The 144,179-nt window shown below is 41.9% G+C and overlaps 1 long non-coding RNA gene across 1 annotated transcript; it reads left to right on the top strand.

Annotated features, from left to right (window-relative positions):
- The first annotated feature begins 69,105 nt into the window (after positions 1-69,105).
- LOC121848116 lies at positions 69,106-137,300 on the top strand. The gene is made up of 3 exons (XR_006084847.1): positions 69,106-69,151; positions 82,252-82,318; positions 137,126-137,300. It is a non-coding gene; the product is annotated as an uncharacterized LOC121848116 (long non-coding RNA).
- Positions 137,301-144,179: the final 6,879 nt, after the last annotated feature.

Below are 144,179 nucleotides of genomic sequence, written 5' to 3'. Positions count from 1 at the left end.
GTGTATTGACTGTATATTTTGTGGGAGAAACACGGTAACCAGTTGTGTAGAGCAGTGTCCCACAAAAGTCATGGATTGAGTGAACAGACATTTTTTTTTAAGGAATTCTTATGTCCGGAAACGTGAATTGCAAATCGCCTAACAACTGGATTCCTACTTACTGCTAGGTAAACAGAGGCATGTAGAGTAAGAAAACTTGCCCAATGTTTCGCCCTGCCAGGAATCAAACCCAGGTCCTCTTGCTTGCAAGGCAAGTACTCTAACCACTAAGCTACAGGACTCAATAAATATTTCTTACTTATTGAAGAATTTGAGCCCAAAGGCTAGTTGCCACAACGGGAAGTGATTCCTGCTTACCCATGGGAACTCATTCCCCTCAAATCCATTTTTGAAGTGGGGATTGACAGGCTATTGGGAATTCCCGTGAAACAATTGAGCATTTATTGAGCAAATCACACTTTGGATTGTAAAATCTTTCAAGCTTCATGTGTATTCTGCATGCTTTCATCAGGTGGACGTTAAAAGATTCTATGCCATTTACGTCCATGCCAACAATCCTTCCAATTACCCTCATGGCTCTTTGTGGGACTTTGCTTAACTTACAAACAAAAAGTCACTCCACTTAATAGAAATTGCTTGTGAAGAAATTACTTTCAGACACTTTGACGTTGTAGACAATAGAAAAAATGCTATTCTTTTTAGTTCTTGTATAACTTGTGTACTGTAATATTTTTGTTTCCAACTGGGTGACAAAAGTTAGCATTTTAAATAATTTTCTGTATGAGGAAATTCTGATCTGACAATTACTCTAAACTCTGCATAAACAAGATTGTCCACTATTCACTGGAATCTTTCCGAGATCACAATAAAGATGTTGATTTATCCTATTGCAAGTAATTGCAAAGAGTTGAGCCAAAGCATGTCCAGGAAATGTTGGTTCAGCATCTTGTTGCCAAATTCTAGTTTTCATTCCTTCCAAACAACATCTGATTTTACCAATGTAATTCCAGACCTGATAAAAACAAGGCTTATAAATCCTAATTGGTGTTTTTTTTAAAGCTTTTTGAAAATGTTGTCCTTACTTTCCTCCCCTCTCCTGAAGGACAAAACGCTGGGCAAGTTTCCTTACTCCATCCGCCTCTGTTCACCTAGCAGTAAGTAGGAACCCATTGTTAGTCGATTGACGGATCGCTTTTTCGGGGGTAATATCCCTTCCAAAAAATAAAAATAAATAAAAATAATAATAATAAAAATAATAATTTGGTCACTTGATCCACGACTGTTTATGGAACTCTCATCTCTGAATCAGAAGTTTGTGGGTTCAAGCCCCACTTCGGGACTTGGAATCACAACGTCTAAAATGACCCTCTAATACAGTGCTGGAGGGGTGGTTGCATTGATGGAGGTGCTGTACTTCGGATGAGATATTAAAAAGTTGAGGTCACATCTTTCTGTTCAGGTGGATGTTAAAGATCACATGGTGCTATTCAAAAAGAGCAAGGAGTTGCTCCCGGTGTCCTGGCCAACAAATAAAATTGCTCACTTACTCCATGTCTGTTTGTGGGACATTGCTCTGTGCAACTGGCTGCCGTGTTTTGTCCACAAAATTCACAGTCATTCCACTTTACAGTGTATCTTGTGAAGTGCTTTGATGTGATAAGGCACTATGTCAAATGTAAGATTATTATAAAGCTTCATTCCACAACTGGGAAATGCCTTTAGCAAATTGAACATATGTGAATCTGTCTTCAGCTGTTCCAGTGATTAAAATGTAACACATTTGCTAATTATAATTATAAACTATGAATAATAGCTCTATCTTTCCTTTCTGTAGTTGCATTGAAGTGTTACCAGTGAACGTTGTTTCTAGATAGTTTTTACAATCTGTTTTCCATTGGCCCTGTTTTTTTTTCCTTTGATGAAATCTTGATTTGAATGCCAAGTGTTTGCATTTACTCTTACTCTTTTGTGCTATGCATCATGTTTCTGCTCTTGTCCATACACCAAATTTCACAGTTCTGTGTTCATCTGCCACCGTGAACTATTTTAATGACGTCGCATTTGATGTAGCTTTTACAATGTGAATGTCTCAAAGTGTTTCACAGGTTAAAAATAATAACCTTAATTTAACATAGTACCTTTCATGTAGGGGCATTTCTCAAAACGCTTCAAATTGAATACATTTTGTAGGCGAACACGGCAGCCAATTTGTGCAGAGCAATGTCCCACAAAGTACTAGGAAAGGAATGAACAATTACACTATAATCTGGTCGGATTCTTGGCCAGGACAATGAGTGAAATTCCTGTCACTTTTTAAATAGTATCATGGGATCTTTAATATCCACCTGAAAGACAATCTCTGTGTCAATGAGGTAACTGCCTTGAGAGAACTGACCATTGGATCCAAAGTTGTCTCCCTTCCTGATTCTGCTGTATCAGCGTCTGAGGCAATAAACTGAATGGAACATTTTCTGCCTGTGCTGGAGCCAGGAGCTGTTTGGTACTGGCTGAGACTTGGTCTGAGCTCTCAGGCCAATGATGCAGACTAGCGATGCCTTTTCCCCTTCACCAGTTTGGAAGCTACAGTACCTGGGTGAGCTTGCTGTCCGTGCTGAGCTCCTACACCTCAGCCTGTTTTAAAGAGGCAATGCTCGTGCTTGCAACTCAAAAGTGACTCACTTTACTGGGAGAATGCTATGCAGTCATGTGGATTCCTTCCATAAATCTATATCACTAAATGTGGCTGACAACTGTTGGGCAATTTGTTTTCTCTCAAGACAAGCTGCTGCTAACTTTAACTGCAGAATGAGAGGAAAAACTAATACTCTAGACGAGATCAACAACAACAATTTACACTTATATAGCTCCCTCCACGCAGGGTAGCGTCTCAGAGCGCCTAACTCAATAGATGGGTTTGGATGAAGTAGTCCCACTTGATCTCGGCCTTCTGGAAGACCCATCCTACTGTCCATCCACTCCTTGATTGAATCCAGTCTCTTGGCCTCAGCTACCTTTGCTGGTAACCTGTTCTCCTCGTGAATGCTCTCTGTGTAAAGAAATACTTTCTGGTGAATGGTGCTGAAATAGTCCTTAACACACAATACCATCATTTCCAGTTGAAAGTACTTATTGTGGAAGTGAACAATGACACGAACAGAACGCTCCTGCTCTGTCCTGCAATATCAGTAACCTCAAGATCGTCAGCACGGCTGTCCTCTACACAGTATTATTGCAGGAGGAGGAGCCTCTCCTTCCACGAGTGGCTTGCACTGCTCTTGCTCATGGCAGCTGGCAGAAGCCATGGACGGAAACTCGGTTGTACATTACCACGCAGGTCAACACCACTCTCTCTGTCTACTTCTTCTTGTTACAGCTCACAACAAACTTTCTCGTGGCCGTGCTACTGGTCTCTCTGGCCGTTCAGCTGTAGTAACATAGTGAGGACGATGTGGCCATGGGGAAGGTCAAGATTCACTCAAACAGAGACTGATACCTGTCTCATTGTAGATATGAAAACAATGTGGATATCAGGTCTCGAGTGCTGTGTCTCTCGTTCTCTCGTGGCTTGAGGAAAATCACTGTCCTGGTTACAATGGACAGCGGCCTGGCGCGGTGGTAGTGCTCTCACCTCTAAATCAGAAAGTTGTGGTTGAAGCTGCATGTCGGAATTTGGAATTAATTAGTCTAATGCAGTGCTGGGGGTATGTTGCACTGTCGGAGGTGCCGTCCTTTGGATGAGACATTAAACTGATGTCTCGTCTGCCTCAGGTGGACGTGAAAGATCCTGCGGTACTATTCGAAAAGAGAAGGGAGTTTCTCTCTCCCGATGTCCTGGCCAACAATGCCCCCAAATAAAAAACAATTTGGTCAATCCACGACTGTTTGTAGGACACTGCTGTGCGCAATTGGCTGCTGCGTTTCGCCCACAAAATATACAGGCAATTCACTTTATAGTATATTCTGTGAAGCCTTTTGAGACGTCTCGAAGATGTGATATGGCGCTATATCAAATGCAAGTATTATTATAGTGGGGGGATACTGATCTTTTTCTTCTGTTTCTCCTGGGCTTGTTTTTCCCGAACGTGTTTTTTTGTAACAAGCAACTCATTTGAGTCAGTTTATTTTTAAAATAATACAGTTCTAAATGCAAGTGATTTTTAAAGAAACAAAGCTTTTGAATCTCATTGTTTGACTTTAACGTCAAAAGAAAACTGAATGGTTTAATAGTAGTTCAAACATGATGCTCAATTCCACCAGAATCTAATACCTTTGGCAATTTATTGTTTTTGTAAAGTGAGATGTTTCTCAACGTGCATGTCTATGTCTAGAAGACGTGAAAAGCGCTACATCAAATTCAAGGATTATCATTATTATTATGTTTATTCTCAGCTTGCATGAGTCTTATCTCCTTAAGGGTTAACAAAAGTCAATGGCAAACTTATTACGGTGCTGAAGAATGTTGGCAGATGATTTGCGGAATCTATTGGTGGCCTGTGGAAACCAGCCTCCAAACCTAGTACCTCATGGGTGGTCAAAGATAAGACTTATTTCCAATTGGGGACAGAAAATAAGGGTTGGTTTGTTTGTACTGGATAGAGGTGTGGCATTGTACTTCACCCACACATGCAGACTTTACCACATGACAGACGTGGTAATGAGGCAAAACAGAGGCTTGGGGAAATGATCACTTAAGGTAATGTTTATGTAAAATCACTGCTTTTAGCAGTCAAAGCAATGCATTAAAAGCCTTGTGTAATCAGCAAGTTTTTGAAAACCACAAATTCTTCATAAAAATTCCATACAGCGTTGATATTTACTGCTGACAGATTGCCTGTGTTTAATGCCAAAGGTAGTTGTGGATTTTGAGCCCTGGTCTCCCAAACATGCGGGGTAGAGGAAGTGGCTGATGTGTGATCTTGTTGAGAGAGTGGATAGCATGGAACGATCTTGCTGATAGAGGGTTGGTGGCATGGAGGGATCTTGCTGAGGCAGCGGGTGGCATTGAGTGACTCTGCCAGTGGGGAAGAGGGGAGGGGGAGGTTGGCATCAGATATAAAAGGAGACCGATCTGCTTCTCAGGATCAGGCAGTGTCTTTTTTTTAGAGCCAGTTCGGCGCCTCTCAATTACCAGATGCTTACCAGTTCATTAAAGTGCTCTGTCGATAATGTCGTCACGTGTTGAGCTGAGCTTCACATCTAACCATCTGAAAGACAGGATGTCAGACATCAAGTCCTGGATGAGAGCTAATTTTCTCAATTGAAAGTCAACAAGACTGAGGCCCTCCTGATTGGCTCCCATCAGCGCCTCCTCACCTCAGGCGCTTACAGCATCACCGTGGTTGCACACTCCACCTTGCTAAGCCAGTCCGGAACATTGCCATCTTGTTTGACCCTCAACTATCCCTTCTACCCCACATCTGTGCTATGATCCGTTCTGCCTTCCCCCACCTCCGCAACATCGCCCGGCTTCTGCCACTGTCTCACACCGCAGGCCCTGAAACCCTCATACACGCTTTCATTACATCAAGGCTTGACTATGCAAACTCCTTGCTTGTCATCCTCCCCAACTCCTCCCTCCACAGGCTGTAGATCATCCAGAACTCTGCAGCCCATGTCCTCTCCTGCACCAGGCTCCATGGTCCTATCACCCCCATCCTCGCCCGACTCCATTGGCTTCCCATCACACAGAGGATACAGTTCAAAATCCTGGTCCTCACCTTCAAAGCCCTCCATGATTTTGCTCCCCCCTACCTCTGAATCCTCCTAACCCCCTACTATCCGGCCCACTTCCTCCGCTCAGCGGGCTCCAGCCTGCTTCATGACCCCCGTCTCGCTCGCCCCACCATTGGCGGGCGGGCCTTCTGCCACTCTGTCCCCACCCTTTGGAACTCCATCCCACAGTCCCTCCGCCTCGCCCCCTCCCTTGCCTCCTTCAAGACCCATCTCAAGATCCTCCTCTTCGACTGTGCTTTCGATCACCCTGATTCCCCCCGCCCTTCACCCTCCCCAATTGAACCGCCAGCTTGGGTCCGAAACTCTGACTGCCCAGCGCTTTGGGACATCCTCCCGACGTGAAAGGCGCTATATACAAATGTAATTTTGTTGTTGATGCACAAGACATGGTATGTTCATCATCAGAGGAGAGGAATCTTCATGAAGCCATTGCCACCACCCCCCCATCCCAGGTGTACAATCACTAATTGGTATTTGTGTGAGAAGTGGCCATTGACTATGTGCATCAACATATATTGGGCTGAAAATGCTGGAGGAAAAATCTAGCATTCATTAACTATCATTTAACCTTAACAAGATCAAGTTTAAAATGATGGTTTAGATTAATATTTCATTTCTCTTGGCCCAGTGTGTTGGTGTTGCATTAGGCAGAATGATACAAATGCGGATTTCAACTGGCGCAGATTCATACTAATTCGATTAAATAATTGTTTTGCATTGGCACTTGGTACTTTACACAGAATTTGTCGTCCAGAATAACACGTTATACATGTTCCTTATTTCACATAAGTGAAATGCAGTCGGAACCCTAATTTTAGAAGAGCATCCCTCACTGCACTCACCGTGAATTTTTGCCTTCTTACATCATCTGTCCTTAAAGCCATAGGAAGATTTAATGCCAATTTAATGTCCATTACTTTTCGTGAATGATGAGCGGTTTTATGCAATGGGCCTGGATTCAAACTTGCCAAATCGATTTCAGATGGAACACTAACTACCAAAGAAGATGGTTTATCTTGTCATTCTGGACTCAAATTCAACTTGGGTCCCAGAGGTGAAAGAATATACTTTTTATTTTAAAAAAAACACCCTATTCTAACTATACAAGTGGAGGCTGCATAACGGAACACTTAACTTTCCATTGAGTCATAGGACCTAGGATAATCTGTTTCCCTTTGTCATTTACTCCACTTGTTCCCAACTTCTTGTGCGGATTTAACTTCCATAATGGGGATCTAATTTATGGGAGCTGCAAAAGGACTTGTAAACTGTGAATCTTGCAGCAACCCGAATGATTTGACCCTCTAGAATTCTGTTTCCAACTGCCGCAAAACTGGAATGTGGCCAAACGAGGCTACTTTTGCTGGGCAGGAAATCTCAGTTAATTGGCATTAGAGGGAAATTCCAGAGGGATGCATGTCTCCAAATACCTGCAGGATTTGGGACTTGCAAATCCTTTTATGACTCCTGCAAATTCAACTTCAGTGTCACTCCATAATCTTTGGACCATTTCCCAAGTGAGTAAATTTAAATTTCTATATTTTATCCAATCTTTACTGATAACTGAAGGGAAAAGAAGAAAAGTCCTAAAGAGTTGCTTTCTATTCAGACAGTTACTCCAACGGTTGAGTATACTTCAATAAGTGCTGACTGATAAATCCTGAATATTTTTCTATTCTATTTATTTGTAAGGTTATATTGTCTAAGTAGGCATCAGCCTGTCTCAGTCAACAGCTCTCTCACCTCTTGGTCAGAAGCCTGTGGGTTCAAGCCCCGTGTTGTGCATTTTTTCATCCTGTGTCATCTATTCTTATAGCCTTAGTAACATTGCCAGTTTAGTGTTCGTTGCTTTGGCCAATGATGGGCTGTTTGGGCAATGGGCCAAATCTATTAGTAAATTTATTAAAAAATAAATTTATTAATTTATTAATAAATAAATAAATAAATTTACTAATAAATTATTTTATAATTTATTACTAATAAATTAGTAAATTTATTAGTAACCAGATTCAAATCTGGTGTATTTTAAATGCAACACTCACCTGTTTAAGCTGACACTCTAGCCCAATTCTGTACGAGTGCTGCATTTTAGGCAGTGCCATCCTTCGGATGAGAATTAAACTGAGATCCCGTTTGCCTGTTTAGGTGGACACAAAAGTTCCCAAGCCAGTATTTGAAAAGACAAGGGAGTTTCGCCTGCTGTCCCAGCCAACAATCCTCCAATTAAATTGATGGTTTATCTCATGGATATTTACGGGACCTGGCAGCTGCGGATTCCCACAAATACAGTCACTACAAGTTACAATAAATTCTGTGAAGCACTTTAAGATGCTTCAACATTATGCATACCATATTTTATTGTTGAAATCAATATTAAAGAAGTAATATGCTTTGTTATCTATCTTTCATTTCTCTTGAGGGATATTGAGTTACTTATAAGTAGTGCTTACTTGATTGCATCCTCAATCCTGCCTGTCCCACATCACTCTGCAGTATTTCTGGACCAGGTATTAATGGACCATATCCTGTCACTCTACAGTAAGGTGTGGAGGAAATAGGCTTAGACGGCAGCTTGCAGCAAGATGCAATTTACTCAGTATGGTCGCTTGAAAATGGGAAATCCTAGAAAATCAAAAATAGTACTGTAACTCATAGGCCATGGAAACGAGTAGAGGAGTAGATTTGCATTAATTGGGTTTAGTAGGTTTTTGAAAAACTGATTTGGGTAATCAGTGGTAGACTCATGATGGTAATGTTAACAAACTTTGCCTAAGGCAAACTACTCTAAGTGGATGACTTAAAATGCTATGTTTGAAAGTACGGTATCACTCTGTTAATGCTTCTGATTCAGTTCAAACACATCAACCTTTATTCAAACCTGGATTCAAATAGGTTTTAAAGAGTTTTTCACCAAAATGAATCATCTGAAAATCTCACATGTTCAGAAATCTTGTAAGCCCAACAAAACGAATAGATTTCTCCTGACAAAAAGCTATCCTGAAGCATTGGTAGTTTAATTTATTCCATAAGTGGGGCATGCTCTTACAGTGACTATTACTGAGCCCAGGAAGAGAGGAGAATTGACTTGTTATATCCTGTTTGCATTGATTATTCAATGAGGGTCAGATAAAACCCAGAACTGACATCTGATGATTCATTTAAACACAGTGAACTCTGCTTTGTCACTGTTTAAAATGAACCTAGTCTCAAGTTGATTTGATGCTAGAATGAATTTGAACACAACACAGTACAAACAGTGACCAGATTAAGAGTCATACCTGTAATAATCCTGATAAAACTTAGATTTATGCAGCACCTTTCACATTAAAAAAAACACATCAGAAAGCTCTGTATCAATTATAATTGATTAGAAGTCAAGTAAATGTTTCACAGCTAATCTGTGCCAGTAATGTCCGCAAATTAAATTTTGAGAAATGGACAAAAAAAAGAGGTAAAATGTGATAAAGTAAAAAGGAATAAGAATCTTCTTTGCATCTTCTGTACCGAACCATTGAATTCAGCCAGCACTGTCCATTCTAGTCACCCTGATTTGTGCTAGTACACAAATTTGACATGTGCTTATGCTTCATGGATTGGTATTGGTAACAAGTTGTTAGAAGTTGGATGCAGAGTGGCCTGGTTAGGAACCAGCAGCATAAAAGAGGCAGCATGCTCAATTCCTCAGGGTGTATTTGTGGAACAATCCCTGGATTGAGTGTAGAAGATCCCTGTTTGTGTCCTGTATTGGAATTAGTGGGCCCTGGTCTGTGTCCTGGATTGGAGACAGCTGGCCCTGACTGAAGGGAGCAGTGAAGATTCAGCAGCAGCCATGTTCTGGTGCAACAACAACAAATTGCATTTATACAGCGCCTTTCACATTGGGAGGACGTCCCAAGACACTGGTACAATTTACTTGTTAAGAATAAAAAATGAATCGATCAGTCCCAAGCAAAAATGCAGGACTCTCCAGGATATGTCGATATTGTCCAAGTGCAAGGCACAGTGCTACAAGATTATATCACGTGCTATGACCTGAACTGTGCCCTGTAAATGATTTAAATCGATTTGATTGGCCCATCACATTCTGCCTCCTCATTGCTGTGTACTACAGCAGGGGAGCCCTTGTCTGAATTGTATTTTAGTTATGCTGAAGTATTATCTGGAATAGAATTTTGATTGATTTATACATGGTAAACCCTGGCTCTCAGTATTCTGTCCACTACGCAACGTTGCTTTTGCTTAATGCTTTCATACGAGTCTCAATGTTATGATGACCCATTTGCTTCCAGCCTGACAGTATTTGTGTAAATACGTATGGCAGAAATTAAGTGAATCATGGCAGAACGTTCTCATTGAAAAAGGAATGCCTTTCGATTTAATTAAAATATGTTTTTTTTTGAAAGGCCATCATTGTTATCCATTAAAGGGATTGACCTAATTGCTTCTCTTTTTTAAAAAAAAACATTCTGGGCTGCGGATCAACAGAAAGTTGAGTCCTTCATACTGATGTTAGAGGGGACTTTAATTACATAGATGACACTGTTTTAATGAATTTAACCTTTGGTTAGAGATGGAAGAGCAGCGCAGAGGCTGATTGTAGGAGATGTCTGTGTGTTACAGAGCCCTACTCTTTCCTCCCCGCCTCCACACCCCCAGAAGAATTCTTCCAATTCATTGACTAATCCATACAGTTACTCAGTCTGGATCATTGAGTGCAGCAGGGGGTTGAATTATGCTCCGTGTGGAGGGAGAAGTGAAATTGCGATGCAATGAAGGTCTGCCTGACAAATTTGTGCTTAAAGCATTTCAACTTTTTCCATCAGTGCACTAACCCGAGGCTATATCACAGCAGGGGGTCAGTTATGTATATTTTTCAAAGGGAGGAGATGGAGATGGAGAAATTGTAAAAGTGGAAGTTTTTGTAGCAAATAGAAAGGAAAAAAGCGATTCAATTGGGAGAACACAGATGGAAAATGTAATGAGACAGCATGACCTAGTTTGATAAATTGTAAGGGTAATGACATGATGGGTCATAGGCCCACTCTTGATTGGACCCTGAGCTCTATTTACATAATGAAAGTGACACTGTTTGTGTGGTGACAGTTTGAATTAGCTTCAGATCCTCATTTCCTCCCACTGTTGGATAGTATGATTTGATCCATTTTGTCCGTGACCCTTTACAATGAAAGTGGACATGTTGAAAGCAGACTACGGATAATACATAAGTGCTCTCCAACAGAACATTGTCACTTTTCAGTTCCTCCAGAGCAAAGTCCACTTAGCTAATGTTCAGAGAGCACAATTTGCTTGGTCTCTTCAAAGTTGAGGGAAATCTACCTTGGGGATGGTTGGAAGTACCAATAAAGGTTTTGCAGTAACCAATGGAAGCTTGAGATACAATAACAAATTACACTTGTATGGTACCTTTTATGTAGGAGAATGTTTTAAAGTGCTTTAAAGAGACTAAGTGGGAGTTCAAGCTTGTAGGAAAATTAAGGGCTATGTGGTAAAACCCCTGACCAAAGAGTTTTTTAGATGGGTTTTGAAAGTGAAGGAGGGAGCAAGGTGGATGGAGTTCCAGAGGATGGGGGCAAAGGGGCTGAAAACTTGCTCCACTTGTGGATGGAACAGTTGGGGGAGTGTTGGTAGTGGTCAGTTCGAATGGACCACAGGAAACTGCAGAGGTCAGGTCGAGCAAGGCCATAGGGTTGTTTGAAGATAAAGTTGAGGATTTTAAGCTTGATCCAGTGGAGAGAGGCAACCAGTGGAGCCTGGCAAGAATGGGAGTCATTGGCTGGAGGAGCTTTATGTGGGAGTGAATGCTGTCTGCTGAGATCTGGATGATCTGGAGCTTATGGAAAGTAGAACAGTGGAGGCTGATGAGCAGGGCATTGGAGAAGTCAAGCCTGGAGGAATGTAAGGCATGAATGAAGTCTGCATTGGGGTGACTGAGGCAGGTGGGAATACGGAGATAGAAGAAAGCAGACTTGGTTGGGACCCTCATGAAAGCTTTGAAGGAAAGTTGAAACTTAAACAAACCACCGAGGTACCTCACAGGCCTCTTTACTTGGAGTGATCAATAGGACAGTGTTAGAGGTAGGAGGTGGATGCCCTGTATTGTCGACATTAAGTTGGAAAAAGTTGAATCTCATCCAGGAATTGATATTTGTCAATATCATCAGAACAGCAGGCTCCAGCCTGCTCCATATCCCCCACACAGCCCACCTCACCATTGGTGGTCGGGCCTTCAACCTCTCTGCACCCACTCTTTGGAACTCCATCCCTTTGGCTTGCTCCCTCCCTTGCCTCCTTCAAGGCACATGTCAAGGCCCTCTTCTTTGATTCCACCTTTGGTCACTCTCCTACCCCTACCCTCCCTGCTCTTCACCCCTCCTGATCCCATCCCCAGCTCAGGTCCAAATCCCTGATTGTCCAGTACTTTGGGACCTCCTCCCGATGTGAAAGAATTTGTACAAATGTAATTAGTTGTCCTTGTTGTCTTGGAATCAATGGTGGAGATGTAATAGAGTTGGGCGTCAGCTGCATACATATGGAAGTGGACTTCCATGCCTGTGGATAATGTCACCATGGGGAGTACATAGATCAGGAAAAGGAGCAAAGTGAGGAGAGAAAACAGAAATGCTGCAAATGTTGGGAGGAGAAGGCATCAGATGGGGAAGATGCTGGGAAACGTAGGAGTGGAACCAGGAATGTGCAGAATCACAGAGATGAACTTGGAAGAAGTGAAGAAGGATGTAGAGATTAATGGTGTTAAAGGCGACATGAAGGTCTAAGAGGTTAAGGGGGCACAGGGAGTCATGTGAAAGAAGTCATGCGGCAGTGTAAGCTTGCAAAAGTTTCTTCGACACACTTCAGAGGTCTTTCCTGCTCAGCAGAATTCTCTTACCCCTGTGGAAGATCTGTGCAAAACCATCTTGCAAACTTAAGACTAGATCTAATGATTTCCCAATATACAGGATGATTTTGAAAGGTTAAGGCTATGGTTTTAAATCTTAGGAACATGAGAATTTTCGAGCAACACCTGCTTTTAGAAATCTGACCCAACGGCAAGCCTGGCAGTTCACTCAGCCTCTCAATCCAAGCACAACAAACTTAGTATATGTTTGGTATATGACTCCATACATAGCTGTTTGCACATGCAGGAGAATTTACTGTTCAGATGTCCTGCCAGCTCAGCAGCTGCCTTAGCCATAGTAACTCAGTGACAGGAATGGCCCATTCAGCCCATTCCGTCTGTTATGCCATCCATTAGACTGTGCCAGTTGTACCAGCTCAGGCAGCAGGTGACTTGAGCCTCGCCATGATTTTGCCAGGTAGTGGGGCAAAGTACAAGATCAAGAGTGGTCACTGGCATCTTCACCCGCAGTGGAAACGATCCAACATTTTCTACGAAATGGATCATGGTCCCCAGTTCAGGTCCAAAACACTGATTGTCCAGCGCCTTGGGATGTCCTCCCGATGTGCACATTTGTACATAATACAAATTTAACTTTGTTGTTCTCGTCATTGTAAAGGAAGACTACAACAGTGTTGTATCTTTTTGATACTGAAGAGTGAGACCGCTAACCTCAGTTGAAGGGAATTCCCTACAAACAGTCACTGCATTTGACATCAATGACCTGTGAAGTGCTTTAAGACGTTTCAGCATTAATAAGCAGACTATCAGATGCAAGAACTATTCTTCTGTTATCAACTATTATTTGCTTGATCTCTCCCTGAATTCCAGTGTCCCAAGACTATGAAATATGATCTCCAATGACCGACCACGGTCAGTCACTACTACTGCTACTAATAATAATCATTGCATTTGAGCCATCTCGAAGCGCTTCACAGAATATATTGTAAAGTGGATTGACTGTGTATTCTGTGGGAAAAACATGGAAGTCAATTGCCACACAGCAGTGTCCCACAAACAGTCATGGTTTGAGTGACCAAATTGTTTTTTGGTTGGGGGATTAATATTCTGATTATTATAATACACACTCATACAGCTTCTTTCACATTGTGAAATGTCTCAAAGAGCGTTACAGAGATGGAATGGGAATCGGTGGGGTGGGGGGAAGGGAGTTTGGGGGGAGGGGGTAGGCAACTCAAAAGTTAAAAAGATCTCAATGTGTTCTGAAGAACGATTGCTGGATTAAAGGTTCAGTAGTTCTGGCTCTTCCCATTTGAAGTAGACTCGGAACTTTGGAAATTTTTAAAAGTCTAAAACTTGACGTTACAAACCCGGATATGGATATACCAATAGAGGCTGTATGAATCAGTTTTGATCCATATACATAAATGGGTTAGCTATAAACTGATGATCTACAGTGACTGAAAGCTTCTTGCGTTTCCATTGTATCAAACTTAAAAGAGAATAATTGTTATACTAAAATGCTGTTTAGACCTATTTACATACACAAATTAGGTTAATAAGGAAAATGTCTTGAATCAAAAAGTGGGAGGTGTAATTAGTTATGCCGTATGAATGAATTGTGCTAATGATAATTTACATATGCAAATGAGGTTAATTAGAAAACTTTTTGTGAAACAGTGATTCCAATAAAGCTGACGGTATAATTATACTTTTACATATTAATATATTAGGCTAATTTGATCTCATTTGCATATGTAGGTTAAGTTGATTTCAAAATAGCATTTTCCCTGTCATTTAAAAAGCACAATCATGTCTGTCAGACTGGCACAGTGCCATGGTATTTTTGTGTGTTAAGCACCGTCTTTGACAACCATCAAGATGCCCTCAATAGATCTGGGGTCTTTACAGGTTAAAACCTGTAAAACAGCAGAATCGGCCTGTATACTACTCTGGCAAAGTCTTTTAAGTCTGCCTCAGGAAGCATCTTTCTGGTGATTTTTACTCTGAAGCCATTGAAACGACGACGCAAGCTCTATATTTATTTCCAGGCACAGGATGCTTACACAGATTTAATAACTTATGCTTATAACCCAGATGTGATTGGGCAAAGTGCCATCATGAGATCTGCTGTAAGCTTGTTTTTCAAGGTGCAGCTGCAGTTCCGCTGTTTCCTGCTCTTGCAACAGCCCAGAACATAAATGTTATAAATTAATGATAGCAACATCTTGCCACCTAATAGGATTCAGAGCGAGAGAGCACACACTGAAGCTCATCTTCCTCCAGGACACCACACACTGAGACGCTGTGGAATGCTCAGTGGGAAAAGGAACCTGATGTGTTGTGGTTAGCTTGGAAAAAATCACCCAGTTTCTATTCACTCCTTCCAAACAGTCAGAGACTCAGAGGAGGGGCACGTTTGAGTGCAGCTTCCAGGTTTCTTTCCATGCTATATTTCACATGGTTTCCCGATCAGAAACCCTGTGAAGTCCCTGCTGCTCACTCAATAAATGTGTTGGCCACTGTTGGTCTTGAGCCATACAGCCCACAAAGGTCACAAGTTAGACCTCACTGAACGGTGAGTTAGCTGATCTTGGCTGGTACAGCAATTGGTGTGCTCTGATTGTTTGATGTACCTCTGACGAAGGAACTTAAAAATCAGACTGGGTTCTTGATCTCTATATAGTGCCTCCTGCTGGAAAGCACACATGTTTGGACCTCAAGTAATACCCGGGTCAGACTTGATTGCGATGCTCTCTGCAGTTAAGAGCTTGACTGTACTCTTCTATCCCACACATGAAGACTTGAAGAGCGCAGTGTGGATGAAACCTGCGTTACTATACTCCAGCACAAGTTTGCACCTGTGGAGAAGAGAAATAAGAATTACAGGAGGGCAGAGAGAAAGAGAAGACATGTGTGTCTATTTCTTGAGCAATCTGAAGCACAAAGCAAATACATAGCTGAAGGTTAATGATGGGGGAGGAGTGCTGGTTAAACATGTCTAAACTGAGGAGGATGTGATGGTGAAGCCATCATGTCTTTTCAACCAGGTGTGTTTATATCTGTTCACTTTTAAACAAACTGTTAACAATTTAACCAGCTCATGGTTAAAGACTTCTCAATGCTGCAGACTTGAACGATGCTTCTCCAAATGATGGCAGATTTGTAGCTTCTTAAGCGGCAATGGGAAATCACATCAAACTAATCTTTCCTTTGAATGCAATACAATGGGGATATGGGTGGTGGGATGCTCGTTATTGAGAGATTTCTGAATAAAAAGCAGTCGCAAGGTATATTTTTTCACTGAAACCACCAAGAACTTGCTTCCCAACATTTCATCGCCAGATGATGGTCAGAGTGCCAGCTACTGTTAGGAAATTAATTGGATATGGTAACATTGGAGTTTTTTTTATATGTTTGGTCTTTTTATGAGAAGTTTTCTTTGTTGTGTTTGTGTGTGTCTATGTGGTTACGATTAAATAGAGGAAGGGTTCTGTGCGTTGGTGGCCACCCTGCTAAGAGGATATAAAGTGTCCACAGACCTCCTGGTTTCCCATGTGTTCCAGCAAAGTAAACTCTTAGTTTGGCATCACATTATGGTCCCACTTTTCATAGTGACTAGTTTTACTGAGATACAGTATAAAACACCTGGTTGGAACATAATACAGGTATAGGCCATTTTATTAGACTCTGACGGGTATTTTTAAGGCTTTTTCTCTATATACCTTGGTAACAATTACTTGCAATTATATAGTGCCCAGCATGTAGAATAGTATCCCAGAGTGCACGACAGTGGCAGAGCACGATACTGAGCCATGGGAAGGGGGAGGTGACCATGGACACGGTTCAAGAGGAAGGTCTTCAGGCGCGTCCTTAAGATGGGAAAGGATGGGGCAAGACAGAGGGATAGAGGAAGAGTGTTCCAGAGTTTTGGGGTGTACTGGCCACCGTTGGTGGAACAGAGTTGGGGAGTAAGCAGGTCGGACTGGTGAGGAGATGCCAGAGCATGAAGGGATTTGAAAATGAGCATGAGGATCTTGAAATCAATCCATTCGGCAATAGAGAGCCTGTGGAGCTAGAACTACAGTGATGAGGGGATGGAGTTTAGTACTGGTGAGTATGCGGTCAGTGGAGTTTTGGTGCAGCTGGATTTTGTGGACGGTGGAGCTGGCGAGACCGGCAAAGTTGGGCATTTGAATTTCAGGCGCTGACAGCATCAGCATCCAAAGCTGCACTCTCCACCTCTCAAAGCCGGTCAGGAACCTCGGGGTTCTGTTCGACCCTGAGCTGTCCTTTCTCCCCCATATCCGCGCCACAACTGGCACCGCCTTCCATCACCTCCGGAATGTCGCCAGACTACGGCACTACCTCACCCCTCACACTGCTGAAACCCTGGTCCACGCCTTTATCACCTCAAGGCTGGACTATGAGAACTCTCTCCTCGCCGGCCTTCCCGCCACCTCCCTCCACAAGCTGCAGATCATTCAGAACTCTGCAGCTCGTGTACTGTCCCGCACCAGGCTTCGCGACCACATCACTCCCACCCTCGCTCGCCTCCACTGGCTCCCCATCCCCAGAGGATCAAATTCAAGATCCTCACCCTCACCTACAAGGCCATTCACGGCCTTGCTCCCTCCTACCTCTCCGACCTACTATCCCCCTACCTACCCGTCTGTACCCTCCGTTCCTCTGGCTCCGGTCTGCTCCACATCCCCCGCCCCAACCGCCCTACTATCGGTGGCCGGGCCTTTAGCCTCTCAGCCCCTAGGCTCTGGAACTCTATCCCCCAGTGCCTTCGCCGCCTCCTCCCTTTCCTCCTTCAAGGCCGGTCTCAAGAACTTTCTCTTTGACCGTGCCTTCAGCTCCCCTCTCGACTCTCTACCCCCTCCTCGCTCCCTCCATTCCCTCCCCTCACCCTTACCATTTCCCCCCAATGCTCGGGTCCTGACCCAACTGTACAGCACCTTGGGACGTCCTCCCGACGTGAAAGGCGCTCAATAAATGGAATCTTGTTGTTGTTGTTGTTGTTGTTGTTGTAGTAACCTTATTTGCCAAGTATCTATTGATCTTTCTTCTAAATGTCCCAATTGATTCTGCATCTACAACTTCAAGGACAGTACATTCCATGTTCGCCAAACTTTTTGTGGGGTCAAATGTTTTCGGATATCTTTTCTAACCAGCGTAACTGTAATTTAACTAAAATATCTTTGTTTTAGATCCCCCTACAAGCGGGAAGAGATGTTCCCCATCCAACTTGTCTATTTCCTTCATGGGGTAAACATGCGAGTTTTTTCAAAAAAGACTTCATTAACTACTGAATATATTATTTAATTTGTTACCAAGTGTCACATTTTTCAAATAAACTTCTGAAGATAGGTTTTGAGTGCAAATACTCCCTGCCCATGAGTTCTGTGCAATTGTTGGGTCCAAAACCATTTTCTGGTGGTTGAGTGTCACTTCATGTGATACCTATTGAGTTAAACCGGAATCATGTAAAGTTAGACTGGAACCATGTGATCGAAAACAACAATGTAGAAGTATAAAAACCTCCTGGCTCAACCATTACTGTGGGGCATGGGCAAGGGTCATAGGCAAGGGCTCAGGGGCATGGGCAAGGGCTCATGCTCATCGTCAGTCTTCAAAAATATTTAGAAAATGAAGTATTTCATGACAGATTCAGTAATAATAATCCTTGCTTTTGATGTAGCGCCTATCTTGTCAGGATGAATGCTTACTGATCTTGTGATCTTAAGCTTTATGAGGACTGTCCAGGCTCACACATGAAGAATGGTCACTTGGTTGAGTTACTGGAGATTGTCTGGTGGTTGTGGAACCATAACCCCAGCATCGAGTCTGACACCTTCAAGCGAGCAGGAAATTGTTTTTGAAAAAAAAATGAAAATAAATTGTTGGTCGGGAATATGGTGTGTAGTCACTAGAGCTCAAATAGTACTATTGCCTCTTTGACCTTCGTACCTTCTCCTACCCTACTCCTACCCGTACTCTCCCCGCCCTCCACCCTTCCTGATGCTAACCACCAGCTCATGTGCAGATCCCTGACTGTCCAAGGTCTTGGGACGTCCTCCTGATCTGAAATGCGCTATACAAATGTAATTTTCTCTTGTTGTTGCTGCTAGCTTTTAGATATCTTGTGTAACCTAAGCTTGGTGCCTACTGTATCTGGGCCTGACCCTGATACAGTGCAGACCAGCATTGAAAGTTTCTTATGTGGTAATTATTTCCACAGTCAACGATGACTAATCAGACCCTCCCAACTTTCTGTGTGTTCCTGACTGGATTCCTTTGCCTGGTCCACGGTGCTGCTGAACTTGGATTCATTCTGTTTGGTTTGGAAGACGTTGTGATAGACATTTACTGACTGTTAATGCCTTTCACGTATCAGGCACTTATTATTCGTACCACAAATCCAGTCTTCAGTTGCTTGCTCATTATACAATACACATGAGAAACTTATAATGCAATTCATAACATATCACTTGTGTGGTCCGGAGACTGTGGGAATAAAATTAACTTTCCAGCAGTAATATCTCTGCACTTTTCAGTTCCATTTCTCACCATTAAAGGGGCAGTCTCATTAAGACTGTACATTCTTGTAAACAGAGGAGATGGGATGGTGCAGCTGGTGCTGCAGTTCACTCCTGGTACAAGAGCACCAACCATTGTTTGATACATGTTCTGCCTTTTAATTGCCTCAAAGTATTTGTTTTGCTCATCAAGATGAGGGGCATAGGACAGTAGATTTTTAAAAATCTTTCAAACATCCAGTGACTGCTTCTAATACTCCCAAGACGGGCACAGCACAAGGCAGATATTGAGCATTGTGCTTTTTGCGCGAATAGTCCACCTGATCCTCAGACAAACATTCTCTCATGCTCCACTTTCCCACATTAGCTATTTTCTAATCTGTTAATCTGGTCTACAAATTAGACTTCAATGTAGCCAAGTGTGAAGTAGTGAGTTTTGAACGTAGGAGCGATGCACAGAATGAGGTCTAAATGGAGACCATATAACATTTGATATGTTGTCTTTCATGTCAGGAGGACATCTCAAAGCACTTTACAGATTTACTGTAAAATGTAGTGACTGAGTACTTTGTAGGCAAATGTATCAGCTGTTTGGTAACACCAATTTCCACAAACAATCATGAAGTGAATGACCAATTTTATTGGTCAGGACTGAATTGTTGACCAGGAAACCGGGAGAAACTCCCTTCTCTTTTGAAATGATGGTATGGGAACTTTAACATCCTCCTTGGTTAATGTCTCAACTGAAGATTGGTACCTCTCCCCAGCAATGTACTGGAGTATTAGTCTTGACCACGTGAGTTCAAAGTCCTGATTTGGGGCTTCAACTCGCAATCCTCAACTGACTAAGAGTTGAGGATGCTACCAACTGAGCCAGGATGGCACCCATTTAGCATTACATGTGCATAAAAGTTGGTGTGCACAAAGTAATCAAAAATGTAAACTGGATTCTGGAGTTTATTATGGAAGGTTTGCAATATGAAAGCAAAGGAGTGGAATTGCAGTTATACAAAGCGCTGGACCTCATCTGGAATATTGTGTTTATTCTTGGGATGCCCACTGTAGGAACAATACACTGACCTTTGTGGATAACAAGTCCCAATGATGAATCATCAGTATGATAGATGTGAGATGAAAGCATCGAGCTATGCTGAAAGACTGGATATACTAAGCTGAAGAAGTTGAGGGATGGTCTTGATTGAAATCTTTAAGATAATAAAAGCAAGAGGACAGTGTGTTTTATGCACTTTTTGTGTCTGTTCAGTACAACAAAGTATCCGTACAGGCCTCTTCCAAAAACGATCCACTCAAGTATTTGGGGATAATTTCTAGATAGCCCAAGGTTTGCATTGGAATGTCTTAAAAGGAATTTTCAGTCACCATGACCAATGCTGACAATCACCACACCCTCAATTATCAATGAAAGAACATAACTTCTATGTTAGTTACTTTTTATTTTAAAAAATCCCCTTGGTAGCTCAGTGGATACACGTTTTTAAAATTATGAATAGTTTTAACTGTAGGGAGTTGAAATCTCTTGAGCTGCCGACTGTGCTGCTGAGAGCATTTGTTATTTAATCACTCATCTCCCAGCCAAGCAATCTGCCTTTACACAGCACTCTGGTGATCAGAGCACACTGAACAATAATTATGTGTAATGCTGATTTGTAACCTGATTGAACACTGTGGATTTGACCTTTCCATCTGTAGATATGAACTCCATGGACTGTATACACCTGAGTTACAGTAAGGATGGAATTGATCTAATTGTGCATTGTTCTTGTGTAAGGTGAGTGTTACCCGGCATTTTGACCTGGGACAAGGACCCGATTCTCTCTCCCGACATCCAAACGTGCACTTCCACCAGGGTTTCTGGGTTGCACCTCAGGAGGTAGAACCCAGGCCTCTCCTTAACCCAGTGGCATTCAGAGAATCACAGTACCGCAGTTGCTGGCTGAGACCAGTACAGGTTTAGACTCCAGTCTGTGAACTTTTAGTGATATTCTACCATTTCTGGCTTGCAGCGCAAATATATTCAGATAAGCACAATCTGGAATTTCTGGCATCGAGTTTGGAGAGCAGGATTTGTCAGGAAGCACTCCACAACCAGAGTGCCCTCTTCTACTGTGGTGTGCCCTTGGCACCAGCATTCCACAACCAGTGTTTGGGTACGTCCCAAGACCTGCGAATGGTTGCACAAGCTGCCAAGGCATTCCTGCTTATCTGATTCTATTGATGTTGAAAGAGATTAGCTTTAGATAAGGAGAACCCCTGGAAAACACGCAATGCATAAAAGAGGCAGGGAGTAAAATTTAGAACTGGGACATTTATAATTTTGGCATCGGTGCATGGAGTTTCTATTGTTAAATTGTGATTGAAAGGCTGTTTTGGGGACTGTCTAGTTGTACTCACTGATGAGTGTCAGGGGCAGTTCCTGTAATAGGGCCAACAGTGAGTCAGTAACTGTGGCGTGGGATAGGATGTGAAATTCAGTCTGGATAACCAGACCACCCTCAGGCAGGGGGTGGTCACAGTGAGCCAATCCACGTTGGTGGGCACATTGAATCTGTGATCAGTAGTCCAGTCTTTTTGTACACTTAAGATTTGCCTGAGATTAGTCTTGATTTCAAGGTGTCTGTTTCACAGGCTCTCCCACAAATTTCCATCAGCAGGGGATTTGTGTTTCTTAAGACTAAGGGGCCCCCCAGACCTGCCAATGCATAAACACTCCGATGAGAGTCCTTTGAGAAACCATTTTAACATTTATGGAAAGTAAGAGATATACAAACAAAGGCGTCTCAAAATATCTTGAATTAACTTTATCCACAGCATGTCAAATGGCTTCCTCTCCACACCCACCCCACACCCCCTCCTCCAGTCCCAGATGAATTTACCCATTTAAAGTTCCCCAGCTTGTAGTCAATAGTCCTATTGAGATTTCAAAATTCACAATTAAACTCAATCATTTACTAAACAACTTGGTTGTGATTTTATTCAATTAAAATGATGCTTTCCATGTTTTCCTTGCATGTGAAATGTGCCACAGGCTATTGTGAAGTATGGGTACTGTGTAATATTGAGATGCAAGCTTTTGTTGTGAGCGCTATTTATTGTAGAACGTCCAGACACTTTGCGAGAGAAACAATTTTAAACACTGCGCATTCAATTTATACAGTCCTGGCATGAAAACTCTGGACGAAACAGCCTCAGCCACTGACCGTGACTTATACCGGGGCAGTGGGTGTGGAAATGGAAATCCCTAAGCTTCAGGCTCTCAGCTTCTAATTATGGCTCTGCCTGTGATGGGAAAGTCCTTCTTTCGTTTAACCAAAGGTGGTTTTAATATTATTTTAAACCCCTCCCCTCAATTTTAAACCCATTTGCTCTGTGTTCTGGGCCTTTCATGTCTGGCATTGTTTCCTGGGTCAGAAAGTGAGACGGAGGAAGTTCCCAGGGCTTTTTGACTTCAACAGGTCACTAGGAAGAGATGTGTGCTACTGATTTCCTGCTACTGGGAAGGTAATTGTGACACTGGTTCTGTGCTGGGAGGACTTTTTTCCGATGGTGATTCTCTGCTGGGAGGAGGATTGTGGCAGTGATTTCTCTGCTTGGTGTTTCCTGGCTGCTTCAAATGCTTCTATGACTGCAAGTCCACAAATTGTGAAAGTAACTAACCAGAGATGATTTTATTTAAAATCGTGAATTATACAGATATCAAATGATATTCAGTCGGAGCTCCATAAATGTGTAATTACGCAGCCTGGTTGACCCCTGCAATGGTTAGTTCAATTCCCAATTTGTGAAATTCACATGGTGGAAACTAAATGGTGTAGGAGAGGTAAGGAATGTAAAAATACACAGACTTATTAAGATAGAGTGAACAGACTTATTAAGATAGAGTGCAGAAAATCGTGTGACAGTAATTATTGTCAAGAGTAACGAATGTTTGTGTAGGTAAGTGTGACAGCGAATTTGTACTCAGCATGGACCCATGAACAGGAATAAACTAAACAACCAACTTATCTGGAGCTTCGTTGGCTAGGACACTGGGAGAAGCTCCCTTCTCTTTTCAATGTAGTGTGAAGAGAATCAACAGACTTGAGCAGACTTGCAGTGACAAAACGTGAATAAAATAACTTAAATAAAGCAGTTGGGAAATTGATGGAATCACCAAAGCTGCAGAATAAATTAGAGGCAGATTGTGGGTTCGAAGAGCTGCAGTACTTAACAACAGTTGTTGTTCTCTCATTCCCCGAAGACGATGTTGTTTGCAAAAAGAGAATGGACTAAAATCATTCAGTCCAAAAAGCTATTTCCCAGACTTTTGTTCTTCTCTTGCTTTGTGTAGTGCTTTCAGCCATTATGCCTTGAAACTCTGGAACAGGGTTCAGAGTTTCTGGCTTGTCCCCTCCTTCCCTATTTTCAGGTTGTGATAGCCAAATGTTAGCTGTGTGACTATGGATATTGACTAAATAATCAGCACTGTGACAGGTTTTCAAATAGTCAGTCCTACCTTAAGCTGCTGGGTGTTAAAAGCAAATGGAGCTGTATTATTTGGCCAAACCTTTGTGCCAAGGGCGGTCAGATCAGAATAAGTTCTTAATCTAGGTTGGACACACAGTGGGACACAGTCGGCAGAAACGAGGGAGGTCTCCACAGGAACAGAACAGCCAGAGTCACCCCAGAGAAGAGCACTTTGGTCTTCAATGACTCCTTTTTACAAGAAATGACAGCCCTGGTACCTGGGTCTCTCCTCCCTGGCCTGCACTGTCCTGTCCACTAGCTCCCTATTGCTGAATGGATCGATTTCAAGATCCTCACACGCGGTTTCAAATCCGTTCATGCCCTCGCACCTCCCTACCTCTCTGACCTGCTTACCCCCAACTCACTACTTGTTGCCTCCGCTCGACTGGCTCTGGAGCTTGTCCCTTGTGCCATCCTTTGCCGTCATCAGTGGCAGCACTTTTAGCCACTGTGTCCCAAAACTCTGGAACACTCTTCCTCTATCCCTCCGCCTTGCTCCCTCCTTCCCCATCATCAGGTTGCACCTGAAGACCTTCCTCTTCGATTGTGCCTACAGTCACCTCCCCTCCCCCTGGCTCGGCATCGTGCTCCTCCACTGTCAGGTGCTCTTGAGACGCTACCCTCCGTGAGAAGCGCTGTAAAAATGCAAGTTGTTGTTTATCAAGGAATGGTATTTTAACTTAGGAGGATCGTGAAAAAAAAATGTAAGAACATTGTCGTCATTAATCTTTCAAGGTGAGCATGTGTTTCAGTGGAAATACTTTGGGGGCTTTTTAAACCATGAAAAGAATCTACGATATGGTGGAGAGCCCAGCTCACCTTGAGAATAGTTTGATGGAAGCTGTTACCATTGGGAGCTTACTGCTGCTGGGTGGTGCAAATGCTTGTGTGGTCCCAGAACTGCTGCAACTGATATTTCAACATTTGTGAAGTAGTGACAGCTCAGCAAGTGCTCCCTCCTTGCCCTGCTTAGTAACATTCAATTTCTTTGTCTGAGTATTTAATGAAAGCCATAACACTAGTGACATTTCCAGAATGCTTCCTTGAATCTGTGTGATATAATTATTTCCATTCACGAGGCTGGCGACATTGGAAGCAAACCTCTTTTCACACAGACCTCCATGAAGTAATCTTGATTTATTGAAATGTTGTTCTGTAACTAGCAAAGGCAATCTCTTCTCCAATTAGCGTTTATATAGAATTACATAGAACGTTACAGCACGAAAACCATTGGGCTATTCAGCCCAACTAGTCTAAACCGGTGTTTATGTTCCACACATGCCTTCACCACTCCTATCTCCTTTTCTGTACACCTCTATTTGTTTCTACCTCATGTTTGCATCAAGTTCCTCTTAAATGCATTGATGTTGCTTCAATTCACTTTTGCCTTACCCACTGAATGATGCCCAATTGTAAATGACACTTGAATAATGGCAACAAATGTGCTTGGGTGGTGCACTGCCCTCCAAAGTAATGGGATGCATGTCTATGCACTTGATTGTTCAAGTGTGCAGTTTGTGGTGCCAGTCATGGCAGTGGAGGGAGACTGAGTAGAGAAGGTCCCTTGTGCATTTCTTCTATAACTCTTGGTGGATTGATCCAATGCAGCAGTGACTGAGGTCTTGTTGCTCATTTGAATTTTCCTCTCTTGTGGCTTCCAAGCTCTAAACACACAATATGGCCTGTTCTTCTAGGGGAGAGTTACACCTGGGTTATATTTAACTCGATTCATGTAGCATTTCAGAGCATCCAGAATTTGGTAAATTCTTAAATACAGAGTTAATTTTGAAGATGGTTTTCTGTAAATTTTTTTAACAATTGCAAAATAAAAAGCATCAAAGTTGAAACTGGATTCAACTATTTGCCAAATTTTGAATGCTATAAATTACTAAATAAACAGTCGGTCTTGACTTAGATGGAAGCTCTATAATAATAATAATAATAATCCTTGCGTTTGTAAAATACTTTGTATTGTGTAATGTGAAGTATGGACCAGGTATGACAAAATACAGTCAATCAACCTCACAGTACATCCTGCGAAGTGCTTTGAGACTCTTGTCAACCTGAAAAGTGTCATGTTAAATGCAAGGATTATTAATATTATTATGATGGAAGGTGAGATTCAAACAAAGAATGGGAGAGGTAGGAGGATAAACCATTTGTTGCACATCGTATTTAACACAGACTTATCTCTGAGGGTAAACACTGCGACTGTTAAGTACATATTCCTGGATGAATCCCATGTCGCTTTCTGGCCAGCTCAAACTCTGCTGAAGGTTTCCCAAAAAATAACAGAAATGTTGGCAGAGATTGAGTGAATGGCTCACGTTGGATCTGAGAAAATGCCAAATGCAGGCACGAATTGTAGACCGTGGATACAGTCCAAGGGGTATCCCCTTGGCTGCTATCCACTCCACTTTTTGTTTTTGAACAACAGGGCTCCATGGAGGAACCGTTATAATTCACTCCTAATAACAAGAGTCCTTCTGTTCGATGTAGTGTTGAAACAGTTATTTGAAAAGTTTGACAATCTCGAACTTTACAAGTAATTGCTACCAAGTGTAGTAACTGCAATTGGAGGCAACGTTTTTGTTTACACTAGTTATTTGTGGCGGGTGGGGGTTGAATGCAGCGATAGACTTCACATTCATTGGACATACCTTCTTCTTTGAACCATTGTTCTCTGCGGACAACAGTAATTAATTTTCCTGACCCAGATTAAAATCCAGGAAAAGGGAGAATTCAGCCATGTTGAATGCAACTAAAGTTAGAGACAAAAGTGCTGATGACTTGGTTATTGTTGGTGCAGTAGTCAGATTGGCTCAGAAGCTAGTTGTAGCAAGAGACACTGAAATTTTGTTTGCTGAACTAGACCCGTTTTAAGGAATAATTTTGTGACATCAATACACCAATTAGAGCATGTATAAATTCATATTGTGCTCCTATTGTGCCATTCAGCGAATCTATTTAAACCATTGAGCCTAATGTGAATCAAGTAACGCCATTAAAACAGGCTACTTTCATCCCAATTCCCTGTTCTTTCCCACATCCCGCAGCCTTTGCATTCTTTCTCTTCAATTGTTTACCCAACACTAATTTGGCCTGATCAATCTCCTGCATAAATTCATACTGTGCACCGCATCTCCTGTCTTCTGCCGACTGTATATTGTATTCTTGCTTTGAGTTGCACTTTTCTGTTATCAGTGTTGACACACACTGTGTATGCATATGGACAACCACACAAATTCAGTGGGGTGCTGCACTCCAGGAAGCATTCAGTGTAACTAGGGCAAGCTGCACTGTACCTTTCACATTTCCTCATTCTGATCCCTGCATTACTGATGCTTTTTTATTTGAAAGAGAGTTATGGAGCAGGTCAGAAGCAAACTCTTTTGAAACATATAAAACAGCAAATCTGTTTCTGTGCACACACGATGCAGAGTAAGTACTTTGTTAAACTCGGTCAACTTATTTGTTGTATGCATTGGCTCTGGCATTAATAATAATAATAAACATAATCGTTACATTTGGTATAGTACCTTTCACATTGGAAGAGCATCTCAAAGCGCTTCACAGGATATACTATAAAGTGCAGTGACTATGGGTCAACATGCCAGCAATATCCCACAAACAGCCATGAAGTGAATGGCTTCCTTTTTATTTGGGGGATTTGTTGGCCAGGATAATTGAGCTGACATTTTACGAGCTTCTTATTGATCTGGTCATTCAAAGGTAGTGATGAATATTCTGATTTTATTTGTGTGGAGGGAAGTGATATATGAGGTGATTTTGGATTGGGCTTCATGATCATAGCATGTTGTGGTTGACATTCCAATACAGTGCTTAAGGTGCACTGCATCGTCACAGATGTTCCCTTTTGTATGTGATGTTAAACAGAGGTCTTATCTGCCTGCCAAAGGGGATGTTAAATATACCATCAGGGAATTTCAGTATATCTATTGTCTGCATATGGGTGGGAGGGTGGAGATTCAGAGCCACAAGCGAGTCAATCCACTGACCATGTTGGCCATGTTTTCAACTATGTGCTAACACATCACAGGCCATGTTTATGCATGATGTGACAGACCCACAAGATGTCATATTGGGAGGCTCCAGTCAGCATTTCAGTACAGCCAGGATGTTGTTTCAAAACTTGTTAAGCGTGCTCCAAATCGTTATCTCAGTGCTCTGAGGCATTATGCTGCGTGAAGGGTGCTATATGAATGGAAGTTCATCTCGTTCTTGTTCAGGTGAAATTTAAAGATTCAAAAAGAAAAGGGGAATTCCTCTCCATGGGTCTCTAAATTCCACCTGAACGGCCAGAGGTCCTGGCCAACAATCCTTCAAATAAAATGAGGTACATTGCTGTGCACAAACTGGCTATTGTGTTTCACTCACAAAATACACAGTCAAACTACAGTATTATAGTATATTCTGTGAAGCGCTTTCAAGTATCTCGACAAAGTGATAAGGCGCCATAGCAAATGTAAAGATTATTATTATTTATTGTTATTATTATGGTTTATATTATTTATATTATTATTTGTTATTATTATTATTATAGCAACAATAGTGGCTACCTGGGAATGATTAGAAATCAGAAATCCTATTGTATAGTTCAGATGGTTATATGTATTAATTAATAGATACCTGGGACTCGAATGCAAACAAAGCAGTAAATTAAGTGATGGAATGAGATTGAGTATACAGAGTGTGGTAAGAAGGAATTACACTGTAATGATATGACCCAACCGTTTAGAAAATGTCATAGAAAATAATAATAATAGTAATCCTTGCATTTGATATAGCTCCTTATCACATTTTCAAGAAGAGCTTCACAGAATATACTGTAAAATGAATTGACAATATTTTGTGGGCATAACGCAGCGAAAAGAGGAAATCTTGAATTTCTCCTTTATCATCAACTGAACCCTGATGACATTACTCCCTGGCTCTAGGATATCAGCTATTCAAATGTTAAAAGCCTGTGCCAAGACATACGTATTTCCCCTTCCCATCCTCCTCAGCCCCAACTTCTAGCCAGCGGGGTGAAGTGCTTTGTGATGTCCTTCCAAAAATGCATTTGGTAAGTAAATGTTAGAGTCCATATCCCAGTTGCATGATAAAGCAAGCTTGTGTTAACATAAAATGTACAATCGAAAATTACAAAAAGAGACATGGATTTTTTTTTGCTGAAGTTGTTTGGCAACAAAATGTGAGACTAGACTTTGCAGCTGCAGAACATGTATGTGGGTTAAATGTTGGTCTGAAAACAGATGTGCTTGTGCTGAGCACTTTTTACGATTAACCGTTTTACCCAACCACCGTATCATTTGCCTTTGCAATCTGTACCCCCTCCCCAATCCATTTGTTTCTGAGCAGGATCATGTTTTAGCCATGGTTGAGTGAATTAGCTTGCGAATTGCTATTTATGATGCTTCAGGAATCTATTAGTGAACGACTTGGGATGTCCTCTCGACGTGAAATACAAATTCTGTTGTTGAGAGTGTGTGGATTTGCACATACATGGGGGCAGAAATTCATCTGGGTCTGGATTTATTCTTTTTTTTAGAATTTTGCATTGTGCAGAATTTGGCAAATTGTTGAATTCAGTCTTTTAACTTTGAAACCCTTTTCCAGTATTCTTAAAATTAACTTACAGAAACTGGCTTCCAAATTAAGACGAATAATTTGCCAAATTCTGGGTGTTCTAAAATCTTGGACCCAGGTAGAATAATAATTCTAGCATTTGATGTCATGCCTTATCAAGTTGTTGAATTGTGCTTCATAGGATTTTATGTAAAACTGTGTGTACTTTTGTGGGCAAATGTGGCAACCAATTTGCACCCAGCAATGTCCCACAAACAGCTACGGAGTGAATGACCAATCTTATTTGGGGGGTTGTTGACACAAAGGTCACTGAAGCTTCAAAGGCTGTACAGTGTGTCCATAGCTCTGCCAGGGAGAATCTGTGTGATCCTTTATAAAGCAATGTTGAGCAAGCCCCCCCACCCCCAACTCGTATAAAGTGATGTTTCACCTGTCTGATGTAAAGCATGTTTTAGGCTTGTGTTCGTAAACATTTCATTTCAAATATGCCTATACAGTGACTCCCTACACCCACACCCCAGCTTATTGGACACGGTGTATTGTGCCGTTCGTCAGTTTCAAAGTGCTTAACAGAATTTTCTATAAATTGTAGTGTCTGTGTATTTGGAGGAAAATGTGGCCAGTTTTCTCGCAGCAATGTCCCCTAAAACAACCTTGAAGTGATCTTTTTTTTTACCTCTATCGGATTTTTGGTTAGGACATTGCCAGAAACTCCTCTCTTTTCAAATAGTGCCATGGACTAGGTAGCATTCACATAAACAGACGGATAAGCTCTTCATTTAGCATCTCATCCGAAGGACATATTCGACCCAATACGTGCCAGGTGTCGCTGAATTCAAGACTTGCCAATTTCATATACAGCCTCAAAGCACTGGGCTTTCCAGGTAATGAATATCTGCGCATATGCCAATACCATTCTGTGATCAGCTAGTTGGATGTTAATTGCTTACCATTATTATTTCTCTTCCCATCCTGCAAATGCTCCTTCCCACCATATGCTTCATTTGGTAGCCAGTCTGAAAGCTGCCCCTGATCACCCATTGAGAGAGATGATATCTAATCACAACAGCCCTGCTCTGACCTTCTGGTTGAGATTCATACACTTAATCATTTAACTATTTGCCTGCAAGACTAAATCCCCTTAGTTCGTGCTTACAAACTGATACTGTCATCTAATAGGAAACCTGGTTAAATAGATAATTCCTTTCCAATGAATGATAAAAGGCTTTCCTGGCACAATTTAATTCTCAAAATACAACTGAGGGATGAGGTCCTCGCATCGGATTGGGTGCAATAAGGAAGTTGTCTATTATAAAATCAACGTCAAATTGCTTCATCCACACTAAAGAATGGTACAGAAGCAAATTGATATTTGACAGCAATTCACTTTTATCGGTGAATTGCTTACGGCTTCAATGGTGCACTCAGCTGTATTGTGAAACTTAAAGCACTGTTGCAATTCACTTACCATGTCAGAATGGGCGATTTTTAAAAGATACTGTAAAACTACTCTCATGTACAGAAATTAGTTCTGTAATGTTTCAGCATTGAGGCAGTTAAGGACACTGAAATGTACATCAGCGTTCAATGGAGACCAGTCCTCCTGTTACAAGACGTTTAATCTCTGCCTTTGCACTGACTGAACTTCTTATAATTAAACTTTATGTAACATTTCAGTTCAGATGAAGGAAGCAGTTCCTCTTGAGAATTGTAATCCTTTTAACAAAGTGTGCCTCCACTTTCAGATTAGATTCATAACTGAAGCAGCAGGTAATTTAGCGCCTCCTTTAGATCAGATAGTCTTTGAATCCGTTTTTGGGTTGTTGTCAAGAAACCCAATTTCAAGTGAAATTGACTGTTTATTGTAAGCAAACTTGAGGACATTGCTTCCTCATACTTTCTGTTATCAATGCTCCATTGGCCAGCTCCTAATGCAGTGAAACCCTTGAGATTTTATTGTGACCAACTATGGTTTGTTGTGATGATTTCCACTCTTTTAGGATTGCATGTAAAGCAAATCTGGCTTAAGGCTTTTCTCAATAGGAGTCTGACAAATCCAGTAGCTGNTTTTTTTCTCTACAAAAGACTAAAATGGCATTCAGTTAGTCTGTTGGAGTTTGTTTTTTTAAAGCCAAAGATGGCTTAGCACTGAGGACAATTTTCACTATTAGACAAAGGAACAGGAGTAAGCCATTCAACCCCTTGAGCCTGTTCTGCTATTCTGTTAGGTAGCTGATCTGTACCTCAGCTCCAATTACCCGACTTTGCCCTATATCCCTCGATACCCTTACCTAACAAAAATCTTTCCACCTCGTCTTGAAAATTTGAATGGATCCAGCATTCAAAGCTTTTGTCGGAGAGAGTTCCAGATTTCTGTTACCCTGATTATTATTAATAATAGTTAACACTTGTATTTGATATAATGCATTAATTAAGTAATTGAGGAGCTCAAAAGCGCTTCACAGGACTTACCTAAAAGTGTTGTTACTGTGTATTGTGTAGGTGAATGCAGCAGCCAATGTGGCACAGCGATATCTCACAAACAGCCGTAACTGATCATTATGGGTGTCAAGATCTTGTTAAAGGCTATGAATTTTAAGAATTACAGCACATTTGACCTAACCACCTTATCCTGGTTTTGGCTGAAGCAATACAATGTACTCTGATACCAATTCCCTGCTCTTTTGCTGAACTCATTTGTATGGGGGTTTAAATGCAGTGTTTTCAAACTGCCTTTGTTGCATTAGTTTTAATTTTGACTTATGGTTTGTGAATATAGGATTGTAGCTGTACACTTAGGTAAAAACCCAATGAACTTTGCCTGCAGATAAGATACTTCTAGCTCATATTGTACTGAAATTTAGGCTGAATGAGATTAAAGCCCTGGTCACAAGTATTTTTATGTCTCTATACAGGATATGCTGTCACGTATTTACATTTGCATTTCTGTTGATTGCATTTCCTTTAAGTAAAATCTGTGGTTTAATTTGCAACTTCCTGTTTATGTCTGTCTTCTGTTATGCTTGTTTTTCTAAACGTGAAACATAGATTCTAGCTGTTTAAATTGTAGTTCGGAGCTACAGAAGGAAACCAAGTTTCAATCTGCTGCCTAATTGTCATGACATGGATTTGGTAACAAACTCTTGACACCTCCTTGGGGAAGGAGCATGCCTGCATGAAGTGAAGTCTAGCTAATCTGATACTTTGATTTATTTCTGCATTCAATGGTTTATCACTTCAGTGTGTCGGGAATTGCATTATTTGAATATTTGAGTTGGAACTTCTAAGAGTCAAGAGTTTGAAATCGGAATGCTGAAGCCAGTGCACAAATGTGGGGTTTAGCCTCCTTTTAACATTAAGAAATTATGATACATTCACCTCTCTCACCATCTGGAGAATCCAGTGTAAAGTGTCATTGGAACCACAGAGTTACAGATCTTCCTATTTGATCAAGAAGAAACCTGACCTTTCCTCTAGAATTATTATAGGAAACTGTACATATCCCCTTCCAACTGGCATTACAGTGTAGGGAATTTATACACATCCTTATCCCATCAGGAAACGCTGACAAATGTTAACAATAAGAACCTTGGGGTTTTCAGATAGAACTCCCTTTTACAAGACTGGCTGTAATCTAGAGGATTTGTTTTGTTGCTGGCATTGTCATTACACAATAAAAACGACTTGCATTTATATAGTGCACTTCACGCAGGTAATGTCACAGAGTGCTTTACAGCACAGCAGCTTTGTGCTGAGCCAGAAAATAAACATTACCTTGGGAGTTTTGCGGACCTGCCTGGCTAAGGAACCAGACTATTGAGACCACCACAGAGGATGGTACCATCAGGCACCTCACCTTGGTGCCAGCTCAGCCCCACAGAGACCCTAATTAAAGTTGGATTCTAGAAGAATTGATTCAAGAATTTTCCAAAATTCTGCATGTTTTACATTTTTAGGCAATTGTCTTAAGGTGAAAGCAGTGAAAGCTTTGGGGCCTCTGATTCTTTTTTTGAAAAACAAGAATTTACTGAAGCAATTTGGACTACTTTGCATTCTCTCTGCCACGTTTCAGCCACAAAATATAGTCAATTCACTTTACAGTGTGTTCTGTGAAGCGCTTTGAGACGTCTCAAAGACGTGATTCGGCACTATATCAAATGCAAGAATTATTATTATTGTTAATGTCCTCTGATGTGTGCAGCCTCTTATCGGTCTAGTCCAGTCCAATCCAATCCATCTTTAATGCTACAGACATCACATGCTTATGTAACTTGGGATTTAAAGCAGCTTTGCTTTACAATCCAATTGTGTTAGGTTGCTTACTGCAAAATCGTATTTCAAATGATGAAAACATTTTTAAAATAATCTTTTTAGTAATTTTTGAGGCTGCAATTTATAAGTATTGCCACCTCCCCTAACTTTCCATGATAGTTGCCCCTTCAGTGGAGGGATAATTTGAGTGACTGAGTGGTCTATGATCAGCTGAAAAAACATGCACTTTATATTGCTGCTGCTTGATATAAAAGGACATTTCATAACTTGTTTCTTGTGATAATTTTCGCAAAGGAACCTGTTATGAAACATTGACAATTTCACCTCACAGCTTTTAAAAACTGTTTGATAAATAAATAATCTTTGCAATTGATATAGTGCCTTATCACACAGTTGAGAGGTCTCAAAGGACTTGAAGTGTATTTGTAGGCAAATGCAGCAGCCAATTCATGCACAGCAATTTCCAACAACAACTTGCATTTCTATAGCATCCTTCATACATGATAGTACCTTGGAACACTGTACAGTACAGGACAAACAGTCATGAAGTGAACGACCAATTTTACCTGGAGAATTCTTGGCCAATTTTTCCCAAAATCAGACCACGTTGCTCCCAGACCATGGCTTATGAGTTTTTCTGTTATAAGGTCTGAGAGCAGCAATAAGTGATTTGACTGTGAGCAAAAATGAGCTTGATCCTGTCTTCAGCTGATGCCCAACCCAGGGAAATGCATATGAAAAAGAGGGGCTTGAAGGCATATGAGGATGAAGCAGGGTGGTTGGACTGAAATGATCGTGCTCTGTGAGTCGGTGCAGATTTGATTGGCTGAATGGCCTCCTGCGCTCTAGATTTCTATGATTCCAGAGATCACTGGACACTAGGAAGCACAGGAGTGGTGGTGGGGATCTGGTCTGGCGTTTCCAACCATAACCTTGCCCGAATTAGGATCAGCTAACTCAGCACTCACTCGGGATCCAAACTCAACTTCCTCGTCTGTATGGCCAGTGCTGCATCCATCAGGTGCTGCCTTTTACACACTCTGCTCTTTAAAGTCGTTTTCTCATTATGCAAGAATGGACCAACAAGATTGTCCTGACCTGGAAATAAAGGAACTAATCCAGTTACATATTGAATTCTTGAAATGTAACACTTGGACATATGCCCAAAGAGTCTTTAATAAGGCTGGCCGGCTATGAAGAGCAGCAAAGGTGGTGACCAGAACATGTAGCAATGGCAAGGTGACAGACTGGCTCACTCTTGCCACTGGATCAGAATATTGTGGGTTCAAGCCCCACATTGGGACTTGAGCTCAGAGTCTGGGCAGACACTTGAGTGCAATAGTGATCTGCTGCATTGTCAAGATTGCTGTCTTTTTGGTATTTAATTCGAAAAGAGAAGGGAGTTTCTGTATAATGCCATCATTGCAATTGGCCAGTGGTATGTTGGCTTTTGTGTTCTGTTGTTAAATTTCTCTATCAAATGAGAGCAAGCAACATGGACACCTGATATTGCATTCAGTCTTCAACCTTATTTGAAAGTGTGCAGTGCCTTGGGACATCCTCCCGAAATGAAAGATGCAATACAAATGTAATTTTGTGGTTAAGAAACTGCGCAACAAAGTGTGAAACATTTTACTTAGAATATGTTAAGTGAGAATGTGATAAGCAAATTTTTGACCTACTTTGAAGCATCACTTGTCCCACATCCTGAAGTTAATTTCAGGTGAGGTACTCATTAGGACCATTACAATTGGCCTCAGTGTGGGGAGGTGGAACAAAGACATCTTATGCTCCTGCTTACTATCCAGTGCGCCTAGCTGGAAACCAATTGTGTGCCAACAAGATCTGCCTGGGCACATGGTGTCCATGGACAAAAAGTCCACCAGCACTGATTGTGAGAAGTGGCCACCTCGAGGGGAGAGGGGGGGTCCTTCACAGAACTATAAACATGCATGAATCACCAATTCAGGAAAAGAGGAGAAATCTAGTGTATGTGTTGGGGTGAGGGAGAGGAGAAGAACATAAGAAATGCTAAGCGAAAAAAAAGTTATTCTAGTTCGCCTTCCACCTTCCTGGCGGTCGCATGCACATATGTCCCGAACTATCTATGCACTATATCCCATAATGAGAATAGAAGAGCAATTTGGCAATCACATTCGGCAAAAACACACTTTACAAATGAACCCATTGCGAAGCCAGCATATTGAGGGTGGCGCCACTATAACCACTCACTTCAGTTTATTCCGCCCGTATTTCTGCACAGCACAGGCTCAATGAAAACATCCTTTCTTAAGTGCTGTCTGTCGAGTGAAATATAAGTGCAGAGACCTGCCAGTGCAGTTTTAAAGAACGGTGCACCAGGTATTTTTCATTTAAGAGCCAGTGCAATTCATCTGTCACCTGGAGTTAAATTGCTGTAACACTCCAGCCTGGTTTGACACTGATTAAGTCTCTCACAGAATGATTGAACAGTGGAGCACAAACATAATGACCAAATGGCTGTCCGGGCCTCTTATAATTTACTGTTCCCGATTGCACTTTTAAATCTGCTGGAATAATGAGACCTCAGAAATAACTGGATAAGCTATGTCAGGAACTCAAAGGTATTCTGTCATTTGTTCTTTTCCCCCTCCCAAACTTTCAAAATGGGATTTTTTTAAAAAAAAGACACTTTTCTTTTTAATGGCATATGCTGGCAATGTATCAAGGGTATTAAACTAAAATCAACATCACAAACCCTGTAACTTCAAATGACCTCCAGAGAAAGGTTGAAGCCCATTCACTTCAGGGTAATGAAATAAAGTGAACAAAATGTTATTTATGGGCCTTTAACGCTGTGTTATAACGCTTGAACCATGGTGTTTATGAGAAAAAAACACAGTGGTAAATTGGGGGCATTTGTCCATTAGATGGGTGTATGCAGAAGACTCTTTTTAAAAATATTTTAAAATCTAAAAGGCAGACACTTTGTAGATTTTAACATGTCTCAATTCTCAATACTGTTTCAACGGCACAAGAAGTGTTACTGAAATAAAGTGGCTTTGAGATTATAACTTTTTAAAATTTAAAAGCAAACTTTGCGGGGGAAATCGTCTTCAGAATTTAAACAGGCTGTGGAATTATCTCAAGTCAGTCAGTGCCTCCAGAGCCTGAAATAATAAATTCCACTCAAGCATTGGCAATAACACCATTAACCTTAACATTTAAGATGGTGTAGAATTGTGGAAAATGTTTAAATTGTCATATTCTGAATGCCAGTTATTTTTAATAACTAGAAAGGGCGGGCGCCTTCTAAATTAAGAGTGAATTTGAGAATCTTCCATGATCATTATGATAAATATGTGTCAGCCTGGTTCAGTTGGCAGAACTCTTGCCTTTGAGTCAAAAGCTTGTGGGTTCAAGTGCCATGTTGGGACTTAAAACAGCAGCAACGACAAAATTACATTGTAAACACCTTTCATGTTGGGAGGACGTACCAAGGCACTGAACAGTCAGGGATCAGGATCCGAGCGTGGGGGGGAGCAGGGTTGCGATAAGGGAGGGTAGAGGGGGTAGGAGGGCGGCTGAAGGCACGGTCAAAAAGGAGGTTCTTAAGTCGTGCCTTGAAGGAGGCAAGAGAGGGAGCAAAACTCATTTTGTCTAACCTGACACTCCATAGCAATGTTAAACACGCCAAGTCACTATCTGAATGAAGGTGCTATATAAAAATAAATTGATGTTATTGGGATATGATACATTGTAGGAGGTTAAAACCAATGCGCTGTTCAGTACAGATTGTTTATTGAGGTATGGTGGACAGCGTCATGCTGAAAGTTAATATTCCTTCAAGAAGTATTAACAAACTCCTCCAATTGCCAATGGGTACTGACATTGAGGTTATATAGACCAGAAACTCCACAACAACAACTTGCATTTATAATAATAATAATCCTTGCATTTGATATAGTGCTTTTCACGTCTTCTAGACATTTCAAAGCACTTCACAGAATAGACTGTAAAGTGAATTGACTGTATATTTGTGGGCGAAATGCGGCAGCCAATTGCGCACAGCAGTGTCACACAAACAGTCATGGATTGAAATGACCGATTTATTATTGTTTTTTTCTTGAGGGATTATTATCAGGCGTGTGGAGTAAAGAAACTTGCCAAGGTTTCACCCTGCCAGGAATCGAACCCAGGTCTCTCGCTTGCAAAGTGAATGCTCTAACCGCTGAGCTACAGGACTCAATTTATATAGCACCCCTCACGCAGGTTAGCATCCCAGAGTGCTTGACAGTGGAGAGCACGACTCCGAGCTGGGGGATAGGGAAAGGTGATTATAGGCACGGTCGAATAGGAAGGTCTTCAGGCGAGACCTGAAAATGGGGAAGGAAGGGACAAGGCGGAGTGATAGAGTAAGAATGTTCCAGAGTTTCGGGGCGTAGTGGTTGAAAGCGCAGCCACCAATAGTGGAACGGATGGCACGGGGGACATGCAGAATGCCAGAGCCAATCAAGCGGCGGCAGCGGGTTGGGGGGAATAAGCAGGTCGGATGGAGGTGCCCGGGCATGAAGAGATTTGAAAACATGTGTGAGGATCTTGAAATCGACCCGTTCGGTGACGGGGAGCCAGCAGAGCTTGGCTAGACTGGTGTGAGTACGGGTGAGTATGCAGGTGGGGGATCAGTTGGATCCTGTGCATGGTGGAGCTGTGGAGACCGGCAAAGAATGAACTTGAGAAGTCCAGTCCGGAGGTGATGAATCCATGGATGAGTGTTTTGGCTACATTTGGGATAAGGTATGGTTGACGCAGGCAATGTGGCAGAGGTGGGCGAAGGCAGTCCTGGTCAGGGACCAGACGTGGGGAAGGAAGGACGGTTGTGGGTCAAACCTGAAGCCTATGTTGCACACTGGTTCAGTGAGTCTGGGGGAATAGGCCGGGGAGATTAAGGAGGTCAGAGTGGCAGGATAGAAGATGTTGACGGGAGCTAATGAGTATGAGTACCACCAGAAAGTTGCTCTTAAAATGTTATTTTGAATTAACGTTGGGCCAGCAATAAAGGCACTACAAACAGCCTTAGCATCCCTGCTTACTGAGAGGAAATTCAGCCAGACCCCCTATTCCTGAATATTATTCCTGATATAGACATGATTGGGCTGTGGTGTGATGTTCCCTGCAGCTGAATAGCTTACCAACACTTGCTTTCACAACTCACACATGAATAATGGCTATTTGATGAGATACAAGAGAGAAACCAGTCCTTGTGAAACCAGTGGAAGGAAAACTCCTTCAGGAAAAGAGGAAGAATGAAACTGGTGGGGGGAAAAAGCCTCTTAATAAAGGTACTTTTTTCTCCTCTGAACTTGCCTTCATTATTAGCCCTCGGAGCTGACCATCTTCAGGAAAATAACATGAACTATTGATATTGCAGCTGAGAATGGGACTTCTGGAGCTTGGGGTAAGGGAGCGATATTCTTTTGAGTGTTCCTTTGATCTAGTGCAGGGTATTGCGGTATAATATTGACAAAATGCAGTAATGAGATGGAAAGCATTGTGTGCTGTTACTTCACTCATTTTAGTTTTGCGAATGTTGTGTTTTGGTAAGTACTGTAACTAACTTCTATTCTCTGGATTCCTGTTTTGCAGAGAATACTGTCTGCTCTTTAAACCTGCCTATTAAAAGTTTAATCTGGTTGCAGGCACACTCTTCAGGGGAGACAGGAGGCATACGTGTGGAGTTCTGTAGCTCAGCGGTTAGAGCACTTGCTTTGCAAGTGAGAGACCTGAGTTCAGTTCCAGGCAGGGCGAAACCTTGGGCAAGTTTCCTTACTCCACACGCCTAATAATAATCCCTCCAAAAACCCAAAATAATAATAAAATTGGTCATTTTCAATCTACGACTGTTTGTGGTACACTGCTGTGTGCAATTGGCTGCCGCGTTCGCCCACAAATATACAGTCAATTAACTTTACAGTGTGTTCTGTGAAGAGCTTTGGGACGTCCTCCCGACGTGAAAAGCGCTATATCAAATGCAAGGATTATTATTATTATACTGTCGTTTTGGTTCATTTTGTTGGAGGAATGTACCATAAAGTGATGCGACAAGGTTCTATGTTAAAAAAATTGGTTTGTTACCCAAATTCTCCCTTTGTAGAGATAGTCCAAACATTAAAAAAAAGTCTATTGAAAACTAAACAAACCTACAAAAGACTTCTCCACTCTATCATCATGGTTCATCAGCCTCTCAGCCCCGAGGCTCTGGAACTCTATCCCCCAGTGCCTTCGCCGCCTCCTCCCTTTCCTCCTTCAAGGCCGGTCTCAAGACCTTTCTCTTTGACCATGCCTTCAGCTCCCTCTCGACTCTCTATCCGCTCCTCGTTCCCTCCCTTCCCTCCCCTCGCCCTGACTATTTCCCCCTTGCTCAGGTCCTGACCCAACTGTACAGCGCCTTGGGACGTCCTCCCGACGTGAAAGGCGCTCTATAAATGGAATCATGTTGTTGTTGTTATGCTTTCAGCCACTATGCCCTGAAACTCTGTAACTCCCTTTGACTTGCCCCCATTCCCCGCCTTTCAACACATCTGAGGACCTTTCCCCATGACAATGCCTATGGTCACTTCCTCCTCTCCCCTCCTTGATGTCCGGCTCTACCACTGTTGAATGCTCCTGTGTAAAGAGAGCTATATAAATGCAAGTTCAAACGATATTGTTGGAGGGGTATCTACAGTGGTGGTTTGATAACTGCAAATGGACATTAATTTACAGAGAACGAGTAGCTTTCCACAATATCCACTGACAGCAAAGCCTGCTTCGCTTCTGAGAATGGGGACAGCAGGAGCACTTCAGACACTCTGTCTTCCAGCAGCAGCAGCCAAAAAAGCATGGTGATGCCTCCCCAAGGTCAAACAGCCTGCCAACCCTTATTGTACAGGCCTACGTATGAATAATGGCCGCTTGGCTGAGGTGCTGGTGGCCACTGCCTGTGAAACCAGTAGAAAGAGAAATGAATCAAATTCCATCAGGGAGAGACAAATGGGAAGAGAGCTGTTGGAGATTTTTCTTTTTCTTTCCCGTGTTATAGGGAAACTGAATTTAACATGAGTACAGTTTAAGATTATTCAACTCTTGATTAGCAATTTGTGTCAGTTAAGATAATCAGAATAATCCTTGCGTTTGATATAGCGTCTTTCACGTCATCGAGAAGTCTCAAAGTGCTTCACTGCATAAACTGTACAGTGGAATGAATGGTTATTTTGTGAGTAAAACACTTTGGGTAACTCCTCCCAGACTGCATGCCCATTTAATATTTAAACTAAAATATTCAGAAAAACAGCAAAGATAAACTGATTTGCAATTTAAAACTTCAAATGTTTTCTTTGTAAACATTTGCTTTGCCTAAAGATTGTCAATGGAAATCTCTTTTTCACAATTTCATTAGTTTGCAAATCAGCAGAGCTTTAATAGTGAAATTCATTGCATAGTGAAGTGAGCTGTTTGTAATCTTTCACGTGCAAATGAATGGAATACGACATTGCTTACATGCTCAACAAATAGAGATGAAAATTCTGCTTGTAAATTCCCAACTGCTTTGCCTGTGGTCAAAGTCGCTCTCTTCCATGTGTACGATGGGTTTGCCAAAGGAGAAAAGAATAATATTTCAGTCCACCCAACTGATGTGGAGTAAATGCTAACATTCTGTACGTGCATTACTTATAAGTCTTGTTACATTGATAGATTTTCCTTCTAATTTTCTTTCCTGAAGGCACAAATTGGTGCTGAGGTATACTTCTGTGAGTGTGGCTAGCCTCCTCCATTCTTTTCTGCGTGCCTGAGGCCAGACTGCATGTTGCCATTCAGCCTGATTTGGGTTTGTGATAGTGAGGCTTCAGGTGATGTGTACATATATATTTTTTATATATATATGCACACACCCACACACTTTCTCATGGGAAGCTTGTTTCTCCTGGGGAATATAATACAATGCTTTTGCATCTCTGTAGATGTTTATTCTGGTGAAATCCACCAGCGAACATAATGGTATGATTTGTTCAATTAATCAAATTAATTGAAATCTAAATGTGCAAATTGCATTACTTCTTATCCAATTAAACTTAGTTTCCCAAATTATTCAGCATACTTGCATGTATATTTTTCCCAGCTCCCTTTTGCCTTATGCATCACTTCATTCCACTTCTGAGAAATAGTTATTGAGGCTCGTCTTTTAATGTGCTCTTTCACCTCTACTTTCCTCCCGCACCCCCCCCCCACCACACCCCCACAGTCAACAGCAACAACAACAAAATTGCATAGCACCCTTTACATAGGAAAGACTTCTCAGGGCGTTGGACAGTCAGGGGTATTTGGACCCGAGCTGGGAGTTGGAATCAGGAAGGGTGGAGGGTGGTGGGGGGTGGTGGTGTCTTGCGCTTGTGAGTTTAGCGTGATCAGGATGGTGGGTTCCAGAGAAGAGGTTGCCGATTGATCTGCCTTGATCTCCGTGATAATGCCCACACATGCATATTTTCCAATCGAGGTCTATTGATAGCACATATTACAGGCTGATTTTACTTCCCTGCTCTCCCTGTCTGGGAGCATTGAGGTTAATTGTAGTGCTATAATGTTACCCGAACAGGGATAGCTAAGTCAGCACAGATCAATGATTGAATCTGAGACTTTCTGGGTTTCTATGGTTGTGTTTCATACTGACTAATAGCTTTAGGAACCCTTGACTATGCACACTCATCACACACAGGAATTAATGTAAGTGAGAATCTGGAAGTCAGCCAATTTTAGCACGGCAAGTCAGCGCAGGAAACCAGGTGTAGAACGCTTGTGGTAAACTGGGGGCCACATACTTTGTTCTCAACTGGGATACATTCTAGGAGGGCTGCCTTGTAATGTAGCGAGTTTCCAGCTTCAGTTGGTAGCGCACTCGCCTCCGAGTCTGAAGGTTGTGGGTCTAAGCCTCATGTCGGGACTTTGAACTTGTATAAGTTAGGCTGACACTCCAATGTAGTGCTGGGGGGTGGGGTTCGTCGAAAGAGGTTGTATTGATAGATGTGCCATGCTTCAGATGAGAGGTGAAACCGAAGTCCTGCCTGACTGATCATGTGGACATAAAAGATACCATGGCACGACTAGGAAAGAGAAGACAAACTTCCTCAGTACCCTGGGAAAAATCCTCCAAAATAGAATTGATCATTCACTTCATGGCTGTTTGTTGGACATTGCTCTGCACAAATTGGTTGTTGTGTTTGCCTATAAAATACAGTCACTAAATACTATCCTTCTTGGGGAGGGGTAGGTAAGTGGGATCTCCTTGGAACTGAATTGGCTCCAAGGTGACATGTTTGGCAACAGAATGTCAGAATCGAGCCCTCTATTGCGGTCTCGGTATTCTAGTTCCTGACCCAGGTGGGTCCACAGTATTCCAGGGCACTGTTGATGATAGCACAGCCAGCCTGGCTCATTGGCAAGACTTCCTGTCAATCTGGTCACTGGGGTAGGAACACTTCCCACTTAGCTCCCGTTAATCCTGCAAGCCAAAACCTAGTGGGTAGGGTGGTCCTAGCTAGACAAGTAGCAGGAAAGCTTGCCAGACAGTGATATCAATGGTAAGCTATGCGGTTTAGCTGATTAGACTCCAACAGGAACCCAAAGCACACTCTTGGATCCCCAAGCCTTGGCTCTTGCCAACCTGCGCCTAATACTTTCCGGTAATAGGTAAGCAGGATGCATTCCATTCCAACAATCTGTCTCTGGAATTTCCATGTGTAGGTGGGATGCATGAATTCTCAGTTTGGCTTGGATACTCTTAAGCAAAGTGCTGGATTTCTGCATGTGTCAGACACCTGGCTGACCAAAACCGCCCACAGTAAAATCCATGAAGTGCTTTCAGACATCTCAACAACATAAGGCATGATATCAGAGTAATAATTTATTATTCTAATAATGTTTAATCAGAAAGTGAAATCTAGGATTGTTAGAATTCCTAGGTGCGTTCAGCAGCTAGTAATCTTTGTTCTAAATGGTCAAGAATGGATTAAGAGTACTTTACTTCTCCAGCTTTGTTCAGAAACAAATCTAGGAATTGTTTGTGCAGAAGGGTGCCACCTGGCCCATCGTGTCTGGGGCTGCCTAATTTTTTGAATTGCCCATTTGTTTATTAATCCCATTCTCTAGCTTTTTCCCCTTATTCTCCATAGGACTGACTGAACTGTTCCTCAAGAGGTACAATCTTTTTGATCATTTCCTTTGCTGAGTGTGTAGATTTATACTGAAGACAACAGGCTTTACACCAGCAGATCTGTGCATCTTCAAAGACCAAATCATTAAGTGTTTTTTAAGCACAGTTTAGATTTTCATTATGTCAAATAAAACTTTTTTAAATGAATGGAACATGGAAGATGAACGTAATCTTGAAACGGTTTCTATTTCAGCATATCCAGCTCCTGAGACTTGTTCTCATTAATTTGAGGGCAATGCTTGACCTTGAGACTCTTTGTATAAGCTAATGAAAGAACACTTGGCTTTGTCTTTGTATCCTGAGACTGACTGATGGTATTTCTGGTTTGATCTTAAGCTCTCCAAGTGAAAGCAAGAAAGCAGGCGTAGCGAGTTGTTGGCCCAGACGGTTTCAAAATAGCAACCCAGGGAGCCGCTGTCTGTTTTATTAAGTAAACCTTGACCTTTACTTCTGCCCTCTGGTCCTGAAGCACGTTCATGTTTGTTTTTGCATTGCATTAGGACTGTGAAGATATGTTTGAAACAGAATCTTGTCTCGGATGTTTGCAGGAAGCAGCACTTTTCATTAATTTCTATCTATTTGCCCTTGGTTCTCTTATCATTTTGGTAATTGTACAGTAATAGGGTGGAAGGGAAAGGACTTAGGTTCACCATTACAAGCCATGTTGTAAGACGACCAAAATCACAGTAAAAGAGGTACATCTTGAGAAGGGCCTTGAAATTAAGAAAAGCAAAACTATGGCTTGTGGAAAAACCTTGGGAATATCATAACGTGATAATTTTGAAAGCTGTACATTTCTAAATGGATGTTTTTAACAGATGACTGTTAGTTTCCTGTGTTTAGCATATGATATTTGCAAATCATACGTCTGTATTATAAATCTGAATAATCAGATTGAGAGATTTGCAGTGAGATTCTGAAATGGTCAAAGGTGAATCCTGAGCTGGGAAAGTCCAAAATTAAGGTCTGCAAGGTCTTAAATAGAACAATATTCTACATTGCTGTAATGAGCAACATTTATATGCTAACTAAATTGTAAGGTTTTGCCTGCTAAATCCAATTGTCCATTGCTGATGTAGTTCTGGGTAACATAACGTGCTGTGACAGTTCTTACTCATTGTACTGAGTCACAGAAACGGACCATTACGTCCATCAAGTTCTGCTTGTGTATCTTTACTTGAGCTATCTATCCCAACTTCATTATCTGGCTCGCTCACCGACTGTTTGAATATACTGTACTGTGTTATTACTGCTAAATATACTTTTAAGTGATTCAGTTTCTTTTACTTCTACTGCAATGTGAATCTGTTTCAATTATGGAATTGCGGTTTACAAATTGGGCTCTTTGAATGCATATTACAACTAATTGGATCAGTGCATATACTTCAGTGGAGATATATCCCTGATTGCTCTGCTGAATAAAATAAATAAAATATTTATTGTTTGTTCATCCACCACTTACTATGCTTCTTCTGGAATCCTAAGTTTGTATTATAATATATATTATCTCCCTGTCTTTCTATATATATAATAATAAAACGACAATGTCTGTCTGTGCTGCAAGAAGGATCTCAATAACCGATTGATGTAGAGACATCATTTATACCTCACTGGAAAGGTCTTGCAACTAGGAGCGACATGGTCACATTTGTTTTCAGATATCTCTTTTTGTTCATGAGTTATTTTCAGTTTTGCGTTTTTCAGTTACACATGTTTTGCCAAGTCAGAGTGGTGCTGTGGCATCCTATGTCACAGAGAACACATGTAGCCAAGCGGCGGGAACAAAGTAAAGAACTCAGATGAAACTAAGCCGTGGCAACAACAAAATTATATTCTTAAAGCGCCGAGTCCTACCACTGAGTCCTCCCTAAAGGAGTCCTCCCACAGGAATTCTCCCAAATGAGTATAGATAAAGATGAAATGTCTGTGTGTCTGTCTTGTGTGTCAATCTACATTCTATATTGGATCCTTTGGTTGCAATCGTAGCTGCAATGTGTGTGTGTGTATATATATATATATCTATATTTTATACATATATAATGTGTGTCAGCATGGCTCAGTTGGTTGGAGTCAGATGGTTGTGGGTTCAAATCCTACATTGGGCCTTCAATCCCATATTGTCAGTTCTTAAGCATCTGTGGAAAATTGACTCCCAAATTAAGCCCGAATATAAGAATTTTCCAAAATTCTACAGCATCTCAAATTTTAAGACAACAACCTTAAGGTTGAAACCACAAACAATTTCATTCTATGCTACATTATCTGATCTTAGCTGGGATCATTTCACTTCTGCCTTCCAGAAGTGACATCTTGGCTGGAATGTAATGTGAGTAATGTCAGCAGTACACTGGCTTGATGGCATCCTGGGAGCTGCTGTCCTGAAAATGATGATGATCGCTGTTGCGTTTTATAATTTCTGTTGCAACTCTTTACAAGCGTACCAGTAGTTGACATAGTTGGAGTGTCACTGCTGAACATTTACCATAATGACATTTCTCTCATTCCCAAGGAAGAGCTCATTGGTAAAGAAGTATTCCTTTGATTATGTTAACTTGACAAGTAGAATTGGACAAAGGGAACCATATCTTCCATGGGGTGACTGCATTAAATAAATTACTTCTGTACTGTTATCAGTGTTGACTCCTTCTGGTACCTAAACTGTGTAAATGTGATGGTTTTTCAGCCCGCTTGCTGAAACATTACTCTCCAATTGTACTGAGTTGGATTGGCCTTGTGTGATACCTGTGAGCTGAATTAGTTTATCAATGTTTTCTTTTGCTACTATACATTGATCATCATCAATATCTATCACATGGCAATATCAGATTTAAGAATGTTTGGTTGTCTTACATTAGCTGACATCATTATAGTTCAACATTACATTAGCGTGTCAAACTATTGGGTAGCTTGGTTGGTTTAGTGTTGAACTTGGGACCAGAAGATCTTTGGTTTTTTGTATTGTTGGGTTCACACGGGTCTCCATTTTTTTTTAAGCCCATCTAAACATCTCCTAAAAACTGTCGATGGAAACTGTGTTGAACTCTTTCAGTTTGGCAAAAGACAGGCTGGATTGCAGTAGTCCAAGACACAACCCCACTATATGGCTCAATTATTGGTCATTGATGAGTAAATATGTCTTCAATGCTGTAACCCAAACAACATAATGGGTATGGTGGTCTTAGTTGAACAAGTGTAGATACTGCACAGTGAATTTCCTAATGCGATTACTTAATAAGGAATCCATATCACGCAAATAGAGACTCGTAACAGTAATTGCATGTATGTCGTGTTGGCAGGAATTGCTCTCCAGTTTAAACCTTTCAGAGCAGAGTTCCTGTGTTTTGACTGAAATTCTATAATGGGGAAAAATCTGGTTGTGTAATACCACAAATTAGATTGCATAATTGAATAGTTAGTGTGAAAACCACAATTTGCCGTGGAGAGGAAACCGGAGGCACGGTTGGAGAGGAAGATTGTCAGGTACGACCTGAAGATGGGGAAGGATGGTGTAAGTCAGAGGCATACTGGCTGAAAGCATGACCACCAATGGTGGAACGGAGGGCACAAGGGACAAACAGGAGACCGGAGCCAGTCGGACGGAGGCCATTGGTATTGGGTTGAGGAGTAAACAGGTCAGAGAGTTAGATAAGTGCCAGGGCATGAAGGGATTTGAAGACAAGTGTGATATTGAAAATGATCCATTTAGTAATAGGGAGTCAGTGGAGCTTGGCTAGAACTGATGTAATGGGGCACAGAGTTTAGTGCAAGTGAGTATGCGGGCGACAGAGTTTGGGATCAATTGGATTTTGTGGATAATGGAGCTGTGAAGATCATCGAGGAGGGCATTTGAGAAGTGAAAGATATGCACCATCTTTTACCAATTTAGTCGTAATATGCATGTAAAAATATAATCTGGCATACAAGTGCAAATATCCCTAAAGACAAAACTACAGGGCAATCCCATTATTGCATGCTTGTCTGGGTCCAGTAATCTGCTTTAAAAAAAAGTCTGACTTCCTGGGCGTGCAATTTCTGCAGATTTTGCTGCCACTTTCCTGACATTTCCTTCATAACGTTAGCGATACTTTCTGGGCATAGTGCACAGCACATAGGAAGTGACATTGGTTGGCAACCTGTGACCAGGATGTCAGTTACTTTTTAGTAGGGGCTGCTCCGCACTGAAAATACAGGGCAATACCTGAAGTGATCACTTAAGTATATTGACCTGTATTTTCTTTTAGCAATTGTTGTCTGTTATGTCTTCAAGGTGCTATTTAAGAAAAACTATTAGACAGCTGGTAAGGCATCCCTCCAATCAGATTGCTGAACTTTGAACTATCATGACAGCTCGTGGCTTGAATGCTTCCAAAATTATTTTGCTGTACGCTTTCTCTCTCTGCTTTTAAACCTGTTCAGCTACATTCCCAGCAGCTTTCAAATGCTTTGTATCCATTGTTTAGCATGAAGTGTGGTCATTGGTTTTGTAAATGACCATTTGTGCTGTGCGGCAAATGACAGTGAGCTGACTAGTTAATCTGAAGATTGTTGCTTGGACCCCAGGAGAAAATCCCTTCTCTGTTCCAATACTTTGCATGGAATCTTTCAGGTCTACTTGACCAGGTAGACGAGACCTTGGTTTACTATCTCATCTGAAAGAGAATACCTCTGACAATATAGCGCTCCCCCATTACTGCACTGGAGTGTCAACCTGAACCAAGAGCTGAAGTCTAAAGTGCGGCTTCCAGATAAGGCACTCAACCAAGGTTGGTTCTGCTTCTCTTCAGGTAGATATTAAAGATCCTGTAATATTATTTGTAACGAGAAGGCGGTTTCCCCTGGTGAGCTTCCCAACCATCCTTCAGAATAATTGACCAATCACATTCTGGCAGTTTGTGGTACTTTGCTGGCATAATTGGCTGACGCATTCACCTACAATAACAGTCACTACATTTTGATAGTAATTACCTGTGAGGCATTTTGGGGGTGTTTGAAAATGATAAAAGCCCTATAAAAATGCAAGTTCATTCTGTTTTCCTGACAGAGGTCCTTCTAACGATTTACGATTATATTGTGCCTTTCACATTGAGAGATGTGTTCACATAGCTATTCACTACCTATGAACTGTGCACTCATCATAAATCGTTACCTTCAGGGTAAGTGGAAAATTGGAGGAGAAAAATAATTTTTTTTAAAAAACATTGTTTACAGCAAATGCCATGAATAGAAGAGACAACTTGTTACATAATTATTATTAATGAATCCTGAAGCCTAGCTGTGTTTTAATGTATTCAACTCATTTTATTTAAGCTAAGAAAAGGGACACTGTCTCTTGCCAAGAGCGCTGATCATATCTCCTGGTATCTTATCTAGACACAATCGTTGACTAATGGTATGGTAATCCTATCATCTTAATGTGTGACACTACAGTTATGGTAACATTTAAGAAATTTCATTAAAAGCAAAGTACAACGGAAATGCCACACTTGATGAATTTGTTCAGGCTTCTAGTTCCGTGGCTGTTTGCACAGTGAGTGAAACTTCCAAGTAATAAGAGTTCCGATCTCTCTGTGCTAATTAGACATTCAGATTAATTTGCTCCTTCGCAGCACTTTCAACCTCCTTTTCATTGTCTGTTGAAAAACTCTTCTTGTTCGTTCTCTGTGTCTTCAGAATCCGTTAAGTTGAGAACTCAGCATGAAAAGAGATGTGATCTGTCATCTAAACATCCAAGCAGGATATACGTGTTAGATGACTGGCCGATTCAGGCCATGCCAAATATTCATCATGGAGGGCAGGTGATCCACTTGCTATAACACTAGAGTAATTAGACTCTCAACTGGGAGACCTAAAGTTCAATCCTAGACCAGCTTTGGTCTTCTAGAATGAGTGTTTGGCAGTCTCAGGCAGGACATCGGGGAAAAAGAAAACTGACTGAGGAACCCTTTTCATGTCACTCAAGCATTATGTAGGTCAAATAACAATAGCGGTGATGGTATCTATGGAGATATTGGGCAGAGCAGGCCCACCTTTCTCACTGAGGCTGTGGGCACGATGGCACAACACTTAATGATAACCAGTTTGCTGACTATGTATGTATGGAAGTTGATATGTATTTTGGAAATTGAATATGTCATTTGGGAAAGTGAGTATTGAAAAGTACAATAATTATTGTGTGATATCTTTCAATATGTCTATAATGAACACTCCAGCATATTTTATACTGGAATATGGACAGATTGAGAGCTGAGTGCAGCCTTGTACTTTTATCAGCTCTCTGTTTTCTATCCTGATGTTAAGTTTGCCAGACTGTTCATTATAGACATTAGTAAATGGGACCCTTTTTAAATTGGTTCTGCGAACATGGTGTATGTGAGCTCATTAAGAACTCACACGTGATGTTACTTTTGATACTTTTTCTGCCCTTTTAGGGAATGCAAGCTTTTCTGTGGATCAATGACTACTCTCGGGCAATCAAGCAATTTGCTTCCATTAATCCATACTAATACCCGATATCACTGATGCTGGCCAGACACCAGATGCAGGGGAGGCTTAATGATTGCATATCGGATCAAAGCAAACTGCAACAATGCACTCCACTCTTCCAATTTACCAACAATATATAGAATTCTTGATAGAAGCATAATGTTTATTGGCAAATTGATTATGCACTATAAGGATTACTTGGTATCAGATAATGGTCCATCTTTAATTATATGCAGCTAAAGTCCCAGATCTAAATGAAAATGAGGAGGTCAGAGTAACAATGAGGCTGGTAGTTTTGATCTATCCATCCTCACTGGCTGAATGTTTTTGGCGCATCTCACTGTCTGGCTTGGAAGGGCAACAAAAGGTCAATGTAAAGGCCTAAGTCTATTCTTTCAATTAAATGAATCATTGCATTTGATGAAGTTTCTTTCACATCAGGAGGACGTTTCAAAGCAATTCACAGAACCTACTGCAAAGTGTGGTTACTGTGTATTTGTACGCAAATGCAGCAGGCAGTTTGCACACAGGAATGCTCCATAACCAGCCAAGACGTGAATGACCCAATTTTATCTGTGAGCTTGTTGGCTAGGACAATGGGAGAAATTCCCTTCACTTTTCCAATCTTTAATGTCCACCTGAACAAGCAGGCGGGACCTCATTTTTATGTCTCATCTGAAGGACGCACCTTCAACAATATAGCACATTCCCAAGGCTGTATAGTGTTGGAGTGTCAAGCTAGCCTGTGAGTTCAAAGTCCGGATGCAGCGCTGTGAGCCCAATGTTTTGACTTGAGAATGCTCCTGACTGACTGAGCCATAGGTGTGCCTATGTAAAATTAGTCATTAGTCAGGAAGGTGAGAATATTAGTTGGAAAACACCTCCCATGGTTACCTGCAGTCAGAGGCATTTTTGGTCTGTGTAGTTGACTTGTCTGACTGAGCCACTACAGGCACATTCCAGTTTAAATTGCAGCCTCAGAAACCTACCCATTTTGAGAAATCCTGTTACTTACTGAACATATGGCTGCCTTTAGCTGCTCCTACAACTTCGACCTACAAAAGGTGAAGTGACTTTTGTGTTGCATTCTGCCAGTTACCAGTGAGTCAGTATATTACCTTGCCTCCTCCCTTTCCTCCTTCAAGGCCGGTCTCAAGACCTTTCTCTTCAACCGTGTCTTCAACTCCCCTCTCGACTCTCTACCCCCTCCTCGCTCCCTCCCTTCCCTCCCCTCCTCGCTCCCTCCCTTCCCTCGCCTCACCCTGACCATTTCCCCCCTGCTCGGGTCCCGACCCAACTGTCCAGCGCCTTGGGACGTCCTCCCGACGTGAAAGGCGCTCTATAAATGCAATCTTGTTGTGCTGTTGTATATTACGACCCAACACTGAAAACTTTCTGTAATCAAATTTGTCTATTTATTAGTGACTTTAGCACAAATGTATCGGTCTCACCAACTCCTCCCTCCATAGGCTGCAGATCATCCAGAACTCCTGCAGCCCGTACCTCCTCTCAACCCTATCACCCCCATCCTTGCCTGACTCCACTGGCTTCCCATCACACGGAAGATACAGTTCAAGATCTTGGTCCTCACCTTCAAAGCCCTCCATGGCCTCGCTACCCTTACACTGCGACCTCCTACCTCCCTACCAACCTACCCACTCCCTCCACTCAGCAGGCTCCACCCTGCTTCACATACCTCACCTCGCCCGCCATCATTGTTGGACAGGCCTTCAGCCATTCTGCCTCTACCCACTGGAACTTCATCCCAAAGTTCCTCCACCTTGCCCCCTCCCTTGCCTCCTTCCTGCTCAAGACCCTTCTCTTCGACCGTTCCTTTGGTCAACTTCCTTCCACCCCTGCCCTCCAACCTTCCCGATCCCGACCCTCAGCTCAGGTCTGAAACACTGATTATCCAGCGCCTTGGGACGTCCTCCTGATGTGAAAGGCGCTGTACAAATGTAAATTTGGTTTGTTTGTTTGGTACATCTGTCCTGGCACATAATTCATTTCTTATGATTGATGAACCACTCTGACTTAACCTTAAAGGTGGGAACAAACCCGAGTTCTCAAGAAAATAAAATGAAGCAGGGAACAGCATTAACTGAACTGTTATTTCCCTCAGAAGTCTTGGAAAGTGGATCTCAGCTCAGCGTTGCTTTCCAGACTTGATCCCCCACTGTTCTTCATTCATAAATAATGCATTGTGCTCTTGAACAGATGTAAAAAACGTATATATTTTCCAGAGACCTGTTAAATGGTCAGTGACTACATTTTTTTGTATATTTCTCTTGATTTTTTTCTCCCCACTGTCTCCGGATCCAATCGATGGTCAGGCCTGGGGTTCTGTCTAAGCTCATGCTGAGTGTCTTACAGCAAAACCCAGTGCGTTGATGTAAGAAATGTTGTGCGCTATTGGAATCTCATCAATTGCAACAACGGGCAAAGTAAAGGGTGGTCTAACGAGATGGTCTGAAATGAATGGTCATAAGTTCTGCGAATGAACCTCAAGAGTCTATATGTACCCAGAGTGCAGGTTTGCACTTTTAAGTTGAACAACATGGAGAAGATGTATATAAAAGGTACAGCAATTAAATTCCAAGATTGATATCTTGATCAAACATTCAGATACAATTGTCTGATTTTCCTCAGATTGAACTTGGAACAAAATGCAGCCACTGGGCCAGCAACAGACATAGTGAGTTCTATATTGTCCTGATGTTGTTAAGATTGGCACATGGAACAATATCAAATGATATTTTTGAAACTTGATTTATGTCCTTACTGGGAAGAACAGGGAAAGGACACCTAATAAGAAAAAATGCATAAATCCACCAGGCTGGGATCATTTCTATCACCAAGCTGGTGATCACACCATGTAATTAGTATTAAAGGGGCAGGCTTAAGAGAAGCCTCAAATCCAGGAACAACCTGTCCTGAACTACTTACTTGAAATGTCACCATGATAGTCACTATTCATCCTGCACAACATATGCTGTCTCTGAACATGAGAGAGTATTTGTTCACTTTTTAAACCTAAAACAAAAATAACTGAAGTGGCAAAGTGTTGTGCAAGATACCGCACACCTCTTTAATTGCCGATTTACGTTTCGTTTCATTGCATCTCACATATCGGATTCCCCATCGTTACTCATAAATGTGGCAATGTGGTCTTAAACACATGTAAAACATATCACTATCTAAAGTCCTATTAAGTAGTCAGTGACTATTGTTTTAATTTATTAAAGTGAGCTGCTCTGGATTCAGCTGCTGAGACCACTTGTTGAATTGATTTGCAGCTAATGTGAATTTCTGGTCCCTTTCAAAGTTCTAAACGTAAAACAAATTAAATTGTAATGTTGAGAAGCCAATTGCATGACCAGCTTTTTAATAATAATAATAATCCTTGGATTTGATATAATGCCTTATCACATCTTCAAGATGTCTCAGCACTTCACAGAATATACTGTAAAATGAATCGACTGTATATTTTGTGGGTGAAACGCGGCAGCCAATTGTGCACAGCCGTGTCCTACAAACAGTCGAGGATTGAGTGACCTACTTGTTTTTGTTTTGAAGTAATTATTACCTCCGGAAAAGCGATCTGCCAATCGACTAACAACCGGGTTCCTACTTACTGCGAGGTAAACAGATGTGTGTGGAGTAAGGAAACTAGCCCAACGTTTCGCCCTGCTGGGAATCAAATCTAGGTATCTTGCTTGCAATGCTTTAACCACTGAGCTACAGTCTCCCATAAACTTTGACAAAGGAGCACCAGTTAGCTGAGAGTTGTCCATGCACTGGATGCTCCTCAACCTCAGCCAATATCAATTGGAGCTGTAAGTATAAACCGGGCACCTTGCTCTCAATCACTTTCTGGCTGGAAATGATCATTTGTTTCCAGTGGTATAAACTAGGCAAAAATATCGGTTTTGATCCACTGTTGGCTTTGTTTATATACCAGCATGGCACGTAAATGTGATATTACGCATATTAAGACATGGAGAGGAATCGGGCTTTTAGTGTAAGAAAGAACTTTGTAGCCCCTTCTCATGTCAAAACAGCTCAAAGAGCGTCCCAGTTAATTACTCTGCAATAACTTGTTTTACTTAGGCAAGTGTAGCAGCAATGCCACACACACACACACAAATGAGGTGAATGACCAATTAATCTGGGGGATTGTTGGCCAAGACACTGGGAGAACAATCCCAGTGTCCTGGCCAACAATTTTCAAACAGAAGCAATCTTGTGTGGGAGCCAAGGTCTCGTGAGTTGGCGTAATATATGTGGGTTTCCCTGCTGGAGGCACAGTTTACGTCATGAGGCACTCTTCCCAGTGGCGAAGTGCCAGTATCGCTTCCACTTTCCTGAAGGATGCATTTCAAACCTAGTTTACTGTAGCACTAAATTATAATTTCTCATTAGAAAAATAAGATCTCAATGGAAAAGAGATGAGACACTGGAGACACTGCCAGAAGCCATGGTTGAAGCAGGAATCATCAATGCATTTAAGAGGAATCTCGATGTATGCATAAGGGAGAAGGGAATGGGGGGGGCGGTTGCGGTTGGAGAGAGATTAAGATGGTTGTAGGGCTCATGTGGAGTATAAATATGGGCATGGACTAGTTGGGCCAAATGGCCAGTTTTGGTGCTGAATATGTAAGCTAGTTTGGTGCCCATGGTTTATAATTAAGTACAACTCCATTCCATATATTTCATTTGTTCAATTTGCTGTGCATATTCCTCTTCAGGTTTTGTGAGAGATTCTGGCACCCGGGTGGCTGGTGCAGGAAGGGGTGAAGAGAATGTGTGAGTTTCCTCATCCCACGGTTGAGGAAAAATATGCATTTATCTATTATGTTTGCACCGTTTTGAATAACAGCTAGTTATCCATTTATTTACCAAAGTTTCTTTAATAAGCAGAGCAGCCCAAAATGGACGAGGGTGATTTAAAAAAAAGTTGCACAAATAATCAAATTCATACGTGATAAAACCTTTAGTCCTAAACCAAAATTCAGTCTCTAAATTTGGGGAGCGCAGTATAGAATTGTATAGGTATTTAGAAAAAACGGGTAGGAATCTAACAGTGTCAACTCTCACATGATCTTGTCAACCAAGATCATGTGAGATTTGCTCTCCAAATCTGCACTAGGAATGTCCTGCAGGACATTTCAGTGCAAAATAGGTTTTCTGTTTTGACAGCACTTCACTTTGTTGGCTCAGGAACCTTAAAACAATAACTGTAGGCTTTTCTTTTTGAAATTGGGCTGTTATTTAAAGCTCGCTGGACTTTAAATTGTGCTGCTATGAAATGTAGATCTTCAGGCAAATTTAGTTTCCAAGTCACAAACCAAAGGAAAGTGGTTGCAATAAGTGATGCTTGCGAAATGGTAAGGCAACTGCTGCTGCATTCACTTTTCTATAAGTAGATGTGAGGCTCCAAAATAACAATTTTATTTGTTTTGGGATTCCTTCTTTGCTCAGCATATTAAGAGGCAATGTATCATTTATTTCACTGGTTACTGGCGCCATTGTGTTTTTTCCTAATTTGCTGTTTTGTCAAGGAGCTTTTTCTTAGTGGTGTTTAATTGAAATGTGTTAATTGATGAATATTTTTTGAGATTTGCAGGTCTGATCAGTTCATTCAGTTTGGAGCTCATATTTGCTTGTGACATCTTGAGATTATGTGAATTGAGATGGGAAGGGATTGGGATCTGGTAATATTTAGCAGATTTGGGGTTTAACTCTTTCAGAGCTGCAGAAGCACAATTGGAATGGACATATTAGTCTTGCAATACAATACAAATGTACATTTATACAGTACCTTTCACATTGGGAGGATGTCCCAAGGTGATGGTCAGTCCAGGTTTTGTACCCAAGATGGAGCTAGAAGCCCTGGGGGACATTGATATCCCAATCATCCCTTCTCTTTAAATATTAGTTCACTATTTACTGAAACAATAGTGAATATCTTTCCTCCTGTCCCCATTTCCTCAATTTCAGATATTTTTCTCCCAGATATTCCTCCACCTCTCATGCTGCAGATGGGAAGAAATAGATGCATTCTAGAGTGGATCTATATACTTTGTTCAGGACAGGTGGTTTGGATAGGCCATTTTTCTTTTGTCAGGGCCATGTAGTTCTGGATTGATTCCCAGGCCAATTCGAAGAGTGTGGGTGTGACCCCCTTCAATTTAATTAAATGGGATCTCAAAACAATAATTCCCCCAATCAGTTATGTAGGGGCGATGAGGCCAATTGTAGCACTGAACTTGTAGCAAGTTCAGGACAGACCAGGAATCGAGTCTGCAAACCTCCTGGTCTGTGTGGCATAATGCTACACCGTTACTCACTGAGCCTCAGAGGAAGCAGCTCAAGGGAATTGGAAAGAGGTTTATTTTAGCCAAAGCATTTAAAAATATATGGGGAAGGTTCCCTGATCTTTGGAATGTGGGGTCAAATCTGTAGATGAGAAGCCAGACTGCACGGAGCAGGAGAGCACCAAAATAGATCATAGGGGAATTTAGAAGGACAACAACAGCAACTTGCATTTATATAGCGCCCTTCACGCGGGATAATGTTTTGGAGTGTTTAACAAGGGTGGAGCTTAACGATTCCTCTAAGTAAATAATCCTTTGGTTTTTTTTGTGCCTTTCATGTCGGAACGATGTCTCAAAGTACTTTGCAGGATATACTGTAAAATGGAGTGAGTCTTTATTTTGTGAACGAACACAGCAGCCAATTAATGCACAGCGAAATCCCACAAGCAGCCATGAAGTGAATGACTAATTTAACTTGGGGAATTGTTAGCCAAGACATTGGAAGAAACTCCCTTCTCTTTTTGGATAATGCATGGAATCAATAGCGCCCACCTGAACAAGCAAACGGATGCTTCGGTTTAAAATCTCATTTGAAGCCGGCACCTCCAACAATGCACTGCCTCTCCAGACTACATGAGTTCCAGGTCCCTGATGTGCACCTTGAACGCACAACCTTCCGACTCAAAGACGAGAGTGCTATCAACTGAACCAGGCTGAAACATGATACAGTACAGTATGTTACAAAGTAATGGTTGGACTACAGTAACACAATATCCAAGTTTAGATGGCATTTGTGAATGTTTTTCGAAGGTTTCTATTGAGTGGAAGCTTCACATTTACTGCATGCTCAATTATATTTTATGATACTCACATGAGAAATTGACAGATGACCACATTTGCAACTGGCATTTAATAGAAACCGTGTGGTTATGGATGATTTAAATGCCTTTCATGATTCAAAAGGCTTTTTGGAAGTGTTACCATCATTTGAGCCTTCTATTTTTTTTACTGTGTGGAGAACAGAAATGTTTTGGATTCTGCTCTTGTAATTCCTCCAGTGATCACTTCAAAAAAGACAATCGGGTCTTTGAATCTTAATCTTTGGTTTTGCGAGTGTGGTCACTGTTCAGCTGGGAGAAACCACTGCATTATAACTGAGGCTGTTGAGATCAAACAAAACACAGCCTTATGTCTGGGTGAAAGTACATCCAAAACTACCTGAAATCGTACATTCTGTGCCCCTTGTAAGAGAACCAGCATCTCAAATATTATATTTGATACCTATAATCTCAAAATCTCTCAAAAATGCTTCATATGTAATTGCTTGTAAAAAGAGGGATTGTTGGCCAGAACGCTGGGAGAAACTTCCTTCTCTTTTCAAATAGTGGCATGCGACCTTTAACATCCACCTGAGCAGACAGACATGACTTTGGGTTAACATCTCATCTGTCAGCTGGCACTGCCAACAATGAGTAGCTCCTTAGGAGGGGCCATTACTTCACTCACTCGCTGCCCGAAGCAGTGGTTGAATCAGGTAGTGTAGTTGCAGAGGAACTTGACCTTCACATGAGGGAGATGGGAATAGAAGGGTATGGTAGGGAGTAAGGAATGTGTGAAGACTTGTGCTGAGGATGAATATTGGCACAGACTAGTTCAGCGACCTATTTTTGTGTTGTAAATTCTTTGTAAATCTTTCCAGTATTGAATTGGAGCGGCAAGCTCACATGCTTATTTTTTTGCCTTGCGTGGAGTGTCAACGCATTAAAAATGGTTCTTCCATTTCTTAACTGTATTGTGGAACAGACTTTATAGCATTTGTAAATCCGTAGTTCCTATTAACTTATCATTGCTGTTGTTGGTAGATGTATTGTTTGTCTCTGAGCCCGATCCAATCTCATTCAACTTCACAGACTGAGCGGTCCCAGCGGTGAAAAGCTTTCAAGCTTTATTCTCCATTGTTTCCTTCATTATGTGTTTTAAGCAATGGGGGATGATCTGCACAGTGTGGGCAGACAGGCTACAGCCAGTCTTCGAAGCTGGCCTGTCATGATTTATCAAAGGCAGCAGGAAGAAAGGCCCTCAAGCACTTTGCACAGTGCTCATAGCCAAATCTTTGTTGCCTTTTTCATTGTATCGATTGGTACATAAAATGGTCGGTTTTGGTCTGAAAACAAACTGAACTTAATACATGTCAAGTGTCTCTGATCAGACAGTTAAAATGTAACCCAGTACAGGTTAGAACCCATGCTTCATAAATACACACAATCTGGGAGCCACTGGGATATCTTTCAGTAGGATTATGGTGTAGTCAAACTTGTCGTCGAAAAAACTTGATTCAGAGAATGTCCCAAGTTTGATCTGAGGTTCTGTGCTCCGGGAGCTGATCTTAGGCAGGGCAACAGTAAAGGTGCTACGATTGGTCTCCATGCTTGTTGAAAAGGGTAAAATTCAGTCTACATTCTGTGTCTCTGATGAGACCAAACCAAACTTACTATGAAAAGATAACTATTGAAAGTGCCCACTGTAAACTGCATATGATGATGTTTGGTGGTGATTGAATCCTGCTAATATATGATGACCCTATGATTGAGGAGCTTGGCATCACGTAGAGAGAGAAATTTGTCTAGATTGATAATATTTTCTTAGCATTTCAGAGTGGCCAGAATTTGGCAAATTGTTAAATTTAGACTTCAATTTTGAACTACAGAAAAGTGGCTTCAAAATTAAGACTGTAATTAAGAATTTGTCAATTTTGGATGCTCTGAAATACTAAGAAACAGAAAAATCTAGTCCCAGGTGTAATTTCTAACCCTTGGTGTGTGGACTGACAGATGAAGAATGGCTGCTTTGGGCGAAATACGGGAGGGTGTCTGGCATGTGTGGAAACCTGCACTGAGTATCATTCAGCACCTCCAAGAAAGGAAGGGGAGGGAATTTAAACAGATGTGGTAGTTTGTCAAAACTTGATTGCTTCTACATAGCGACTAAATCTTGCAAGGAATCACTGGTGTGCTGAAGCCCCGTTCTTGTGAATACTAGTGGCCATATTATTCTGGAACATTTTGCCAACAAAATATACACTTTATGGTATATAAAGTCGATTGAAATAATAATGCTTGCATTTCATGTAGCATCTTTCAGCTCTGGAAGAATAACTCAAAGTGGTTCATAAGATATGTTATAATAGTGTACATTGATTTATAATGAGCTGTGTTCTCCACCGGGAAACTCACAGCGAGTTCCTGGTACCTCCAGTTCACATGTTGAGGGCTCAAACCTGCAATTGTCAGGGGTCAAATGATCAACTAGTGACTATCTTCCTTGGGAGGTAGGTAAGCGGGGTCTCTTTGGAGCTGAACTGGCTCCACGGTGATATGTTTGGCAATAGAATGTTGGAATGGAGCCAGTCGGGTGGCTCCTCAGTACTCCAGGGCACTGCTGATGACACCACAGCCAGCCTGGCTCATAGGCCAGACTTCGATGAGCAGACTGGGAGCAGGGAATTGCCCCACTCAACTCCTGTTAACCCTGCAAGCAAAAGCTCTTTATGGGTAGGGTGGTCCTAGCTGGACAATGGACAGGAAAGCTAGACTCCAGTAGTACCCCAACATACCCTCTGGGGTTCCAAAGTCTTGGCTCTTGCCAATCTGTGCCTAATAATTTCTGGAATTAGATAAGCAGGATGCGTCCATTCAGGAAGAGAGTTTGCATTCCCTTCCAACAATTTATCTCTGGAATTTCCATATGTAGGTAGGACGAATGGAAATGTCAGCTTGGTTTGGATACTCACAAGCATGGTGATGGGTTTTCGCATGCCAGCGAAAGAACTGGGCAAAAAAAAGTGTACTTTTGTAAGCGATCAAAACCAGTGTTGAGAAATTTCGACAACACGATAAGGCGCTATAAAGACAACAACAACTTGAATTCATACAGCTCCCTTCTCATGGGTAGTATCTCAGAGTGGTTCATAATAAAACTTCTTGACCCAAGCTGGGGAGTGCAAGTTTGCGTTTCAAATCTAAGCATTATTATCATCATCAATTTCTCAATACAAATTTTCAGATTTGTCGTACTCTATTCAGAAGTTAACACTGCTTTGCTCTCTCACTGAAGGGAATTGGCAAAATAAGGCCATTTGCATTCTGAACGAAAATATTTTCTCGTCTCAACAAAACTATTCTGGCTGTATGTGTTCATTAATTTTCCAGTAGAATCCTATCTCCCCATTCACACACACGCACACCCTCTCCTGCTTTCAACTAGTACTGCTGCCTTATACTGTTCAGGCTCAGCATTTCACACACTCCTTGCTGTTTTATTGTGTCCTGGCCTGGGCTGCCAGTGTTGACTGTGACCCATGTTGGTTCACCTTGGCAAAAGTCTGCTCGTTTCTTATTTGAAGCCGACAACCTTGAAAATATTGTTGTCCCCAACTTGGAAAATCTCTCACGCTTGATGACTCCATGTGCAATAAAGCATTCTTTGACTTTGCCTATGGTCACCTCCATCTTATCCTCCTGTTACTCTGTATAGGAGTAATCCTGACACTGTGAAGCGCTCAGATGCCATCCTCCATGAAGGGCACTATGCTGGTTCCTTGCTGTTGTAGGCTAATACTTCAGTAGACAAGGGGAGCTCTACAATGCCAGGTGATGTCCTTCAGATGTGACATTAAGCTTGAATGTTCAAGATATCATGGCATAATTTGAAAAGAAAAGGGAGTTTCTCCCAGTGTCCTGGCCTACAATCCTCCATATAAAAATTGGTCATTCACTTCATGGCTGTTGTGGGGCATTGCTGTGTGCAAATTGGCTACTGCGGTTGTCCACAAATTGGCTGTCACATTTGTGTATAAATACATTGCTGTATTTGCCAACTTTACAGGAAAACTCTGTGAAGCACTTTGAGATGTGATAAGGTGCTGTATCAGATATAAGGATTATTATATTATAAAAGGTTCATCATAAATCTTTCAATTGTCAAACAGCAACTGTCTGGATCATCCAGCCAGCCACACACCAGTACTATGCTTTGACTAATGCTCTTCACTCTCATGTAATTGAGGACACAGCCAACCTTCTCCTGTCACCATCCATTTGCCTTGGGACTTCCTCCTGACATGAAAGGTGCTATATAAATGCAATTTGTTATTGTTTGCATTGTGCAGAGTGGCAAAAGTCCAAGATTATATTCTCTCTCATGCTTTCTCTTTTCCTTTCTCTCTTTTTCTTGATATTTCTGAATAACACGTCTTAAGAGAATTGAATATAATATCCATGACGGCTAAATGCCTGGCTCTTAGTTCTTTCATTTTTATGCATTTGTCCCCTCTCAACATCTATCTCTTGATCACAGCTAGTGATGTTGAATGGGTTTGGGAAGAATGATCAGTTCCAACTGTTAACATTCCCAAGAGGGAGACCAGATAGAGATCACCATCTCGCACGCATCTACCATTCCACCGACCTGTCCTTTGGGAGGTCCCACTTTGTGGGAGAACCTGATCAACAAGCACTGAAGGCAATGTACAATATGGTTTGCTCCTACTTGTTAAGAATGAAAAATCAGGCAAAAGTAATCAAAAATTAAATCAGAGAAAGATTTTTTAAAAGATGGTTTTTAAAACTGTTAAAACTGTTTGATAAAGCAATATGTTCCCTTCTCCCTTGTGTCTAATTTGCCCTATGATAAATTTGCTTTCCTTAAAACATCAGGATGCCTTCCCTCTGGGTCTAATTACAGTGTTACTGTCTTGCTTTGTGCTCATGAGTGGGAAGCAGGAATGGATTTGTACCAAACTATGTCAAAATAGAGCCGTTGATTTTGATGCAAACCATAAAAATATACCTACATGTCTTGGGACGTCCTCCCGACGTGAAAGGCACTCTATAAATGTAATTTTGTTGTTGTTGTTGCTGATGTGTATTCTATTCATTATGTGAAGTTTTTGGTAAATTAATTATTTCTTTCCTTCCTTTATTCTTTATTAGTTCCCATCTGTAGGTTTCCTCCTTCATGTTCTGTTTCTTTGTCTTTTGTTCCTGGTTTAGTCTTCATCTTTTTTTTAAATAATTCAGCTGTTCCTCACTCTGCTTGCCTGTCAGTGACTACTAGCCCATCACCTCTCATTTAAAATTACTTCACTGGATTTGAACCCAGCTACGGAAGTGTCTGTCCTACTTTGACAGCTGGCACGCAGTTTTCCTCTTACTACTGCATTGGAGGGAAAAATGGCTGCAGGTTCTTGGTAAAAGTAGGCAGGCAAAGGATCCCCTCTTATCACAATTTGTGCCTTTTATCATTGCGTTCCTTTGATAACTTTAAAAACATAAATTTTGCGTGTTGGTTTAACTTGACAAGGAATGCTGCATTCTTCTGAGTTCAATTTGAAGGCTGGCAAATGAAGAGGCATCAGTGAATCACAATACAAAACTAAATAATAATCCTTGCATTTGATATTGTGCCTGTTTATGTTGTTGAAACACCTCAAAGTGTAGTGACTGTGTATTTGTAGGTAATCGAATGGTGTTGAAGCAGGAAAGGGCATTTTCGGCCTCTCAGCCCCTAGGCTCTGGAACGCCATCCCCCAGTGCCTTCGCCTTGCTTCCTCCCTTTCCTCCTTCAGGGCCGGTCTCAAGACCTTTCTCTTTGACCGTGCCTTCAGCTCCCCTCTCAACTCTCTACCCCCTCCTCACTCCCTCCCTTCCCTCCCCTCACCCTGACCATTTCCCCCTGCTCGGGTCCTGACCCAACTGTCCAGTGCCTTGGGATGTCCTCCCGACGTGAAAGGCGCGCTATAGATTAAATCTTGTTGTTGTTGTTATCAAGCCCTTTTCTTCTGCAGGCCATGTACAATTTAGTCTAATATGAATTCCAAATCTGTCCAGTAATCAAAACATTTCCCTGGTCTCCAAAGGTAGTCAAGCAAGCTCCACAAATACACTTACAGATCCAGTATTCAACCCTGGCTGCTTGCTTTCCACACAACATTTCCCCGGTCACTGAGGCATAGAAGCCATCCCGTTGCAGGGAGTATTTGATCATCTCCTGTATACACTTGTCCCCATAACCTTCAGTCGCTTCAACCTACCTCATCTGCCCTTTTCTGAAAGTGTTGCTTATCTACACATGGCTTACACTTCAGCACAAACTTTCCACCTCTAATTCTGACGTGATTTATTGGATTTTTGCCAGATATAACAAGTAACTTTTTCTTATTCCACTTCTTGAGTTTGACATTTAAGTGCGATATATTTTGCATAAGTGTATCTGATCAGTGATCTCTGCTGGTTATGCATGATTTAGCAGGATTTTTTTCTGCCTTCTTCCATTGATGAGTTGAATGTGTCAAAATAGTTTACAATAATTATTGTTGTGTGGAGTGACTGTGTATGTGTATCAAAACCTGGCTGCCATTTTAGGGTGAGGGGTGCTATATAAATGCAAGTTGTTGTTGTTGATTCCCTTGACTGCAATCCAAATTCTCATTATGTGCAGGTTAAAAACTTCTGGATCTATGGAATGCAAACCAGAAAATGCTTGAAATGCGTAGCAGGTGGATGAGCATCTGGGAGAGGGAGCAAGAGAGAGACGGAGGCTCAGCATTTCAAGTCTGACTTTCTCTTTCATCTACCGACTGTTCTGCTATACATTTCCAGCATTTTCTCTTTTGTACCACATTTCTCCACCTGACACTGTAACTCTGAAATCAAAAATAGGTTGAAAACCATGAGGAAAGGCATTTTATATTAAAATTTAAAATAATAACAGGCATTTGTCTCATGAACTGTGTATTTTTCTATATGTGTTTATTTGTGTGTGTTTTTGAGTTCTGTGTGAATTTTTTTTGAATGTTTGTATGTGAATGTTGGTGTTTGTGTGTGTGTGTGTGTGTGTGCACATCCAGAAAATGGGGTAGGGGATGAAAATAGTTACAGGAAATAGCATGTGTTTCGTATTTATGGATTTGTAAAAGAAAGGGAGGGGTAATTCGGGAATATTCAATGCTAATATGAATGTATATACCAACCAGCTCCATTTCTGAAATCTAAGGATGTAATTTAAGTAAGCAAGTGTGAAAAGACCAGCTCATAATGAGCTGATTAGTGTGATTTTTCTCCCCCTCAACTCTGTCAATCACTGAGTAAGTTTAAAAAGTGTTTAACATGGTACAAAAGTCCTGCACCAGTATTTGTGAAATTAAAGATAACAACTTCAGTACAATAGATGTACACGACCACAAGTGGGTGCACCCACATTGGATGTTTTTAGATGCCTAGGGAGTATACTGGTTTTCCAATGTGCTCCAAAAACTGTATTGTTTAATAAAGAGCAGAGTAATCCTAATCCAGGAACTATTCTGACTTCTATTACTTACATTCTTAGAATCATGCGAATTTATACCACAGAAGGAATTCTGTGCGGAACGATTGCAATTCAGCTCTTTGAGTCTGCAATTGCGTTCAGAACAATCTGTTCATTCAATTCTACTGTCCTTCCTTATCCCCGTACTCTTCCTAACCTCGATCTTTCGTATACCTGTGTACTTCCCTCTTGAAACCTACAATGTATATGACTGCTACCTTCCTTCGCAGGGCATTGCACATCCCAATAACTCTGTGAAAAAATTCTACCAAGCTTCCCTTTCACTCTTGTGATTATTTAAAAAATAAGTTTTCTTTATGAAAACTTTCATAAAACTCTTTATGAAAACTTTCTGGTTAACCCAATAATTGGAATTTGTCTCTTCAGTAGGGCAAATTGTTGCCTTGTTCACCAGATGGCATGACAATGACTTTGTTCATTTATGTTCATCCAAGTTGCAAGTGTGTGACTTTGTCAGAAAATACATCTCAGTACAATTGAGGTGAAACAAGTTGGATTTAACATTTGCAACTGTTTTTTATGCACAGAGGTTGAATCAGCTTGACCTGGTCCACGAAGGGTAAAACCATAGAAATGATTATTTGGTTGAGGTACCAGTGGCTGACTGACTTTCATGTAACTCCGGATCTCTGCCGTCAAGCTTGGGTTGGAAGGGAAAGCAATTTAAAAAAAAAAAATCCTGGCAGAAAACTTGCCCCAAAAAAAAGTTTTATTTACATCAGACTTGACAATTGATTGAGCCATTTAGTTGCCTTTACTTCTGTGTCAGTTGTCCAAATTGTGAGATACCTAAAAGGATTAATTAGTAAATAGTACATACTGCTCACACCCAAATGTTTCATTCTCAAACTCTACTTGGATATCAATCTCCATTTAGGCTTTTAGATTACATTGAGCCTGGCCAGAGATTGCCATTTCACATTCATTGTTTACAGATCATTTCACAAATCTCACAATTTAGACCCCCTTTATCCTGTGTGAAAGTTGTTATACAAGCGCAAATTATTGTTGCTGTTGCAAACTTGGAGACTTTCGCCACCTTTTCACACCAATAAATTGTGTTGAGCAAAGCCAAACTAAATCTGGTTGACTCATTCTGGACTGATGCACTTGGCCATATTACAATTCCCATTACATTTTTCTTTTGATAAATGACTGTGCAGCATAAGCTTTGGTTTTACCATTATCTGATCAAATAACTGTAGGCACAAAGGTGCAGGATGTTTTATATTATTTTCTTTGAGCAGAACCCACCTGATTCTCTGTACCTTAATTGTATTCATGCTTACTGTTTTGATGAAGCTGTTTGGGTGTCCAGATCATCTCATCCTTACTATATTATACTATATTACTGTTTCACCCACAAAATACACAGTCAATTCACTTTACAATTTATTCTGTGAAGCACTTTGAGACATCCCAATGATGTGATAATGCCCTACATCAAATTAAAGGATTATTATTATAGATTTGGGAGATCTCAGACGAAGGCTTTCTTTCTAACTCCATGTATAAAGTACTCAATACAGTATAATCTTTTCAAGTTATTTTCGGGACTTGTTTCTTTACATCATTCATAGGTCTGACAGGACAGCTTCCTGTTCCTCTGAATGGGAAGTGGAGTCTAGTCCTGCCTTAATCTCAGTGCCACATGTTTCCAGCAGCTGCTCTTTGCTGTATACAGTACAAGAACCTACAGCCCATACACTGAAAAATCCACAGGCAGCTTGCAATGGCTGCATTTAAAATGAATTTAATCTGCATCCTCTTGAAATAAATGGGAAATAGTCTTGTAAATTGCTGTGTATTTTGGCAAGGGTTTGCTAGCAGCACACCAAAGCAACAGTCTGGGGGTTCCAGGCAGCGGGATCTGGTGCCAGCAGCGATGTTGAAGCAAACAAACTGAAGTTTGATGTGATGACTTTTAATCTTACAGTGCCTGTTGCCAGTCTTTGCTGTTGATAAATGAGAATGTTGAGTCCCAGCTCTCTGAAGTCTCACAAGACACTTGATCTGTCTGCTTACAGGGATAGATAACCACAGATAGATACTGTTGCACTGCTGTTAATGTCCGCCAATATAAATTTATAATTTTGAAAAGTTTTTTTTTGGATGCATTGAAGTGAAATGTCCAGTGTTAAATAACCAGTTTGACATACTGGGTTAATATGTCTGGCATTGAAAGATACTCGGCTGCACCATTGATTCAGCACACACCAGCCTGCTTCGCGTCCTACGCCCAATCTACCCTACAATCGATGGATGAGCCTTCAACCTTTCTGCCCCTGCTCTCTGGAACTCCCTCCGTTTCACTCCTTCCCTCACCTCCATTCAAGGTACAGTCTCGAGATGTACGTCTTTGACTGCATTTTCAGTCCCTATCTTTCCCCTCCCTACCCCTTCAAACCCAACCCCCCCTTGAACTCAAACCCAGCTTGGGCGCCAAATCAGTATTTGTTAAACACCTTTGGACATCCTCCCTATGTTAAAGGCACTATATAAATCTAAGGTTGTATCGTATTCTAAATTAGTATGGTTACAAACTCTGTATATTTCAACCATTTACACCAAACAATACACTGACATCAAACCTGCTCAATGCATGATTGTAAAAGCTAGAGAGGTGGAAAAATGGTGCCCACACTAACTTCTATCAAGGCCAGCATGACAGCTTGACGTTGGGAGGACCACTCTCCAGCGCCAGGCTGACCCCAAAACTCATTGTGAGCCTTTCACCAACATACATGTAGCAGCAACTAAATTTGCGTACAACATAGTCAAACTCATTCCTCAACTCCAATAGAAGGGAATTTGCTGTCATGTGTCTCTTGAAGTGTATATACCTACTGCTATTAACACTTGGCTTAGCAGCGCCGATTTTGTCCGTTCATTTTCTTAGAGCTTTGTTACAGACTGTGGGACTCCACTGTGTCTTCTGGTTAAATGGGAAATGGCTACTTCTCTCTCTGGATACGTCCTTTCCTTGTGAGGTTTCTGGGTTTTGTTTTTATTTTTTTGGGGGGTGGGTGGAGCATATTACTAAGAAAATATAGGAATCAAAAATACATCATACACTTGAAACTTGAGTTAAGTTGGCCATCCCGGAAAGTGGCACTGAAAGGCGGTGCACCGCATGGGCCTTTGGCATCAACTATAGTCATGAGTGTTGTGAACTCATTGCTCCCTATCCGTCAATTCCCCCCCCCCCCCCACATTGATGAGTGGAAATCTCCATTATGTGCTAATTTTCACTGGTGGTGGTAATGATGATGATAATTATCACATCAAGTGCTGCAATTTTCCCCCCTACATTTCTTCCTCTGGTGACGGAGATTAGCAATGAGCTTGGAGAGAGAGTCGCAACCTCAGCGAGAGAGAAAATAGGGAATAAGGGAGCCTGAGAAGTCTGGTGAAGAGTGGGCATGAGGGAGGGATAGAGAAAATGTGAGTGAAGGCAAGCTGAGAGTGGACAGAGATAATGATGGGTGTGTGGAATGTGTGTGTGATGTGGGAGGGGGGGTGGGGGGGTGAGGAAGGGCTAAAGCGGACATAGAAAGAGGGGTCAGCATGTAATTGAGGAAAGAGGGCAAAGAGAAGGGGTTCTGCAGCCAGTTCCCATCTTCACTTCAGTGGATCAAGGCTGTTTTCTGCTGAAACTAACACTGTATCCGGCACATGATGCCAAGGGCACAATACAACTGTATTAATCCAAGGTCACCAAACAGCAATACAGTGGCGCTCATTGTACAAACCATCTCGAACTTAGGCATTTCATTTTGTAAGAATTAAGGAAAAAAGATTACATTGTTTTTGAATTTTTGTCTTATCAGGTCGGGCAAGTTGAAATAGCAGATCCTTGACAGAAAAGATGCCGTCTTATCTCACAGGTCAAGGTGACCTTAACTTGTGAGCAATGAGCCACGAGGCAGATCTGGAATGCGTCACTTGTGTGGGGCATCGTGTCACCTTGTTGTCAGCGTTGAGCCCTGACAATGATATCACAAATTGTCTCTGAATTCTGGCGGGTTTTATTTTTGCATTTTTGTTGGGAATTCTTTGGCACACAACTACAGGGCTGTACAAACTGTGAGCTGTCTGTACTGTGCAGTTTGCATTTGAGATGGTATCAGGTATCTGGCAGTTGTAAGGCGTGGCAGAGAAGAATGTTTCAGTGAGATGGGTGAGCTGAATCTGCACCTGGGCTGAATGCATTTCACGGTCTGTCTGCATGTGTCTGTCTCTCTGCCTTTCTGTCTGCCTGTGTGTGTGTGTGTGTGTCTCTCTGAGATTCTGTCTCAATTTCCCTTTCTAGTATAGATTGCACTGCTGTTTTCCCTTTCCCTCTGACTCTCCTTCACACTCTCACACTCTACCTCACTTTTCCTATCCTTCACCCTCACCCTCTTGCTCTTTCATTCATTCTCTCACTCTACTCTCACTCTCCTTCACATTCTTTATCTCTGTCACGTTCTCCCTCGCCTTTTAGCTCTCTGACTCACTCTCACTCTCCATCTTTCACCACCCAATTAATGAGTTGAAATCTGCCGCCTGACAAAGATGTTCTATTTGTCAAAGGTTATGAAAGACTATTGTGGAGTTTTATATAGATTACAGCAGTGGATGGAGAGTGGACCCCACAATGAAGTAGAATTTGTGAACTATGTAGAAGGCATTAGGTAGATAAGGCTATAAAAAAGGCCAATGGGGTCTCCGGATTTATATCCAGAAGGTCATAATCTAAAAATGAAGAGGTGATGTTAAATTTATACAAAATCTTGGTTAGACCACATTGTGAGTATTGTGTCCAATGCTGATCTCCACATTATAAGAAGGAGATAGTGGCAAATGGAAAGAGTACAGTGTAGGTTTGCTAGGATGATACCAGGGCTAGCAACTTACCTCTATCAGAATAGACTAGATAAGTTAAGCCTTTTTTCACTAGAGAAAAGATGTCTAAGGGGGGGAGTTAATAGAGGTGTTTAAAATTATTTTTGAAATTGATGAGGTGAGTATAGATAGATTGTTTCCACTGGTTGGGGAGTCCGTAACCAGGGGACACAAATATAAGATAGTGATTAGGGGATCTAAAAGAGAATTTAGGAGGCATTGCTTCATCCAAAGGGTGGTGAGATTGTAAACTCACTGCCAAAAGCGATAGTTGAATCAGATAGTTTAGATGCATTCAAGAGGAAGTTAGACCTTCACGTTGGGAAGAGGGGACTAGAAGGTTATGGGAGGGAGTAAGGTAATGGGTGGAGACTTGTGTAAAGTATAAACACCAGCACGGACTGGTTGAGCCGAGTGGCCTGTTTCTGTGCTGTACACTCTTTGTAAATCATTGCATGAGCTTTATTTATGGTCTTTTCTCCTTTCATGCTTTCTAATGTACTTACGTTGGCAACTCTTGCCTCAAGACAGAATAAGAGGCTGAATTGTTAAACAATTTTGCCTGGTATGAGCATAGAATAATAACTGTATTTATTTGCTAACAGTGATGATTTAGGTTTGATCAAGTGTGAAAAGGAAAGTGGTAGAAACACAATCAACATGTAAAACATGCCCTTAGCACCTGCTTATGATCCTCTGCCACCTTGTGCGTAAATCCCCCCCCGCCCCCACCGCTACAATGCTTGGGATTCAAATACCTTTGATTCAAAGTGGTGCACAGGAAGTCGTTTTAGTTGCAATAGCGTTTCAGTTGCTCATTGTACAGGAAGTGGGATTAGCAGTGAGTCCAGAGTAGATGTGTATTATAAGTGAGAAAGAGTTGCATTGAAAGGTGCTATAACAGGGATTTTCTCTCTCTACACAAACTCTTTTTTTGCTCAGCTGGGTGTCTGACACATGCGTAAACCATCACCATACTTAAAAGTATTCAAACCAAACTGAGATTTCCATGCATCCCACCTACACATGGACATTTCAGAGATTATTTGTTGGCATGTGCACTCCTCGCCTTGGAGGGACTCATCCTGTTTAACTAATTCCAGAAAGTATTCTGCTCAGACTGGCAAGAGCCAAGGCTTGGGGACGCCAGAGTGTGCTTTGGGGTATTGCTGGAGTCTAACCAGCAAAAACCACATAGCATGTCATTGATATTGCTGTCTGGCAAGCTTTGGACTGCTTGTCCAGCTAGGACCACCCTACTCGTAAGTGCTTTGGCCTGCAGGGCTAACAGGAATTGAGTGGGAGGATTCCCTACCCCAGTGACTGCTCTGCCCTTCCAAGTCCTTCTGATGGGCCAGGCTGGCTGTGCTGTCATCAGAGGTGCCCTAGAATACGGCAGACCCTATTGGCACAGGAACTGGACCACCGAGACCGCCACAGAGGGTTGGTTCGATTCCGGCATCCCATTGCCATATTAAAATAATCTTTTTTTTCAGTGCTGCCCTCTGCCTGAAGACATTTTTTTTTGACTAATTGGCAGATTTTCAGGTTGCTCTGGAGTCTGCGAACTGAAACTGCATTATATAACCCTCTTCTCCAATAGGTGTTCTTTCTCTCTGTTTGGTTACCAATTTACCCCGATCCTGGGGTAAAATACCTAAATCACATCAAGATGTCAGTCATTTAAATGCAGTGTGAATAGCGTTTTCTCTCTCTTTCCCCTCCCCTTCCCAAATGACCTGTGAGCGAGAACAAAATAAAAGTCTATTTTTATAGCACTTTATACATCAAAACGTCCCAAAATGCTTTATAGTCATTCCTGTCAGATGGAGACTTGTAGGAAAAATGTGGCAACCATTCAGTGCACTGCAAAGTTCCAGAAATGGCCAGCAATCTGCTTGGGTAGCTGGAAGGGGACACATCTGCAAAAAGCCACTGGCTGGTAGTAATCCAAGGTTACGTTGGATGTATAGACTTTGTTCTGAACTCTGTGTGTCAAAGTCCAAGAAAGGTCAGCAGGAAACATACTGTGCTGTTTGGGTATCAATTTAAATGTACAAGAGATAAAGAAAACCTCTAAAACATGAATGGGCTTTGTGAAAGGTAGTATTTGCAAAAAAAAGATTGACTGTATCTACCCTCATGTACTCTGAACAGACTCTACAGGTGTCAGTGACTCTCATTCCCAGGTTAAAGCATCACTCCAGGACCATTGTTCTCAGATCTTCATTTAGTTTGTGACTTGATTTTGTGGAACACAACGAGCGAAACACATCACTGACACACTAATCACCTATTGCAGAGTTGACCAAAGACATTGTGCAGTACAGTGCATTCAAACATTGTTCAGAAATTCTGTCTGTGATCTCTGGTAAACCTGTACTCAGATCTAAGGCACAGAAAGGGAATGACTATCTGCTGTTTCCTCTGATATTTTTTAAGGGTCACGAGCAGCCCGAGTTATTGTAGTCTCCGCTCATTTCCCATTAGAGGAGAGAAGAGAGACCCCAGCATGAAATTGCCCTGAATTTGACACATTTCAGCCACTGCTGTGAATCTACACAAACATTACGAATTGCCTGCAGTTGTGAGGTACTTTTCAGAGCCTGGGGTCAAGGCTGCATTGCTGGGTATCTTAGCATTGCAGCTGACCTACCTCAAGCTGCTGAGATAGCAATGTGTGGTTACAGCGCTACACGGTAGGCAGTTACTGTTCAGCAACCTCAACCCTTCATGCTGAGAGGTGTAAAAAAAGCACGCCTTCTGCTTAGAATAAGACCTGCGACTTATCTGGTGAGAAACCCCTCTTGTGTCATTTGTATTCTGTCTTCCGTCTCACCCCCTCCCTCGCTACCTTCAAGACCCACCTCAAGACGTCCTCTTCGACCTGCTTCCCCCCCCTGCCCTCCACCCTCCCCCACCCCAACCCTCAGCTCGGGTACGTAACTCTGTCTGTTCAGCGCCTTGGGACGTCCTCCCCGACGTGAAAGGTGCTATACAAATGTAATTTTGTTGTTGTATTTGGGTGGACTAAAGGGCTGTCTCAAACAGTAATTATCCTGTCTATACAATACAAATATTACACTAAAATGTATTGATAATCTGGGAAACCAGGAGGTTTTAAGGATATTTTATTGAAACATTTTCGTGCTTTTTCAAGTTTCAGTATAATATATAAGAACATAAGAATTAGGAGCAGGAGTAGGCCATTCGGCCCCTGGAGCCTGCCACGCCATTCGATAAGATCATGGCTGATCTTCTGACCTAACTCTAATTACCTGCCCTAACCCCATATCCCTAATCCCTCAATTTTTTAAGCAATCTATCAGTCTCAGGCTTGAAAATGTTCAAGGACTGAGCATCTACAGCCTTTTGGGGGAAGTGAATTCGATAAATTTACTACCCTCTGAGTGAAGAAATGTTTCCTCAACTCTGTTCTAAAAGGCTGACCCTTAATTTTAAGACTGTGACCCCTGGTTATAGATTCTCCTACCAGGGGAAACAGTCCCTCAGTGTTTACTTTATATATAGTATGTAAGATGTCCACAGTAAGAGTTTTATTTCTTTAACAGAGGTTCGCCCAGAAAATATATAGTCAATTCACTTTCCAGTATATTCTGTGAAGTGCTTTGAGATGTCTCAAAGATGTGATAAGGCGCCACATCAAATGCAAGGAATATTATTATTATATCGGCATTCTTTGGCTGTTGTTAGATTAAGGGGAGGAGGGAGATGTGGAGGCTCTTTGGAAGTTGGGGCCCAGCGAGTTCTGGAGGCTTTCTGGAGTTCTGACTGGTGGATCCACGTGTTTCAGTCCAGTTTCTTGAAATAATTTTTGGCCATTCTCGTGGCCCTTATTTCCGCTCCATCTCCACAAAACACTTTGAGATTATCCTAAATGAAAAATGCTACTTAACTGCAAGATAGGTGTCAGCCTGGCTCATTTTATAGCACTCACACATCTGGGTCAAAAAGTTATAGACTCAAGGCCCACATCAGGACTTTGAGCTCATGGTCTCGTCCAGGCTGGTCCAACTGATGGCTCACCGGCTGCATCCGCCCCCGGGCCAATTTCATTGCCATCTCCTCCCCCCCACCAGATAACCCATAAATATAATGTTTCTGGAAGCGAAATACAAAAATATGGGACTTTGGTTTAACGTCTCATCACAAGAGACGGCAAATTCAAGGAATAATCAGTTTTTAAACTCAGGATGTGGATTGCTCCAGCGGTGATTGGGAGCTTTCTCTTTAAATTACTGCTGTTGTTTTGTATAATCAAGAGCGATTTGTCACTGTGTGTTTACAATCAAATAAAACATCCAGTTCAAGTAACAAAAAGCTGGCGTTTCAGTCATTAACTCCACAGGTCTGTAGGTTATCAGTTCTTCGCAGAAACTGTTTTCTCACATCGCATCAAATGAATAGGGGCTATTTACACTTCAACAGTGTTCATTCCCTCAAATTCATGTCTTTAGCTGCTCATGCTGGGTATTTCCAGGTAGATCACAAACACTGAATACATGCAAAAATTGGCAGCAAAAATTCCTGCCAGTTGTGAGGAACAAAGATGGGGATAATGTTGGGTTTTTTTCAACATTATTTTGTAACGTGAGGCAACATTTGGTCACTCGATCCACGACTGTTTGTGGGACACTGCTGTACGCAATTCACTGCCGCGTTTCAACCCACAAAATACACAGTCAATTCACTTTACAATGTATTCTGTGAAGTGCTTTGAAACGTTTCGAAGATGTGATAAGGCGGTATTTCAAATGCAAGGAATATTGTATCTTGAATGTGCCTTTGCACTGACACATCATGGTGTTCAGCAAGCTCAAGAATGTTGGTGCTTGAGAATGAGGCATTTCCTTTCGCTCTGCAACATTGGAGTCTAAATAATAATGCAGATTTTTTGGGTGGCTGACAAATGCGTAAACCCATCACCATGCTTAAGAGTATCCAAACCAAACTGAGAATTCCATGCATCCCACCTACACATAGAGATAGATTGTCGGAATGGAACGTGCACTCTCTCCTTGGAGGGACGCATCCTGCTTATCTAATTCCGGAAAATATTAGGCGCAGGTTGGTAGGAGCCAAGGCTTAGGGACCCCAGACTGTGCAATGGCGTACTGTTGGAGTCTTACCAGTTAAAACTGCATAGCTTGCCATCGATAGCATTGCCTGGTAAGCTTTCCCGTGCTTGTCCAGCTAGGGCCACCCTACCCATTAAGTGCGCTCTCCATTGCATGTGTAAGATATTTATCCTTTCCCACATGAGTCGCCTTGTGGCCCTTTTAAATGACTCTGTCAATTTTATTTCACACTGAACCTTCGCCTACTAAGAACCGAGTCAGGAGATTGCTCAATCTCATCTCCTATATACCATTACAGTTACCAGAGCACGGAGACCTTCAACACATCAGAATTCAAAACACATTCACACTCCGGCCCCTGAGGTGATATTACAGTTTTCTCGATTTCCAGGCTCCTCCAGATGTGAGATTGTTAATGAGTTATGTATGTTCCCATCTACAGAGCAGCCAAGATTGCTTAGTGAAGGGGGCATAGCTTTAAGTGACCAAATGAATGACATTGCTTTCACTTTGACCTGGGAGCTTGTGAGATCACGCGTCACACAAGGTGCAAATGAAAGAGAGAGAATTCTGTGCTTTGCTGTTTGCAGTTTCAACTATAAAGCTAGTTCTAGATATGTAGTTGCCCAGAGGATAGAAATTAACTTAATTGAGCAGGATCTAGTTTTGGGATCAAGGGCAGAACCTGAACATTTTGTTTGGTGAGCCTTCCCTTCACCCCTATTCCTCCAGTGTCTCTCTCTGTTGCTTCGTATTGTGTCCATATCTAGGCTAGTAATATTGTTCTGGTATTACTTCCCACTTTGCTTTCAAGCACACTCGCATGCTTCTGTATCCTCGCTGCATTTAAATCAACATTTATTTCTTTTCCACACTAGTTGAGTATTTCCCTGACAACTGTTGAACCACACCTCTCTCAGTCTTCCCTCCCACAAACTACATTACGTTAATGTGAGTTTTACTGCTTTTTGTTTTACCACTGTTTTATTTTTCTTGTCTTATTGTTCAGTCTGGGTAGTATGTTGCACCAATTGTTGTAGTTCTTTAGCTAGTTTTCAAGACTTTCCTGCTATTTGCTTTTATGCAATCCACTCTCAGAAATTCCACTTTTCCACCTCATTAAAATTTTACAAGGAGGAAAGTGTCAGCCTGGCTCAGTTGATGCACTCTATTCTCTTGAAGTTTAAAGTCAGAAGTTTAAATCATTGGACTTTGAGCTCAGAGTCTCGACTGATGCTCCAGTGCTGTATTGTCTGAGATGCCATCCTTTTATAGAGATGTTAAACCAAGGTCCTGCCTGTTCAGGTGTAGATTAATAATCCCATTGCTTGATTTGAAAGAAAGAAGGGAGTATCTCTTGGTATATTGACCAGTAATCATCAGGAACAATTGATCATTCACCTCCCGAGTATTTATGGCACTTTGCTGTGCGCAAAATAACTACTGTATTTGCTTAGGAAAAACATTCATAGCATTCAATATTCATACTGTGAAGTGCTTTGACATGTTTCAACATTAATAGGAGTTATAACAATCGATTTCATCTAAATATTGAAAAGGTTTCAAAATCAACTCCCAGGGTTTCAAGAACTTTGTCTGGGAACCTTTTATTGTTTCTTGGAGTCTGTCCATTCTTTCTCCAACCATTGAATAACTAGTCTAAGCAAGTCAGTAAACGTTATTCTACCTTCTCTTGCTCTTCGTGTTTTCAGCCACAATGCCCGAATCTCCGGAACTCCTTGCCTCAATCCCTCCACCTTGCCCCTTCTTTGTCCATCTTCAAATCGCACCTGAAGATTTTCCTCTTCGACCATGCCTTCGGTCACCTCCAGAGTGGCATCAAATCACACCCCTGTTAAGCTCTCTGATACACTACTTATGTTAAGAATAGTGCAAGTTGTTGTTTCTTCGCTGTTCAGCAGGAGTGCATGTGGCGATGTATAATAGTATTCATTGCAGCAGCACAGCTTGTTGCTGCAAAAAGGAATCATTCAAAGATTCCCAGTAAAGACTTGTAAGCAAAATCAATGTGAGTACTTTGAGGATTAATTTTTTTGGCACCGTGGTTCAAAGAGACAGTCTGGGATGAATGTAAATATGGAACCAGAGATAGGAGAGAGATTCACAACCCAACTGATTCAGGTTTTCCATATTAATCACCTTTTGAAGATTAAATGTTCTTTCGCAGGATGTGAGTCTTACCTTTAGAAATGGTGTGATTTATACAGCTATTCTTACTGTATATTCTCAATCTGAGTTCTGCAGTCTGCTGGTTGAGACCAGATGGGATGCATCATTGATTGCACATTGAATCAAAGTAGTAACAATGGTCTCTGAAATACTGTATCTCTCAGGGATAAATAAATACTACTAATTTCTTCATGATAATCTTTGAAGGAGGCAGCAGACTATTTGATTATTAAATACACCACAGGATTAAATGGCTTCTGCACTAGTGCGAGGTGTGTGCTTGTGTGGTGTGGAGAGCAGGGGTAAGCAGAGCTGAATATTGGACCTGTGAGAATAAATAATTACTGTGGAGTTTTGGATGTTAGATTTTTAAGATCAGGAGTATGCCCACCTGAAACAATTGGTCATTCACCTCATAGCTGTGAATGACCTTGGGACATTGTTAGGTGCAAATTGGCTACTGCATTCACCCACAAAATGCACAGTTACTACACTCTCCATTAAATAATGTGTAAGTCTTTGAGACATTCCCGTGTGATAGGACGCGGTGCTGTGTCAAATGCACCTGTTACTATTATTTTATATTAATGTTACTGTTAAGCATGGTGATAGGTTTCCCACCCGGCTGCTCCCCCCGACTTTTTTTGGTATGTTTGTATGGAAATTGCCGTTTCTCTGGACATGGAATAAGTATGAAAGGAGGGTTTGAGTGCCCATAATCTTCGGAAACATCCATTTCTGGGTTATGTGATTCTTTGTGTAATTAGTGAGGAAAGAAAGTGACAGCAAAGTCCAGAAGTTTTCAGACGATCAATTTATCAGAGAATTTTGGTGTATCCAAAGAGTTTTAGTATTGTGCCACTCAGAACTGGTTTTGTGCATATTCTGGAAGTGTGGAATCGATTAACCTATTGGCAAAGTAATTAATGGACCATTGGCGTTAAGTATCTATAAAAGATTACAGTCGCTGGGAGGAGGCGAGGAAAGAGGGCTCTCAGAGAGCTGCAATCTGGTATGAAACTTACCCAGTAGTGTTGATAGCATTTGTGGAGGATTTTTTGGGGTCAGAAAGTGTCTGATACAAGCGGAAACCCATCACCAGGCTGAAGAATATCCAAACCAGACTGAGTTCCACAAATAGAAATTTCCCTGTGTCAGGAATGGACTACACACTATTTCTCCACGAGGATACATCCCGTTTACCTAATTCCAGAGAGTATTCGACACAGGTTGGTAAAAGCCAAGGCTTAGGGACCCTGGAGTGTGTATTAGGGTACTGCTGGAGTCCAACCGGCAAAATCCACAGAGGTTGCCAGCATTTGCATTGTCTCACAAGTGATCCACTGTGTGTCCAATTTGCACCATCCATGAGGGCTTTGGCTTATAGGGTTAACAGGAGATAATAATAATCCTTGCATTTGATATAGCGCTTTTCACGTCAGGAGGACGTCCCAAAGCGCTTCACAGAACACACTGTAAAGTGAATTGACTGTATATTTGTGGGCGAACGCGGCAGCCAATTGCGCACAGCAATGTCCCACAAACAATCGAAAATTGAAAATGACCAATTTATTATTGTTTTGGGTTTTGGAGGGATTATTATTAGGCTCAGTGTGGAGTAAGGAAACTCGCCCAAGGTTTCCCCCTTCCTGGAATTGAACTCAGGTCTCTTGCTTGCAAAGCGAGTGCTCTAACCACTGAGCTACAGGACTCCAAGGTCCCTAAGAGCGAAAAGTCCCTGCCCACAATGATGGTCTGCTCCCTGTTTCTTCTGATGGGTGGGTCGATAACCAGAGGAAACAGATTTAAGATAGTTGGCAAAAGAACCAGAGGGGAGACGAGGAAATTTTTTTTACCCAGAGAGTTGTTATGTTCTGAAATGGACTGCCTGAAAGGGTGGTGGAAGCAAATTCAATAATAGCTTTCAAAAGGGAATTGGATAAATACTGAAAAAGGAAAAAATTGCAGAGCTATGGGGTAAACGTGGGGGAGTGGGACGAATTGGATAACTCTTTCAAAGAGTCAGCACGATGGGCCGAATGGCCTCCTTCGGTGCTATAAGATTCTATGATTCTACAAGTCCTACTAATGGGCCTGTCTGGCTCAACAACTGGATTACCAAAACCACCACAGAAGGTTGACTCCATTACTGTTCAAATCCCCAAACCTTTTACACAAAAGATTCAACTTTCTGTGTTTATTTGTATGTATCTAGTTGTGTAGCCTGCCTATTTGCATATTTTTCCTAGCCACTAAATGCCAGTAAATGGGATTTACAAAACATAATACCAGACACTTCATGCACAGGAACATCAGTGACATTTGCTTTGCACTTTGATTCTCACCTTTTTTTACCAGATTAATTTTTAAATATCGGCCAATGAAGCACCTGTATTTTGCCTGACCTATAAGCTTTACCTAGCCCTGAATCTTTTCCACTCGCTGGATCAAAGCTGACTTGTTTCCTCAGCTGCTCTTCTCATACCTCATAACATTGCTTCTCTATTAAATCCGGTTGATTTAACCCCGTTAGCACATGAAAACACACTGGAGTGGAAAAAGAGATGGTTTATACCTCTCAAAGGATCTTAACCTCTGCCCACTTTGTCTGTGATCATCCCAGCCATGCCCAGAGAATTTGAAATAATATGTTAGGATTCCAATATGTTTAAAGGGATTTACTTGCAAAGGGGGAAAGAGTTGGTCACTAATTGGCTACATAACTGTGCACCGTGTCTGGACCCAAAATGGTATCAGCTAAACCAAGCAAGCTTCCATTTAAATAAGAGGGTCTTTATAACTCGGTGATCCATTTGCTATGTGACCCGAAGTTCTGCAATGTGTAAACATTATATGTAGAGCCCCATAACAGTGGTTATCACACTCGCTTCACAATTGAGAGGACCCGGGTTCGATTCCCAGCTGGGGCAAAACCTTAGGCAACTTTCCTTACTCCACATGCCACTGTTTACCTAGCAGTAAGTGGGAACCCAGTTATTAGTTGATTGACGGATCGCTTTCCGGGGGTAATAATCCCTCAAAAAAATGTGGTCACTCAATCCACATTTGTGGGACACTGCTGGGTTTCACCAACAAAATACACAGTCGATCCACTTTACAATGTATTCTGTGAAGTACTTTGAGATGTCTCAATGACGTGATAAGGCACTATGTCAAATGCAAGTATTATTATTAGATGGAGAGGGAAGGGGAAAAGAGAAGTGGAAAGAGGGGAGGAAGGAAATATATAACTATGTAGCACAGTGAGATGGTGCACTTTTCTTTCACTTTTCACTACTGCCCAGATTCAGCCTGGCATAGCACTCTTGCCTTTGAGTCAGAAAGTTGTGGGTTCAAGCCCCATGTTGGAACTTTGAACTAAGAAACTCTAGGTTGACACTTCAATATAGTGTTGGGGTAATGGTACATTGTCGGGGGTGCCACCTTACATAGAAGATAGTAAACTAAAGTTCCACCTCCCTGTTCAGGTTAAAGATTCCATGGTATTGTTGAAAAAGAAAAATCTCCCACAAAATACTGCTACATTTTACAGTAAATCTTAAATAAATTCCTAGTTTGAACAAGTCCACAGCATAGATAACAATAACAATAATAATCCTTGCATTTGATATAACTCCTTATCATGTCTTCAAGACGTCTCAAAGCGTTTCACAGAATATACTGTAAAATGTAGCGACTGTGTATTTTGTGGGCAAAACACCGCAGCCAATATATTGTTGTAAGTTCAGACTACATTGGTAGCTTCACTGGGGCTGCAACCAAATGCAAATCTAAAATAGTCGCTAGTAGGGCTGGAGCCCAGAGAGAGGGTGTTACTTCCTCTCAAGCCAAAGACCTGAAGACTTGTACCCTGTTTAAATTGTCAAAACAATTGATGCTTTGTTGATGAAAGGAAGTAAGGAATAAATTATGTAGCCCAACCGTTTACCACTTCACAGCTTTGAATTTACTATTCGTGTTCAATCTGGCACCTGCAGCAGCCTAGCCTGACCTCTCTGAAGCCTTACATGTGCTAAACCACTTCACCCTGAATTGAAACAACACCGAACTGGCTGATGCCCATGCATTTTTCATTACACAAGTTACATTTTTACAAAGATAAGACGAATGGCAATTAGCTATATTTAAGACTCACCTGGATTCAGATTCTGGGTTAGGGCATTGAAAGGCGCTATGCACATGTTATTTTGTTGTAGGGGAAACCCAACCCTGACCATTATCTTGCAGCCACTGGTGTTAGGGGAGCTCATGGTGAGTGGACAAGGGGCCAGGTCCCAGCCACTAAGCCCTGAAACTCTGGAACTCTCTCCCTCCACCTTGCCCCCTCCCTCCCTACTTTCAAATCCCGCCAAAAGATCTTTTTGAACATGCTTACAGTCACCTCCCCCTTCCCTCTCCCCCTGGCTTGGGGTCAGATTCACCACTGTCAAGCGATCCAGGACCCTACCCTGCGTGAAGGGCGCTATATAAATGTAAATTGTTGTTGTATTGTACTGCTGATTAAATTCAGTGCAAAAACTAGATAGATGAAAACCTCACTCAGAGAAACTGTGAGAATGGATAAGAAAGAAATGTGTCACCTTGGTACAGTAGGGGACAATCTTTTGCGTTTGAGTAAAGATACATGCTGAGAATGGAGCAGAGGGAGATTCATGCATCTAACTTGTGCTGTACTGATCTGACAGTGCTTCACATCGACACTGAGTGAATACATAGAGAGGAAAGGCTCAAAAAATCCACTTGGTTTTCGCCTGTGAGATTATTTTTTCTTGAAGTTTAAGATTGGACAGATTTGTGGTAGCTCTTCAATTCAGTCTTAATTTGAAAGCCAGTTTACTGCAGATCCTAAGAAACACCGACTTCTAAATTAAAGCTTGATTAAAGAATTTTTCGCGGTTTTGTGTGATCTTAAAAAATGGCCCTACATACTTTATTTTGACCAGGTGTAATTTGGGGCAGTAAGTGATACATTCCATAGCTTTGGTATCATTCACCTTAACAAACACCAAACCAGGGAGAACAGCATGTTGATTTGTGTTGGAACTTCCTCTAAATTGCCATCTGATGTTTCTCCTTTTTTTAGATTTGGATTTGTTCACAAAACAACAGCACAGTTTGAGTCTGTTCACATCCGAAGGTGAGAGGCCAGGGTAAGAATAAAACTTTCTATATATATATTTTTAAACTTCCTTCCACAGATTGAAAATTCTACTGACCAGCTTGGCTGTGAACCTACGGGAAATATCAGGCTGACTGTGCTCAGGCAAATACAGTGAAGTCTGTGTAAAGAAAAGCCACGAAGGAATAAGTGTACATCTGGTAGTCTCAACAAATAATGATAAGAGTTTTGAAGCTGCATTAATCTTTGTCCCTCCTTAAAGGTCATGTTAGTTATTACAGAATTTCTTAATTCTATGCAAGTGTGCTACTTCAGATTTCAAACCACTGTTGGGGTGCAGTGTTCGGTGTAACCACTAGCAGCCGCTAGAACAGTAGTGTTTTAGTGCCTCTAATGGCTGAACTGCAATACTACAACAGTACAAGGCTATTTGGGCTAACATTTCTCTTACCAGAAATGAAATCTTCTTTCTCCCAATTTCTAGCACATTTGAAACGACCACTTATCCAGTCACTGTACTCAACAGTAAAATCATGCAAAACGCTTTGAGACATTTTGATGATGTGAAAATGAGTTGTATTAAGTGTACAGATTTTTTTTACTGCTGACAGTTTCACAAGTATTGAAAACTAAACTTTTTTTTAAAGCTATTAGTTTTAGGGGAACAAATGAACAACATAGCTATTGGACTGTTACAGGCCCACAACCTTTGTGCCTGCAAGCTACTCTGCATGTCTGGTAATATTTATATACCATAATGATTGACCAGCATTGGGTTTCAAGGCTGGTATATAACTGGAGAGATTTGAAATTTGCAAACTGCACAAAGATGCAATTCTTTGAATCATTTAGAAAAAGATCTGTAATTGATGTAATTACATTAGAATTTACTACAGTCTGTTTTAAAACAAATTCATTTAGTTTCAAAAGCTTGGAGGAAATTGTTACTCACTGGGGACTAGTTTGTAATATTTCTTAACACATTTCTTAAGAATCCATTTAATAAGAAATATTTAAATGTGGAATTTCCAAAACATCTGATGCAAAGAAAGTACTCTTTCAGCAAATTTAGCATTTCAGAAATTTGAAAATGACATTTTTTATAATAAGAAATATTGCAAGTTAAACCACATTTTCAATGAAGCTTCTCTGTGTTCTTCCCCTACTCTGTACTGAATGTGGTGATTCTTACAAAGGGACAGTGACATGGGAGCTGACCTTCCTATGCTTGATGCTTACATGAGAGCAAGGGGAACAGAGGGGTGAGAGAGAGGAATAAGGATCATGTGGAGTATAAACACTGATATAGACTAGTTGGGTCAAATGGTCTGTTTCTGTAACCTTCTGTGTAATTCTACAGTGAAGCGGTCAGTCATATTTGAACCCGAGCAATCTAAGGTTATTTGATATCCATGTCAACATGCATTTTCCAGCAGAAATCTCTGGACAGAATGGGAATTCTGGCTAAGTTATCAACAGAGTGTCTGTATTGGATTCACCAGGGGAGCTCAGCTAACTTGCAGAGGGCCACTTCAAACAACAAATATATTTCGGATGAAGTTGAAAAACCCTTAGTGATAAATAAATAGATTGAACCCACAAAGAGCGAGCTTAAATTTTTCCCTCTAATTTGTTTCTGGTTGTAAGCTCAATACATTGTTTACCAAAACTAAATCAAAGTGTTTTCATAAATTAATGGTTACCAGGACAATTGACGTCTTGCAAAGAACATGATGTAGGTTCACTGGGAGTGTGACCTGTGTCAGAACTAACTTCCTGGCTCAGAGTCAGGTTCCACCACTATAAAGCGCTCTGAGACGCTACCCTGCGTGGAGGGCGCTATTTAAGTGCAAGTTGGTGTTGTTGGATATAGGTACTTTTTCCATTGTCAGATGCCAAGTAAAGTATTTGCACTCCGAAGGAGATCTGACATCTGACTGTCCCTGTGACATGCTGTTCGCTTCGGGCATTATCCTATGTGAAGGGTGCCACATAAAAGGAAGTTTTTGTATCTCTTGAAAGCTGCCGTTTGAACCTTGAATTCACAGAGCTTCACTGATCTCCTGGTGCTCACTGGAACCAGGAGAGTGAGCTAGACATTGATTACTTCCTTAATTGTAACAATTTTCAGACTCCATATGTTGTAAATATCATAAGCACTTACATATGGAACAGGAGGATGTTTACTCTTCAGTCAGGTTAAATTTCTCGCTGTGGTGACGAGATAAATACTTCAATGTGTACCATGGATGTCTGATGTGACTTATACCTGTGTACTCGCTCATAACTCCTGTTGCCCAAACTCAACAAGTATATTATTTGCCAAACTCCACTGGCTCCCTGTCACAGAGTGGATCAATTTCAAAATCCTCATGCTAGTGTTTAAATCCCTCCACGCCTTGGCGCCCACCTATCTCTCCAACCTCCTCTCTCCTCACAGCAGTACTTGCTGCCTCCTCTCCACTGGCTCTGGCCTCCTCCATGTCCCTTGAATCCTCTGTTCCACCAGCGGCGGCCGTGCCTTCAACCACTACGCCCCGAAGCTATGGAAGTCCCTCCCTCAATCCCTTCACCTTGCCTTCTCTTTCCCCATTTTCAGGTTGCATCTGAAGACCTTCCTCTTCAACCTTCCCCCTGGCTCAGCATCGAGCTCCACCATCGTTAAGTGCTCTAGGATGCCGCCCAGTGTGGAGGGCGCTATATAAATACAAGTTGTTGTTGTTATAATACGAATTGTGACGACCAGTTTTCAGGGTTTGTATTTGCAATGCTTGAAATGTGCCACCATTGCCATGGCTGTGCAATTCCACGGTCCATTCCACTTCAGAGCTCTCTAAGGCCTGGTTTTAAGTCAGCTTCATTTTGATCCCAGTTTCACTCTTGTTCGTGGAAATCTTCGGTTAGGCCACCAAGAACAATTCTTTCCCAGACCCTGAGCTAAGTAAAAATTTCAACTTAAAACGTTGCCACAATGGTTGGGAGTGCAAACGACAATTTGGATGTTCAGTGCCAACTTTTTGTTAAAGATAGTTTTAAAGACATATTTGTAACTGTAATTTCCCTTGAGTTCCTGTTGATTGCTGGCAATAATAATCAAGAAACAATACATTTCGGGTATATTCTCAGCAGGATTCTTGATAATTAGATTTCAGTTAGTGTGGGATCACTTTAATAATATACTGGTGCTCATCTCAAACTCTTGTTGCTCAAATACTGACCTGCACAAATCTTTGTGTACCCATCGCCCCCAGTTCTCTCCAGTTTGCACCGTCTCCCAAATGATCGACTTCAAGCTCCTCACTCTCACCTCTGTGGCCATACACCTCCCTCCCTATGTGACTTTCCCCAGCCTCGCTCTTTTGTTTGGGGGGCGTTGCAGAGGAAAGAATTTGACTTTGCGGAAAATTGCGGGTGTCTAATTGGTGCTACTGAGAGATGCATTTTGCTGTTAACCTACATCTGTGTCTTCAACGTGTTTCTTGAAAAAAATGCTACATGCTCAGGAATAAGCTCCTTTAAGTATGTATTACAAAGCTGTGATGGTGTTTTGGAATAGTCCCTCCCTGTTTCTTGTACTTACATAGAAACTCTTGAAAGGTAGGAGCTTTTTCAAGCGGTATGTCTGCTCTAGTCAAACCCGCACAAAGTCCAATATGAATTCTTTCCTCTCCATAGATGATGCAGTGGCTCTAGAGAAGCAGATTATCAGAGCAAGTTGTCTTTGAGGTCTAGATCCACCTATAAATAAATAAATAAACATTGGTCTTCATGATGCATTTAGAAACCTATAAGATCATCAAAAGGCATGATAGAGTAGATAGTGGGAGATTGTTTCCCCTGGTTGGAGAAACTAAAACCAGGGGTCACAACCTTAAAATCAGAGGTCAGCTCTTTTGCACTGAGTTGAGGAAGAACTTCCTTCACTCAAAGGATGGTGAATGTATGGAACTCGCTACCCCAAATCGCTGTTGACGCTCAGTCCTTGAACATATTCAAGCCTGAGATAGATATATTTCTTATTGCAAGGGATATGGGGATAAGGCAGGGATAGGTTATTAGCTGGAGTTAGATTAGAAGATCAGCCATGATTGAATGGCGGGGCAGGCTCGAAGGGCCGAATGGCCTACTCCTGCTCCTACATGTTATGTTATGTTATTTGTCATTATAAATGTTCTGTCTATTTGTTTTTGTTTGCTGTGGTTGTTTTATATGACTTTAAAATTCAATCAAAAAGGAGGGAGATTAACGTTTGTAATCATACAAATTAAGATTTTCTTCCAAAATTAACATGAAAGAAAATAATGATACATTTTCATTTAATATTGTATATATCAAAAGTATTTTACCTTCGTTTTTTCTTTATTGCTGCTGCTTTGCATTCACAATGTTTCTGAGATTTCATGTGCTCATCAATGGTGTACTTGCGAACATGGTCAATTGTGTGACAGCAAGTGTGGCAAAACAATTGCCCCCCCTTCTTCATAAAGGTCATCTGGATAGAGTACAAATCTAACTGAGGCACAGACGTAAAATGAGACGTGCAAGCCCTTGCCTTCCTCACAGGATTTACAAAAACGTATGAACATTTTTGTATTTTACAACATGCAGAGTGCAACAGCCCTGATTAAAACTATAGGTATATATTTCCTGAAAGTGTAGTTATTTTTAAAATACTAAATATTTTAATTTGAATCGTACAGCACTTACCAAGAATTTGTCGTGGTAGTGTGACGCGACTGCTTTTACTATCGAGGTTTACTCATCAGTGAAGTTGATTTCCCGCTACATGCCGCTTCCGTGATCCCCAAATTCACCGCCTTGTACGTGCACGATTGGAGCTGCTCCGGCCATATTGCGGCTTTGAGCAAACAGCGCAAGGGGCCTGGGGTCTGTAGGTAGGTCTGTAGCACTGTAGGTAAAGGTTAGTACCTGAGGAGCTATTTGTAGTGGATTTGTAGTAGGCGAGGGCCATCATAACAGAAAATGCGGGAAAAAGTGCTCCCACACTTTTCTATTGGCCCATCTTATGACTCCTAATCTTCAATACAAATCAGTTACGTTCTACACCTGAGACACCTGTAGTACCAACAGCATGTGAGGCGTGTACAGTTTCATGTGTTTGATCGTCCATCTTTTTCTCTTACAACCTTCAATTATGCTCATAAACCATCTCTCTTTCAGAAGTGTTCATCGGCACACCATTAACTGTTTCTGTTGAGGGTCCTTCTCATGCACTGTAAATCCATTTCATTTCCAGTCTCCCTTTGCATCTTAATTTCGCCCTCAAACCCACCCTCTAGTTCAGTAATCTTAGATTAATTAAAATAAATCTTATATTAACTGTGCTTTTAGATGCCAGTTTTACACTCCACTCTTCGTGAAGATTCGTATGTGTAGAGTTGTTGCAGTCAATCTAATCAATGTAGACGGATGTGTGAGCTAATTTGCACACAGTTGTATCCCACAAACAGCCATGGAGTGAGCAACCAATGTAATCTGAGGGATTGTTGGTCAGGACACTGGGTGAAACACCTTTCTCTTTTTGAATTGCTCTCTTTTAGAAATAGAGTAAATCTGGACCCAGGTGAGATTCCTGCTTACCCCCCACTCCACCACCCACTGCCTTTGCTTGGCTGGCTCAGGGCTCCTGTTTGTTCCTAGTCCTCTCCGCTCCACCATCGGTGGCCATGTTTTCAGACACTACACCCCGAAACGTTGGAACTCGATCTCTCAAACACTCCGCCTTGATGTCTGCCTCCCCACCTTCAAATCTCACCTAACAACCTTCCTTTACCATTGCGCTTACAGTCACCTCCTCTGGCTCGTTGTCAGACCGGCACTATCAAGCACTCTGGTAGGCTACCCGCATGAAGGGCACTATAAAGGGCACTATATAAATGCAAGTTGTTGTATTTCTTCCCCATATCTGTCAGTCAGATCTTCTTAGTGACCCCAATCTAAAATATGCTTCCTTCAACATATCTCAGATATGATGATTGTAGTGTTTTAAAATAAGCTTTCAGTGTGATGCTTGTGCTGAAATAATCCTTTCATTGTTTTGTCAGCCCCAAAATAATTCATGTCAAATTCTACATTTATCAAGATAATCGTTTCTGTTCTTACCCCTTGGAGTGTTGCCAGGTCCTGGGAAATTTCAGTTTCTCTGGCCTGACTGATTTTGTTTTACCTCTTTAACTCACACACCGTGACGTTGAAACAAACCGTATAATTACAGTAATAAAGCTACTCAAATGGCAAGAGTTGCTTTATTACAGTAACATTAACACTAAGCTGCAAAAATAAACAAAGCACAATCTTAAACTTCTGTCTTCCCTTCACTTATATTTGTTTCCTGTTCTTTCTCCCTACCTTTATTACTTAAATTTGTCTGTTTGGCGCAATTGGTTGCCGCGTTTCGCCCACAAAATACACAGTCTGTTCACTTCACAGTGTATTCTGTGAAGAACTTTGCTACATCACAAAGACGTGATAAGGTGCTATATCAATTGCAAGGATGATTATTATTAAATTTGTCTAAAGCACCTAAAGCATTTATCTTCAAGAATCTAATTTATAAATCATTAATAAATCCTGTGAAGAGCTTTGAGGCTGAGGCATCTTCCTTTCATGAAAGCCTGAAAGCAGGCGGACAAAACTGTCAAGAAAGTAAATGGAATCCTAGGCTTAAATAGGGGTATACAATATAAAACCAAAAGGTAATGCTTAACTTAGATAAATCATTAGTTCAACTGCAGTTATATTATTATGAAGGGGAAAAGAGGGGATGCAAATGAGATTGACTTGGATGATACCAGGAATGAGTGGTTTGGGACTTTTTCTGTTCAAACAAAGAAGATTGAGAGGGTGATCTGAAAGAGGTCTTCAAATTTATAAGGAGTTTTGATAGTCAATGGAGAGAAATTATTTCCACTGATCACTGAGTCAGTGACTAAAGGGCATCAATTTAAGATAGTTAGCAAACAAGCAAAGGGAAGGTTTGGAGAATTATTACAGCACAGAGAGTAGTCAGGATATGGATTGCTGTGCTGGGAGTGGTGGTTGAGGCAGAATCCATATTGACTTTCAAAAGGGAACTATACCAATAAGATTACATTTGTATTGTGCCTTTCATGTCTGGAGGACAACAACAACTTGGATTTATATAGCGCCCTCCATGCCGGACGGCGTCTCAGAGCGGGGCCGAGCCAGGGGGAGGGGGAAGAAGGTGACCAAAGGCACGGTCGAAAATAAAGGTCTTCAGCCGAGATCTGAAAATAGGAAGAGGGGGGACGAGGTGAAGGAAGTGAGGAAGGGAGTTCCAGAGCCTCGGAGTGTAGTGGCTAAAGGGATGGCTGCCGATGGTGGAGCGGAGGATTCGGGGGACAAGGCGGAGGCCAGACCCAGAGGAGCGAAGGCAACAGGCACTGTTATGAGGAGAGAGGAGGTCAGAGAGGTAGGGAGGTGCAGAGGAGTGGAGGGATTTGAAGACAAGAGTGAGGATCTTGAAGTCATCCTCTCTGGGACAGGCAGCCAGTGCAGTCTGGCAAGGACTGGGGTAATCAGGGAGTGGAGGACGTCCCAAGGTACTGAAACTAGATAGATATCTAAAAAAAAGTAAACACGGGTATGTTCAAGTGTTCTGAGATGCTACCCTGCATGGAGGGCGCTATATAAGTGCAAGATGTTGTTGTATGGGGAAAAGGGCAAAACAAATTCCTTTTAAAAGAACCAGCACAGACACGGTGGCCTGAAAGGTCTCTTGCTATACTGTAAGTTTCTACAGTTCTATTATTCTAACCTCTGGAGCTTCCTCCCCTTACCGCTTCACCTTGATCCCTCACTATCTTTAAATTCTGTCTGAAATCCTCTTCAACTACATCTACGATCGCCTCCCACCTCCCCTCTCCCTTTTTCAGTGTCCGATCCCATCTTTGTGAAGCCCTCCAAGATGGCAACCTTGTAAATGCAAGTTGTTTAAATTTCTCCTTGGTATCACCTTGCCTTTTGGATATTTGGAGTAAATCGAAAGTTTGTCTTTTCATAGCCCTTCTTAACTGTTATTTTAGGGCAGTTTGTTTATGAGTGGAGCAGACCGATGACTGTAACCTTTCTCACGCCTCTCAGTGTAAATGTGCACCGACATGAACAACAACTTTCATTTATAATAATAATCCTTGCATTTGATATAGCGCTTCTCACGTCGGGAGGACGTCCCAAAGTGCTTCACAAAACACACTGTAAAGTGAATTGACTGTATATTTGTGGGTGAACGCGGCAGCCAATTGCGCACAGCAATGTCCCACAAACAGTTGTAGATTGAAAATGTTATACAGTGCTCTTTACAAGGGATAGTGTTTTTGAGTGCTTAAGCTCTGTAAACCTCCAGTGTGTTGCATCAAGATGCGAAAGGGCAATAGCACCTCGACAGCACAGTTAAATTGTGGTTGGTTCAAGAGTAGCACGGTTCCTGTGTTGCCTGCCTTCTGTCAAGTGTGTATTATTTCTGTCAACGAGGTCTGCATTCCAATGGTTTTATTATAGCAGGTTCTAGAACGGGAGACACTGAGCAGGTAAGCAGGCGTCTCAAGTCTAATGTTGTCCTGTTCAGCTGCCGACACATGCAGTCTGGCTGGCTAATGTCCAGAAACACATTGACCTAGTAAACTTTCTGCGGAACTTGAATATAGCAGTCTGATTCCTATCCGGGAGCTTTCATTTGATGTGCGGAGGCTGCTGTTCCCCAGTCCACAGCATGATTACATTTGGTTGAATCTCGTCTCATTGAGGGCTGGTCCAGTTCCCATTCAGTGAGGGGGGAAAAAGGATGAATTTTTAGAGAGAAAGAAAACGTGCTTATTGGAACTCTTGTCAGTAACGCTAGCTAGTCATATATCGTCAAATAGTGAAGAAAGTTTGTTTTGAAGTGTACCAGCCCAGGCACCACAGAATCCTGCAAAATAACCGGTTGTTTGGTGAAGTCATAGCGTCCATTAAAACAAAAGTGTTATTTATCAATTCCACATGAGCACAGAAAGGATGAGCACTGGATTAGATTGGGGTTTAGAGTCTGCGTGCATGGGATTTGAATGTCTGGATGGAAAATACCACTTTGGCCCATCTGGTCGGCCACGTTCCCTATCATACCTTTAATCTCTCAAACCCTCTCAATTAAAATCTTCAGCAAAGACTGCAGATATTTTATTCCCTCTTGAATTTGCAATCTGCCTCCCTGGTTCACCTGTTCCATGTATTCAGTACAAAATGTGTAAAGTTATTAAACTTGAACTATCCGTTCATTTTCCCTCCTCAAGAGGTTGAGTCCGTGTTCTCTTGTTTGGAAGTCTCCCAAGCTGTAAGGTCGGTGAAAGCCAAACCAGAGAACACATTCCTATCCTCCTAGAATGCCACAGAATTCCCATCATGCTCCTATTACACCACTGAATTGTTCCCCTCGCCCACAAAATACAGGCAATCCACTTTACAGCATATTCTGTGAAGCGCTTTGAGACATCTCAACGACATGATAAGATGGTATATCAAATGCAAGGATTTGTTATATTCAGCACTGGAGGGGCCATCCAGCACATCATATCTATGCTACTGATACCGGTTGGTTGCAACCTCCCTTTTCATTAAGCCCACTTTCCAGACTATTGGAACCCTGAACTCTTCCTTCACACTCATAAAAGCATCAGTCAGGTATGGCCTTAGAGTAATTGCTCTGTTCTGGACCGTACAGGTGACTCCACTTCAGGTCTCTTTTTCACGCATTTAAGTATTGCAGGTTCCCAGCTTATATTGATGTGATATTTGTGGTTGTCACAGTTGATGTGCTGGAGAGTACATTAGGTAGGCAGATTGCACTTTAAATATGTATCAAGCCATCTGCTTTCTCTGGTATCGTGCAGCTGTGTGGCCTTTCATTAACCTAGTGGTCTCACTGTGGGGATTCAGCCAAGGTGTCCGATTATCCCAGTGAGTTCATACCGGTGGTAACACTGTCCATCCCAATGAGTTCACACCCAGTCTGGTGCCTGTCTCTCCCGTTGAGTTCACACCCAGTCTGAGCTATAGTTTGGGATGAGGGGTTTGTTTTGATGAGCTCACGTGATCTAGGGTCGTGGCTATGTTTTGATTGGTGGCTGAGCAGTTGTCCTCGGTGACTTCTCAGGTAATCTAAAGGACGCTTCATCACTAGTGGTGAAATTGCACTGTTCTTTGCATCTGTAGCACTGGGTAAGATGGAGAATACATTTCTGTTTCATAATGGTTTATTGTTTTATTGGTTGTGTGTACTGGTATTGGGACTGGGGGGGTGGGGGTTGGTTGGCTGGGAACCCATCCCTATGCCTAAGAGTATCTAAACCAAGCAGAGAGTTCCACGTATGTATGCCAGGAAATTTTCACAAGTGTGGAATCTAGGAGAGAATGCTTTCCTAATACCAGAGACTATTAGGTGCAGGTTGGCAGAGCTAAGATTAAGCACTAGGGGACCATGACTGTGCATTGGGTGAATTGGGAATACTGCTGGACTTTAGTCAGCTCAACACCAAGGAGGATACTGGGGGGAGGTGCTGGTGTTGGGGGTGGTGAGGGGGACAAGGTGCTAGTATGGGAGGAAGGGGAGAGAAGTGCTGTTTTTTACACCAAGTTGCTAATATCTTGGGAAGTTCCCTACCTTACCTCATTCAAAATCAGTCTGGAGACCTACCTCTTTGACCATCTTTTGGTGATCTTTTCCCTCCCCATCTCCCTCGGTTCCCACCCACTAGCCAGAAATGTTAAGTGCTTTGGGATGTTTTCGCAATGTGAAAGGCGCCTCATATAAATGTAAAATTGTATTTTAAGTTCATGGATATTTTACCAGCAGAGGCTGAAGCCAGTATTGATCCATACTTTCTAACCAAACTTTCACCTTAATTATATATCCCAAGAAGATAAGATCAAAGGGTCTAATTTGTGTTATTTAACAGAGTTTCTTTATAAGAAATTCACAGCTAACTTCGATCTAGGCTGACTCTCTAGTACAGTCCTGGGGCATGCTACATTGTTGGATGAACTGTTCGCACATTGGCTGCCTCGTTCACTTACAAATAGACAGTCACTACATTAAGATGTTTCAATAATGTGGTAAGGTGGTGTATGAATTATTATTACAATTATATTTTACCTGCCTACAAAATACAGTCAATCCACTTTACAGTATCTCCTGTGAAGTGCTTTGAGATGTCTCGATGACGTGATAAGGCGCCAAATCAAATGCAAGGATTATTATTATTGTTATTATATCCATGTACATACACTGTATGCTCTAGTAGGGGAGCACTGAAGTATGATCAGATGTTGGAACCCTGGGTTATCCTTTAAGGGTTAGTTGTTGAGGTGAATTTTCATTGCTCCCAAAGGCACCCTATAATTCTCAGTGAAGTGTGATTTGAAGCTAGTCAGGCGCTGGTTAATGTATTTGAGATCTACACCCAATTAAAGGATACCTGAGGACTGGAGGTTAACAAAAGTCTGGCTCACAAAGGATGGAGACTTGTCTGTAAATTATAGACCAGTGAACCTGGAAATCTCGTCTAGTTTGCCTAACGTCCCATATCATGCTTAAAAGCATTATATAGGATGTTATCAATGCTCATCTAAAGAGCTCAGATACTGTAAGAAGATGACATGGACTTAGAAGCAACAGGACATGCCTCAAGAATCCACTGGAATTCTTTGAGGAGGTAACCTTGCAGACTAGCCAGCGACTATAATTTACTTCGATTCTGAGAAGACATTTAATAAAGTTTCACTTGTCGCAGTCCTTTTTTTAAAAAAAGGAAAATGAATGCTTGTGAAACTCATGGCAAATTGGATTGAAAACTGACTTAGCAATAGAAAGCAGAAGGTTATGATCTATGGTACATACTTTGATTTCTGTGTGTGTGTGTGTGTGTGTGTGTCAGGGTAGAATTCTGCAGGAATTTGGTTTTGATTCTTTGAATTCATGAATTAAATAAACAACAACTACTTGCATTTATATAGCGTACTTTCTGAAGGATAAAGTCTCCCATCCCTTCATAAAGACGAGATGGGATGCTGAGTGAGGGTAAGTGTGAGCATAGGTAGGGTTGAAGAGGTAGGCCTTAATGTGGGATTTAAAGACAAATTGAATGGGCGAGACTGAGGGGTAGAGGGAGAGAATTCCAGAGGTTAGGAGCATTGTTGCTGTAAGATCGGTCACTGATGGTGACTAGGGGAGGGGGAATGTATAGCAATCTCCAGTTGGTTGACTGGGCGAACAGATGAGTGGGGTAGGAGAAGATAGCAGAGATAGAAAGGTGCCAGGGTGTGAGGGGTTTATAGATAAAGGTGAGGACTTTGTTGGAGATTAGGAGCCATTGGAGTCTGGTGCGTACAGAGGTCAATCTGGTGAGGCTATGGGAGGTTAGCTGGATTAGATCAGCTGGAGCTATGAAACTAGAGAGGCCAGCCAGGAGCATTGTTGAGAAATATAGTTGGGAGGTAACAAAGGCATGAAAAAGGATTTCAGCGGCTTTTGGTGTGATAGTAGTGGAGACAGACATAGAAGCAAAGGTGAAGAATACGGCCTTGGACAGGGACCGAATGTTAGGAGAGAAGGAGAGCTGAGGATAAAACCATACGCCTGGGTCAGGCACTGATTTGGTGAATTTAAGAGAGAAGCCAGGAAGGTAACGAAGCAGAGACAGATGTGAGGAGAAATTGGGAGCCAAAGAGGAAGGCACTGTTTCGCTGCAAGAAAATGAGTCTCATCTAGACCTTGATGCCTGACAGACAAGCAGACAGAACCTCAAGAATTGGCTGCCTATGTTCGCCTACAAATTGTACTTCACAGTAAAATTCCTATTAAGCGCTTTGAAATGTTTGCAGGTGTGATAAAGTGCTATATTACCAGTTTGAGTTGGATACTCCTAAATGGGGTGATGGGTTTCCACATATGTCTGATACCTGGCTGACCAACAAAAGGTAATGTGAAGTGAGAAGGAATGGGTTTGATAGGCGTAATGGCCAATTTTCAGTCCATGCTTCCGTACCTTCTGTACCTTTTAGCAATTGATCGCACTTTGTAAAGGCTAAAGGCAAGTTAATTTTGTTTTCTGAAGCGTGACTTAAATAGCAGTAGCGGCATGTTGTGTAGCTTTCTAGCTACATAAATACAGTGGTGAGAATTTGTGTTGGTTTTATTCAAAGCATTACTTACAATAAAACAATCGAAATTTATGGCACAGAAGAAGATCAATTGGCTCATTGTGTCTGTGCGACTCCTCAACAGCAATCCTTTCAGTCATACTAACCTGGCTTTTCCCCATATCCTTGTAGCTGACGCTCTTTAAGGTATTCATCTAGTTCACTCTTGAAGGCCAATGTGGATTTTGTCTCAACTATCATTCCTGGCTGGGTATTCCATACCCTAACTACTCTATGCGTAAAAAAAAATTCTCCTAATCTCCCCACTTGCTCATTTACTATCTTAAATTGGTGCTCTGTGGTTACTGACTGAACAACCAGTGGAAATAATTTCTTCCTATTGACTGTCAAAACCCCTCATAATTATAAGGACCTCTATCAGAGCACCACTCATCTTCTTTCTACCAACAAAGTCCCAGTTCCTCCAGGTTCCACTCATAGGCCAAACCTAAATCTCCTCTGCACCCCCTCTATATCTTAACATTTTTCCTGAAGTGAGGTGACCAATACTGGACACAAATAACGATTTATATAACTTTAGCATTACTTCTTTGCTTTTATATTCCTTACCCCTATTTATAAAACCTAAGTTTCCATTAGTTTTTTTGACAGCTTTGTCCACCTGCCTTCGCACCTTTAAGAACTGATGTACATTAACCCACAAGTCCCTTTGGTCTTCTACTCCTTTCAATATTTTACCACCCAACGTATTACCTGTTCTCCCTACTTTTCCTCCCAAAATGTATAACCGCACATTTGTCTGCATTAAATTTAATATGCCATTCCTCTGTCCAAAGTAAGAAGATTGAGCAGACCTGTTCTCCAATCTGGATTACAATTGGTTAAAGGAATGCTGTGTACCAGGGCTGCAGACGTGCATCATCCATCTGTACTGCTTTCTGAAAACAAATTCTCTTTATCAGCACAGCAACATCCTAGCGCCCAGATAAAGCCTCACCCTTTCATTTTCTCTCTTCTTATCCTACCACCAGCACCCCACTCCACACAANCCCCCCACACCCCACACACACAGCTCACACACGGTGCTACAGCTCTTAATGTTGACAGCTTTGTGAAGATTTTTTTTACATAATGAAATAATTTGATTTAGCAATTCTCATTAGAATTTCTCCTGTGTTTAAAATTCGAGTAGGTGCAAGTAAATGAGAGCTTGCCTGATATATTCTAGTCCAGAATCTTATGATTGTATTCTCATAGATCAGCGAGTTAAGTAAGTTATTCATTCTTAGCATGAAGAAACTCTTAAAAATGTATCCCTGGGTTTCTGAACTTGATCTATAGAAAAATGAGAGCATTTGTGAAACCCAACTCTTTACGCAACTGTTTGAACCTGCAGACGTTCATTGTGAGAGCTCAGACTGCCAAGGGAAATGGCACAGAATAGTACTATTACTTTAAAAAGAATGAAAAGATACATTTTGAAATGGAATGTTTTTTTTGATAAAAGGAACACTTATTTAAAAAAAGCTTGCTTGCCAGCATGTTGTAAAACCCCGTGCACATGCAGGTATTTTAGTCCATCTGCCGGGTGACAATAGAACAAACCCTCCTGTTGTAACAAAATCTCTAGGCTACATTTAAAATGAGAGGGCAAATCTTTCATCCCCGAGCCCATTAGGAGCAATGGAATTCACCTCTGAGATCAATGGGGAAGCGGTGCCTCCAGTCATAAAGTGCTTAATCTGCCTGCTCACTGACTGAATCTTTTAATTATACTTTCTTAAAAGCAGTCATTCAAGCTGCACAAATTCAGGATACCATCTTTTTTCTTTTTTTGCAAAGTATGCAGATAAATTCAGGTTTGTGTTCTTAGCCAGAAGGAAAGAAGAATGCAGCAGGTTCAAGTTGAATTGTTGCATAGTAAAAGATCCTGGGGAGACTGGACTATTGATGCAGGAGGTGGGGGGTGGGGTGTAGGGTGAGGTGTAGTGTGGGGGGGAGCGAAAGAGCTTAGGGAGGAGTGAGAATGTGAACAAACAAGATTGTGGTCTTAGCCTAAAGACCCATTGTCTTTGATATTTAAGACCAAAACAAATCTTGGAAAATTCTTAATTTTGAAGCTGTTTTTCCATAGTTCTGAAAACAAACCGTGCAAAGCTGGCCTCTAAATAAAGACAGAATTTGAAAGTTGTTAAAATTCCACACCATCTTACATTTTACGATTACCATGAGAAATTTATTTTCTGTTGTATTGTCTGATAACCATCATTAAAACTCATTTGGTCTTAAATACATCACTTTACATTTATATAGCACTCTTCATGTAGGATAACAGCTCAGGGTGTCAGATACCGAGCAAAAGAGGAGGGGAAGGCGAGCATAGGTGCGCTGGAAGAGGTAGGTTTTTAGGTGGTTTTAGATGGCGGGGGGAGGAGAGAGAGATACAGGAGCATAGAAGAAGGAATTTCAAAGGGGAGAGGAGTTATAGCTGAAAGTTTGGGCATCAATGGTGTACTGGGGAACCCTGTTGGTAGTGGTAAGCTGAGCGTTTTTGGTAAGTTGAGAGTTTCTAAATTACAGTGTAATTGTAATTGCACGCTCATTTTCAATGTTCAGAGAGACTTGGATGTAAGTTTATGTAATGTTGCAAATGCAACTGTATGCTCAATGCAGTGATGCATCCTAGGTCGTTGAAGCACTTTTTTAAAATAAAAAATTGAAAGAGTTTTGTGCATATTTGTAATATCTTTGAGAGTTTTAGTGCTCTGTGTGTGTGGGGCAAGTGATTCCCAATACCGAGATATCGAATTTGAAGCGTGTAAAATCTAACACATTCCAAAGTTGACAATGCAGATCTAACCCTGTAAAAGTGACCTATCACATCACTATTCCAGCATGTGTCCAAACCCACCTCAGCACTGGCGATCATCATCTTGGCTAACCCACATAGAAAGCAAACATATTGTTTCAGCACTCTGAGACAACTGTTAAGTTGCTGTTATTATATTCTTTCCCTCTATTAGAGCACCAGGACAAGAGCTGGATACCTATTCTACAATTCAGACTAGCAGTGCTTAGACATTGCCCTTTGGTTTGACCAATTCCGAAATGTTTTCAATCGCCGATTGTCTTGGCAGAAACTAATGCCATAGAATAAGTTGCCTTGTGCAGTAATACACATTTGCCGCAATGCGTGTGGGACCGTGAAGAAGCAAAACAAATAGCTTGTGTGCTCAAGTAAATGCTTTCTGTCACTATATCTGTGAAGACCCTGGTAGCAGCTTTCTTGTTCCAGACAGAATGCAAGATTAAACTTGAGATCTGATCGGTGATCCTTCTCTCTCTGATCCCTCCAGTTATATCCTCTTACTAGTTCAGAAACTCTGTGGCTAATTGCACTGATCTCTCGCCTTCTAGCTCAGATCAGCAAAACTTAACAAGGAATGTATTTGGTCTTGTGATCTTCCTACAGAATCTTTGAGATGTAGTCTTTACCCATTAGGAAGTAAGAGTCCCAGTAGAATCACAAGAGCGTTTAAATGATTTCTAGTTCACTGACAATTAAATGTGTGTGTCACACCCTGGAATTGTTTTCATTTTCACAAGTGTTGTGTCAACAGTTTTGTGACATTACGAATTGCAATCCTAAAGTAAATATACACCCCGACTTAAATACTTGTCTCTCTTTGAGCATCTTGTTCCATGGACAATCATGCTTCTCAAACTCAAGCCAATTATTTTAACCTTTTGCCCTTGCCGTGAATCGCATGTTTTAAGCAGCTGTTATTTTTGAACGGTGGATAAACAAAGAGTACAAGAGTCAACTAAAGCTAAGGGTTAAGGATTCTGTCAGTCTTTCAAATCCCTCGTTTTATACTGAGTTTTCAAAGGGATCTGAGCTGAATTCCATCTCCCTGGACTTTACATTGCCATTCTGCCCTGAACTGGGGTAGAGGTCAGACACTGCCCCATCAAATTACAGTCTCATTCAAGATCAGACCTTTGAAATGCTGAGAATTTTTCGAGATAAACAGTAACACTCGTTGAAATGAACAGAGCCGCTGCTATTTTTACTGCAGTGAGACTCAGAGAAAAAGGTTATATTTTCACAGAAAGCAGCGACAGTCAGCTGGAAATAAGCAAGAGCTGACAGGTCTGAAATTGCTGTCTGACACATCGTCAGTGGTATGGGTTTGGAGAAATGCAGGGATTTGGATTGGAGACTTTTTCTACCAGCGCGATTCTTACTTCAAGCAAATGCTCTGTTTCTAGTCGAATCTTTGAATGCCTCAGCACAGTGTGTGGGGCAGCGGTAAGGGAGACGAGCGAGAGGTTACTGCGGCTCTTTCACTGCGAGTTTGCCACCAGAAGTGAACTTGGAATGAAAAACAGATGGATTCCCTGAAGCTCGTTTTGGAAGAATTCTATCTGGAGTTGAATCTCTCATTGCCTCCACATGGGGAGACAACTAACCCCATAAAGAAAAGTATTGATGCTGAAGTGATTAGGCTCTACAATGCCATTGCACTACTGGAAAGTCAGGCACATGTGGCGTTCCAGAGGGTCAGCCTTGATACATTCAGGATACACTGTTTACAGTTCCCTTTAGTGAATCCTGCAAATCCTTACCATAATACATTTGATATAGCACCATATCATATCTTTGAGAAGTCTCAAAGCGCTTCACTAGATTTACTGCAAAGTGACATGAATGTGTCTTTTGTGGCCGAATGCAGCAGCCAATTTGTACACAGCAATATGCCACAAGTAACCATGGAGTAAGTCACCTAGTTTTGAAATCCCATTGAAAATCTCCCATGAGGCATTCCTAGGTAGCTTTGTAAATAAAGAAATGATAATAATAATAATAATCCTGGCATTTATTATAGTGGTTTATCACATCATCGATGAGTCTCAAAGCGGTTCTCAGGGTGTACTGTAAAGTGCATTGACTGTGTATTTGGGGAGAAAACCTTATCAATTGCCATTAGATAGATGTGAGCTACCCCACTAAGTATAATGGGATGTTGAGGCCTACTGTAGGATGCCCAGTACTGCTCAGGTGAGATCAGCTAACTCAGCGCAGACTCAGGATTAGACCTGGGTCTTTGGTTGCCTATATGGCCCAGTGGTATACTGAGCTGTATATGAGCTGTGTGCTAATGCTATACCATGCAGAGTATTTCACCACTCAACATTTTCTGGAGCCCCTTGTTTTTTTTTACCTTATGGTAGAGTTGCTGCGTGTTCCTTTGTTGTGATCAATTCTACTTTGATAGGTGATGGAAGAAGATTGGGTTCAGTGAATTCAAGAGAGAACTACCCGTAGGCAGCTATTTGGCAAATCAATCAATTATAATAATCCTATAATAATAATTCTTGCATTTGATATAGCACCTTTCAAGTCGGGAGAATATCCAAAGTGCTCCACAGGATATCCTATAAAGTGGAGTGACTGTGTACCTTCTGGGTGAATGCGGCAACCAATTTTGCACAACAATGTCCCACAAACAGTCATGAAGTGAAATTGAAGGGTATATGAGAGAGAGAAGAGAGAGAGAGAGTAACGTTTGTTTATTTTACTTTGAGACTAGCCAGAATGGACCACAATGATCTTTTCCTGTCTTATTTATTTCTTTAACAATGACAATAAATGATCCCTGAAGTTACCAGCACATTACATTCACAGGATAGGAAGGAAACTGATGCACTTATGCCAAGAATAGTCAGGTGCAACAGTCGTGTTACAAGGAAATTGTTTAGAGTGTTCTCGGTATGTTTGTGTGGGAGAAACATTACATTGTGTGCTGTGCATGAGTGGCCTATTGTTTTACTCCACAGTCAAACAAGTTAAAATTTAACAATGATGGCTAAAACCAGTCTCGAAAAAACCTGCCGAGTGGAAGTTTGTAATGAATAGTGAGATGTGCTATAAATTATACTGAAGGCAGGAAATCTATAATAAAGTGTTATCCAAGCATTTATGGCACATGAAATTTAGACGCTTGACACAAAGTCTAGAGGGAGAAGATCAAAGCTGGTAGCTGACTGATTTGGTAAACGGCTGCTTTCCCACACTCAACATCCTGCCTTTTATATGAGATTGAGGCAAACTAGTAGATACTGTGGGTGACTTCTAGGTCTTTTAGTTACATGCTCTGGTTAAAACATAGTGTTATCTACATAAGACAAGCCTTGTGAATGATAAAAATCTGTTTGCCTGCATTCACAACAACAATTTTCGTATAACGACCTTCATGTAGATAATATTTCAGAGCACTTTACAGTGACTGGGTCGACACCAAACCGGGGGACGGGGGAGGAGAAGGAAGAAGATGGAGGTGAAAATAGGCCTAGTCGAAGAGGTAGCTTAAAAGGTGGAATTTAAAAGACGATAGAGGGTGAGATAGAGGGGTAGAGAGGAAATTCTAGAGGTTAGAGGCATAGATTCTGAGGACTTGGCTACCAATGGTGGTGTAGAGGATGCCACAAGTGGAGCCATGAGCATGCTAGCTGCTAAATTTACCAATACATGGCTCTGGTATGTCAGTTCGGCTTTATTGGTAGCACTCTGGGTCACATTGTGGCTTGAGCTCCTGATCAAGGGAAGGTTAAGGATGTTAACGTTTCCATGTTTTACCGTTTCAAAAGAAGAGCAGCGAATTTTCTGAGATTTACGGGGAAAGAAAAATGTATTTCATCGTATTGCTAGTGTGAAATGTTGCCATGTTGACTGATGTCAGATCAGTCCCTGCACTTCAGAATAACTCAGTGTGTGAAGCTGTTTTGAGGGATTTTTGACATGATGTGATGCTGTATTAAAGTATTATTGTTGCTGAAAGCACTTGGAAATTCAATGAGGGTATCAGATCCCGATGAGTCCTCCAAGATTATGGCAATATTCATCAGCCAAGTATGGAATGTTAAGAGGCTGTGAAGACTATTGAGTTACAACTCAAATACTTGACTCCTCGGCTGATAGCTTCCCTTCATTTTTTCAAATGTGATTTAGAAAAATCCTAAAATAGTTAAAGCGTCTAAACTCGTGGCTAAATTGTGATGGAGCAAATTAACATTAAACGCTTCAAAGAGCTTCAGTCTGAAAGGGTAAGTGCCTTTGATTAATGGAACACTAATGTTGCAACCCAAGCCTGTATATACAAAATGTTCAATTGGGACATTGTGCTTCTACACACAGCCCTTTAGCAAGGATGGGATTCATAATTATAGAGGTTAGGAAAGATTGATCCTGATAATTAGGACACAGTGATTTTATTCAGTTTGATCATCTCAAATGCGTATCTTGAGAATCCAAATAACAGTGTAAATGGATTGCACTGTGCCTCAACCAGCTTGGCACAATGTGAGAAATCTGGCTGACCACTTTCGATACGCGTGTCTCATTGTCAACAAATTTCACAGCCGCCACAGCAAGGGAACTGATGTTTGCGAACTGGACAAGATGTGTTGGTGAAGTTGGTACATTTAAGTTTCTGAATGCAATAATGGATAATCTAGCGTTGGCATGATTTTATGTGCTTTTGAATGCAGATAACTTGAGGTGAGAGGAGACACTTTCTATAGTCCTGTAGTGTAGTGGTTAGCGAGCTTGCCTCTCAAGCAAGAGGACCCGGGTTCGATCCCGGGTGGGGCGACACCTTAAGTAAGTTTCCTTACTCCACATGCTTCTGTTTACTGAGCAGTAAATAGGAATCCGATTGTTAGTCGGTTGATGGATCGTTTGCCAGGGGTAATAATCCCTCAAAAAGAAATTTGGTCACTCAATCCACAACTGTTTGTGGGACACTGTTGTACGCAATTGCCTGCCGCATTTCGCCCTTAAAATACAGAGTCAATTCACTTTACAGTATATTTCGTGAAGCGCTTTATGATGTTGCAATGACGTGATAAGGTGCTATATGAAATGCAAGGATTATTATATATATATATTAGACTCCAGGCAAAGCCTGATGCTGCCAGTGCATTTCTCTTATTTACATTGCAGATGCAATCCAGAATGTCTGGGCTAACGTGGAGACCACTGCTCACTCGAATGTAAAGTGCTGAGTGGGTGGCGGTTTCTGATATCACAAACTACAGCTATTTGCTGGTCACAGACTACCATGTGGCAGGTCAATGGAGTTGGCATGCTCACAGCCAGAAGATCGGGTTGGTTAGTATTGCGAGAAGCATATTCAGCAGGCTGCTTCCTTCACTGCATAAAGTCCATTTCTGTATATGCCTCTGGCGGTGGTGATGATATCTATCTCATTTGCATTGGTTAGTGTCATATAACCTCAGCAATAGACTAGAAACCCCAGAGGCATTTATTACCCAGAAATCAGGAACTCTTCAGTACTATTTAGACTCAGGTCCAGATCAGAGTCAGGTCCAATTTACCCTTTCCTGGTAGAAGCTCCTGCATTTCTTCGAGATCTTCAGTACTGCCTTGTGGATTTATCCAGTGCATCTCCCTTATGGCTGTGGACCTGAAATTCTACTTGGTTGTTGCACTGAGACAGCTTACATTGACTTTTCTTCTTCATGGACAATATCCCATGCTCTTTAACTTCTACCGATTTCCTTAAAAATAGGACACCAAATTCTAATGAGATCCCTTCCTATAAAGACAAGCCCAAGTTCTGAGTGTGTCTACCTCTCCCAATGTTGTGCTTGAATGACTGGTACATTAGCCTTCTTTGTATTTCACTTATTATTATTATGATTGAGATTTGCCTAAGATGGCTCAGTTGTGTAGATATAATTCATTATTAATGTGGCCAGAATGACTCATTACAAACAAAAGGATTTTGCATATTGTGACCACGAACAAATAGATCAAAACCACTGAAACCAGGGCAACCACACAGCGCCAGGAGGTTTATTCTGCACAGGGTGAGTTGTCCTTTTGAGAGTTGTAAATATTGTTTAACAGGTTTCTTTTCATCAGGATTTCTCCAATACAGTTAGTGTTTGACAAGAAGGACTTCTTTACTGGTGAAAGAGAGATTAGATTGCTGACTGGCTGGCACGCTGGGATTTCTGATCCTGAAACACTCAATAGAAAATGAACTAAATCCAGAAACAACTGATTTTCAGATTAAGTTTTGCATTTGGATCCTTCCCCCAGGTAGGCTTTAGCAGCATCATTGAAGATCGTTCAGCATAATTCAGATCTTAAAGCAGGGTGATCAAATTGATATTTGGTAGTAGGTACCCAAAGCATAAAATTCCTCAATCATTTTAAATGGTGCAGTTTTGAAAAATGATTGAATTCAGGCTTGATTTGGAAATTGTTCCGCACTACGAACATCTTTTACATCTTACGTTTTAAGATAACGATCTTAGGGCTGGAACCTTGGTACGTTGTCTCTGAACTAGGAGAAGCTGCAGAACCTTGGAATATTTACACTGGAGGAACGGGGGTGACCTTACTGAAATTTTCCAGATCTTAAAGCAGGATTCCAATCATATCGTTGATCAAGAGGTTGAGAAAAAGGGCATTATGGCCTTGAGCTCAGAAGGGAGAGATGAACAGCTTAGATTTCATTACCTCATGCAGAGGGTGATGAATATATGGAACAGATTGTTCAGGGAGGCCATTGAGGCAGATACAGTTTCAAGGTGGAATTAAAAGGCACACATTGGGTTTGGGGAATCATGGCAGAGAGTAAGCCATCATAGTTTTAGACCAGAGTGGTCCAAACTTTTGGCTCCCTCCCTCAATTACTCTCTCTCACTCGCTCTCTCACATTCCCCTTCTCTCCCCCACAAACTCTGTCCCCCCTCACACTTTCTCTCAATCACTCTCTCTCCCTCACTCTCTCTTGCTTCTTTCTCCCCCCATCTCCCTAACATTCTCTCTTTCTCTCTCTCTCAATCTCCCTCTCTCTCTCTCTCTCTCACACACACCCACACTCCTCCCTCTCTCAATCCCTCTATTTCTCTCCTCTCTGTCAATCACTCTCTCTCTCTCTCTCTCACGTCTTCTTTCACACACTCTCTCTCCCCCCTCACATACTCTCTCAATCTCTCTCCCTCCCCCCCACCCCTGTCAATTACTCTCTCTCTCTCTCATCCTCTTTTACACAATCTGTCTCTCACTCCCCCTTTCTGACTTCTCACACACACATACTCTCTCTCATTCAACTATGCCCCCTCTCTCCCCCACCTTTCCCCCCTCCCCCCTCTCCCCCCTCATTTCTCCCCTCTCCTCTCCCCCTTCTCTCTCCCCCCATCTCCCCATCCTCTCTCCCCCCTCTTGATAAAATCACTCGCCAGGCTGCAGTTAGACCACTCTGGTTTAGAGAATGGGACCCAGAATGATGATGTTGGTCTTTGCTGGTCTTGTCCACATATTACTAAATGTTTAGATACATCAGACTTGATTAAAATGAATTTATACATGGCCTAAAATTTCATCTGGTATTACACTGCAGACTTTTGTCTTAAAATTTAATATTGCAAAGAAGTGTCAGATTGTTCAATGCAGTCTTCATTTGGAAGACAGTTTTCCACCATTATTAAATGAAAAACAGCTGCCAAATTGAAACTGAAATGAACAATTTCACACCATACCCATGATTTTAGCTTGAATTTAAGATTATGGAAAATTGATTGAGGAAAATTCTTCAATTCGTTTTTGTTTGGAAACTGGTTCTTTTTAATAACTGAGAAAAATAACACTTCCAAATTGAGACTGAATTGAACATTTTCGACAATTTTGTTCAATCTTAAATTCGAAGACAAAACAGTCTACAGATTAAGAGGTGAAATTTCAGGGCTGTAGATGTTACCTGTCTGTTATTTTCTGCCTTCTCAAACTCAGCACTAAGCTGGGAACAAACATGAGATCTTTCCTGTCTGTATGGCCCAGTTTCACACTGTACAGTAGATGCATTGTTATCCCCAATAAGATCAGATCCTGAGAAAATCTTATTCCTTTGGCCGAATTCACAATTCTTCACTGTGAAAAAGCTCTTGGTTGATAGCAGTGCATTTTCCTGTGCCGTTGAAGCATAAAGGTCAGCCAAAAATTTGATTTCCATTCTCTTATTATTTTCCCATGGTTTTGTTGTGCACAGCTTCTTTACCTTCTATGGGCTGGGGAGAGTACAGCAGGAAGGCTTTCCAAGAAATAAATGGTTACATTATCATTTCTGTGGCACTAATGTTCTGGGATAAATCCTTTGAAAGGTCGCTTGTAAAATTATGAAATCTATTTTGCGAATAAATAGACATTTTTATTCCTTTCAAGGATGTGCAAAGAGTGGATGGAAGTGAATTGAAACTAGCATAGTACAGAGGATTGGTCTTCTGTCAACATCCATAGGATGTCCCACCAAATAAATCCACTCAATGAACATGCATATGAACAGGCACAAAATGCATGTCCTGATTCCTGTGATCAAGCAATTTCTGGAGACTGAAACATGGGCCTAGAGGGATCCGTGCCATATTTTCCCTTCGTCCAGTTGACTTGGCTTTGAGTTGCATGCAAGTTGCCATCTTTGAACATAATTTATGTCAGACTGTTTAGCTAAACGATTCCCATTACAGCACTACTGTAAGGAATATGCTTGTACAATGAACTTGATACACTTGAGCTTGAATAAGTCGGATTCACAGCCTTTGACCTTCCAATTTGTTTGACACGAAGAGTGGGGGAGAGAAGAAGAGGACTGGCTCTCACTTCTGCTGTGGATGCAGAATGTTGACGAGTGCAATACTCAGCAACTGTAACAGTATGTAGTGCAGTGTTGTGTACACTACTAAGTAGTGCAAGTTGATTTTTCTGTGTGTTTTGAATTTTCAGGTTTCTATAAGGATTCTGTTCAGGCTTTTTCAGAGTTTGATGTGTTCTAGCCTGGTTATGAGATGCGTGCAGACAACCCCTGTTCGGAGAAGGGGAAAAGCAAAGGTGATCATTTCATTGCTGGTGCTAATGTGACACTAAAATATTTAAATTCAAATAACCAGGCATTTTGAGAAGATTGCATTTCTTAAGCAATTCCAAATAATAATAATCTTTGCACCCAATATAACGCTTATCACGTTGTTGAGACATCTCAAAGTGCTACACAGAATATACTGCTTCACAGAAAGCACTCTGGGACCCTACCCCGCGTGAAGGGCACTATATAAATGCCAGTTGTTGTTGTTGTACTCTAAAGTGAATTGTGTGTATTTTGAGCCTGTTATCAGAATGGCTGTAGCTGCGGAGAGGGAATCCCATCCAAAACCTTGGCGACACGAACACTCCTACATCAATCCAACTTTAACTTCAATGATCGATCTTAGAGAATATTGTATTTTCTCATTCTAGTCGTTATGGTATAGAGTTGCTTGGCGGTGCAGATCCAGTTTGAGGTATTCCAGTACAGCATTTCTCATTGACCAGCTGAGGCCAGCGCTGGTTTGTGATGTGCTCATTGTCAATCACTCCCACAGTTCCCCTTAGATTGAGAGAACTAACCATCTCATTTACTGATGGTCTGCAACATTTTAAGTAGAAATTGAGTCAGTATTACAAGGGTTGTGAAGTTCTGATGTAGGTGATGCAAATGTCCATTGTGCCTCCTCTGTTCATTCAGGACATTAATAGTCAGGAACAGAGTCAGGGCCCTTTCAACACTGAGATGAAATACAACAAATTAATTGGAGCAAGTGTTTACATTTAGAGTTTGCTGGGTAAAAATTTCACTTGGATCTAGATTTACTCGACTGACGAAGATTTCTAGAGCGTCCAGAATTTGTCAAATTTTTAAATACAGTTTGTAATTTTGAAGCCATTTTTCTCTTTGTTTATTTTAAGAACTACGTATCGGAAAACTACCGGGCTTCAAAGTTAACACTGAATTGAACAATTTGCCAACTTCTGCTCACTCTGAAATGCTACGTAATCTAGACCTAGAAGCAATTTCTACCCATTACATCTTCAAAATATAACACTGGTCAGTGCTTGGAACGTAAAGCTTTAGATTTCTTTTAGTTCAGTGTTACTTTAGTTTTTGTTTATGGCAAGTAAACACGTGCAAAATAAATTGTAGCCAAAGTCAAATGGGGGCAGGCTTTCCCTGTCAGCAAAGGGTCAGACACAAAGAGTTCCAGCAGCTGTTCTTCGGAAGTGTCTGACCCGAAACATTAATCTATTTTTCTCTTTAAGATGCACAAATCCATTGTTGTTATTAAGCAAGTTTCCTTACTCCACATTCCTCGGTTTACCTAGCAGTAAGCAGAAACCCGGTTGCTAGTTGATTAACGCATCACTCAACCCACCACTGTTTGTGAGATAATGCTGTCGTGTTTCAATATATTCTGTGAAGCGCTTTGAGATGTTTTAATGACATGATAAGGCGCTATATCAAATCAAGGATTATTATTATTATTATTGCACATCAAGTTTGCTTTGTAATTTTTTTTCACCCGGCTTGCGAGACGGTGAAAGGTTTTTGTTTGCACAGTCAGCTATGCTGCAAACCTGCCTCGCAGCAGGAGCCTGTCACTAGCATCGGATACGAAAACCAGAGACTCATGTTCCAGTGGTGCACGGCATCCCAACAAGGAACCGGGACTGGCTGAACTCCTTCAGACAGGCTGAAGTGGGCAGCCTGCAGCAAACAGCTGGCACCCAGACCTCTGACCTTTGCCATTGATCAATTATTTCTCATGTGCCGTCTGGAGGAAGGAGGCACGTTGCAGTCTGCGAGCTAAAGGTGAACATATTGCTAACATTTAATTTCGCAAGCACAGCGGGCACTTTGGAGATGGGGGATAGGTGGAGGGGGGAATTAAATTAACTGAAGGATATTGCTGGTGCTAATATATTAAAATATTTAAATTCAAATAACCGGGCAGTTTGAGAAATGTAAGGAGATTGTAGATTCCATTTCTGGGTCTGGATCTTGGCTAATTTGTCCTTCCTGGGCTCTCATTTCCAGGCCTACCCCATCTCTCCAACCAGCCCAGGCTATGCAATGCCATTGTTCAGCCTCTCACAGCATTCTCCAGCCCTCCGATAATACTTCTATGATTCTGACGCCAACTGGACCTTCCAGCCCCAGTTTTTGTGGTTCCTACTCTTCCTCCACCTCCTCCACATCTGCCCACTAGCCTTTTCCCTCCATGTCGCTGTAACCTTGCCTGCATCAGGGACATTCTTGATTGTGTGTGGGGGGGGGGTCGGAGGTGGCAGTGCTCACCTGCTGCTAAATCAGGTTCCAGTTGCTCTGCAGAATCCCTGCTTCTGGCTCCCGCTAGTCAACATCATGAACCTCTCCCTCTTCTCTGACAGGGTAGCCTATCCTTTTAAAAACACTCTTATTCCCCTCCCCCCCCCCCCCCTTTCTCTTAAGAATTCTATGCTGCACCTCTCCATATTACAACAACCACAAGATTACATTTGTATAGCGCTTTTCACTTCGGGAGGACATCCCAGGGCGCTGAACTTGCTCCATAGTGTTGGAACGCATCATTGCTTCCCAGTTTTCAACCATCCTCTCCCTTCACTCTCTGTACAAGTTCTTCAAATCTGCCTTCTGTTCCGCTAATAGCAATGAGACAGTCCTGGTCAAAGTTACAATTGATGTTCTCTCTGGCTGCTACTACTAGGGCTCCATGTGCCTCTTGGTCCTCTTTCATGTCTTTGCTGTGTTTGACTCTGTTGACCTCTCCATTCTTCTCCATCGTCTCTCCTACCTGATGAACTTCGGTGACTACACTTTCCTGGCTACATCTCTGCCTGTCCCAGCATCTTCACTTTTTCTCTTCTGACACATGGTCGTATTCGGTACTCCATAGGGCTCTATCCTCTCCTGTACTTTTAATTACATTCTTCCAGCATCATTCCACCTCTCTCCCATTCCTTATCTCCCTAGTTTCAAAACTCATCAGGAGTGGCTTACCTGTTTGACTTCACCTTCAACTATCTCGCCCCTAGCTGCCCCTCCCCCAGACCATCTCTCTTCCAAGGTCAACCTCCCACTCAATCCTTGTAAAGCTCTTTGAGACATCCTCCCTATGTGAAAGGCATTACCTATATAAGTATAAATTGTTGTTGTCCTGTTTGCTGCAGCTCTGCAAGGTGTCACAATATAAAATGCAACATAAATGTTAAGTCAGGTATTGTGTCTAAGCATTTACTTTTAATTACTGCCAAGATGTGTGCCTGTCAGTTTACATTTATGTCTTCTCAACACCACCCACCTCCCTGTCTCTCACATTCACGCAGATCACAGACACTGTACGAATCTGTAGAAAGTGCAACATCTGCTTTGAAGGTGCAAATCCTGATGGTTGCTAAAGGCGTGCGTCAGGAAATGCATCCAAGAACTTTGTGTACAATGGTTAACAGCGAGCCTAGGTGACTAATAACTTCAAGACATCCTGAAGTTATTAACTGATCGGGTGCCTTAGTTTGCACTTCTGTGCAGACAGTTTGATCTCCTTCAGAATTGTCTGTGATTCAACCATTGATGTTTTACAAAATCCTCCCAAATCTGTCATGCCAATGCCACTCCAGCCTTTTGAGGTCTGTTTTGCAATACTGTACATTTGAACAGGGGCCATGAGCAAAGGCAAGTGAAAGGTAAAAGGGTGGAGCTGTCCTTTTAGGTGAGTCCATGGCGTAACTGAGGCTCCCACTTGCTTATTCCGCTCACTGACCCGAGGTTACGCTCCTGCCCTTCAATAGAGCTGATGCACTTTGGGAGGCTTGGGGGTGGGGGACATAGGTCAATGAGAGGGAGAGTGTGCTGTTAAAATGAAATATGCTGTGGGTTGATCAGAGTAACTGTAAGCCTGGACTCCAATGATTACGCTTTGTAATCAATTAATGGACCTCGCTGGGATGGTCCTGTTAGACTACATTGATAAGTCCACACCATGAAATATCAATCAGGCATTGTCGTTCTGACAGAATGTCACATTACCCAGCCAAAACCAGCGTTCAATAGGAAAAATTATCCACAGGTCAAGAGACAATCCAACACAAAACACTTCAATTAAACATTGCCTCGCAGCACCATGGCAGCGGACAGCATATTTATTGCCACATTATTCTTTTCTTTGGACTGCAATGCACGACGGTAAAGATGTAGAATTAGCTATAATTTGCCAGTGATTAATGGTGAGAATAACTACTTCTTTTTCCATCAATCTTGATTCCATTGTAGGCCATTGTTGGCTGCTTCGTTTAAATTACTTTGGGACTTTGTGCAGAATGACTGCTGTAGCAATGATCACCACATTGCTACTTGGCTGATTTTATGAATAAAATGATAATCTTTACTAATAAAATAATAATCTTTACATTTGATATAGTGTTTTTCATGTTACAAGAACATCTCAATGCTTCACAAGATATCCTGTAAAGTGACTTTATTTTGTAAGCAAATGTGGGAGCCAGTTTGCATGCAGCAATGACCCATAAACAGCCATAAAGTAAGTGAGTGACCAATTATATTTGGGAGATTGCTGGCCAGGACAAATTCCCTTTGCTTTTCAAATTGTGCCATGGGATCTTTAACAACCGCCTGACCAGGCTGATGGGACCTCGATTTAACGTCTCATTTGAAGCATGGGACCTTCACCAATGCAGCACACTCAACTGCATGACTTCCAAATTCTGATATAGGGTTTGGCCCCACAACCTTCTGTCTCAGTGGTGAGAGTGCTACCGAGTGAGATAGCCTTTAGAGACTTGAGATAAGATGGACGTTCAGTTAAGTTCATGCATTAGATCCATCTGCTTAGAATTTGATTATCTTGAATACAAAGCCTCAATATAGAGGTCAGATCATTGGGGTGGGCAAAACACCTTTTCTGGCAGGGTTTGGAAGCATGTAAAGTCCATGTATTCATCACTCGCAGCAGGGTCAATGAGGGTTAGATGCTTGTAGGTTTGTGATCTCCAACTGATATGAAAGCCTGCAGTGCCCGGTATTGGGTTCTTTCATCCACTTGGACTCACATCCCCAACTATCACTGTGAAGTACTTTGTGATGTCTTCCCAAAGTGAAAGGTGCTATATAAATGTAAATTGTATTGTATTTTGTCCTTGGGACATCCTCCCAATGTGAAAGGCGCTATACAAATATAATCTTGTTGTTGTTGTTGTATTTTGTTTTTCTTTTAACTATTGTTGCCATCCCAAACTGGTGCCCAAAATCCAGTACAAAAGTCGAGATCACATTTATCAGTACATTTTGGTCATTTGGTTTCCCAGAGACGCATAAGTTGCCCACACACAGAAATTTGGAGTTATCTCTGCTAACAAAGTCACGGTGCATTTGAGTATTAGGTGATTTTGCTCCTGGCTTCCCCCCCCCCCCCCCCCCCCAATTCCATTACCTTTATTTGGCTGGAACAGATCCTCAAAAAGATGTGAATAGTGCTTTGTTCATGTCCAACCGTGCATTAAATCTACAAATCCACTCCCTCTAACTGTGCAACTGTTAACTATCGAGTCAAATCTCCTGTATGCTGAGGCAATGGCTTAAGACAGGTCTTGGGAGATCCCAAGTTACCTCTGGACACAAACTCATTGTTAAAGCACTCTCAAATTTTGCATTAATGTGAACGATTTTGAAGCCAAAAGTAAACAGCTGAACACATAGATCACCCCCCACCCCACTCCCCGTACCAGAGACAGACCACACACAAATTCATTGCTGGGGCTGTGCTGCATTGTCGGAGATGCTGAACATCGGATGAAATGTTAAACTGAAATCCTATCTGTCTGTTCAGGCATCAGCTAAAGATCTCATGACACTATTCGAAAAGAGAAGGGAGTTTCTCCTGGTGTTCAGGAAAACAATCCCCACCATAAAATTGGTTGTTCACTTCATGACCGTTGGTGGGATATTGCTGAATGCAAATTGGCTGCCACGTTTGCCTGCAAAATACACTGCACTTCACAGTACCTGTGAAGCACTTTGAGACATCAAATAATATTATATGCCTTGTTAGAGACTGCTAAGGAGTGACCTGGATAGGACAAAGACAAGAGCGTCCGGTTACCTTTGCTGTGTCTCTAACCGCAGACACCGGCCGTTACAGTGGGCATCACTGAATGCAGGGGTAGTCTGGCCATCCACCAATTCATGTTTCCATTTGTAAAAGAAGAAAGGAGCATTTGAATTCAAATGGTTCCAAGGTGGGCCAGATTTAATGTTCAGACGTAAATCCAACATGGAACGTTTCAGACCTAACCTCTTCCGTGACCGAGGTACAGTTTGTTATGATGAGTCTACGGAGAAGACATTAAATTATTACTTTGTTGATTTGGGCCCTGAGGCTAATGCCCGCAGGTCCACGATTCCTATGGAGTGAGTGTAATTTCTCAAGAGCTGTTTTTTTTCAGATTCTGCACTCGAAAAAGGAAGTAATCTCAAATAGGAAGCATACAATAATTTCCTAAATGAAACCGAATGATTTTATTTCCTTTGCTCTGGTAATTGCTGGTCTGGTAGCTGGTCTGCAGTCACTTGGAACAGTTCAGCAGTCTTTTGCCAATCAAGTCTATACAATGATGTATGGTCGAGACATTTCTGCTCTTAAACAGTGAACAATGGGACCTGTGTTGGTAAACAGCAAGATAGCAAGGAACCTGAGGCCTCCAAAGCACTTAGTGCAGGCTTGCTTTACACTCTGCTGCTGTAGGGGGTTCCTCAATGTCTCAGTGTGGGAATGCACCACTTGGTTTGCACTGACCTCCACATTACCAGAGGGATAAATAAAATCAGAATGGTGCATTTGATGTAGTGCCTTATCACATCATCGAAATGTCTCAGAGTCGCTTCACGGGATTTCCTGTCAAGTATAGCTACTCTAATAGGCAAACAATTCCATATATGACTGATCCCCTCACCTGTGTCAAGTTAGCGGATCTTTCTGCATAGGAAGGGAGAAAATGTATAAATTGAGTTGATGATAAACAGGACAGGAGCTCTAGCTCCTGCCACTTATTTGGAAACCATCACCACCAGTGCTGCATGAAACTTGCAGTTACATCAAGTCTCTGAGATGTGGACTCCTGTAGCATATTGGTTTGAGCACTTGCCTCGCAAGTGAGAAGCCCTGGATTCAATTCCCGGGCAAGTTTCCTTACTCCACATGCCTCTTTTTACCTTGCAGTAAGTAGTAAGACCCAGTTGTTAGTTGATTGGCGGATCACTTTTCTGGGAGTACTAATCCCTCCAAAAAATAAATGAAACAATACTAATAATTTGGTCACTCAATCCACGATTGTTTGTGGAACATTACTGTACGGAAGTGACTGCCGCATTTTGCCCACAAAATATACAGTCGCTACAGTTTACAATATGTCCTGTAAGGCGTTTTGAGATGTCTCAATGACGTGAAAAGGTATTGTATCAAATGCAAAGATTATTATTATTCTCCCCTTTCCCCCTCTCTCCGAGATTCTCCCCATCCCCCTTCTCTCTGAGATTCTCCTCCTCTCTCTCCCTCCCGCTCTCTGAGATACATCTGGTAATTGCTCTCTTAAATTCCTCTTTTGTTTGGGTGCCAGTTTGGGATTGGCCTCTTCTATGTTGCTGTGTAATGTGTACCAGCGCTCAGTGTCAAGGCTCACACACAAATAATGGAGAGTTACTGGAGGTTAACCGGCACTTGTGGAATCAGTAGAACGAGAAAAGGAATCAAATGCCTTCAGGAGAGGAGAAACTGAAGGAAAAAAATTGACTGTGTGGAAAAATGGAAACTGGGGATTTTGTTTTTTCAGCAGCTCAGAATGTGACCATTTAGCAGAAAGGCATTCACAGCTTTGTGGGTGGTAAAATGAAAAAGTAAATAATTTGAATGGATTTATTCACTGTGCAATGTTTCGAAACATGGGAACACCTAGCCATGATATTAGAAGGGGCACTTATTGGCCTCAAATAGACTGTAAATAAACAAGAACAATAAAAAGGAAATAAAAGGTTGTCTTATACGTGACAAGTTTTTTAAAAAATATTTCTACTTTTTGAGAACTGTGTGTGTGTTTGTGTCTGTCTGTCTGTCTGTCTGTCTGTCTGTCTGTCTGTCTGTCTGTCTGTCTGTCTGTCTGTCTGTCTGTCCATGTCCTTCTCTATGTTTATGTGTGCATGTGTGCAGCGCTCTGAGACGCTACCCTGTATGAAGGGCACTATGTAAGTTGTTATTGTACATCTGTATATGCTTGTGGGTATCGTCCTAGGGTGAGTGTCTGTCTGCCTGTCTGCACGTGCCTGTCTGTCCACTTGCCTGACCACGTCCATATCCTGTTTGTGTCTTTGTGTGTGTGTCTGTGGCAATTGCAATGCGTGTGTCCATATCCTGTGTGTGTCTGCGTCCCTCCTGGATGGGTAAGTTGGAAGGAAGTGTTGCATCTGGAGTAACCTTTAATTATTACCTTCTGGTCCACGTGTGGGTGACTGAATGTGAAAAGTATGGAGGCTGCGACAGCAACCAAAATAATTCACCAGCGTTTAATTACTGCTAAATCTGGTGGCTCAGATGTTGCCAGCCACCCACATACTGCGACTTGGAGGGGTTCAGACAGATCAGAAAATAGCTGGAATTGATGAATGCTGAGCCACAACTGATTGTCAAGTTGAACAAAATAGCAGTGCCATTTTTCTATTTCTCTTGGTTGTTGGTCTATCTGTTGGAGATGTTTCAATAGAAGTCAGAACTTCCATCCAGATTCAGCATCGATATTTGCAGTTTTAATGTTATCCGACTCGACTGGGATTCTATTTGGTCTGCAGTGAAAGGCTTATAATAATAATAAATAATAATGCTTTCATTTACGTTTTCTAGATGTCTCAAAGCGCTTCACAGAATATACTGTAAAGTGAATTGACTGTATATTTGTGGGCGAAACACCGCAGGCAGTTAAGCATAGCAGTGTGGATTGTCGTCAAACAGTCGTGGATTGAGTGACCAATTTATTATTGTTCTTTTTTTGCTTGAGGGATTATTATCAGGTGTGTGGAGTAAGGAAACTTGCCCAAGGTTTAGCCCTGCTGGGAATTGAAACCCGCTTGCGAGGCGAGCGCTCTGACCACTGAGCTACAAGACCCCACAAGACTTGCGAGACCACTAACAAAATCTTTGTGATTTTGCTGTATTGGCATATGGAGACAGGTAGAGATGGGCCTGGTTGTGAACTGCTTGGGTGGTGTTCCTAGGCTTACAGGGTTGTCAGAGGTTGAATCTCTGGAGACAAACGGATGCCTGATACCCCCTCACCTATACCACCCATTGAAATGCTCATGGTAATTTATTATATTATTTTATTATATATAATGTATGTGAAGCCAGGTCCATGAACCTGGACTTGCTCTGTGCATCCTCTGAATGATAATGAACAGGAGACCATACCACCTTTCAACTGAAGAAAAGCTTGAGAGTAGCTGGTACACATGGCCTCAACAATTCAGACACTGCACTTGGCCTCAGTACCTGTGTGTTAAGGAGGGGAAAATCCTCCAACTTTCGTGATTCCAATCATGACGCAACATGATTGATGGACCATCCCTCTTCCACCATACCTTGTTCATGTGCATGGACTTCAGCTATAGACCTATTTGGGCTTGACTCATAGTGTTCCCATTGCCAAATAACCTAGTGGCACTCAGTAATAATATAATTAGGGATGCAGATTTGGCACAGCATTTTTGTCAAAAATCATGGAGAAGTCCCTGTAAATTTAGTGAATTTCACAGGTTGATGAGGAAATGTTGGGAGAAGTCACAGATATGAGAATTCAACTATTACCTCTTCATGTCTCCCAACATTTCCATTGTCTAAACCAGGTTGCGAAAACAAAATGACCCGTGAGCATGGGAAGTGGCTGGCTCTGTGCATGTCTCTGCAGAAACGGTTACATTTCCTGCATTGACCTTGTGCATACACAGCCCAACCACCTCCCTGCACCAAGTGAATTGAAGCGTTTTGGGCTGTGGTGTGTGTATGCACCAACCTCGCTCAAGGTTAATGTGGGAACTGATACAGGACAATGACAATTTTTACCAATGTAACAAAACTGCATTGCTAAATATAATCCTTGCATTTGAAAGAGCACCGTATTGTTTTGAAATGTCAAAGTGCTTCAGAATTTTCAGTGAAATGTAGTGACTGTGTATTTATATACCAATGTGGTAGCCAATTTGTGTCCAGCATTGTTGTGCAAACAGCCATGAAGTGAATGATCTTTTTTGTTTATCTGGGCAGTTCATTGTCCAGGACATCAGGGCAAAATTGTCTTTCCGTTTGCGAATAATACCATGGGATCTTTAACATCCACCTGGACAGACAGAAGGGATCTTAGTTTAGCATCTGATCTGAAGGACACATCCAGTAATCACTGGAGTGTCAGCCTAAACTCTTAGCTCAGAATCCTGACACGTTGAGGTTCAGTCATGAAGAATAACTCTGGGTTGGTGCCAGAGGGAAGTTGGTGCCTTTGCAACAGTACTGGCATATTTGGTGGGAGTGATAAAAAGCCACTTTTTAAACAAACTCTGAGTGTAATAATAATAATAATAATATTCTTTGCATTTGATATAGCGCTTTTCACGTCTTCTAGACGTCTCAAAGCATTTCACAGAATATACTGTAAAGTGAATTGACTGTATATTTGTAGGCGAAATGCGGCAGCCAATTGCGAACAGCAGTGTCCCACAAACAGTCATAGATTGAAGTGACCAATTTTTATCTTTTTCTTGAGGGATTATTGTAGAACCCTCCCCCGCCCCCCCGGTGGGCATTAAAGCATTGACTGGCGACTAGGGGTACGAAATTGTCAATGCTGCTAGAAGCCAGTTAACTTTTGCCAAACAAAATCGGATCACACTCAAATATAGGATCAGGGATCATTTCACGACTGGGACATGGTGGCGGACAAAATGTTTGGCATATGTTTTATTTAATACTGACAGAATTAATTCCAGACTGGACTGTATTTGCTAAGTGTGCAGTTCTTCCCCACCGACCCTCAAATAATGTGGCGGCCTATTTATATTCAATGGCTTATTTGAACTGATTTTGCCCCAAGACCAAAAGTAACACAAGATTTGAATTTTCATTTTCATCAGTGTTGTACATTGAAATATGTGCTCTCTTATTCTTGCAAGGGCATCATTTTAATCTGTAAAAGTTTCAAAAGGAGAAGAATATATTTCTCAACATTGGAGAAATTTCTTGGGCCCAATTTAATCTCTTTATACTTCGGCATAAAATGACTTATGAACTGTTTCTCTCCACAAACGTGTTACTTGTGGGTATTCTGTGGGGGAACATCAAATAGCCACCCACGGCAAAACACCCTTCAAAGGTTCCTGCTGAATTCAAACAGCTCATTTCCCCCAGTGCTTTTTCCAGATGTTGCTCAACTCTGAGGTTAACTTGATAGACAAGGTCAATGGTAACTTTAAAGTCAGAATTGTAAAGATGCTCGATTCATTGTTTTAAAATACAATATTTTGTGGGTTAGCCAGCAAAATATTAAAGCTGGATTCCTCGTCTCTTTGCATGCATTCATCAATGAACTGTGAGTTCCTGGGAATGAAGAGAGGGAGGTTACCCTGGCCAGTTCATCCTAGTCTCTATGTCTCCCTGAAAAAGCAGATGTTTAATTCCTAGGAATTTATTAACTTTCACACAGGAAAACTCAGATAAACTTGGTTTTGAGATTTGATTTTGTGGTTTAAGAATGTTGTTGTCCAACTCTCGACTGTTGGAATTGTTTCCCGCAGTACCTTTGCCAAATTGTTTGTGGCTTAAATGTGATATTCAGGACAGTCTGGTGATGCTATGTCTTGGAGTATTTAGGATGTATTTGTGCCTATCTTTTCCCATGGGAGGAATCCCCAATCTCACCAGACGTGTATCAGAGCTAACACCCTATTAATAGAGTCATGAATAGTGTCCTTTTAGACAGAGATGACATCCATTTTGGTCGCAGTAAGTAACAAAAACCAGCCATCAGGTAAACGTCCCATTAATCTCATCAAAGAAACTCCCTTCTCTTTTTGTGCCACGCGATCTTTAATGTCACCAGAACAGGCAGATGGGACCTCAGTTCAAAGTCTCACCAGAAGGACGCCATCGCTGACAATGCAGAACCTTCTAGCATTGCACTGAAGTGAGGGTCAGCTTAGACCAGGGCGGTCAAACTGGTGGCCCTTTGGCCGCATCCAGCGTGCGGGATAATTTCATGTGGCCCACACGCTCCCTCTTCACGGCGCACTGTCCTCTCATGGCAGCGGCAGGAGCTGGCATTTGGGAGGACACGGTGAGTAAGGAGACCCTCTTGCCTTCCCTTCAGCTGTGGACTACAGCACATTGAGCTGCAGGGAGTGGAAATAAAACTGCCCTTTGCTGTAGTGTGTAAGGAAGACATCCCAAGCTGAGGAGAAGGCAAGTGGATCTCCTTACCAACTGCCAGGTGAAAAATATTGCTCATGCGGCCCACGGATGTTTCTCAAATAGGGATCCGGCCCTCAGCAGCCAAAACTTTGGATCACCTTGGCCTAGACTATGAGTTCAATTGAGTCCAGGCAATTGACATGGATAAACATGTTCAGTGTTAAAAATCGTGCAGAATTCCTGCAGTAACGTTAGGCTTATGATTCTAAATTTAAAGAAAATCTGCTCTTCTCTCTTCCCTTGAAGTGAATGGAAGGCTGCAATGTGTTTCCCTCAGAAGTATTTCATCTCACCAAGTTTACTATGGCAAGCCTCTTTATTTAAAAAGCGCAATTAAGATAAAAGATGGCCTATTTTTATTGGCGTTTGAATCACTTCTTGAGTACAGCTTCTCTCTGATGTTCCTGGGATGGGATGTAGATTTGGAATAATTCTCAGTAGGAATGATTTTATTTGAGTTTGAAATGCCATCTTCCTCCATCAGAGTGAAGTGGGGATCACTTCTCTTTGGTGATTGCCACCCTATCCCCTCAGATACACTTAAGGAGTTTCTCTTGCTTTAACACTTTGTCTCCCCAACATGCAGTCCACACCATTTGCCAGTTGTCACCCTTCAAGTCACTGTTGCCTGCTCCACACAATACAACCCATCCTTCCAGTTGATATAGTGCCTTACAACATCATCAATGTTTCAAAGGGCTTCACAGGATTTACTCTAAAGTATAGTGAAGTCATATTAACCGATGTCACTAAAGCAAGGTCTCATCTGCCTTTTCAGATTGTTGTTTCAAGATTCTATGAAAGTTTTGGAAACTTTTTTGGAATGAGAGTTTCTCGCAGTGTCCTGGCCAACAATCCTCCAGATAAAATTGGAGTCACTTTGTGGCTGTTTGTTTGTGGGCCATTTCATTGCTGTGTGCAAATTGGCTGTCAGGTTCACTTATAAATATAGTCACTAAATTTTTTAGACTTTTTGATAACGTGATAAGGCACTATATCAAATGCAAGAATTGTTTTTATATGTAAGGCACTCAGTCGTAATTTGAATACTGATATAAGAAAAAAAGTAAGACAGTAAGGCAAATAGTGGGTGTAGGACTGGGTATTCCAGAAGCAAAAGAGATGAGGATCATAGGTGCATGCTTGAAGCAGCACACAAGAAGGTCTGTTATATGCATGGGTATGTGATAGGATGGCAACTTTATTTTACTAACATTGTAAACAAAATGGCCTAATTTTCTCAGTTGCTCTCTAGCTGCTCTGTGTCCACTAGAAACTGTTCGGCAAGTGTGACTCTTGGTTTCTGCTGCACCAGTGGAAGATTTGAGCTGGCTGCAGCTCTCGATTGTCCTGTGTCTGAATGCAATCTCTTTGTCACTTGGGGTTGATCACACAAACAGGGTTTTAGTGAATGGAAACTGTGGCTCGTACCTGGAGATAGACTGAGGTTTTGAGATGGGGAAGTGCAACTCAGGGTGTTGGTTCTGCTTCACATTGTAAAGCCGAGGTCTACAGAGAGGTAGGAAATTATTAACGTTGATGAAGATTAAACAGATAAATTATACTGACATCTTGCACTCTTATCTGACTAATTCATTAAATGCCTTGAGGCAGATGCTTTGTCTTTCGTAGAATGAAACTAAAATGTCATTTGTTGATAGACTTTTAAATTATCACACTTTTCACCCATGTTGCACTCCTTCCTTCACTAATCACTTTCAAGAAGCCATTGTTATGGACTTAAATTTCTCGAAGGAATCTTTCAAACAGCATTGCAAATGGTTCATTGTTTTCTTTCGGAATAACATTTCAAGCAGTGCCCCAATAACCCGGTTCTACGTTCATACTTACCGTTCCTTTATACTTAATTGTTCTGATATTGCGTCACTCTCAATGGTACTGTGAGACCAGCGCAGGTTGCACAAATGACACCTGCTGGGCTATAGCTGGAGATGTTAACTTGGTAGGCTTGGTTGTTATAAAAATGGTCTGAAACCCAAATAACATGACGAGCATCAATTTAGGATATTTTTGATAATAATAATAATCCTTGCATTGACTTAGCACCTTATCATCAAAATGTCTTGAGGCATTTCACAGCATTTTACTGTGACATGTAGTGACTGTATTTGTAGGCAAATGCATCATTCAATGTATTCATAGCAATGTCCCACAAACAGCCATGAGGTGAAGGATCACTGACACTGTACTCTATGGTGATGTCTGTACAGTCAGGCCTCCTGTTTTTAATTTCTGACTTGCAGATCATAATTGATGACTGTCACCAGGATAATTGCTATTTATGAAACAAGAGGAAAGTACTGCTAAACTGACTTGAATGTGCTACTGTAGGTGGATCCATCATTCAACTTGTAATTCACTCTTCCCCTCCTCCCATTCCATGATAATGCTCCTTGTTCTGACAGTGCTCGTCTTAAGATGGCTGAGGCAATACAATACAAATTGACTTTATACCATGCCTGTCACATCAGGAGGATGTCCAAAGGTGCTTAGATGTGATGTGGGTCACTGAAAAATAGCTCAGATGACTGAGTGGTACTGGGGTCCCTTGAAGTGCTGAAGTTCAATTTAGCTTCACTCGGTGATTCTTTAAACAGGTGTCGAGTAGAAGGCAAGTGAAACCTGGTTGCTTCCAGGTAGATGAACAGTAAAGCAGAAGGCAAAATTCCAGTGATCAGTGATGCCTAGAGCAGTGCCTCTCCCCTCACAACTCACTGCTGTCACTTCCATCACTCCCAAAATGAAATAGCTGGATCTAATTCCTGCAAAAATGAATAAATAAATTGGTCACTTCAATCCATGACTGTTTGTGGGACACTGCTGAGTGCAATTGGCTGCCACGTTTCGCCCACAAAATATACAGTCAAGTCACTTTACAGTATATTCTGTGAAGCACTTTGAGATGTCTCGAAGACATGATAAGACATTATATCAAATGCAAGGATTATTATTATTATCCACCCTTATAAAGGAAGTTAATCTGGATTGGTACTGCCTCCAAAATCAGTGCCCATAGCTGCACTGCCTCTACCTTGGATTGTTTCAGACAAGCTTTTAGTCTAGTTTGGCTGAAAGTTAGAGGTTTCGACAATGGAATAAGGCTTCGATCCTCAAATTCTGGCTAAATTGAGTTAGGCATTTGGGATGGAGCAGGTCTCTTGGAGCACTTCACAGCAGCCTTATCTTTCAGGGATACTGACTGTCTGCTTTGTTTACTTGCTTGTTAAGGCAACAGAATATTGGGAGATAAATCTGGATGTTCAAACGGAAGGTACATGACCTCACATTTTAGGAAAGAAAGGCGTCAGCATTGGAAAAGCTCCCTAGAGCCTATTGCAAGAAAACATTTTTTTTTTGTGCGGATCATAATGAGGGAAATTAGTCTTGGAAATTGGAACATTTTTCTGCCACCTGTACCCAGTCGGATCTAATACGAGTTGTGTAAACCATGTGCACAAAGAGAATTACGTGTGCCATTGATTAGGTAACAAACAATCACTTTGGTTGTTAATTGCATTATTAAGGGTCTCCTTGCACATGGTGTACATATGTGTTACAAATCTTGCAAAATAGACCCAATCTTAGCATTAACTGCTTCCGGGCTTTGCATTGCCACAAACCGGATAAAAGGCTAAAGCTTCTCATAATATCTAAGTGAGGTTATTGCGCCCTGAATCTTTCATTGTGGGCTGACCATTGATTTTGCAATATAAGCAATATCAAAGTACTTCACATAGGGACAAAAATCCTGGAAGAGACTAATATTTGAACAGAAGGAAAATAATATGTATGGAAAATGAAAAGGACTTGGGGTCCTGATTGACAATAAATTGAAGCTCTCCCAACAATGCTCAGTGTCAGTGAGTAAAGCAAACCAGATGTTGGGATGTATCAAAAGATCAATAGCAAGCTGAAATAGTGGGGTAGTGCCGTCACTGTATAAATCATTGGGGAGACCAAACTTAGAGTACTGTGTACAGTTCTGGTTGCCGCAGTACAAAAAAGGATATTGGAGAAATTGATAAGATACAGAGGAGGGCAACCAAAATGATTGAGGGAATGGAAGGACTGGACTATGAGGAGCAACTACGTAAATTGGGCATGTTCACGCTGAAAAAAAGATTGAAAGGTGACATGATTGCTGTCTTTAAGATTCCAAAGGGGCAAGACGATATGGTTCATGGCAGGCTGTTTCAACTTGTCCAGAATAGTAGAACTAGAGGACACGGGCTGTGATTGAAGGGGGGTAAATTCAGAACGAATCTACGCAAACACTATTTCAGTGAATGAATAGTGAACATGTGGAACAGACTCCCCAGGGAGATGGTTGAAACAGGAAGTGTTGATTATTTCAAACACAGATTAGATAGTTTTCTTTCAGGAAATATCATTATGGCATACAGTATAGGTAGTTTGGGACATATGTGCATGCGACTGCCAGGAAAGTGGAAGGCAAACTAGATGGACCTTGGTCTTTTTGTCTAGAATTTCTTATGTTCTTATATGTTCTGATAAGCACTTGGTTCACATAGAGAACCCAGCAGAATATGCCCCTTTGCATTAATCCAACTCGCAGATTAGCACCCCAGCCATTCACTGTAACTATCCATTTCCGAAACCTACTATCCATGTGACCTTTTGTGTATAAATTTGACTTGAAAATTGCAGCCTAGCCAACTGATTCTCCACGTCACCTGCTCAGTCCCCACAAATAATAATAATAATAATAATAATCCTTGCATTTGATATACCGCTTTTCACGTCAGGAGGGAACAAAGACCTGTAGATTGAAGTCTGGGGCTGAAGGGGTTAAGCGGTGATCAATGTAATGAGGGGAATGAACAACATGGCCAACTAGGTCTGGCCTTATTGCTGAATTGAGGCCATGTGTTTGCTGCGGACTCAGATCTTGGCTTGAGACTCAGCAATCTCATTTCAGGAAGAACACTAATAGTCAGTGAAGCTAAGAGACATCAGTCTGGATTTGAAGCCAAAACCCCAGAACTGTAAAGATCATGTTTATAAACTGTTCAGGATGCAAATTTCCAGTCAAATTTCCATTAGAGCTCTTCTTAATCGAGTAAATGTTGTTCAGTAATTTGGAGCATGTATCCAGTTGGGTTACAATGGGGGTGGGGTGGGGGTAGAATTGTATGAGCAGTTTTCCCTTCCTGGCCTATGCAAAGCTTGACGTTTTAACCTGCAAACAAAAAAAACTCAGATATCAGCACTTGCAATTATCTCAGCTCTCTTCCAGCTACTAATTAAAGTTTAGAATATTTCTTTATTTCTGAATGATAATCTTTGCATTTGATATAGCACATTTTATCATGTCTTATTATGTCAAAATTCCACAAGTAAACATAGGACAATACTTTCGGATAGTGCACTGGGGACACTAACCCAGCTAAAACCACTGTCTGGCAAGCTTTCCTGCTGCTTGTCCATCTAGGACCACCCTACTCATTGGGGCTTTGGCTTGCAGGGTTAACAGGAACTGAATGAGATGATTCCCTGCCCACAGTGTCTGGTTTGCCCGTCCAAGTCCTGCCTATGATCCAGACTGGCTGTGCTGTAATCAGCCGAGCCTGGGAATACAGCAGACCCGACCGGCTCAGGAATCAGACTACCGGGACGGCTACACACAGAGGGATGGCTTGATTCCGACATTCCGTTGTCAAGCATGTCACCTTGTTCAGTCTAAGGGGAACCCACTTACCCCCCCCCCGCAGGACAGTCATTAGTTGGTCGTTCGACATCTGACAAGTGTGGGTTTGAGCCCTCAGTAGGTGGATGGTAGGTACCGGGAACTCCCAGCGAGCTTCTTCTTGTACATTTGCATGAAATGAGTGAGAGCATGGCCACCATTTTTATATTCACAATTCAGGCACATGTCCCTTCCTATTGAGTGATAGTTCCACCAGTTGGAGGTGTAGAGTTTAAGCAGCAACTGCTTGCCTCTCTGCAAGACAATCAAGATGAATTCCAGGTGCTGGATGTACGAACATGTGTTCACAAAGTCGGACTCCAGGTAAAGCCTTCCAGGAGCTGTCACCCCAAATCTTAAAGTTTCCTCAGCAGCTATTTGAGTGGTGGGAGGTCCTTTACCAGACAGCTTATGACGTGCCAGCCACCTTGATGTTCTCAAGGTCCAAGTCTAATGCCAAGTACCAGCCTTAATCAGCACCGGCTGCTTAATCCAGGTCCCCACGCAAGGGGCCTTGGCAACTAAACATGCCCATTGTGAAACCACCTCAACCTCCAGGGTTTAGAGCCCTCCCTCCCTGAGAGCTCTTCCCGTGTTTGCCACAAATCCATCTTATTGCTTGATATTGGACTTTGCAAATGGGTTGGAGGAAGCCTTTCCGCTGAATTCCCATTAGCTCAGATCTACAACGGAGGACTGTTTGCACCCAGGACTCATATACTGCAAGCTTGACCTGCCTTGGGACCTTGCTGTACAAGAGATTCTCAGATTTAGGATTACAAAGGGCAATTTCAGGACAGACACTAGAAAATATTCTTTACTTGGAGGGTAATTATCAACTGGAACAGGTTACCAGGAATGATGGTTAAAGCCTGGATCTGGGATTCATTTAAAAAGCAGCTTGATGCTGTGATAAGAGGAAGTTAGGCTATTCTGGAGGGATGAGATCCGAAGGGCCCTTTTCATCCAAATCGCTTGTGCGAAGTACAGCAGTGAATTACAGGATTGTTATTCAACCATCCGTTAATTTATTGGTAACTGATTACTATGTTAATCAGCACGAGAGCCGTAATAGCACGTTCACATTAAAGCACAAAGGGGCTTATTCTGCTGCATCGGTTAGAATAAAGACCTTAAGCTGATAGCTCATTGGAAAGACAGATTGCAGCTTGACTGCTTGGAGGAAGCAGCTCTGTCCTGGAATAAATCAAAGATCTGAATATCCTAATAACAGCAAAACAGAATAAAGTGAAGTCAGAGGTAGCAGAGAAATGGACTGAATTGGGCAAGGAGTGCCTTCTCCTTGACAATTATGCCTGTAGGGCACAGGGAAGTGGAGAATAGGATACGTGATTGGCATTGCACTTGATGGGGTATAACTAACCATATCCTGCATTATTTGGGGCATGTGTTTAATTTAAATTGAACAATATTGCAATGCCAGTGGCTTGGAGACAGATTTAAAGAGAACGTTCGTGTCAGGGGGTGGTGGGGGGTTGGTTTCAAGTGTTTGAGAGTTACATTTAATGCTCAAGGTCTATAAAATCAGTGAGGGATCAGGAATGTATGCAGTGTAGGTAGAATACACCATTCTATCAGCACTTTAGAAACATAGAAATTCACAGTGCTGAAGGAGGTTATTTGACCGATTGAGTCCTCACGAGTCACAGGGCAAGGATTTAATCCCATCTCCCCGTCTTATCCCTATACTCCTTCAAGCCCCTCTCTTTCATGTACCTGTTTACTTCCCTCTTTAAAGCTACACTGTTCTCTGCCTCCACCACCCTTGTGGCAGTGTTCCACATCCCAATCACTCTGGGTGAAAAATTCCTCCTCAGTTCTCCTTTCGCTGTTCTTGTAGCTATCTTGTAACTGTGTCCCCTGAGTCACTTGCTACTTTCTAGCATTTTATTTGTCTTTGCTGTTCATTCAACAACAATAACACCTCTGTATTTATATAGAGCCCTTCATGTGGAGTAACATCTCAGAATGCTTCGATATGAAATATGTAGCAAAATTTTCAAATGATTTAAACAAAATCTCAAAATAATATCTTGACCCCATTGAAATCTCAGCTAAGATTTTCAGCGTTTTTTTGATTGTTTGATCATATCATTAAGATCCACAGAAAAAAAACAACTCGGTGGAGATTGGAGTAAAGTTTGTCATTTATATTTGGATCTGGTATTTCAGCAAAGCCTCATTGCCAGATATGTTGGATTTAACACTCATTCATCAGAAATGGCTGCATTTTCTCAAAGAGCATTATTGTGGAGACGGCTTTAGGAGACGTCCACTGCAGACATCTGGGGTCTAAAGAAATGTAGTCAGTGACATAAAGCTTTAAAGCCTTAAGGCTTTGGAGTTGTAAAAATAAAATAAGGTTACATTTTTTCTGTAGTCTCCTCTGATTACTACAATGAAGGAGTGATCTGTGGTTCCATAAAATCCTCTGGCGATACTTCACATTCATGATGAACGTCTGCTTTTGTGGGAGTTTGACTTCAGCTCTGGTTGCCTGAACATGTTGACCTTTTCTAAAGTCATAGGCAGTTAGTGTAGACATGTCCTTCACCAGTTAACCTCTGTAGATTGGGTAAGATCACGCACCACCCGACTGGTGAGCAGTTCCACCAGAACAGTTAGCGTCCATAAGCATCAATCACCAGAACAGTTAGAGTCATGGATACACAGTCACGACAGACCACCAAGAATCCAAGCCACTTATACAGGGTGACCAAAAAGTCATGATAACTATCGTATTATCTAAAAAAAATCTTTAAGACATATTGGACATTGTAATGGTATCACAACTTTTTGATCATGCTGTACAACCAAAGAATGGATGGCTGCCATCCCCTTCTCATTGTACTGTATATTAAATTAACTATATTAAGTGTTGTAGTTGCAAAGAAGATATTACTTAATGTTAGTATATCTTTGGCCGTGACTTTTTTGGTTTCCAACAGCAATGATATTGAGACACCAGAGATCCGATTGTCAATGAGACATTTTAACCTGTGTGTTTGTGTGTGTGTTTGATGTTCTTCACAAGGCAGATACCTATAGAAGTGACCTAATCTGTATTATAAATCTAAATTTACATTTATATAGCGTCTTTCAAGTCGGGAGGGTGTGCCAAAGCGCTTACCATTACTGGCTGGGCACCCGGGATGGGAATGTGGGTGGTGAGGGGAAAAGTGCCCAAAAGGATGGTCAAGGAAGTAGGTCTTGAGACAGATCTTGAATGAGGTGAGGGAGGGAACGAATTGGGGTAAGGTTCAGCACAACTACCAACATTGCAACTCAATATACTGTTTTTTTCTGCGTGAGAAAATTGAGAAAATTGGATATGAAGTTGGAGCATTGGGTAGTAAAGCAAATGACAGACACGTACTGCTGCAATACCTGCAGTTACTTATAGGATGTGAATCTGCAGCCAATATATTCCATGCTTCTGAATGCTTGGATTTGGCTGAATTGGGAAACAGAGGTTCATGGCAGGGGAGGTCATACGGCCTCTTTCCTGCCCCACAGGGATTGTTCAAAACCTGTCCTCAGATTATATCATGTTTGAAATGAAAGAGCAGTGTAGCTTTAAATTTCGGGAAGTGTGAATAATTTCTCATGTGGCTATTTACAGTGAAGAGGACCATAAATGAGGTTGAATGGATCAGAGCTCTTCAATCACACTAAGATAAGGCATACAAAACAGTTAGGTTTAACAATGAAGGTGGAGGAGTGATTTTGGAAAAGGTTCTGAACAGAGACTTCAAACGTTTGTGCTGGAGTGTGTGTCTGCGAGAGACAGCGGAGTTGTACCACTCCCCCACACACTCTAACTTTATGGTGTCTGCAAATTGCTTCTTTCGTACAGTTAGTAAAGCTGCATGATGTCACCTGATTTATCCATTCTTAAAACAAAAAAAGAGAATTTGTACATTTTATAACATCTTATCATGACAAAATGGCTCTTAACACTTCACAGTCTGCTGTTGTCACTTACTTCAAGCTGCAAATGTACGCTTTGTCCAAGAAGCACAGCTGATGTCACTTTCTTCAAAAAGCGACTTCAGAGGCGTTTCCTGTGCTTAGCTGCTTGCGCTGTGCCCAGGCAGTGACTTTAGTGGCACTTACTGCACATCATAACAGCTTGCATTGATATAGTGCCCTCCCGGTGGGTAGTGGCTCAGAACACTTAACAATGGCATAGTTTATAATAATGATCCTTGCATTTGATACAGCGCCTTACCACATCTTCGAGACGTCTCAAAGCACTTCACAGAATATACTGTAAAGTGAATTGACTGTATATTTTGTGGGTGAAAAGCGGCAGCCAATTGCGCACAGCAGTGTCCCACAAACAGTTTTGGATTGAATGACCAATTTATTATTATTATTAATTTTTTAAAAGGAATTATTACCCCTGGAAAAGCATTCCACCAATTGACTAACAACTAGGTTCCTACTTACTGCTAGGTAAACAGAGGCGTGTGGAGTAAGGAAACTTGCCCAACATTTCGCCCTGCCAGGAATTGAACCTACGTCTCTCACTTGCAAGGCGAGTGCTCTAACCACTGAACTACAGGACTCCAGCCAGGGAGAGAGGGGAAATGACTCTAGGTATGGTCAAAGGGAGTGATGTCCTGCCACATAGTGCCCATGAAGCACAGAAAGTGATATTGGCAACCCGATCATCAGCCAATTTCTCAGCTTGCTCAGCATCCAATCCTGTCCCTGCAAAGTGCTCTGAGCCTATTTGAAGGGTGCTATATCAAGTGCAAGTTGCTTACCTCTGTCACACTGGTCAGGTTAAGCGAAGCCTGTAGCTGAAGGACCTATGTAATAAGGGCCACAATGTGTCTGACTCTGTTATCAGTCAGACTGGAGTCCTATTTTACAGGGCTGAATGTGGAAGCATTTAAACCAAAATAAACTGAGAACAGATAACATCTTACTGTTTACACTCCGGTTGTGACAGCAGCCTGCTGTTGATTGTGAACAAGTGTAGCTGTGGTGTAAATGGGAATGAAGTGGGGTTCTGTGGCTAGAAAACAGAGAGCACAATTTATAGATACATTCTAGTTTATGAGTTTTTTTATATACAATACTGGAAGTTGAAGCTGGGGATGGGGAGAGCTGAGGAAGGTGTGGTACCCCTCGATTTAAAAAAACAAAACATGCATTTTTGAAGCCCTCCAAAGGCAGCGATAATATAAAGATAGCTGCCAACTAACCAGAGCTTCCTGATCCTGAGATCTGAAATTCCACCTTGCTTTAGCCTATCAAACACTTGCAGAATAATGAGAAAATTCAAGTTCAGTTTTAATTTGGTTTTCTGTTGTTCTAATAAAGAGCTTACTGAATTGAAGAATTTTCCAATAATACTGTATTAAATTTTAAGGCAAAATGTCCTTGCAAACTAAGACTGGATGGAATTTGGGCTCTCTGATCTCTATTTATTGAATGTGTTGGAAAGAGGATGTCTCGAGGGGACAGCACAAGGGTTGGTTGTAATGGTCCTACATTCCCCAACCCCATGGTTCAATAAACCTAGCAGGATTTTAATAATAATCCTTGCATTTGATAAAGCGCCTTATCAAGTCTTTGAGACGTCTCAAAGCGCTTCATAGAACATACTGTGAAGTGAATTCACTGTATATTTTGTGTGTGAAACAGAGCAGCCAATCGTGCACAGTTCTGTCCCACAAACAGTTGTCGATTAACAATTTAAATTTTTTTTTAAGGGTTTATTACCCCTGAAAAACTGATCTGTCAATCTATTATCAACCACTGGTTGGGCATCACTGTATTGGAGGGTGGGAAGAGAGGAAACATAATCCACACTTTCTGTACGCAAGTAAATTGCCCAGTTTACCTAAGGCAGTGGGAATTAAAGTCAACAGCCACCCACACAATTCAGCCAGCTTTGGAGGGCTTTCGGAGTCCAATCTTTCTGCACATTGTATGTTTTTTTATTGAGGTGGTACCACACCAATGTTATTGTTGCGGTAATACGCAGGGCCAATAGAAAATTTGCGGAAATATTTGCCATAAAGTGCTTGGAAATTTGACACATTTTGCCCGAAATTGTGGGGAAATTTGACACATTTTGCTGAAAATTATGAGTTGATTGGTGCTATTGAGAGGCACATTTTACTCCCAATCTACATTTTTCTCACATTAAGTTGTTGCAAACAAAAATCTGAATGCTTTCTTTAACAAACCTGGGTGGCCCAATGGAGGAGTGGAGGGAGGGGGAATTAGGCCTGACTGTGGGGCTCCAGGAGGTCACCACCTCTTGGGGCCCACCACCACACACAGACACACACACAGAAAGAGATAGAGAGACACTCACAAAAGGAGAGAGAGACACACACAAACAGGTAAAGAGACACACACACAGACCCAGAAACTCATAGACATAGAGAGAGAGACACTCACAGACAATCACAACAGTGGGGCCCCGGGATGAGCGAAACCCATTTCGCTCTTGCGCCGCAGTAGCAGCGTTGAGTAAACAGCCCGAGACCGACTGCATTTGAAGTAGAATCAATTGAAACCAACAAACCAACAACTCATTTTTATTGAAATTGTAGATGGTAAAGAAAGAATAAACTTGCATTTTTATACTGCCTTGCGGCAGAGGGGATTGTTTGTAGTAGAGGGAGGTGTTTGTGGTGAAAGGGATTGTTTGTAGCAGAGGGGGGTGTTTGTAGTGAGGGGGGTGTTTGTAGCAAAGGGAGGTGTTTGTTGAGGAGGAGTGTGTTTGTAGTGAGGGGGGTGTTTGTAGTGAGGGGGGTGTTTGTAGCGAAGGGAGGTGTTTGTTGAGGAGGAGTGTGTTTGTAATGAGGGGGGTGTTTGTAGCAGAGGGAGGTGTTCGTAGCGAGGTGAGTGTTTGTAGTGGAGTTTAAAGGACATACTCGCCTTAGAGCGGGTGCAGCGTAGATTCACTAGGTTAGTTCCTAGGATGAGGGGCTTGACCTATGAGGATAGGTTGAGTAAACTGGGCCTATATTCTCTAGAATAAGAAAGAATTAGGGGTGATCTTATAGAAACATATAAGATTCTTATGGGGCTTGACAGAGTAGACAGTGTGAGACTGTTTCCCCTGGTAGGAGAATCTATAACTAGGGGTCACAGTCTTAAGGGTCAGCCTTTGCAAACAGAGTTGAGGAAACACTTCTTCACTCAGTGGGTGGTGAATTTATGGAATTCTCTACCCCAGAAGGCTGTAGATTCTCAGTCCTTGAACATATTCAAGACTGAGATTGATAGATTTCTAAAGGATAGAGGGATTAAGGGATATGGGGATAAGGCAGGCAGATGGAGTTAAGTTAGAAGATCAGACATGATCTTATTGAATGGCGGGACAGGCTCGAGGGGTCGAATGGCCTACTCCTGCACCTAATTCCTATGTTCCTATGAGTGGGATGTTTGTAGCAGAGGGAGGTGTTTGTGGCGGAGAGGGTTGTTTGTAGCAGAGGAAGGTGTTTGTAGCGGACTGAGGTATTTGTAGTGGAGCGAGGTGTTTGTGGCGGAAGGGGTTGTTTGTCACAGAGTGGGTTGCTTGTAACGAAATCCGTGGAAAAATTACGGCTGCACTTTTCTATTAGCACTTTTCTATTTTCTGTAAGCAAGGCTGTTCCAAGCTATTACTATAATTGCTCTGTACTGTTTCTCCATCATCTGCGTGGGATGATCCAGGGCTTTTAACTGTATCCCAAGCCTGAAGTGGAAAAAGCGCTATTAACATAATGGTATGTAATTTTACGTGCTAAAAAATCACACTTTGTGTACTCATGTGAAAAACCCATTTCAATCACAGCATGCTCCCTATTCATAGTGAAGGTAATATGATTGGAACTGGTTTTCACATTGATGCGTAAAGTCTAAAATTTGGCACGTAAAATGACACGTTATTTTGTTTAACAACCCCTTCAGGTTCAGACTCGGGAGATCATGTTGTCAACAGCTCCTGTCTGTCTGCCTCCATCTGTTTTACCTGTCTTCCATTGCCATAATCCAGGCTCAGGGCGATCAAATCAGCGTCGGGGGATTAGCAGAACTGTTGCCGCAAATGCTGGATACATGCGTCTTGCATTTACCTTGGGGCACTGCTGCCAATGTCTGGTATTGGTTTCGGCTGCAGGTAATGCAAAGTGTTGCTGACTCCAGAGACCCATTTTAACAAGGTGGTATTTCACAATGGCCAGTTTCATTGAGAGCAATTAACATATGGAAGAGGTTAGAAGGAAGGCTGGTTGAGGCCAGGGCAAGGACTCATTTAAGAAACAGCTTGATGCTGCAAGCGCAGGGTGGTAGGGAAGGGCATTCTGAAAGGATGAACTTAAATGGGTCGAAAGGCCTTTTTCATCTGAACTGATCTTAATATTCTGATGTTTCAAAAGATTGCACCCTTCATGGCAGCAATATAAATCCCCATCCCCCAGAGATTCAAGTTTCAGATCCTTGTCCTCACTTTTAAAGCCCTCCACGGTCTTGCTCCTCCCTCTCTTTGAGACCTACTAAAATCTTACCAACCTGTCCAATGGGCACTTGCCTACTCCAAGCCTCCCGCACTGGCTGCTCCTTCAGCCTTTCTGCCCCCTACTCTCGAACTACATCCCGGATTCCCTTCACCTCACCCCCTTTCTTGCCTCCTTCAACTCCTGTCTCAAGACCTTCCTCTTTGTCTATGCCTTTGTTCATCCTCCCAGCCTCATCCCCCTTGACCCCCACCATTCTTGATTGCAACCCCCAGCTTGGGTGCAAACCCTGGACTGTACGGCGCCTTGGGATATTTATACAATGCAATTTGTTGTTGTTGCCCACCAGTGATGTAGCTTACTCTCAGGTCCTTTTGTGCTAGCTTCCCCCCGACTCTGACTGTAAATGGGCTACATTGCACAATTTAACCTCGGTAGATCATCTTACATCTCTCAGCCACTTCAATGCTTATAAATGCAGTATTGTTGGGGTAGATCTACACTGATGTCTGCCTGCTTGTTGTGTATTGCGTTTCACAAACATGTAGTCAAAAATTTTTGTTGCAACTTTTGTCTTAAACTTCGAGTGGGGCATGCTCTGATGGAGACAGAACCACACCAGCTATTATAATACACGATAGAGAGGAAATGAGAAGGGTAGAATATGAGGATGCAGCAGGTGCAATGCGGTGGTCGTGGTGGTGGTGGTGGTGGGGAGGATGGGGGAAGAAGGGGAAGTTAGGGGAGGGAGATTCACAGTGGAGTCCTCGCTCAAGTGGTAACAGAATGCAGCCGAACCATTGGCATTGAGGTGCGTCTGGTTTCTGCAGAACTGATTCCAGCTGTAGTGCATGTTAGATGTCATGGTTTGGCCAATTCTAGGTCTGATCCGACCTCCAGTAATAATAATAATCCTTGTATTTGGAAGAGTGCCTTATCATGTCTCAAAGCATTCACAGAATATGCTGTAAAGTGAATTGACTCTATATTTAGTGTCCGAAAATGCCTGAGGGTAAGGATGGGTTTGGGGGGAGGTGAAGTGTGCTAGAGACAGATCACTTCCAGTTTTGTTGGTAGTGATCTGTTCGAGCACCCTGGTAGAACCTAAAATGCGGTCTTCACAACCTGGATTCAGAGCTAGATGTGCCTCACTGGCTGTGACCTGTAGGAACTTCACGCTCGGGTGATCTCCTTCTGCACAGGTTGGAGTGGGAGACGCTGTTGGTCAGCTCAGTGTGACGCATATGGTTGTGTGGTTATTATTTCCACACCAGCGTGATTGAGATCAGCTACCGTAGCACAGTCCAGAGATTGAAGCCAGGACCTTCCTGGTCTGGCTCAGGACTACATCATACAATGCTTTGATCTCCTGCGCCGTCTTGAGGATCCTACACAGTAATATTTTTGCTATCAAATGAATTCAAGATTGCATCTTAATAACAGAGCACTGTGATTAAATACTCTGTTTCTACAAAATAAATCCCATAATTTTTAAATACTTAACATTGAAACATGATAGAAGATTAAAGCTGTATTTCTAAAAGTAGCATGAGTTCAACCCGGAGTAAAAAAATCCACTTTAGGCTTGATTTGCTTGATTTTTCTTCATATTTCAGAGTGACCAGAAATTTGCACGTTCTTAAATACAGTCTGAATTTTGAAGCAGATTTTCTGTAACTTCTTTCAAGATTAAATGATAACAAGTTGACAAATTCTGAACTCTCTGAAATATTAAGCAAATCGATGTTTTTAAGCAAATAGAGTGAATCTAGAACCAGGTGAATTACCCTCCCCTTGTGTGCAATTTTGACACATAATACTGTCGTAGTAAAAAGCCCAACTCTTTTAGCCCACTGGGTAGAATGACAAGGGGAATGTAGCTGCATATCAACTGATTTCTCAAAGATCCTAAATGACTCACAACTGCTAAAGTTGTAAAATCCCAGGGAGTCTGTGAGCATGAAGCATTCCCTCTTGGTTCCCTTTTGTGGGAATTTCTTCAGTTTTTGAAACTCTTCGGTCTCGAGCACTGATACTGAGAATGTACCATATGACACGCGGGAAACAGAAAGATTCCACATTCCTCATGATCCAGAGAATCACTGACTTCTGTCTAGAGGTTGCGGGAATTTAACAAAAATGAAGTTTTGTTTTTTAGTAATAGCAGATCAACTGTGGGAGATGAAGATTAATGAATCTGTAGGGGTGAAAAATCACCAGAGATTTCATGTGTTGTGGAATCTTTTGCGAGACATTTTGATCTTTCCATTTTTCCGCAAAGACTAATGTTGGTGTGAACCCCTCCACTGACTTCGACACAATGATTGTACCCAAAAATGATTCCAAGAGCTTCACTGACACCACATTCAATGTCTGCTTGTGACCTCCCCAACCTCAGAGCCAGTGCTAAACTGCCACTGCACCAGATCCTTATTGTGTTAAGATCATAATATAACCCATTCAATTGCATTAAAACATTCAAATGACAGAGTCGATCAAAAACAGCAGTGGCAGTCCTGAAATCTTCAGGTTCAACCATTGTACTGAGGTCGTGGGGGGTGGAGGGAGAACGACAGCCAGCCGTTAGGAATAGATGACCTAATTGTGATGACTCATAACAGATTCTAGTGACCATTAATAATCCTTGCATTTGATAAGGCGCTTGTAACGTTGAAATGTTTTAAAGCGCTTCACAGGTCATTTTTTTCGGCAAACACAGGAGCCATTCTGTGCACAACAATGTCCTACAAACAGCTAGGAAGTGAATGACCAATTTTATCTGGGGGATTATTTGCCAGGACACAGGGAGAAACTCCCTTAATAAATGAATCTATTGTGAAATATCATCCCATCATCCAGAATTATGAGCTTGTGAGTCCATCTGAATGATGCTGAGTGCCCGGCACCAATGAGATGCTGTATTCAAGCAGTGATGAGGTCACTAAAGACTGGAAGTTCCTAAAACCAGATTTTCAAGATAGACCGTAGACATCCGGTTTGATTATTCCTATTTCTTTTACACACACAGGTTTTTATAGAAGGTGCGGTTGGAATAAAAATGTCCCATCCACTGAAGTGGAATGTTTCCTCTCCAGAAGTAGCCAATACAGAGGACACCAAATCTTTGGAAGGGAGAATTTGATTTTGATATCTGGCACTGACACCATTGTTGATCTCATCTTGGCTCAAACAAGCACACGACTCGAATGGTAAGTGACTGTTCAGCTTCTCATCAGTTGTTAATCCATGTTGTTCTCTGAACATCAAATTAATCCAATACTTGGTTGCATCTTGGAGGCATTTGACTACATTCAAAATCAGGTATTCAGACCTTCTGTGGATCATTGGTGATTCCATATTGGAATATTGAGTGCAAATACCTTATTTGATGTGGTGATTACCCCCGGTGCTATGGTTGAATAGAGAGGTGAGGGTGGATGACTATTCTGGATTGGTTACTTGATCCAAACAATCCAAAGATTTTCCACCGTCCATCACCTCATCTGTGCACCCCCTCAAGCCCCCTCTATCCTTACGTCAAACGCCAAGTGCGAAGAGGTCCTAGACTTCTTTGCCTCAAAAAATTTAAAACATCCGCTTGGCTGCATCGTTCCCCCACCCATGTCTCCTTCCATCTCACCCAGACCATCCACACCTCTTTCTCCCTCTGACAAGGCTCCTGCCACTCCCTTCTTCTTACATTCCTTTGCCCTCATTTCTTCCTCCTCCCTGACAACCACAATCAATGGATGAAGTTCACCACTGGCTACCTCGATCCCCATCCCATCCAGCTGCTGGTCACTCAACTCCCCCTCCTCTTCCCCCATGCTGGCCGACACAGTCAACCAGACTCTCTCCTCAGGCTCTGTTCCACTCCCCCTGAAAACCACTGTCATCATACCCCTGCTCAAAACACCCACCCTGGATCCTTCTGATTTCTCACACTCCCGTCCCATCTCCAACCTACCTTTCCTTGCCAAAGTCCTGGAATGCATTGCTGCAGGTCAACTTTGGTCAAACCTCTCCCTCCACTCCCTCCTCGAGCCCCTGCAGTCTGGTTTTCGCCCTGCCCACAGCACAGAGACAGCACTTGTCAAAGTCACAAGTGAACATTCTCTCCATCTGTGACCAGGGTTCCCTCTGCCTCCTTGTCTTCCTGGATCTCTTTGCCGTGTTTGACACGGTCGACCATGCCATCCTCCTCCATCGGCTCTCCTCCCTCATCCAACTTAGTGGAACCGCACTCGCATGGTTTCAAGTCCTACTTAACCAACCACCTCCATTTCATCTCAGCAAATGGTTTCATCTCTCGCTCCTGGTCACCTACAGGGTACCCCAGGGCTCCATCCTTGGCGCCCTTCCTTTCCTTACCTATGTGCTCCCTCTGGGCGATGTCTTCCGCAGACACATAGTAGATTTCCACATAGATGCGGATTGCACACAAATCTACTTTGCCTCCTCCAGTACCAATTCCAGGTCTGCTGATGTTCTATCAGCTTGTCTGGCAGACATCAGGGCCTGGATGAGCGTAAACTTCCTGCAGCTGAATGTGGACAAGACAGAAGCCATACTCCTTGGCTTCTGTTAATGTCTTCACTCCTGCGGATCTAAACTCCTCAACCTCCCTGGGCTCTCCCTCAGACTCACCGATCCAGTGCACAACCGAGGCGTCTGGTTCGACTCCCAGCTGTCCTTCTTCCCCCACATCCGGTCCCTGACCAGTACCGCCTTCTTCCACCTCCGCCACATTGCCCGCCTCCAACCCTACCTTACCCCAAATGCAGCCAAAACCCATGTGCATGCGTTTGTCACCTCCAGCCTGGATTACTCCAATGCACTCCTCGCTGGTCTCCCCAGCTCCACTATTCAAAAAATCCAGGTCATTCAAAACTCTGCCGCCCGCATAGTGACTCAGACCAAACTCCGTACCCAAATCTCACCAGTTCTGGCCAGACTCCACTGGTTCCCCATCACCGAACAGATCAACTTCAGGATCCTCACACTCGGGTTCAAATCCATTCACTCCCTATCTCTTCGACCTCCTCACTCCCCAATCCACCACAGCTCGACTGGCACCGGTCTCCTGCTCATCTCTCACACCCAACCATCGGAGGTCACGCTTTCAGCCACTATGCCCCGAAACTCTGGAACGCGCTCCCTCAAGCCCTCAACCTCTCACCTCTTTCAAGTCCCACTGGAAAACTTTCCTCTTTGACTGTGCTTACGGCCACCTGCCCATTCCCCCCGGCTAGGAGACAGGCTCTGCCACTGTTAAGCACTCTGAGACACTGCCCTGCATGGAGGGCGCTATGTAAGTGCAAGTTGTTGTTTTGTTGTTGAGGATTTGGAAATTTAAGATGCGTCTCTGGAAAGCTTTTGTCTCAGAGATAGAGAAGGAGAAGCCCACATGAGGATCATTTAGATCCAGTCCTCCCGACGTGAAAGGTGCTGTAGAAATGTAACTTGTTGTTTTTTTTTGTTTAGTGTAGCTTTGATTGGCTGAGTGATAGTTTATTGTTCTGAGTTTTCTTACATTTTTGTGTCTGAATGTGGGGACACAGGTGTATTGTTTTACCTCCTCTGCCAGACTACTCTAGCAACACTTGGTGTTACGAACCCAAATATTGACAAAACAGTTCGAGTGAGGCGGAATAATTTTTACACACCGTCTGACAAAGGCACAATCTAAAATACTGATTTAGTGGTATGAAAAGACTCACTTTATTCTTACTTCCAAGAAATGTCTCCCCATTAAGGTTTGCAAAAGGGGAGATGGAAGGATTTGCAAAGTTTTGTTTTTTGCTTGACATTTAATTCTGGAATTGAAATCAGCCGCAGAGATCAAGTTTCAAAATATCGTGAAGCCCCCATTTGATCAAAGGTCATAAAATTCCAGTAGCAGTTATAACAGAGCTGTGATAGCTGTTTTCCCTGCATATGCTATAAAAACAAAACAAAATGACATTTGTATAGCGTCTTTCACGTCGGGAGGACGTCCCAAGGCGGTGGAATAGCCAGCAGGCTCACTTCCTGCATACTGGCTGGCTCCCTTGTCTTTAACAAAACATAGCTGATTTCCAGCTCAATGCCATTGTGACTTCCTGTCGTTTACTCAGGAAGCGACAGGGGCAATCCTATTACCTGGAAGACTGACATTTTTTAGTGTTTAAAAAAATGGCCAACTTTCAGATCATTAGGTCACTGCAGCATTCAGGAAGTAATCTCAGTGGTGACCTAATGACCCAGAGGTTGCCACCTGTAGTGCAGGAGCTGGCTGGCACATGTGAAGTTGCCAGCTGACTGTCTCTATGCGCTGGTCAAAGTCACTAATGACATTCTGAACATCTGTGATCAGGGCTCCCTCTGCCTCCTTGTCCTCCTCGACCTCTCTGCCGCCTTCGACACTGTCGACCACTCCATCCTCATGCACCGCCTCTCCTCTTTACTTAACTTCGCGGACCTGCCCTTGCCTGGTTCGATTCCTATCTCTCTCACCGTCTCCACTTTGTTACCTCCAACGGTTTCTCCTCCAGCCCCCGCACTGTCACATCTGGGGTCCCCCAGGGCTCTGTCCTTGGCCCTCTCCTCTTTAATATCTACATGCTCCCCCTTAGTGACATAATTATTTTATTATTATATATTATTATTTATATATATAATTTTATTATTTTATATATATAATTTTATTATAATTATTATTATCATCCGCAGACATGGGGTCAACTGTGCGGATGACACCCAACTCTTATCTTTCTACTTCCACCCTCAACTCCAGGACCAAACTCCGTGACCCCATCTCCCCCACTCTCGCCCGACTCCACTGGCTCCCTATCCTTCAGAGGATCCAGTTCAAGATCCTTGTCCTCACATGCAAAGCCCCTCCACGGCCTCGCCCCACTCTACCTCTGCGACCTCCTAAGCCCCTACCAACCCGCCCGTTCCCTCCGCTCAGCCGGCTCTGGCCTGCTCCACGTCCCCCGACCTACCCGCCCCACCATTGGTGGGAGAGCCTTCAGCCACTCTGCCCACAACCTCTCGAATTCCATCCCCCAATCACTCTGTCTCGCCCCCTCCTTCGCCTCCTTCAAGTCCTGCCTCAAGACCCTCCTCTTTGACCATGCCATTGGCCACCCTACTTCCCCTCCCCTCCCTTATCCCCCCAACCCCAGCTGGGTCTGAAATGCTGTTCTCTGTCCAGCGCCTTGGGATGTCCTCCTGCTGTGAAAGGCGCTTTTCAAATGTAATCCTGTTGTTGTTATTGTTGTATGAATGGGATTCCACACATCAATCGCGCTATAAGTGAATCTGCATTATAATGAACAATGTTATGATGGGATTCTACTCTATGAGATGGAGATAACCAGGAATTGGCATCAATAATGCAGAAATATATGCAAATGGCACCTACTGTGGCAATGATCATGACTATTAATTTACAGTCAGCAACCGATGAAGTTAATATCTGACAGGAAGGAATGCCATCATCTTTACACATGTAACCAGCGAAAAAGCATATTAATGCAAAATGAAGTTGCTCGCAGGGCATAAAGACAGTAAAATACCTGGTGCAAATCTGTATTTGCAAAACAATGCAGGTGAATGTGAGCATTCCCTTCAGAATACTGACCCTCTTTCGTTTGTGTCTCTGGGATTAAAGCCGGAACGCGTTTCTAGGTCAGTAATATAACTGTTCCCCTCTCGCCCCAATCATCCTGTCCCTTCTTGGGAAGTGTGTGAACAGCTGAGCGAGGGATCAGCTCTTAACGGTGCTGTGGCATCTCCATATGGTCAATAACCTGCCACCACTCACTCACTGATATAGTAATTGTCACTTGTGTGAGACACCAGAGGGTGACTGGAACTACGACAATAGAAAGGGAAAAAAGCCAAAACAGCTTGAGATGTCTGTGCATTCATGGATACTGCCAACACTGGCTCCGACATGCTACTTTCTTCAAATGTGTAAATGAAATAAAGTATTCTTTACATTTGGTATTGGGTCTTTTGCATCTGGGGGATGCCTCAACGTGCTTCACAGGATACACTTTAAGGTGTAGTGACTGTGTATTTTGAAGACAAACTCAGCAGCTAATTTGCGCACAACGAAGCTCCACATTGAAGTGAATGGCCAGTTTTTATTTGGGGGATTGTTGATTACAATTCCTTTCTCTTGACAAGTTGTGCTGGTGAAACTGCAGGGTCATGTTTTTTTCTGTTTTTTCTTTTACTTCTCCCGAGACGCGTCCTCTTTGCTATGAATAACTGCATTTGTAATGCGTGTTTGCCCACATCCTTCATCTATACATGAGAACAGTTTCAATAACGTCAGCCAAAGCCACATTATAAACACACAGTTACTGCAGGTGCAGCCTGATAGATCGTGTTGTTATTGCAACCCAGTAAACGCTGCCTGTTAACGAGGCAGATACGTACGGGGGAGAGAGAAAAAGAGAGACTTGTTTGGTTGCTTCTTGTTAAGTTGTATTTTCACAAGATCACCACAGAAGATCAGATGAAGAAAGCCATTTAGCCCATTGGATGTTATGCTTCTAGAATACACATCCTAGGGTAGAGTGACCATATTCTGTAAACCGGGGACACATATTAAAACAATTTAACTCACCACATTTCCTGATGCAGTACTGGAGAAGCCTGTTGGATTAATGGCTTTATTTCTCTGATGAATGTATCTGTTTTCAAATGTAATTGTTGCTCATTTTATTGCTGAACTCAAAACAGGGCAGATTTGGCCAGGGACAATACCTCATCTGGGGACTGTCCCTGGAAATTGGGGCTTATGGTCAGCCTACTACCATTTTCTAATTGCAGCATCAAGCTGTTATTTTAAATTAGTCAAGCGTCCTGGTCTCAACTAATCCTTCCTAGTTACCTTTTCCAGTTGTTTATTACCCTCTAAATAAAGAAGGCTGTAGGTCTGGAAAGAACATATGGAAAAATAGTTTTTAAAATTTAAAGTTGACCTTAAGAATTTGCTAAATTCTAAAACTCTGAAATGCTACATAAATAGAGTAAATCGTAGATCCAGATAGAATTTCTCCCAAATGGAGGGTTCACAATGTCACTACTTAAAGTGCCTTTACATAGCTGCGTTGTCTCCAGAGGCATGCTTGCTTTAGGCAATGAGTTGTATTGTAAAATGGGTGCGATGGATGCCTCGCTTCAACTCCCACATCTCTTATCTCCCATTGCCTCCACTTACAGGTGGTATTGAAAAGCCATTTAGTTGGAGCCATTTGGCAAGATCCACGAGGACATGGATGTCTATTACGCAAATCCTCTCCTCGCTGGACTCCCCAGCTTTTCCCTACACGAGCTACAGACTATCCAGAACTCTGCAGCTTGTTTCCTCTCCCACACCAGGCTCCACGAGCCTATCACTCCCATCCTCATTAGGCTCCACTGACTCCCTATCCCCCAGTGGATCAACAACAACAACAACAACAAGATTCCATTTATAAAGCGCCTTTCACGTCAGGAGGAAGTTCAAGATCCTCGTCCTCACCTTCAAATCCCTTCACAGTTTTGCCCCACCCTACCTCTGCCACCTCCTTAAACTGTATCAATCTGACCACTCCCTTCATTCAGCGAAATATGTGAAAAACAATAAAAAATAAGTTTGAGGCACAAGACTGTCTTATCACTTTGCACTGGGGCCTGCTGCAGAGACCTTAAGAAGGTGTGGTTAGGTCTATTGAGTACAATACTGAGGTGATAACATCAAGACATCCCCTTAAGCTATCTGAATAGTCAGGAAGTAAAGTAAAAATGTCAGCTCCTCTTTCCCACCACACTTCAAGACCCCAGAACTTCCAAGGTGAAAGTGGTATTAGATAGCAAAAAGGACATATATTTCTTATGAGCTGCAATGTCTGTTTAAACAACCCACATCGGAGATGGGGCTATCTCACACTTGCAAGTGTTGTGTAATCAGTCTAATAATACAATCAATGTCAGTAAGTGAATGAATACATAGTGTTTGCTTCAGAAGGCATGAACAATGTTTAATTTGCGGTCTGTGGTCAAGTGTTGATGTCCCACCCATTGTGGAGCAATGGTTGTTG

This window comes from Callorhinchus milii, unplaced genomic scaffold (assembly GCF_018977255.1).
Source record: "Callorhinchus milii isolate IMCB2004 unplaced genomic scaffold, IMCB_Cmil_1.0 Scaffold2, whole genome shotgun sequence".
NCBI classification, from domain to species: domain Eukaryota; kingdom Metazoa; phylum Chordata; class Chondrichthyes; order Chimaeriformes; family Callorhinchidae; genus Callorhinchus; species Callorhinchus milii.
This window is presented reverse-complemented; position numbering and strand designations above follow the sequence as displayed.